General features: G+C 36.8%; 5 protein-coding genes, 1 long non-coding RNA gene and 1 other non-coding gene across 13 annotated transcripts in view; 1 reads left to right on the top strand and 6 right to left on the bottom strand.

Annotated features, from left to right (window-relative positions):
- Positions 1–293: 293 nt before the first annotated feature.
- Positions 294–22,232, top strand: LOC113154170 (zinc finger MYM-type protein 4-like). Of its 6 annotated transcripts, none has more exons than XR_003298010.1 (35): positions 9,096–9,234; positions 9,426–9,518; positions 9,925–9,970; positions 10,076–10,642; positions 10,774–10,847; positions 11,013–11,153; positions 11,351–11,511; positions 11,727–11,877; positions 11,974–12,165; positions 13,034–13,193; positions 13,539–13,597; positions 13,728–13,978; positions 14,106–14,286; positions 14,445–14,648; positions 14,808–14,958; positions 15,203–15,276; positions 15,401–15,499; positions 15,748–15,980; positions 16,265–16,445; positions 16,591–16,785; positions 17,013–17,157; positions 17,471–17,560; positions 17,639–17,676; positions 17,758–17,875; positions 18,130–18,242; positions 18,374–18,584; positions 18,726–18,994; positions 19,078–19,246; positions 19,452–19,603; positions 19,853–19,967; positions 20,047–20,289; positions 20,373–20,496; positions 20,580–20,816; positions 21,340–21,452; positions 21,671–22,232. XR_003298010.1 is itself a non-coding variant. In XM_026348211.1 (33 exons), exons 2-33 carry the CDS (start codon positions 9,426–9,428, stop codon positions 20,743–20,745), a joined length of 5,166 nt encoding a protein of 1,721 aa, XP_026203996.1. In that variant the 5' UTR covers positions 9,096–9,234; the 3' UTR covers positions 20,746–21,013. The 6 variants fall into 6 exon arrangements, 3 of the variants coding, with proteins under 3 accessions (XP_026203997.1, XP_026203998.1, XP_026203996.1); XR_003298009.1 differs by having other exon boundaries at positions 21,271–21,452; XM_026348211.1 differs by lacking the exons at positions 21,340–21,452; positions 21,671–22,232 and having other exon boundaries at positions 20,580–21,013.
- On the bottom strand, positions 12,452–12,524 carry trnam-cau. The gene has a single exon. It is a non-coding gene; the product is annotated as a tRNA-Met (tRNA).
- A 437-nt stretch (positions 22,233–22,669) lies between the features above and the next one.
- LOC113154114 (CD209 antigen-like protein C) lies at positions 22,670–25,980 on the bottom strand. The gene is made up of 8 exons (XM_026348120.2): positions 25,613–25,980; positions 25,418–25,483; positions 24,431–24,538; positions 24,042–24,119; positions 23,816–23,887; positions 23,436–23,587; positions 23,208–23,332; positions 22,670–23,117 (listed from the first exon to the last, which is right to left on the bottom strand). The coding sequence occupies exons 1-8, from the start codon at positions 25,674–25,676 to the stop codon at positions 22,919–22,921; spliced, it is 864 nt and encodes a 287-aa protein (XP_026203905.1). The 5' UTR covers positions 25,677–25,980; the 3' UTR covers positions 22,670–22,918.
- A 2,812-nt stretch (positions 25,981–28,792) lies between these two features.
- Positions 28,793–31,288, bottom strand: LOC113153635 (hepatic lectin-like). Its single transcript, XM_033326268.1, has 6 exons — positions 31,261–31,288; positions 30,464–30,586; positions 29,873–29,950; positions 29,336–29,493; positions 29,132–29,256; positions 28,793–29,048 (listed from the first exon to the last, which is right to left on the bottom strand). Exons 1-6 carry the CDS (start codon positions 31,286–31,288, stop codon positions 28,868–28,870), a joined length of 693 nt encoding a protein of 230 aa, XP_033182159.1. The 3' UTR covers positions 28,793–28,867.
- Positions 31,289–36,220: 4,932 nt separating this feature from the next.
- Positions 36,221–37,135, bottom strand: LOC113154119. Its single transcript, XR_003298003.1, has 3 exons — positions 37,079–37,135; positions 36,414–36,515; positions 36,221–36,259 (listed from the first exon to the last, which is right to left on the bottom strand). It is a non-coding gene; the product is annotated as an uncharacterized LOC113154119 (long non-coding RNA).
- Positions 37,136–38,145: 1,010 nt separating this feature from the next.
- LOC113154117 (hepatic lectin-like) lies at positions 38,146–97,186 on the bottom strand. 2 transcript variants are annotated; one of them, XM_033326247.1, is made up of 7 exons: positions 97,136–97,186; positions 96,406–96,507; positions 41,951–42,028; positions 39,911–40,062; positions 39,683–39,807; positions 39,478–39,592; positions 38,146–38,364 (listed from the first exon to the last, which is right to left on the bottom strand). In XM_033326247.1, exons 1-6 carry the CDS (start codon positions 97,161–97,163, stop codon positions 39,493–39,495), a joined length of 585 nt encoding a protein of 194 aa, XP_033182138.1. In that variant the 5' UTR covers positions 97,164–97,186; the 3' UTR covers positions 38,146–38,364; positions 39,478–39,492. The 2 variants fall into 2 exon arrangements, with proteins under 2 accessions (XP_033182138.1, XP_026203907.1); XM_026348122.1 differs by lacking the exon at positions 38,146–38,364 and having other exon boundaries at positions 39,369–39,592.
- Positions 97,187–100,817: 3,631 nt separating this feature from the next.
- Positions 100,818–121,896, bottom strand: part of LOC113153634 (hepatic lectin-like) — an 83,941-nt gene continuing 62,862 nt past the window's right edge. Inside the window, exons 3-7 of the mRNA XM_026347318.1 lie at positions 120,797–120,865; positions 101,655–101,806; positions 101,427–101,551; positions 101,168–101,336; positions 100,818–100,856 (exon numbers count right to left, since the gene is read on the bottom strand). Coding sequence (XP_026203103.1) covers positions 100,818–100,856; positions 101,168–101,336; positions 101,427–101,551; positions 101,655–101,806; positions 120,797–120,865 — 554 coding nt within the window. The remainder of the gene's footprint in view (positions 100,857–101,167; positions 101,337–101,426; positions 101,552–101,654; positions 101,807–120,796; positions 120,866–121,896) is intronic.

The following is a 121,896-nucleotide window of genomic DNA, read 5'->3' as shown; positions in this document are numbered from 1 at the left end:
GTGACGTAAATAGGCACAATATTTCAGTGTGAAGAAGGAGAATTATCAGGTGGCATTGAAATAAAGTCATCGAGTTTAGTCTCAGTACAGGGACAGTGTCACCATATGTCCTCATAAACCAAACACAATCAACTTCCTGTTTCACCACGCCACTCCCCCTCGCGGTGGAAACATTACCGAATGCTGATTGGCTGCTTCGGCAGCAAAGTGACGTTACAGTCGGTGATTGGCTGGATTTGCCACCACTCGTCATCCACAAAGCAACGTCACGGTCACGGGGTCACTCCAGAAGCAAAAGAGACACAACATGGCTGCCACTGAGTTAGCTACACACACATCCTTTCTTGTTTCTACTTTGGGATATTAAAGCAAGGGTAAATGCCGCTTTGTGTTTAAATGATGCATTTCTTAAATTATATTTATTCAAGTTTTAAGCAGTTAAAGTGTTGGTAAAGTACTTCTGCCTTGTTCACTACTAAGTAGAGTTAGCATGCTAACAAGGCATGTGTGCAAGTTAGAGCAAACAACTGTTAGCCAAAACTAGATGTTGATGTAAACACAGAGACATCATGTCTCATGAAACAGATAATTACCAACGTAACCAGGCTGCTAGCATTACTGTCTTTTATTGCTTGGTCCTGTATTCAACTCCGATTTCTTTATGCTGTTTATGTACCTTTTGTGGTAAACAGTGCTGTGTTAAGTTTTTATTTGTGGCAAGGTTTTAGCCACTAAAAAGCACTCAAACACAATGTAAAATAATGACATAAATTGTTTTCATTCCCAAATTAACTTAGTGTTAGAAACATTTCAAAATATAGCTTTTTTCAAATACGACTCAATGGTTGTTGGAGTGTGAAGTTTTACTTGTCTACTTGAATTTCTTAATACTTTTGGGATGTCTAGCCAGTGGTGGAGGAAGTAGTTTACACTGTAAAATATTCAGTTACTACAAAGTTATCCAAATGTTAGACAATTAAAAGTATATAATGTAATAAAGGTAAGAAGTACGTATGAAACAGACAATCTTCAAATTAGCTAGGTGCAGTGGGATAACTGTTATCCTTATTGTTGAAAAGGTTGTTTCCTGCATTTAAAAAAAGTTCTTGTGTGGATTTATTCTATTTCTGTCTTTCTTTTTTATCTCTCTATCTCTCTTAACTTCATGATGGTGGTGGTAAAAACCAGGTTCAGAAAAACCTTATTCTTCTTTCTCAAATATAAACCCTTATATTCTTTAATTTTATACAAAGAACAGTGTGTTTAACACAATCCATGTCTAAAATTGTATATTATTTTTTTAGCTATCATGGAAAAGCAGAAAAGTCAACTGGCTCCTGAGCAAGATGCCCTGGAGCACATAGTCGCCTGTAGAGACAAACCATTTCTTGAAGAAAGGTTTATAGACTCGTTCAAAGGTACGTGATGGCAATTTATATATTGAATTTGAAGGCATTATTTTTGGTAATACACGACAGGCTGGAGTTAATTTTAACCTATTTTCTGTTTTGCATATATCTCAACAATTCAAACATCTATTATTGTTCAGGTTAGAAGGAAGTCTGTTTTCTGTGTTAGAGTTTCTGAGTGATCAGTGTGATTCACACACAGTTTTGGTCTAGAAAACCAATAAAATTAGACCCTTTAAGTATATTCATTTAGTTTTAACGGTAACAAGAGGAGAATGTTAAAAACCCAAGTGGGAAAGTTGCCTGCCAGAATTGGCTGCAATACATGAATGCTGTGAGCTGTGAGGGATAAATGTCAATTTTACTCTAAGACAGTTCACAATGTGAAGAAAGATATTACATTAAATTACTCTGTAGTAAACTATTTTTTTGAAATGTTTCTCTTTGTATTTTTTTTTTTGACAGGATGGATACGAATGCATTGTGTATTATTGAAGTGCCGTCTCGTCTTTTTTTCTGTGAAAGCGAAATTGCTCATGTTCATGCTAGTAATTTGCTGCAATAATTAGTACAGTAAATATTTTACTATTAACATTACATCTTTGCTTTCCTAGAAAGAGGAGTCTTCACCCATGAAACCATTAAACCATCCATGTTTGTTGTTGAATATCGTGGAAAAATCTTTGGTCACAAAAACACAAGGCCCAGGAGGAAATGTGGTGATACTCTGACCAACTATGTGTATGAGTTTTCATGGAAAGGAGCACGCTGGTGGTAAGCTGCTTGTTTTCCCACTTTGACATTAGATCTTGTTATTTCTGTAGGTTAACTCCAGTATGCCGTATTAGCATTGTTTATTAGAAAATAATATGATCAAGTGCAGTCATTTTAAAAACAGTTTCAGTTTCATAAAGAGTGTTCTTCTTGCAGCATTGATGCTTCGAAAGAAGATAAGACTCTTGGAAGACTTGTGAATGATGATCACATAAATCCCAACTGTGAAATGAAAAGAATTGAGTATGAGGGGACTCCACACCTGTGCCTGTTTGCTGTTAGAGAAATATATCCAGGCGAGGAAATAACATACAATTATGGAGACTCTTCTTACCCATGGCGCTCAAAGGTAGGTTTATACCATGAAAGAACAGAACCACTGCTCTGTAACTAGAACAAGGCCATTTTAAATGCCAGCCATGAATGATCTTATTTATGACAGAGTGACTTTGGGAAAGTGAGATGAGGAAAAAAGCTGTTCATAAGGGGGAAAATAATTGCAAAGATGAAAAAGAAGGGATGAAAAGAAACCTTTTGACAGCTATATCAAGTTATCTAATGTCGTGTGATTCTGAGTTTACTATGCAGAAATATTAAAGTGTTAAATTACAACATGACTTTTACATTTGACACTTAAAGGCGTTCTGTGAAGGATCAAGTGCTTCAAACACAGACCTTCATACCACCTCATCAACACCAACGAATAAAAAGGTGTGTAAATGGCTACATTTATATATCTTAGTATTTTTAACTGTCTGCTTTATAGTATGTGCTTTTGTTTGTCTGGTTGAGTTAGTTTTTTTTTTTTTTGTGTACTTGAGTCTCTCTTACAAAATAAAACGTGAACAAGAATTTACCCACACTCATTCAGTTAATTATTATTGATTGTAAAACAATCAGACAACACAGGCTCAACATTGACCTCTTCTTGGAAGTTGGTAGAGTTCAGTAAAGTCTGTTGGTTGTTAGACTTTTACATAAGTTACATGTATTAATTTTGATGGATTCGGATTTCGGACTTTGGGAGTTTGTTAGTTGAGCTTGAGAAATGTTATTGATTTTGAAGCAGTGATTTGGATGGCAACCTTTCAGTCTATAGAAACCACTGTAGATGGTGACACTGGTGTTCTAGTGGTAACCAGACTTGTACCGTGATGGTTCCTGGCTTGATTCTGACCATCCGAACCAATGTCCTTTCAGCTGATTAAGACAGTTTGGGTCATATTTCAGACCTAGGAAAGTGACTGCACATTAATTTGTATTTGTGTATAATGTTTAACTGATGATCTTTAAATCAGTATTTGTTTAGAAATGGTCCAAGCGACATTCCTGACTTGTGTAAATCTACCATCCTCTACACACTGAGTTCCTTGGACATTCACATTCACAATTTGATGACTTGCGTTAAAGACAAAAAAACACTTTTTATGTTGGTACAGAGAAACCACTGACTTTATTTAATCATGATAACTAACAGGAATTATAAAGCCTTGGGCTGGGTGAATTAAAAGACATCTCAGATATTTCAGCATCACTGAATTAGAATTAGAATTACAAGTCTAAGATGTTTTGTTTATGTTTCCAGTTTGAGGAAGCTTCCAGCAATGAGGGGTCCTGCTCTGATGATGATGATGATGAACTACCTGACAGCGGATCAAACTCAGGCTCAGATGGAGACTATAAACCAGATGAGAAAGTTCTGGGCTCAGATGAAGAAAGCTCAGATGATGACAATTTAGCAAATGAGGATACAGAAAAGCCAGAACCTTCATCTTACTCCCGCAGAAACTATTGCTATGTTTGTGGGAAAGGGATGACTAAAATTGCTCGGCATTTGTTCATTCATGCAGACGAAGAACCTGATATTACGAAAGTCTTAGCTTTGCCCAAAAAATCCAAGGAACGAAAAAGGTTGCTGAATGATTTACGAAACAGAGGAAATTACAAACATAACCAAGAGGTGTTGAGGACTAACAGTGGAGATTTAAAACCAAAAAGACATCCCAAAAACTCATCATTGAATGGTAAAACATATGTGCACTGTCTGCATTGTAAGGGTATGTTTTGTCGTAAAGAAATTTGGAGGCATATGGCCAGATGCCCTAAAAAAAACGCAGACTCTGCAAAACCTGGCAAGGCAAGAGAGTCAGAGAGTGACCTTTCAGAGTCATTGTGGTATGAAAAATATCCATCTGAAATGCAGAAGATGCTTTTAAAGATGAAACAAGATGAGATTGCTTTTGCAGTTAACAACGATCACCTTCTAATACAGTGGGCGCAGTATCTGGTGGGGAAGTATGCAGATAATCGAAAGATGCACCAGTACTTCAGTAAGAAGTTGAGACAAATGGGAAGACTCTTGTTAACACTATATGAAAAGTCGATTTTCAGCTTCGAAGATGCCTTAAAACCCCAAAACTTCTACAAAGTTGTTGAGGCTGTCAGACACAATGCTGGCTTTGATGAGAAAAAGAAGAGCTATAAAAATCCAAGTATTGCTTTGAAATTAGTACAGTCGCTCAAACAAATTGCCAACGTTGTCCTCAAGGGATCTGATAACGGCGAGGAAATGGTGAGAAGCACAAAGAAATTCCTGACAATGTGTGCAGAAGAATGGTGCGACCTTGTATCTCACAATGCCCACACTTCAAAGTACAAACGGCAAATAAATAGGCCGTCTACAATACCGTTCACGCATGATGTGCAGGCTTTCTACAAACACCTGGAAACAATATCAGCTTCTGCCACTGAAACAATGAAGAAGTATGAAAGCCCACAGGTCTACAACGCACTTTGCAGAGTGACATTGGCACAGGTGTCGGTCTTAAATAAAGGCACACCTGAGGTTTCAAAGGTGACACTGAAGTCATTCCAGGAGCGGGAAGAAACTACCCAAGTGCTGTCCAAACACTTCATCAGGATAAACATTCCTAGTAAGACTGGACAAAATGTTGCTGTTCTGTTGACTTCTGAACTTGTCAATGCAATAACTCTGCTTGTGAGCAAGAGAAAGTCCTGTGGTGTCCACAAAGACAATCTTTTCTTGTTTGCAAAGCCTGATGGGTCTGCTTCAAGTTTCTACTATGGAGGGGGCTGCCTCAAAAGTTTTTCAAATCTGTGTCACGCAAAGAACCCAGAGTATCTCAGGTCAACATATTTTCAAAAGCACATAACACGAGTTTTCCAGATTCTCAACCTGGAGAATGACGAGCTCGACCACCTCTCTAAACTCTTGGGCCTTACCATCCGCACTGAGAGGGACTATTATCGATTGCCAGAAGCAGCTGAGGAGCTCGCAAAAATTGCGAAACTACTTCTGGCGATGGAAAAGGGTTCTTTTGAAAGAGTTAAAGGAAACTCTCTGGACGAAATTGAGATTGAAGGTAAGTGTCCACCGTAATAAACAAGGCATCCCCACCTGTATCTGCAAATAACTTAATGAACTTGTTTTTTCTTTTATTTTTTAAATTAAAGACCAACTAGAACCGGATGTGGAGCAGGTCTACTCTAAATATTGTGATGCTGAAGAAGACAAAGAATCAGATGCTTTGCCACAGCAGAGTGGTATGTTGAGATAACTCCTTCCTGTATCTATTTATCTAAGTGACATTGAAGTTTATAATGCATATTTTAACAAAAGATTATATTTCTGTAAGTAATAATAGAGGCTGAATTATGCTGACTGTCCAATAACCAAGAGATATTTAGGAAAGGATTTATTTTACACACAACACAAGTTCAATTGCAATTTCTATCATGTCAATAACCAACTGAATGATTTGTTTTTCTCCAGATGATGTGGATCAACAAGTCAGTCACCCTGACCCTGAACAAGATGCCCTTGAGCACATAAAGGCTTCTAAAGACAAAGCTTTTCTAGAGGGAATCTGTATTGACCCCTTTAAAGGTTAGTGACGCATCTCCCACCCCCACAAAAACACAACTCTGTAATATAAACCTGACACTTGAAATTAGCTTAAAGTTAATATGCACCACCACTTCTGAGGGTATTTGAGATATGTTTTGCTAACCAGATGGGAACTTTTTGATCAAACTTTGTTTTCCTTTCTATTTTCTTATTTTCTAGGCAGAGGTCTGTTCACTCATGAGTCCATTGAACCGTCTACATTTGTTGTTGAATATCGGGGGAAATGCTTCACTCGCGAAGATTCCCAGAAAAACAAATGTGGCGATTCTCTGAACAAGTATTTGTTTGACTTTTCTTGGAAGGGGACAAACTGGTGGTGAGTTTATTGCTTATTTCTAATTCTAGTTTTTCAATTTAAATAGATCACAGGTAAAACAATCAATTCTGTTATTGATGGTGGTATAGATATTTAGTAAAATTACTTGACTTCTGGGAGTGTAAACTTGAATCAGATGCAGAATGTAAAATGTAAATTAATTTATTTTAGTTTTTTGAAAAAAAAAACTATCAGCCTTAGTCAGAAAGATAAATGGATTTTAAGTTGTTGAAACGCGTATTTCTCTGCAGCATCGATGCCTCATCAGACGATGGGAGCCTCGGAAGACTTGTGAATGATGATCACATAAGTCCCAACTGTGAAGTGAAGAAAATAGTTTGTGAGGGGAAGCCACACTTGTGTCTGTTTGCAATAAAGAAAATATTTGCAGGCGAGGAGATAACGTACAACTATGGGGACTCCTCTTGTCCGTGGCGTTCAACGGTGGGTGCATTTTCTGCAGACTGCCCTGCTTTTGAATATGTTTCACGTTTGTTTGTTTGTTTTATTTGTTTGTCGTGTCTTAAATTAAAGACAGTAAATGTTGTCCATAGATGTTTTTACTTCTTTTTTTATGCAGAACTCCAGTGGGAAACAAAAAACATCACAAAGAGACGGAAATGCTGCTGCATCTTCTGCAAAAAATATCAGGGTGAATGTTTTTTAAAGCATCTGGAAAATGAGCTGCTATATATAGTTTTATTTCATTAACACACATAGCAGAATGTAACTCATCAGGCATGAGTTACATAAGAATTAACAAAGTTGAAAAAAAAAAAACAGGAGAAAAACTCTTTAAAAATGGTAAAAATTGTGTATTGGTGTCAAGAAATTTAAAAACACAGATTTTTATGATAGTATTAGATTATACTGTTGTACTAGATTAGAAGTTTGTTGTGTTGGATTATTACTATAAAGTTACTTGCTATAATTCCAGGGTGAGGACTTGAGTTCTGCAGAGTCCGGCTGTGATGACACTGGGGATGTTTTTGATGACGACCAAAGAAGCGATGACGATTTGACGAGCAACAACAACAAATTGGATTTGAAGAAGAAGAATCCAGATTTTGCAGAGGCACATTCTTCTGAACAGCAGCCCATCGATGACTCATTTATTCAGCAGGAGGATGAGACTCATCAGGAGGAAAAACCTTCCTACACCAACAGGAATTACTGTTACATTTGCGGGAAAGCTCAGTCTAAAATTTCTCGTCATCTTTTCACCCATAGACATGAAGATGCTGAAATAGCGGAAATATTTGCATTACGTCGTAACTCCAAAGAACGGAAGTCTCGACTGGAGAAGTTACGAGACAAAGGAAATTGCAAACACAATGAGGAGGTTTTGAAGACTCGCCGTGGAGAACTGAAAGTGAGAAAAAGACAGTTAAACAGGGCCACTGCTGCCAGAACATTTGTACCGTGTATATACTGTAAAGTCATGTTTGGTCGTACAACGATATGGCATCATTTACAGAAGTGTTCTTTAAAGAACATCTCCAAACCTCCTAAAGGTGTCGGCCCTAAAATCTTGACTGTGGTTGCTGCTACAGTGACAGATTCCCAAGAAATCCCATCTGATGTGAAGGAGCTGGTACAAACTCTGAAGGAAGATAAAGTTACATCTGTAGTTTCGAAGGATTCCTACATACTGCAGCTGGCACAGTGTTTGTGCCACGAGAGTAAAGGGAAGAAAAGAAGATACGAATATGTCAGAACTAAGCTGAGACAAATGGGAAGACTTCTGTTATTGTTAAAGGAAAAAGCAGTAGGTAGCTTTGAAGAAGCTATGAAACCTGCAAACTATAGCAAAGTTGTTGAAGCGGTCCGAAAGCTCACAGGGTTCAGTGAAGAGGGGAAGTCCTGTGATACCCCCAGTCTTCTACTGAAGCTGGTAAAGTCGCTCGAGGTAATTGGTGGCATTAAATATGCCAGGGCTGTGAAGGAGGATGATCAGGAGAGGATGCAGGAAGCGGAGACATTCCTGGCACTGTGTGCAAAAGAATGGAGTGGTTTTACAGATTCAGATGTAAAAGCAAACAGTGTATCAGCCATACCGTTCACACATGACGTGCAGCTTGTCTACCAGCACCTGGAAAAAACAGCAGCCTCCGGAGTTCAAACTCTGACGACGTACGAAAGCCCACCAGTCTATAACGCACTTCTTAGAGTGACATTTGCACAACTTTCAGTGTTAAACAAATATGCACCAGACATTTCAAATATAACACTCCAGTCTTTCATTGAAAGACAAGAGACTGAACTTCACGAAGACGCTATTGGTTGCCAGTCACAGCTTGAACAAATTCTGCGCAAGCGCTTTGTGACAATCCAGGTTACAAGCAGAAGGGACAAAAAATGTAGGGGCAAAAAATGTGCTCTTGTGTTGAGCCCTGAACTACTGACGGCAATAACACTGCTTGTGAGCAAGAGAGAAGTGTGTGGCGTAAATAAAAAGAATCCCTTCTTATTTGCAAGACCAAACGGCGTTTATACAAGCGTGTACCGTGGACAAAAGTGCATCAACATATTGATGGATTGGAGTGGTGCAAAGAACCCGCAGACACTCAGGTCTCCGTTTTTCTTTAAGCACATGGCAAGAATTTTCCATATTCTCAGTCTCTCGAACAGCGAGCTTGATCAGCTCTCCAAACTGTTGGAGCGCAACATCCGGACAGACTGGGAGTATTATCGGATGCCAGAGGCAGCTGGTGACATTGTGAAAATCTTACAGCTACTCTCAGCAATGGAGAAGGGATCTTTTGAAAGATTTGAAGGAAAGACTCTTGAGGAAATAGAGGTTGAAGGTACGTGTCTACTCCAGTATTGGTTAATTTCATGGTGAGTGATACTCACACGGTGCTTTGTGTTCATCCATCAGGCCTAACAAACATGCTGACTGCCTTTGTTTTATATATTTATTATATGTTTTACTGAAACCATGTTGCTCAGTCCTTTTGTTACAGTGCATGTCTACATGACTTTGTTTCCTCTGAAGATGAATTGCAGCCCGAGATGGAGGAGAACAACCCTGAAACCAGTGACGGCGAGGAAGACAACCTGGAAGCTCAAAGTTCTCTTCACCCGAGCGGTGTGTAACTATAGTAATAATCTTTGATATGCTTAGTTTTCTCTCCAGAAATTTCAGTAGCATCAAGGCTGATAATAAACATTACTAAAATGAATTTCATCTCATTATTTCATTCAGATTTAAATGTATATTTGTCTTCAAACAAGAAAACTTACTTATGTACTTATCTATCTTACCAGATATTAGATTTATTTTGTTTACTGAACTGTAGAGAAGTACAAGTAGCATAACCTGAAAAGTATCTCAATATTGTACTTATATCCAGTACTTAAGTAAATGCATTACTGGTTACTACAGATGACAATGAAAGATGAAGTACTTACCCAAATGACAATCCTAAAATGCTCTTTTACTGTCCCTAATGTTTTCAGTACCAAAGAACATTTTCTTAATCAATTAATTTTAGATACTGGAAACGAGACCAACACCACTCAGGGACGCCACATGCAAAGGTACTGCAGAAACTCTAAACATTACTACACGTCATTAAAAGTACCCTGTCTGTCTATCAATGACTTCAAATGCTTGTCTCACATACTCGTCTCTACCTCCTCCAGGCGTTTCCTTCTCAAAAGACTCCTCATCAACCAAAAAACAAGCTTCGCCTCTGAAGAAGCCGGGCCGAGGCCGGACAGGGAAGTGGGACAGCGAAGGTGAGGAGGCTGAGCTGAGTGATGAGAACCATGATGAGGTGAACTCAGAGAGAGAAGACAGGACTGAGGATGTTCCTGTCAAGCGTGCTAAAGAAACACCGACTCAAAGCAAAGAGGAAACAGCCATTTGTTTTAGTGATGACGACGACGACATGCATGTGGACTTTGACATTGATATAGACACAGATGAGGATGTCAGAAATGAAGGAAACAATGAAGATGGCCATTCAGCCGACTCAGCAACAGCAACACCCATGAGAACAGATATGAAGGGAACAACAAACCAGAACACAGACATCAGTGAGGGGGATAAGGAAGAGGACTCACCTGATGAGGACTGTGGAGATGTTGAAGACACGATGGAGTCTGACATAGAGAACGATGTGGACGAAGAAGATCAAGAGACAAGAGGGGAGCAAATGGACAGGATGGATGTGGACAGCAGTAGTTCTGATGCCATGTTAAGTACAGGTAAAAATGAGAAGGATGAGATTAACAGATGTACAATTACATATTGTGTGGGAAACTGCTCTGCTTGTGGTTCTCAAGCCCAAAAATCACAAAAATCTACTTAGAGCAACGTGTTTTTTCTTAATTTGTAGAGAAGAAGAAAAAATTATCAGCTGCAGTAACGGGGATGAGAGAGGTGAAGATATTAATCCCTAAACTGGACATTGTAAGTTTTCAGTTTCATTCTATTTAATGATAGATTGTAGTTTAATTAAAAACTGGATCAAACTTCAAATGAACCTTTAATTATATCCATGTTACATACTGTAAACTAATTACCACTGTAAAATAATTTGAATTAAGTGATTTTTGTTGTTGCTTTCTGTTTTAGGAGAAGGTTAAAGCTCCAGTCCACATTTCAGAGTTGTCATCTTTGTTCAGCAAGTGGCCGGTGAAGGATCAGCTTGTCTGGAACGACGACAACAAGCGTAAAACGTCCACACACATCAACAACAAACCTAGTGATGCAAAGGTTCGTTGTCAGTGATGTTTGTGATAAAATAAAGTTGAATTTGTGCCACCTTACCTTTAGAGAAAGTGTCAGAATTTATTCAGTAAACATCAAATGTAAAGTTAAAATCTTGTGTTTATGCTGATTTGAAATTTATTTTGAGTTATTTATATAAAATTTGTCTAAAAATAATATTTTTCGGTTCTTCATCCTATCAGGACGTAGAAATGACGTGTTCAAACTGCAAAAAGACCATGATGAAGGGACAAACTGCCTACCAGAAGAAAGGATTCACAGACGTCTTCTGTTCCAAAATTTGCCTGTTTGAAAAGTTTCCCGTCAACAAACCAGCATCAAAGACCTGTCATTACTGTCTCAAGTGAGTCTGAGAGAGATATTTGTTTAGCAAGTGATGAAACTCATACACTGAGTTCTAGTGTTCATATTGGACCTACAGTACTCTGGTAGAAAGGTGCCCCCTTGTGGGAGAACAAAAACACAGATGCACTAAACAGTTTTTATTGTTTTCAAAATGTATGATATATAAAAGACAGATAAAGACATGTTAAATTGTCCTCCTCTTGTTTCTCTCAGGGAGATAACACAGCTGTTGAACCTCATCATGGCTGTTGTGGACATTAAAGGAACTATGAAGGATTTCTGCGGCCTGACGTGTTTGACCACTTTCAAATTCAACACTGTGTCGACACAGTCGCTCTGCAGCACGTGTAACAAATCCTGCACAGTAAGAAAAAACACATCTTAATTGTTTTCCTCGTGTTTAAACTAACAATCTGTGGCTTTATCTTAGTCACTGCTCCTTTATCATTATCCTCTACAGACCACGTTGGAGTTGATTCTGAACGAGGTTGTCCACAAGTTCTGCAGTGACTCCTGCTTGGCAGGTTTTCGCAGGGACAACGTGGCCCTCTGTGAGAACTGCGACTCCCCCTGCCACAAGAAACTAATGCTGAAGCTGGAAGAGGACACCAAAACCTTCTGCAGCGGGGCGTGTGTGGAAGAATACAAAAAGGTGCAGAAATACCAAATGTTACTGTTTAATGAAACCATATATTTATCACTAAAACAGTAACAGCATTCAGTACGTACAGTGTCCAAGCCTAGAGCAGATTGTCATGTGTATGTGTGTACTAGAAAAAGTATAGGAGGAAATGCAGTACTCGCTGTACTCTATAGTATCTGTACACAGCCCTCATTCATGTGTTGTGTGCTTGGACTGAAGTATTAATAATATTTAGAGCGGTAGAGATATTAGCATTATTTAAATATATATTTAAACTTTATAATAATAAAACATGTGCCCCGTGTGAGGCTCGAACTCACGACCTTCAGATTATGAGACTGACGCGCTGCCTACTGCGCCAACGAGGCTTCGAGGATTGTGAAGGAAACCGGTCCACTAGAGTCACCAAAGACTTTTTCCATTATTTAGTCGATGGGATTTCAAATATATTCAGTTACCGGAATTATTTACGAGATTTTAACGCTTCGCCAACCAGCGACTGTTTTACGATCCGGACTTTACGTAGATTTAAAACGGAGTCTGATGCTTTGTGGCCGCTCGCAGCACCTGTACCGTAAAGTCAACAATACATGCGCAACAGAGCGCACTGGTGTTTACACCGTCTGTGTAGCGAATACAGCAGTTTATAATCTAAAGTTTATATATTTTAGTTAGTTTATATTTTAAATATATTTTAAAAATAAATTTGAATTGTTAACAACTACATTTTTTTGCTAATTTTCTGTCACCCTAAACTCAGTTTTTTCATTTTCATGGCTGGTCAGATTTATTGTTTTATCTATTTAGATTATGCATAAACTTCTATTATCATACACTTTATTACACACTTGGTTCACCTGTTTTTGTTCTTCTGCAGAATATTAATACAGCCCACTCGTGCCCCATGTGTCACACTTCTGTACCAGTGTCACGTATGTTTGTGTACAAAACCAGTGAAGACACAGTGGAACTCTTCTGTCATCGTCCCTGTGCGACATCCTACAAACTGGGCTGTGAAATTATACACAAGCTTCAAGGTAATCAATACTATTTTTATCAATCTATTTTTTATCAATAATCTTCTCTCTTCGGTCAGCTCACTATTTGAATTTTGCATTTTATTTAAAATGTGGTTTTGACAAATGTATTTGACTTGAAGTCGCATTAGTAGAGAATTGTGCATAAGAGAAACAAGACAACATAAGCAAACAGTTAAAACTATATGACACGTTAAGACAAATAATTTAATTTATTCAACATTTTTAAAGGTTCAGAAACTATTCATTAAAAGTTCATATATTGGTAATAAATGCTAAATAAGAAGTGTATGTAAAGTTTTACTTATTATGTGAGTTGACAGTACCTGTTTTTTCTCTCTTCAGAAACAAAAGGCTCAGCTCAGAAGAAAAAGAACAAACGTTCAAAACAAAATTCAAATACTGTGAGTATGCTTGATATAATAAATTAATTTCATCTTTCAGAGAGACTTTAAACCTAAAGTAGAGAAGACAGGGCTAAGCACAGTTAAATAGTCTAAAGATGGCTTCTAATCGCTGTGTGCTCTTCTACAGGAGGATGTAAATGTGGGTTCAGACTCCACTGCCAATGAAAACGATGCCTCTCCAGCTGCTGCGTCAGACACAACGCCAACACCCATTACTGCAGACTCACGTGTTTCGTGTTGCAACTGTGGGAAGGAGCTGCAGGAAGGAGAAACAATTTACCAGCTGAAGAGTTCACAAGAGTTTTTTTGCTCTGCCTCGTGTGTGTCTGAACGACACAACATCACAGTGGCCGTCAAAAGCTGCTACAACTGCTTTCAGTAAGTCCCCTGTTCTCTGTTCTGTAGGGTTATTGCAGAGTCTTGGATCAATCATATGTGAATCCACCAAAAATTAAACCAAGCCAATCTGTCTTATCTCTTCTTCATGCGAAATCTTTTCATTCAGGGAGATAAAACGGCCTCAGAACATCATCTCAGCTCCGGTGGACAATTCAGGAACAATAAAGGAACTGTGCAGCGAGACCTGTCTCGCCTCTGTCCAATCCAAGAGGCGCATGACTGCCTCAAAACCTTCACCAACACTGGGGCCTCGTTCAGAGTGCAGGATGTGTGTCAGATATTGTTATGTAAGGAAAAAGAAACTCTCTTATCTGTTTTACATTAGTGTTCAGGAATCTGCTGCTGTCACTTGTTGTCATGCTGTAGAATTAATTTTAACCAGTCCAACACCTCATGAATCTAAAGTGCCTCACGCCTGCATCTGTACCTTCTGTGTTATTCTCAGTGCAAGTTCAAACTGACCCTGGATGGAGTCGTCCATAGACTTTGCAGCAACTCCTGCTTCATCAGCTACCACAAAGTCAACAACTTGCCTTTGTTGATGTGTGAAGTCTGCAGCTCCGTCGACCTCCCCATGCGACTCACGTTGAAGATGTGGGACGGCAGTAAAAACGTCTGCAGTGAAAAATGTCTGATCAAGTTCAAAGAGGTGCAGAAATCAAATCTGTGTAGAAAAAGCTCGTATTTTATACTAATTAATCAGCAGAGTTGATCGATCAATAAAGTTCTTGGGTTTAAACTGTTACATTTGGTTGGCCAGTTTCTGCACCTCACATTATTTATCTTCTCTTATGTTACAAATTTGCAGAAAGTCCAGACACCTGAGCTTTGCCCCATGTGCCAGACGTTTCATCAGCTGTCAGATATGGTTGAAAATAAAAATGAAGACGGCAGCTTGAACTTCTTCTGCAGCAACAGATGTATGATGGTGTACAAAGTCCCATCTTTCACTGCATCAGGTACTGTGCGACAATTTGTTTAAAACAGTTCATTTCATTGCCCTAATTGAAAAGAATGAGTTTTGCGAAGCCTGCTTACTTTGCTAAAACAAGAAACTTAACTTCAAGTTTGAAGTTAAGATGTGATGATGTGAGCACATGTTTCTCTTGTGCTGTCTGTGGCAGGTTCTTTAAATGTGTCTCAAGCAGCAGAGGAACTTCTTGTCTTCTAGCTTTAACACTGTCAAATGTCTTTATACTATAGAAAAGAGCAAACCTTCCCCTGAGGAAGAAGATGACATAAAAGAAGTGAAGCCACCACTACCAAAACTGGACTGTGTGAGTACAGCATGTTAAATATGGATTTTTGTAGTCCTTGTCAAATGCAGTTTAAAGCTATGACCTAAAATAATACTGAATGTGTTAAATCACCTAATTACAGTGTACAAATGTCTTTTTTCAGACCAAGGTAAAAGAAGAGCCTATCGATGACGAGTACAAACAGAATCTCCCACCTTTAGTATCCACACAGGATGTAAAGGAGGAACCAAATGTGGCACAGGTAGGAGACACGCTGTTTTAATAAGTGAGCACAAAGCAGCACCAGATGTACAGGACAACAGCTTACATGGCAAAGAAAATGTTTGGATTCTTTACTCTAGTGTCCTCTTTCTGAGTGGCTATCAAACTCATTTTTGAGCCTTATTTTTATGCTTCACAGCCTCTTCTGTGTATTTTTTTTGTCAAGAGATTGAAAGTCTCTTAATTATGTCACCATCTCTGTGAATATTATCGTTTGTGTTTTTTCAGGAGGACTTGAAGATTGGTTCTGTGTTCTCCTTGACTGGAGACCCTACACCTGCAGCTCCCACTCTCACACGCATGGATTTACCAGCATCTTGCTCCAGCTGCAAAGAGGTCCTCCGGAATGGAGAGACTGTTTACCAGAGGAAAGGCCACACGGATGTTTTCTGCTCCACTTCCTGTCTAATGAAATTTTACCAAATGAAAGCAGCGAAGAAGACCTGTCACTTCTGTCTTGAGTGAGTCTAATGGCCGAGTTTTTATTTAGATTGGAAATGTTTGGTCTTAAATTAAGGATGAAATCAAGTAACAAAACATTTAGACACATTTTAGTAGTTGACGTAAAACTTCATGTGCATGATTATCGTAAGATTACATCATTATTCTGGAGCCTGTTTCGTATAATTCTCCATCACTCTCTCTTTGTTTCCTTGTTCCTGTTCTCCTCACAAAAATAACACGTAGTTGTGTCAGTGACAGCTGCATATTTTGAAGGGATCTTATTCTTCCTGTTTCATCTCAGGGTTATTACACAACCTCAGGACGCTGTCCAGGCCCAGTTGGATGATGAAGAGACAGTGAAGGACTTCTGCAGCCAGAGCTGTCTGTCCTCCTTCAACTACAAGACGTTTGTTTCCACCAAGATACCCATCGTGCCAGTTGGGTCACATTCACAGTGCAGCATCTGCGGCAGATATTGTATTGTAAGAGACAAAGCAACGGATTCCAAAAGATCCTCAAGTGTTTTTCTTTATAATAAAGAACAGCTGTCGCTACCTTTTGTTATCCATGAATTTAAACAATTATGAATTATGGCTGACATAGCGTCTTTTATTTATCGACCTACAGAGCAAACATGAGGTCATACAGCAGGACACTGTCCACAAGATATGCAGTGAGTCCTGTTTCCGACGTTTCCGCAACATGAACAACCTGTCCATCTCTCAAAACAATCAGTCCCCCTGCAGCACACCGCACACACTGAAAATGGAAGATGGCAACAGAAAACTGTGCAGTGAGAAATGTCTGGCCCAATGCAAAGAGGTACTTTTTAAACATTTAAACATTTAGTTTCTTCTACTTAAAGTTACATCAATACTTAAAAACACTGGTAACTAATTTAAACTAAATAGTTACGGTAAGAAAAAGACAAATATTGTTCATGTTATATCTGCAGCTCGCTCTAGATGAGATGAATGTAAAATACTCTGAGCTGCAGTGAGTCTTTACGATGACTTAATATTCTCTCTCTGCTTTTCAATACTTGGCAGAAAAGTCAAGCACAGCAGCCGTGTTCGATGTGCAGCACGTCCAATCAGGTATCAGAAATAGTTAAGAACAACAACAGTGACAACACAGTGGAGAACTGCTGCACCAACAGTTGTGTGATGGAATCAAAACCTGTCAGCGCCACAGGTAATACACAATTATTTTATAAGACAGCTGCTCTTTGTCTTTTAGTCTTTAGGTTATTCCTTTGTCTTTGGTATGGTTATGCAGGTATGCAAGTCTTCTTGTATCTATTATCTGTAACAGATCACTGGAAAATCTACGACAGCCTGGTGCACTAGCTAAACATTTTTAATATAAACAAATCTGGTTTGTGGCAGAATGTGGTCAGATTTGGTCTGACGCCCTTCATGTTGCCACGTTATCAATGAATACTTTGTTTTTTTAAAAATATCACTTATATAAAGATAAATTAAATTTTTATTCGTTCACTCTTCAGCTGCAGCGAAGTCCTCTCCTGTCATTGCTAACGTTGTGTCACTTGCTAGCGCTCTGTCGAGGCACTCCTCTTCCAGCACTGCACGTCAAGGTACATACACAAAAACACATCTAGACACAAATAACTAGTGCACCCCAGATTTCACTGCTGAACATTTCTTCTCCACAGGCTCTCTCCCCGACATTCACACAAAGGTGGTCGGACATGTAAGTTTACTCCAGATATTAAGTCCTTCACTTAATTATTATTCTCTTTTGGTTGTTTAAATTATTGTTATTGTTCTTCAGGCCAGCATTCAAACAGCTCCAAAGGAGGTGAAGAACAAATCCACGCTCTGCACACCGCTGGTCCACAACAAAGGAGTCTCCTGTACAACACAGACTGTCGACAAAGAAGCACAAACCGGTAAAATTAACTTTAAAGATTATTAAATGCTCCAAATAGACTTTTTATGATGCCATAACTTTCCATGAGAACTTTGAAAGCTTTTGGTTTTATTTTTGCTTATTTTCAGCAAAAACATCCATTTATCAGAAAATTCTCCTCTTGGGCAACACATACATCATTGTTTTCATACAATAATAATAATACAAAATAATCCATCTTTCCAGAACTAACACAATTGGTGTGTTTTTTTCTGTTTTTTCTGTTGCATGAAGACAAGTTTTTTCCCAAAGTCATAGTCCTGCCTGTCCCAGTGCCGGTGTACGTTCCACTACCTATGAACATGTACAGCCAGTACACCCCAAAGCCCGTGGGCCTGCCGTTACCGGTATGTCAAACAACCTGACACTTCTCATGGACCCAGATGTAATTTTTTTCTTTCAGTGGAAGAAAAACGCTCCTCCAACCTCCAGTGACCAGATTTTGAGGTTTGTTTTTTCCAAACTGTGTCTGTCACAGCTGCCTGTGCCCATGTTCATCCCTGTGACGTCAGCCGGACCTGAGCCACAAGTGAAGACCGGGGACGAGAGAATTCAGCCTGAAACATTAGAGGAAAAGCTGGAGGCACAGATGGAGACCAAACAGGATGACAGGAACGAGAGAGAGGACGAGCAGGAGGCCAGAGAGGTGACAAAAGGAGGAGGAGGAGAGGAAACAAAGGCCTATACTGGTAATTTAGTTACATTACATTTAGTTACTGCACTGTTGTAATTTGTTGGCTATTGGGCTGTTTCAAGAATCCATATTGTGTAAAAGTGTTTGAGGAAAGTCTGTGCACCAGAGTTTATCCTCAACTTATCTTTTTTTTCAGAACACACCAGGAGCTGCTGTCATGACGTGAATAAAGACCTGGATAGTTTGAACATTCAGGAGAGCTCCTCCTCTGACTCCAACCTCAGGTCACACAGTCGACCACACCCCCACATGAAGCCCCCTCCGGTTTCAGACTCGAACATGCCCAGTGAGCCTCAACCTGAGCTCCCACAGCCAACTCCACCACATCCCCATAGCTCACAGAGCCCTGCTCCTTCTCCTCTACCGTCACAGCAAAGTCTGGTGAAAGCTCACAACAAAAATAAGGTAACAGAGCATTAGAGAAAGATGTTTAGAGCCTGTGGTCTCCTCTGTCTTTGGTCTAACTCTGAGTTTCCTCTCTATCCAAGGATCGTAAGTTGAAGCTGTCTAAAGCTGCAAAAGAGGACACAGCTCCACAAGACGTGTCGAAAGGGACGTCCAGGAGGCCGCGCAAGCTTAAGATTCAGCGTGGACTTGAAGCCTGGAAGAGATGGATTCATCGGAGGGAATCACAAACCAACATGGACCCAGGCTCTCGTATGTTTTTCTGCCTTTCTTCCTTATTTACATTTGGTTTTATAGAGGCAAGAAGAGTATTACTAGAGCAGAGTAACTTTTCAACTCCTCCTTTAAAGTTAACAATCACAGAGTTAGTGGGTAGAATATGTGCGCTGGCTGATTTATTGCACAGGTTTTATATGTGTGAATTCTTCCCCTCCATCGTCCTCCTTTCTACATTTAGCACATGCTGTGAAGTTAAAGGAGAATATTCTTCACTGCTCTGCATCTGAGCTGAACGATGGTCTGTGTCTCTTCATCAGAGAGGTGAAACGGTCTAATGGAGAACCGTACTCTTCTGACAGCTTGTTCTACCTCTGCCTCAGCATCCAACAGGTAAGATCTGTTGAAGAAATGTCTCTTGTTCGGAAATTTCTGAGTAAAATTGTATAATTATAGTAATTAAGTATATTATAGTAATTATATTCAAGGCCAATTCATTTAATCTGGTGTTGTACTGTAAACTGTGAGCTCAGCTGGACTTTATATTCACTAAATCATTAAATGTTTATTATAGTCTCTGTGCGAAAGACACTATACTGTATATTCACACATGTTTTATTTTGCTTGGCTGTTTCTTCACAGTACCTGTTTGACAGCGGCCGCATGGAGAACATATTCAGTGATCAGATCTACAGCAAGTTCTCCACAGAGTTCACCAACATCCTAAAACACCAAAAATTCTCAGTCACAGCCAGGGGTGAGATATCATCCACCTGTTTGTCATTTTTTAAATCTCATATAGATCCGATTTCTGATGTCTCTGTTCTCCTCTCCAGGTTACGTCCACTCCCGTGTGGAGGAGGAGTATCTGTGGGACTGTAAACAGCTGGGGGCGTACTCCCCCATCGTCCTCCTCAACACTCTGCTCTTCTTCTGCTGCAAGTACTTTGGCCTCACGACGGTGGAGCAGAACCGCCAACTATCCTTTTCCCAAGTTATTCTCTGTACCAAAACCAATCCGAACAACATCCGGACCACGTTCCTGCGCTTCCACCCCTCAGTATCCATGAATGAGTCAGGTACTGTTATACCTTTGAATCCATCTCGCAGCATGTTAAATTATTTGAGTAATGGTATTTTATATATATTGTGTCACACACAGACGGCGTCCCAGCTAAAAAACGAAAGAAAAACGTGAATAAAGAGGAAATCCTGGAGGTGATGGAGAACACGGAGAACCCTCTCCGCTGCCCGGTCAGACTCTACGAGTTCTACATCTCCAAGTGGTGAGTGTCTGGCTCGCTTATTCCAGAAATTTAAAACGTAACCCTTTAACCACATCTTTAATCGTTTCTCTCCTTCCATTCAGTGGGGAGTTGGTGAAGCAGCGCAGCGACTCGTTCTACCTCCAACCCGATCGCTGCTGTGTTCCCAGCAGCGACCTGTGGTTTTCCTCCACCCCTCTGGATTGCAGCATCATGGAAGCGATGCTTGAGCGAATCCTCACTGTGCGAGAGATTGAGGAGCGGCATTGAGGCTGTACTGATCCACAGCAGACGTTAGATGACACAACATTAATGACTGACGAGCAGCAGGACTGACGAAGGTGAAAGAAGCTAAAAGACCTTTGTTGTTTGGACCGTGTTCACATCCAGTACAAAGTTTTGAAAATTATGTAAAAACAAATGTAAAATTTCTGGTAAATGTTCTATTTTTTGTGAGTTTGTATCTTCTACTTTTAATTTTGATTAAACTAATGTTGAACCAACGTTTTTACTTTTCTATTAAACCATTTTGGATTTACCTGTTTGGACTTTACTGTTTCAAAGCTGAGCAAAGAGACTCAGACGAAAGCAGTTCATCGATTGTACAAAACTGTTGAGTTCTTTAAAAAAAGCTATAATTAATATTTTTATAATACCTAGTAGGGGATCTCTTCTTAGTTTTTATCAAGTCTGCAGAAACCTGAAACATAAAGGAGCTGCACATGCTTGATGGATCAGTTTATACCATCTATGTACAGGAACCTAATGAACTAACTGATGCACCTCCCTCCACAGAGCTGTGCTCTGATGGTGTCATTATCGGATAGACACCCACCAGTCTGACATTTATACCCTTCTCTTCAGTCAGATCCTGTGTATCTCTTCATATAAAGACCAAAGCTTTTTCAGACTTAGAAAGGATCAACTTGGCATCCAGATGTAGTCCCTGCTGACCCTCCTCTCGTCTCTCGAACAAGGTACTCTGTCCTTTACCTCTCTTAATACCTCAACGTAGCTGTTAACTTAGCAATGTTTTATTAATATATATATATACTATATTTCCTATATTTTACAGACTACAGCCCTGTACCGCAGCTATAATAGCATTTAACCAGAGGAAAAGAGCATTAGAAATATTGACAGTATTATTGCTCCACATTCTGTATTCTGACCTGTTCATTTCTTTCATGGACAGAATTTCTAGGTGCAGACAGTAGCTCTCCGGTCTGGAGACTACAGGATTTCATTTTGACGTTGTCATTCTTGGCCTCATCAAGCCAAGACCTTTAGTCTGTACTGGGGCGGTTGCAGCAGAGTATGAAGCTGCTGGGATGAGAATCAGCTCCAAATATAAGTGCGAGGCCATGGTTCTCAACCAGAAAAAGGTGGCCTGTCCTGTCCAGGTTGGAGAAGAGATCCTGCTTCAGTTGGAGGAGTTTAGGTATCTTTGGGTCTTTGGTTCTTTGGATCTTGTTCATGAGTGAGAGAAGAAAGAAGCTTCACTTGTTAAATGTTTGGAGGAAGCAGATTTGAGAAAATAAGTTAATCATTTTAACCACTTCAGCCACTGGTTATCACCTCATCTTCTTTAAGTGTCTGTAGGTGAACCTCAAAGTGTTTTACAGGAAGTTGTTTCACAACTTCAAACTTCTCTTAACGAAGAGGAATCAAGTTTATTGCTTCTGTTTAAATCTTGCAGCAGTTTCTGTTTTTAAAACATCAAGTTTCATTTAGTGTTGAACCAACAACAGCAGAAAACAATAAAGTCTGTTTCCTCCATATTCAGTCTGTTTTATTCTGGTTCTTAGTTATGATGAGTTAGTGTTTGTTCACTCATCACTCATCTGAGCATCGTATTACTATCTCACATTTAAAGTTGCTGAATTTCTTAATGATCAAATGTGCAGCATCAACATCTGTGATGAAAACTGTGACCATCGGTTTTAGAATTTTCTATTTAAAACAATCCATCAGCGTCACAGATGGGAGGAGAAACTACTTCCTTAAAATGAACAGTTGTTTAAATGTGACTCTTTAAATTCAGATCAAACTGATGATTTAAACTATAATATCAGCAGACAGATAATGATTTTCAACACACACACCACATGTCATCGTGTTTATATTAATTTTATAGAATCAGTTGTTTCTAGATGTTTTACAGAGAAACTCAAGAAAACAACAAATGAGACAGTTTAAGGTTGAACATAGTTTATTTAACATTATAAAAGTAACTCAGACTGCTGTAGCATAAATTCAGCTCTATTAAAAAAGGATCAATGAAAAATCAGTTTGTTGTCACAAAGAATCTATTTCCGGACACCTAATTACTTCTTTTTGTTAAAAGTAGGTCTGTAGGACAGTTTTAAGATGTTATTCTATTTTCCATCAGTTTTACCAACAGTATCTTTGCTCCACATTCTGACTCAAGTTGAACTGGATTTCAGACACATGTGACTCGTCCAGTTTCAGCTGGTTTCTCACAAATACTTTTGTGAGGATCTTTACAGAATCTATCAAACCAACACTTCAGTTCATCAGCTCCTCCTCTCTCCCCCATCCTCGCACAGTCCTCTCCTTCAGGGACTTCTCCATTCCTCCCTGTCCAGTTGTCCGGGTCTTCTCTGATCCAGAAAGTCAAACTGAGAAATGTTGAACAGAAAAGACTTCATCAGTAAAATTCATGACTTCATGTTGGACATTTACAAAACATTTTTCCACAACAATCAAACCTTGTGTTCAGTGGTGAGTCGTCCACCCACAACCATTTCTCTTCTTCCTTTGAGTCTGTGAGTCCGATCCAGAACTTGTCCTCGTCATAGTCCATCTTTTGTCTCAGTCTGAGCTCCAGGAACGACTGAACAGGAAGAGTTGATGAAATTGACTGTGTGAGACTTTTCTGTGCTGAGATGATAAAATGTTCAGATGTGAGAACATGAAGCTGCTGCAGTGTTTTCTACCTGCTCCTCTCTGCTGTCTATCTTCACCAGATCTCCTCCTTTACTTCTACAATCATCTCTGCTCTGGTTCCAGGTTGATTTAGTGGTGGAGAAATAATAACACTTTCCTCCATGTAGCTCCCAGTCTTCTTCACACTTTGGACATGGTTCATCTATGGAGAGATTCAAGTAATAATGCCATCATTGTTTCCATCAGTATAACTTAATATACATAAATAACTTTTTACTGACACAATTAAGATTTCTCATTCACAGTTGTTCAGGGCTATTGAAACATACTGTAAATACTAATATCACTGTTTTACTGACTCAGAGTATCTGTCGTTTATTATTGTTTCTTCACGTCATCACTAAAGTCAGAAGACAAATTCATGACTTACTCATTTGTGCCTCAGGAGGCTGTGGACACACAGGCTGCACCACGCTGCATTGTTTTAATTCAGTGAGTTTCTCTGTGATCAAAGGATAAAAAACATTTTACTGTGATCAGTCACTCATCAGGAACATTTTACAATTTAATTCAATAAGCTGATCAGAACAATTAAAGAGAAATTATTGAGACACTGAGACTTTAGAGACTGAACCTTTGGACAGTTTCAAACTCACCTGTGAGATTTTTCTTCAGAGCGTCCTTTTCATTTTTCAGTGTTTGAAGTTTTTCCTTCATTTGTAAATTATGAAAAACTAATTAAAAGAAAAAGTGAAGTAAAGTAATGAACGAGGACGAGAGTCAAAGATCAGATCAGAGAGATGACGTTAGTTTAATTTAGCAAAACGGGACGTTGCCCATAACAAACACATTGATGCTTCCAATGAGATTCATATAATTGTTGTAAATTATCTTTTAATGCATTAAAAAAAATAAATTGTTTAAACGTGAAAATCATTTTCTCTCCTCATCTGTTTTTTTATCTCCATTAGTGAAAGTAAAAAATCTCCAATCATCTGTTTTTTAACATCTTAATGTTTTTTCAAGTCGATCTAACAAAACTCACTGACGACACCAAGACCAACGACAGCAGCAGCCAGCAGAACACCGAGAATCAGCAGGGACGCTCTCTCTGTGACCTTTGACCCTCCATCTGAAACCGGATGTTGGGAAACTGTTGGACACATTGAAGAGACAGAAAGGAGGGATGTAAAAAAGAAAGTTTGACTGTTGCTGAATTGAACAGTGTCATTAAGAAGCAACAGTGGAGTGATGATGCATCAGACCATCCATCGTCTAAACCATCAGGTAGTGAGACGTTTGACTCACATTAACATTTATTTAATCATTTTATGTTTAAACATCCACTTAAAGTGCCTGGAATTTAATATTTTCTGCCACATCCACCTCATGGAGATCAGTTGGGAAACATGAGTCTTGATACTTTCTTCAGTTCTCATGGCCAGTTCTGTATTTTTTCTTCAACACCGACTTCCTCTTGTCCTCTTCTATTTATAGAATAAACTAACAATCACTTTTCTTTCATTTCCTTTCTTTAGTAATGAACAGTTGGAAACAGAATATTACAGATGAAGAGAACAGACCTGGACTCTTCATTAATTAAACATCTTCAAATCTTTACGTTACTGACGAGCAAAACTAAAATGTAAGCACATTCTCAGCCTCCCTGCTTTTTGCAAAACACTCAACACACTTCTCTACATCTTATCTAATTTAACATGATGTCATGCACTGTTTCAAAATATCAGATCTATAATAAGAACCGACTGCAGCTTCCACACGTGCACATACTGAAGTGTAAACTCACTAATTAGGTAAAAGCACTATAAAAAGAGTTTGTATGTATCCAGCCCAATTTGAAGCCATAGAAAAGAATTATAGCAAATATGAAATGAGCAAATATTCACATTAGAGAAGCTGAAACTCATTGATTTTATATGTTTTGCTTGAAAAATATCTGAAACGTTCATTCATTTTAATTTAATTTAACTTTTTCATCTTGCCTGTTCATTTATTACTTGTTATTACCCACCTTTCTGCTCTGTGTGCAGCTTCGAGGTCTTGATTTCAGAGTAAGTGGTTTCATCTGGTAAAGAAGCTGCAACACAAAACCATCCTGCTGCTGAATGTGCCGTTCATAAAGTTTCAACATTTATACTTAAGTAAAAGTTAATTAAATTTTTTAATGTAATTTTTCTATTGCTATCTTATCAAACTGAAGACTCACCTTTTGTGATTCCACCTGATCTCTTGAACGTTACATCAGAGTAGACAACATCAGCTTCAGGCATTTTCCTGCTGTGTGATCAAACGACAACTAAATTTGAAACTTCACAGCCGACTGTAGAAAAAAAAAAGGTTTAGTGTAACGTGAGGATGAGGAAGGAGTTTAAATCCTCCCTTGAGTTGTTAAACAGAACCGTTTGTTAATGAAATCAGCCGGAGGACTCTGCATCTTTGCTTCTGTGCTGATACAAAAAGTAAAATCTATTTATGGAGAAGTAGAGTAATAGAGAGACTGGAACTTGAAAGAAAACGTGTTTGCATGTCTGGACTTGTGTGTTATAAGTGATAAGATTGCGAGATTTCAAACTTCCTTTCTGGAAAACAGGAAGTACGACCACAGCAGAAAAAGAGAAATAATGCAAACATTTATAATTCTACACTATTGTGATGCACAGCATTGTTCGTTAAGTGTTTGAGTCATTGTCACTGTCACATAATGTCGTGCTGCAGCTCTGCTACTTATTACTGAACCTATACAAACATGTAACAGGGGCCACTGTATAATTCCTCCTCTTTATTCAGGTGCTGTCCTGATGTGGATCCAACGAGTCAAACAGACCCTCCTCGCGTTAAACACTTCACCCTGTGGTTTATTCTGTTTCTTTCTTGGTCCAACTTTAATTCACTCCAGTTGAAATAAGCAGCTGATGCTGCTGGAGAAATAAAACGTGTTCTCAGTGTACCGGCAGCTAAAAAAAGCTCGTTTGTTCCTGTTCTCAAAAATAATGACATGTCACACTTACGGAAAACAATATGCTCACAGTCACAGGGGCGGTTGTGACATTTTTTTTTTTTTAACCAAAGGCATAACATTTAATTTACTACTATATTTTCACAGTCTGGTTCCCCAGGTGCAGGTTTTGGGCCGATCCTTATCCTGCCTGTTTATCTGCACCTTTATTTATCATTATTTTGGTGAAATAAATCAGCAGAGATCAAGATAACACAGTTACTCAGACTAAACGTGCTACTATTAGAGTTATTTTGTTCAATAAAGTCGACTCTACTACTCTGACCATGCAGAATTATATCTGATCTTCAAACCTGTGTGTCACCTCTCTGATTTGACTGTCACATATTAAAGATTTAATTAGGAAGGTCACGTGATACCACAGTGCTTCTGCTTCAAGTGTCACATCACCAGATGACTGATTTTGAATCTGTATCAAACTAGAAAGTTTCCTTCACACTTCATTTTCCTCTCTGGTTGTTAAATTCTACTTCCCCAAATCAGACTTTTATGTTTCAAACACAACAGTTTTATACTCATAAATGTCATTTTACAATGTGGACATGCTGCCGTGTTCCTTTGGTAAGTCTAGTTCTCTTTTGAGTATAATACTGAACTTACAACACTGAAGTAAAACACATGTACATGCTGTCAGTACTGTCATAATGACTTTTAGGACTCAAATATATTTAATAGTAAACTTATCTTTGTTTATTTAAGTACCATATTTCACTTTTAAGGTTAGGATTATTATTTTTGCTCAAAATTAAAGCACCATTTACCAAAATAAATGAACAGCAGCACCAGGAGGGTTTAACAGACAGTACAGTGAGTAGTAGTTCTGTAAATATTTTACAGTCTGTTTTATTTCTTTGTTTTTTTATGGACTTATATCTTGATATAGGGGTTTGATGAGAAACAGATTTTTTTCTCCAGGAAAATGTGCTTAAACAACAGGAACAGGAAGCTGCTTCCTTCGTTCCAACCAACCAACATTTTACAAATGACAAATGAAAAAGTTGTAAAAACTTCCAGAACAACTGAGAAGTGAGTGGAGAGTAAAGTTTGAGAAGAAACTCACATGTTGGGAATAAAAAATACACAGTCAGATTCAAGAGCAGACATTTTAATTTAGATCATTAATATCAGGATATAGATGCAAACACGCAGGTATTAGGGGTGGTGGAAAGTGTCCCAATTACAGACAAGAGAGGGAACAAACATCTGACACACACACACACACACACACACAAAATATATGTTGAAAAGGAGTTCAGGAGATGCAGTATACAGGGGGATTTTTACCATTTGAAAAAGAACTGGGTCATATAGACGAAAATAATGAAGAATGAAGTAGCAGAAAGAAACATTTTGATGTAAATAGTTGTGAGTTGTAATTAGATTTTTACCTCAATTTGTACTTATGTTTTTGATATTTACAATTTTCATAAAAAAAAAAGGTTCACATTGAAAAATACATGATATCTATCTAAACGTTGTCTTAACAGCTAATTATACCACAGACCCAGAGGTTACTACGCTGACATTTTACTCGGCTGCTAGAAAAAATCCACCAAAGTATTTTTCAGAAATGTAAAAATGATGATTAAACAAACACATGTGGTGTTGAAACAAGCAAAACTGTGGCAGTGAGTTGGTAAAATTCAAACGGCGTTCACATACGTTTCCCCCTCAGTGTGTGTGGTTTTGTGTTTAACAGGAAACTCGAGGCTAAACACAGTCACTGTCCATGTGACTTACTGTATTTTCACATCTTCTGGGTAAAGTTGTGAACAGCTGAGAATCACACTGAATATTTATTTGTTGTTTTTATGTGTTGTTGGTTTCTACAGAAGGAAAAGTGACACAGAAACTGTCAAATTTGTAACGATTCTAACATGTCTAACACGGCACTACTGCAAATTCATGGACCACTTGACATATTAGTGTTTTAACTGTAATTACCAGCAGTTCTTGGTCCTTTTGCTGCTGCTGCAGTGCAACAATTTCTGCACCAATGCATTGAACACAGCTTTGTCTAGTCTCCAGGATTCAGCTGCATCTTTCACAATCAAACCAACAAAGCCACAGAGCTCTGCTGGTCAAGTTAAACATATTAAGATAAGACCTTGTGTTACTTCAGTAAACCAACCAAACCACATCTGAACCAGTTCATTACAGACCTCTCTATTAACTACCTATTCGAGTGAGATGAAACTTCATTGTTGACGTTCTCCTGCATAAAAATAAACACTGGCATAAATGCATGGTGATATTTAATTGAAATAACTCATAACACACTGTCAGTCATTTGATACATGTGTTTATTTCCTTCTTGTTTAATTAGAATTATGCAAATCCAAGTCTAAAAGGTAATTTTACAAAGCCCTATTAAATGTTCATATTATCTTTATCAACATCAGCGTTGCTCCACGTTCTGTATCCTGGTCTGAGGACTCTAGTGACCTAATATCGTCCTATTTCCACTGGTTTCTCACATATAATACTCTGATGCATGTTGCAGGGTCTATCGAACCAACACTTCAGGTCTGCAGCTCCATGTTTCTCTCCCATGCTGGCACAGTCCTCTCCATCAGGATGTTCGTCCTTCCAGTCGTCGGGCTCTGTGCCACTCCAAAAAGTCAAACTGAGAAAAGGGGCGAAAGACTGAAAACAATAAGACTGAAGAACGTAAATACTGAACATAAACAAAAAGGCTTTCAGTCTAACCTTGTGTCCAGTGGGGAGCCGTCCACCCACAACCATTTCCCTTCTTCCCTTACGTCTGTCAGCCCGATCCAGAAATGGTCGTCAACAAAATTCATCTCTTCTCTCAGTCTGAGCTCCAAGAACAACTGAACAGGAAGAGTTGACGACATTTAGTTTCTAATATGTTCAGATGTGAGAACATGAAGCTGCTGGAGTGTTTTATACCTGTTCCTCTCTGCTGTCTATCTTCACCAGATCTCCTCCTCGTCTCCGACAGAAATATCTGCTTTCTTCCCAGGACCGACCACTGGTGGAAAAATAATAGCACTTTCCTCCATGTTGCTCCCAGCCTCTGTCACACGTTAGATAAGGATGAGGTTCACCTTTATTACAGGAAAGTAAAGAATCACTGATTACATTTGAACCACCTCTCTCACAACTCTATTTACTGTAGTATATGAGCTAATACAAACTAAAACACAGACTGACTCACTGTGTCCATTCGTTATAACTACAAATTCATAACTTACTTGTTGTGACTTCAGTAGGCTGCAGGTACGAAGGTTGCACTGTGTTCTGTGGTTTTGTTGTTGTTTTCGAGCAGAAACAAACTGAAAATTGATTAATATTAGTCACACTTTATGTTGGAACTCTAAACACATACAAACAACCCCACTTTATGTTTGAATGTGAAAAGTTATATTGTCCTGCCAACGTTGTGAGACTGAACCATTTGGACAGTTTCTAAATCTGACAGCCTACCTGTGAGATTTGTCCTCAAAACTTCAACCTCGTCTTTCAGAGTTTGGAGATTTTTCATGGTGTGGAAATAAACAAAAGCTGAATAAAAGGAAAAAGTAGTCGGTAAAAGTTCACGTATCAGTGCTTGATAATGAGCAGATGAAAGTTGCTATTCATATTTCAATGTATTCAATATGAACTCCATTAGATTATTATTTCTAAGTGTAAAGTTTGTTCCTAGTTATTAAAAAGACAGGTCCTTTTTGTATTATTTAAGAATTATGACAGATGAATGTTTTCATCCTTTTCCAGCTCAGAGTTGCTCTGAGACGTTTCCTAAACCCCTCTTAGACTCCACCTCTCAGCTGGGACTTTTTATACTAAGTTCTCTGAGCGTTTTCTAAGAATGTTTGTGAACACGGCCCCTAACTCTTACTGATTTAACAAAAGTAAAAACTAAATGGAATAAATCAAGAAACAGCCTGGTCATCGTCATCAGAAACAGTACAGACATTCCTCTATCACTGCATAAATAAAGGCTCAATTAGTTTGAAATAAAACTAATAAATCAGCTGCTTGGTTGTTTTTCAAGTAAAACTTGTAGAAACTCACAGAGACGGTAAATAACAATAAGAGCAGCTGCCAGCAGAGCACTGAGAACCAGCAGGGCCACTCTCTCTGCTGTGACCTTTGACCTTCTGTTTGATCTTGTTTGTTGGAAGGGAGGAGCTTCACCTGTTGAAGACAGATATTGAAGACAATATCATCAACAATAACAATAGCTCTGTTGAAACTTCAGAAATATTTTTGCCTTCAGAAAATATTCGTGACTTGCAGCAAAGGTCGACCTCGGTCCAGATCTGGGACACACACTGGTTATGTGCATTTTAAAACCAAGTGTAAACAGGATCGTTGTGAAAACTAATCATGGATCAACAGATATATGTCACAGTTTGTTGCTATGTTTGTTCTAGTGCCTCATGTCCTTTCCAAAGCCTCATCACTAGTCCCTGGATCGCCTGTACACCTGCTTTCCATAATAATGTAACTCTGAGACCACACATGAAAACAGCAAACATTAGTGGTGCTCAAAATACTTGTAGCTATGTTATATACAGTATTTATGGTCAGTTCCTCCTTTTAACCAGAAGTTTCCTGTTACAACATCACAGCTAAGTTATTAAAACATCACCGGGACTCGTTTAACTGCTGTATTCCACATTTCTGTCTCCTTTTCTCATTAATTTATCTTTCAACCTGCAAATTTTACCGTATATGTATAAAGCTTACACCCTGTGAGTCCCTGCGTAAATAAAGCTTCAAGTGAGTCAGTCAGTAAAATAGTTGATGCTGATTTTGGCTAAAACTGACTAAATAAAACGGTTTATCACCACATTAAAGTTTGTTACCTTCTCTGTAGCACTTTGAGTGGCTCATTGTGTCAGTCTGCAGGATCCTGACTTGGAAAAATTATACACAAGCACACAAACTATTCAGTTTATGATCATGAAATAAACACATGCGTCATATTTAGAACTTACCTTTAATTTTCGTTAACACTGAGCGACAAACGTCTTGGTGCCTTCAAAGTTCAGTCAGACTTAAAGAGAGAGAGGAGACTTTACTACTACTGACTTGCTACAGGAACCTCACCCTTGGTGGCAAACTAAACTCTAACGACACCACAGTCGACACCAGCGATAAAATTCATTCTTTGGCTAATTAAGCTATGTCAACAAGTATAATTTTATTTTCTTTACAGTACTTTTTAAAAGAAGACAGAACTGAGCACTGTCAACATTTATTTATACTTGATATGTGTTGAAACTGATGCAATGCTGCAAGATTCAGAGATAATACTTAAACTTCCTTCCTCTTTTTTCGGTATAGCTTAAAGTTCATGAAATCACATCCTGAAACCTACAGTAAAATATAATTAATGAGCCAGTCTGACTTACTATAGTCAGACTGACTTACTATACAATTTCAGCCGAAGTTGGGAAAATTGGTATTTGGTTATACAATTGATCAGTTTTAATTCTTCTGCAGCTAAAACAAAAAATAATTAATTAAATAAAAAACATAAGCTCTTTTCTTTTCCACAAATCATTTTATTTTAACCAGCAGAAACAGGATGATATTAAATCACTTTAGTCCTCACATCAGGATACAGAAGGCGGAGCAATGCCGAACCAGAACTACTGCACGTCTCCACCAACCAGTGGAACTGAAGTTTACATACAGCACATTTTTATCAAGACTCACATCGAATCTTAAATTTAGCACAAATGTCCACTTGGATATGCATGAACTTAACTACAACTTCACTGGACAGAAGTTTACAACAGCAATGCAGTAATTCTAGTTAAACAAGAAGAAAGTAATCACACGTATCATGTGACTGACAGTGTGTTATAAGTTATTTCAGTTTAATGTTACAATACATTTGTGCCAGATATATATATCTGTCAAAGTTTTTTAGTGACGAGATGACCAAAATTTGTAAACCTCCTGTCTGACCTATTTCTGCTACTAAATTTAAGGAGTAACATGTCAGACATTTCTGGAGAAAAACATTAGAGATGCAAGGAATAAGCCATAGTCTCATTTGAGTTAAGTGTTAACATAGAGTTCTGTGTAAAAGTCTAGAAAACATAGGAAACAGTGTATTAAAAAACTGAAAAAATACAGTACATTCAGAAAGTATTCAGATCCCTTCACCTTTTTCTGTTTTGTCATGTTACAGCCTGATAATACAGTCTATCAAATTTATCAGGCTGCAACAAAACAGAACTCAAAAGATAACTGAGTGTGAATACTTTCTGAATCTGCATGAGAAAAACTGCTTCTGTAGGCTGAGGTGACAAATACTGAGTGTGACCTCTGTAGAGGAATATATAAAGGTCAAGAACAGAGTTTCTCCTTTAAGGAACAGGAAGAAGTCCAGTGAGGACCTGACTCAGCATCTGTCAGCTTCACCCGGATGCTAAGTTCATCTATTCATTGTGACTAACCACTGTTTGAGTTTTTAGTTGCTCTAATTTAAAACCTGCTGAATAAATGGGTTCTTAAAGCACAGCTAATAACAACTCTACTGGTGGCCAAGGACTTCTGTACAGTAATGATTTTACAATAAACACTGAAAGGGCCTTTAAGTTTCTGAAAGTTGCATACAGACAGTCTTTATTTGCAAAAGTACAGGTACAAGGGGTAAAAATCTCATATTGTTGACTGGATAGTGTAGTGGTAACATTGTGGTTCAAATCCTGGCTGTGACCTACCACCAGAAATGACTCAATGGAAACAGTTATCTGATGGTGACACGTCCTAGTTTTTCCCCACAGCTCAGCTGAGGAGGTTTCATGAGTACTTGCTTCTGAGTAAGTTTATCAGTTAGTATAATCAGAAACCTGTACACTGATATATACTAGAAACTGAAACATAAACATCATGTTTAAAACTTTACCTCTTTGGTGTCTGAGTGACCATCAGTGAGTGTAAGAAATACTGTACAGCTCCTTCATGTTTGAGGTTTCTGCTGAATTCCCTTCATTTATATAAAATAAATGTCATATAGTCTGTAAGAGGAAGTTTAAATAAAAGTCCTGTATTTCAAATGTTTATCATCATTATCACTTTTCATCATTCGTACTAGATAACTTTATTTCTAGTCTTTTTGTTTGATATTTGATGTAGTTTTTAAAACTAGGAAACATCAGGAGTCTTTAGGGTTTAATAACATAAAAATGAAGAAAACATTTCTGAACAAGTGAGAAGCAAGTTCATGCTGTTAACATCAGTAACAACAAGTTATGGTTTGTTTCTTTTACACATTTTGTGTAAAGTGAATGATACTTCACAGAACAGGACTGGAAAAAATACTTTATCTTATATCTTTTAGTTATTAAAAGTACAAGTACCACAGTGTAGAAATATTCCATTACAAATAAAATCCTGTATAGAAAATTAAAAACAAGAAAAAGTGAAAGTACCACTTCTGGAGGTTGACTCATTTTCAGAATGCTGCATATTATAATTTTGTATTATAATTACTGTGTTGGTGCATTAAAGTGTAATGATTGTATAACCTGGACATAAGAAAATACATTTATTTAAAATACTGGAGTAAAAAGAGAAAAATGTGCTCTTTGCTTTTGTTTAGTCTACTCCTGTTTGGCAGAGCTGACAGTAAGGTCCACAAACCCAATACTGAAGTAAAAGTATGAAGTTGTTATCAACTGCAAACAAATTCAAACATTTTTCATATAATTTAGTTTATAATGTCTTAAAATTACAAACATATAAGACAGTTTACGGTTGAACATGGTTTATTAAACATTAAAATGAGAACTTAGGCTGTCGTAGCACAAATTAAGACCAATAACAAACTGGTTATTTCTGTAAAAGTCTATTTTCTTTTTGCTGGTTTAGAGAAAATCATGGTCCAGTAATAAAAACCCAAATGTGGAAACCTGAAGTCTTCAGTTTGAAGGAGTTTAAATACTCACAGTGCACAGGTTCAAACTATTTGTTTTTAGGCTGGAGCTGGAGATGTGAAACATTACCTTGGCGTTAGCTTCCTACATGCACATGTCTATTTACAGGCTGCAGTCTACATGTTTTAACAATTGATCTCTTATCGTTCAATAAGCTTCTGCAGTGTCAAATACTTATTTTCATCCAAAGTTATATAAATCTTTCACCAAGCTCTTGTATTGATGATGGAAGGGTGGGGTTAAGGTGTGGACTCTGTGGTGACCATGTCTGGAAATAATGTGTCCTGCTCCCTGAACCACTGTTTAATAGATTAAGTCTGATGAATCCTGACATTATCATCTTTGAATATGTCCATGTCATCAGGAAGGAAAAAATTCATTGATGGAATATCCCGGTTATTCAGTGTATTCAAGTAGTCAGCTGACTTCATTATTTGGATACATAATGTGTGCTCTACTCAAAACCGAGAATTAAAACATGTCTGTGGAGTTTTTGCCCTTTAATATTTTCAGTTTTACCAACAGTATCTTTGCTCCACATTCTGACTCAAGTTGAACTGGATTTCAGACTCGTGTGACTCGTCCAGTTTCAGCTGATTTCTCACAAATACTTTTGTAATTTCTTTTGCAGAATACATCAACCCAACACTTCAGGTCATCAGCTCCTGATTTCTTTCCCATCACCACACAGTCCTCTCCTTCAGGGAGGTTTTCTCCATTATTTCCTGTCCAGTTGTCCGGCTGTTTTGGGGTGTCGCCCCAAAAAGCCAAACTGAGAAATGTTGAACAGAAAAGACTTCATCAGTAAAATTCAGGACTTCATGTTGGACAAATCATTTTTCCACAACAATCAAACCTTGTGTTCAGTGGTGAGTCGTCCACCCACAACCATTTGCCTTCTTCCTTTGAGTCTGTGAGTCCGATCCAGAATACGTCATGATCATTGTTCATCTTTTGTCTCACTCTGACCTCCAGGAAGAACTGAACAGGAAGAGTTGATGAAATTGACTGTGTGAGACTTTTCTGTGCTGAGATGATAAAATGTTCAGATGTGAGAACATGAAGCTGCTTGCAGTGTTTTTCTACCTGCTCCTCTCTGCTGTCTATCTTCACCAGATCTCCTCCTTTACATCTACAATAATCTCTGCTCTGGTACCAGGTTGATTTACTGGTGGAGAAATAATAACACTTTCCTCCATGTAGCTCCCAGCCTTCTTCACACTTTGGACATGTGTCATCTATAAAGAGATTAGAGTAAAGACTCCATTGTAATTGTTTGTATATAACTTTAAAACAGTAGAAACTTCAAACAGTGAAGGTTTGTGAATTTTTACTGACACAGTCAGAGAAAATTTAGTTTTCTTGTTCATAGCTGTTCAGGCTATTGAAACATAATAATACTTAATAAAATATTTACATTTTATTTAAAGAACGGTAGTTTGAGTTTGGATTTAAAGATACATACTACTGTACTGTAAATACTAATATCACTGTTTTACTGACTCCGAGTATTTGTCATTTATTATTGTTTCTTCACGTAATCACTAAAGTCAGAAGACAAATCCATGACTTATTAATTTGTGCCTCAGGAGGCTGTGGACACACAGGCTGCACCACGCTGCATTGTTTTAATTCAGTGAGTTTCTCTGTGATCAAAGGATAAAAAACATTTTACTGTGATCAGTCACTCATCAGGAACATTTGACACTTCGATTCGATAAGCTGATCAGAACAATTAAAGAGAAATTATTGGAAAATTAATGAGCACAGATGAAAATGTTTCACATGTTTGAGACTCTGAGACTTTAGAGACTGAACCTTTGGACAGTTTCAAACTTTTAACCTGAGAGATTTTTCCTCAGAGCTTCATTTTCATCCTTCAGAGTTTTCTTGGTGTTGAAATATTCAAAAGCTGATTAAAAAAGAAAGACGTCATTAAAGTTATTGATAATAAACACTGATAAACGTCTGTGTTAAAGATGAATCATAGTGATGATACTTTTAATATAAACTCCACTAGATGAAGGTTTTGATGATAAAACATGAATAAAAGTGTAGAAACTCACAGAGACGGTAAATAACAATAAGAGCAGCTGCCAGCAGAGCACTGAGAACCAGCAGGGCCACTCTCTCTACTGTGACCTTTGACCTTCTGTCAGGAGCTTCACCTGTTGAACATTTAGAGGAGACGGAGAGGTTGTTGAGTTTTCTATATAATTCTGTGTACAGTTCTATTTAGTAAGGTCTTAAACCTTAAACACTGTAAAGAGTCTTGAGATGACGTCTGTTGCGATTTGGAACTATACAAGTTTTCATCTTGTTCATTTCCTTCTTTAAACCACTTCACTCAGTTTTTTATCATCTTTCTTTCCTTCCTGTGTTTAATCTTCTGTAGTTAAAACTTTTCGTGTTATCGATGGTAAAACATGTCGATCTGAATTATAACCAGCCCAGAAATACTTCAGATACTTCATGTTTATCTCTGAATAAACTGAGCTCCCACTCTTTTCTATAAATTATTTATCACTTTGAACAACATGATGCTGGTTCTGTACGTCAGATGGAGAAGTCTGATTTAAAACACACAGTACTGTATCTGGGGGTTAGAAAGTCTAATTAAAGTGTTTATCAAACCTTTATTGTATTTATGGAAACATTTAGACCAGCAGACGACTTCAAACCATCATATTTGTCAAATCCACATTGAGTAGATGTTCATTTCTCCTCCTACCTTCTCTGTAGCTCTGTGAGCGGCTCATCGTGCTCAGTGATGTCAGTCGATGAGGAAACAAAAACATTTATTTATTCTCACACATTTCACAGATTCTAATTAAATAAAAACTATTTGTACAGATGAAAATGGAGAAACATCAAATCCTATTTAAAACTCACCTTTAACTTTCCTCCACTGTTGTTTTCGATGTGCAGCTTCAACGTCTGTCACTCTAACTCTGAGTGAACGACAGTTTTAGACACTTCTGCATTTACACTTTTATGCAACAGTTTATTGAGAAGGTTTTAAAAGTGTCATGAATAGTTTTTGCACAACAGTACTGAGTGTTTTAAATGAGACTTGAGGAAATTCACGATCTCCATCTGACGTACAGTACCAGCATTATGTCATTCAAAGTGTTCTGGAAAATGATTAGTTGAAAAGTTTATTCAGAGTCTTACATGAAGTATCTGAAGTTTATCTGGGCTGGTTATTATTCATATTGACCTGTGGAATAACAATGTCTTACTCTACACTGCCACCTCATTTTGTATATTTGTAAACCTAAATTTCAGGAGTAACATGTCAGACATTTCTGGAGAAAAACATTAGAGATGTAAGGAATAAGTCATAGTGTCATTTGAGTTAAGTTCTAACGTAGCTAGAGTTCTGTGTAAATAGAAAACATAGGAAATAAACACACTGTATTAAAAACATGAGGAAATACTGTTCATTCATTTATTGTTAAATTTGTTTGTGGTGGCCAATCCATGTGTGAAAATGATGTATCCTGCTCCCTGAACCACTCTTTTATAATTTGATCCAGATGAATCCTGACATTATCATCTTGAAACATACCTGTGACATCAGGGAAGAAAAAATGTCACTGATGTAATAACCTGGTCATTCAGTATATTCAGGTCGTCAGCTGACCTCATTCTTTAGACACATAACGTTGCTGAACCTCGACCTGATCAACTGCAGCAGCCCCAGATCATAGCACTGCCCCCACAGGCTTGTACAGTAGACTTTAAGCATGATGGGTGCATCACTTTACCTGCCTCTCTTCTTACCCTGATGCTCTCATCATTCTGTAACAGGGTAAATCTGGACTCTTCAGACCACATGACCTCCATCCATTGCTCCAGAGTCCAATCTTCATGCTCTCTGGGAAATTGAAGCCTTTTCTTTTATGATTAAAATAGTTTTCTTGGTCTTGGCATCTAAACGTCTTCATAGGTGAGGGACAACTGAATGAGGATGGCCAATCACCGAATTACTACAGCTCCAAGCTCTGGCCACATCTATACAGGGATGAATTTACACCAATCACATGTACAGCTTGAGAAAACAAATGTAAATATGACAAAAGAAACAGCACTTCCAGATTTGACAGAGTAAACTCTATGTTTCTATGATCATGGTCAATGTTTCCTTTAATTCTTCAGTCATACACAATAACAATGATCAGTGTTATACTCAATCGTAGATTCACTCACTTCACACAAAACTGCATCTTCTATAACTTTCCTCTGCAGCTATGATCCTCATTCTCTCCTCTGGACCATATATGTGTCATATTTGGAACTCATCTTTAATGTTTCTCTTGTGTTTTCAGGACTTTTAAATTAACAACTGTGTGTAGAGTTATCTGACACAAGAATCCATGGAAACTTTTCAAATCCTGCATCACAGTCCATTTATTTACTGTATTTATGTGTTGTCATATAGAAACTTTATTTTAACAACATGATAATTAAAGTGGTTAAATTAGATCTAATAAACCACACAGATTGTGTTTATGTAGGATCATTTGTATCCAAACATTTTTGTGTTAACTGAGACAGTTTAAATATAGTTTATTTAACAATATAAAGATAACCCAGACTGTTGTAGCTTACATTTATTAATCAATAACAAACGACTTAATTTAGTGTTTGTTTTCAGCATCAGTCATTTGTTACATGACAAAAAATCCTAAATTGAAAAAATTAATTTTAAAGTTAAACTGGGTTTTTATTGCTATTTAATAATTTTAATGTGAAGAATGACATAAGTAAAATATTTGACACTGGTTTAGAACAAATTATGGTTCATTAAAAAAAACATGTATTTGTTGTGGAAACAGGTAACAAACACTAAGAACAGACTCTTCATCGTGTCCATGTTATTTGTAATTTTAAAATAAAGAATAAGAAGTAGCCTAAATTTTGCCAACATACCATACTTAAAACTAAGAATTAAAACATGTCAGTGGAGTTTTTGCTCTTTCATGGTTTTAGTTTTACCAACAGTATCTTTGCTCCACATTGTGACCTGACTCAAATTGAACTGGATTTCAGACTCGTGTGACTCGTCCAGTTTCAGCTGATTTCTCACAAATACTTTTGTGAGGATCTTTACAGAACCTGTCATACCAACAATTCAGGTCGTCAGCTCCTCCTCTTTTCTTTCCCCATCCTCACACAGTCCTCTCCTTCAGGACTGTCTCCAGGCCAGTTGTCCGGCTGGGTGTCGATCCAAAAAGTCAAGCTGAGAAATGTTGAACAGAAAAGAATTTATCAGTAAAATTCATGACTTCATGTTGGACATTAACAAAACATTTTTCCACAACAGTCAAACCTTGTGTTCAGTGGTGAGTCGTCCACCCACAACCATTTGCCTTCTTCCTTTGAGTCTGTGAGTCCGATCCAGAACCTATCCTCATCATTGTCCATCTTTTTTCTCACTCTGAGCTCCAGGAAGAACTGAACAGGAAGAGTTGATGAAATTGACTGTGTGAGACTTTTCTGTGCTGAGATGATAAAATGTTCAGATGTGAGAACATGAAGCTGCTGCAGTGTTTTCTACCTGCTCCTCTCTGCTGTCTATCTTCACCAGATCTCCTCCTTTGCGTCTACAATAATCTCTGCTTTGGTTCCAGGTTGATTCCCTGGTGGAGGAATAATAACACTTTCCTCCATGTAGCTCCCAGCCTTCTTCACACTTTGGACATGTGTCAACTTTATGAAGATTAGAGTAAAGATTACAGTTATCTAAACGATTATTTAATTTGGAAACAGCAGAAAATTTACAGTTAAAAAGTTAAAGTTTATTAGTTTTAACTGAGCAGTTGATACAGAGAAAATTAAGTTTTCTCCTTCACCCATTTAAGATAAAACCTCCAGTCTCACAGCTCTCAGTTAAAAATCTATAACTAACTTATTTTTTCTTCAGTCAGTTTCTGACATGCAGGCTGAACAGTGGTTACTGGTTTAGTTTCACAGAGTTTCTCTGTTAATAATAATAATAATAATAATAATAATAATACATTTATTTATAGAGCACTTTTCTTAAGATATGTTACAGAGTGCTTCACAATAGAGTCAAAAACACATGTAGCCCAACTTGAGCAAGCACTAGGCAAACAGTAAAGAGGAAAAACTCCCCCTAGAGGAAAAAACCTCCAGCAGAACCAGGCTGAAGTGAAACGGCCATCTGCTTCGACCGGTTGGGGTGCAGGAAATAGTTATACAAACACAACTCACAACAACTACCGCATCAGTCCTTGGGAAGACCGGTTCCAACGTAAAGATATTGTAATCTAATGGAGTCTTCTCAAGGACAGATTTGTTTTAGTTTACAGAAGATCACAAAACGCTCGCCGGTAGAGGTATGTTTTAAGGTGAGATTTAAAAGATGTTACTGAGTAAGCTAATCTTATTTCCTCAGGTAAGTTGTTCCAGAGTTTAGGGGCTCTAACTGATAAGGCTCTGTCACCTCTAGTTGTCATTCTGTGGTCTGATATCTTAAAGGGACAATACAGCTGAGTGTCGTCAGCATATGAATGAATAGATATTATGAATAATATGTCCCAAATGGAGCATATACAAACAGGACAAGATTGGCCCCAGCACTGAACCATGTGGGACTCCATACTTCACAGGAGAAAAAGATGACTTACAGTTATTAACGGAAACACAAAACGATCTGTTGGACAGGTATGAAGAGAACCAGTCCAGTGCAGTTCCTTCTATTCCAGCCCAGTTCTATTAGCCGGTCTAGCAAAATTTGGTGGTCTACTGTATCAAAAGCAGCACTAAGATCGAGGAGGACAAGAATAGAGCACAAATCAGCGTCAGAGGCCAACAGAATGTCATTAGTTACCTTCAGTAGGGCGGTCTCTGTGCTGTGGTGTTTGCGAAAACCAGATTGCAATTTGTCAAAGATGTTATAGTTGTCTGCAGCTAGAAATAAGTGTTTAGACACGTACTTTTCTAAAATCTTTGATATGAAGGGTAGTTTGGAGGTTGGTCTGTAGTTTTCAGGGGATGAGGGATCTAGACCAGGTTTTTTCAGAAGAGATTGCACACATGCAATTTTAAAATAATTTGGCACAATCTCAGTGGACAGAGAAGTATTAAAAATAATCAGGAGAGAGGGAGCAAGCGAATCAATGATCGAGATTAAGAACTTAGTTGGGATGACATCAACTGGGCTGGAAGATGGTTTCATTGTAGAGACAGGTTGTAGTAGCTCAAATAAGGTCATGGGAGGAAACTGGCTTAAAGTGCATTCTCAATGGTGAGGAGTTGGGGATAACAGAAGCTCTGATTGATTCTATTTTATCATTAAAATAGGTTAAGAACTTCTCACACTCTGCATCACTTTCCGCCAGGATGCTGGGAGGGGTTGGGTTTACTAACTTGTCAACAGTCTGAAATAAAAAATTAGGATTATGGAAGTGAGCAGTGATCAGGTCTGAGAAGTATTTAGCTCTGGCATTCTTTACCGTCGTGTTGTAGTGGAGCTAAGCTTCTTTCATAGCTTCATAATGCACATTAAAAGAGGATTCATTAAGTTTGTCTGATTTTAAAGAATAAAGAAGATTTAATTGTGACAGTTTCAAACCTGTGAGATTTTTCCTCAGAGCTTCATGTTCATCCTTCAGAGTTTGGAGACTTTTCTTAGTGTGAACATTTTCAAAAGCTGATTAACAAGAAAGACGTCATTAAAGTTATTAATAATAAACACTGATAAACCTCTGTGTTAAAGATGAATCATAGTGATGATACTTTTAATATAAACTCCACTAGATGAAGGTTTTGATGATAAAACATGAATAAAAGTGTAGAAACTCACAGAGACGGTAAATAACAATAAGAGCAGCTGCCAGCAGAGCACTGAGAACCAGCAGGGCCACTCTCTCTGCTGTGACCTTTGACCTTCTGTCAGGAGCTTCACCTGTTGAACATTTAGAGGAGACGGAGAGGTTGTTGTGTTTCTATATAATTCTGTGTACAGTCATATTTAGTCAGGTCTTAAACCTTAAACACTGTAAAGAGTCTTCAGATGACGTCTGTTGTGATTGGGAACTATAAAAGTAAAAGATAAATGAATTAAACTGGATTTAAAAATAGTTATTAACACAAACCATGAATTAAACAACACACTGCAAATGTTTTTACTAGAGTAATGAGTTATTTTTCTTTTTGTTGCTGTTTTTAAGAGGTTTCAGACACAGACAGTGTTTTTGCAGTTTCATCTCGTTTCATAAATTCAACAAACACATTTTCATCGTGTTCATTTCCTTCTTTAAACCACTTTACTTAGTTGTTTATCATCTTTCTTTCCTTCCTGTGTTTAATCTCCTGCAGTTAAAACTTTTCGTGTTATCGATGGTAAAACTGGTCGATCTGAATTATAACCAGACCAGAAATACTTCAGATACTTCATGTTTAACTCTGAATAAACTGAGCTCCCACTCTTTTCTATAAATTATTTATCACTTTGAACGACATGATGCTGGTTCTGTACGTCAGATGGAGAAGTCTGATTTAAAACACACAGTACTGTATCTGGGGGTTAGACAGTCTAATTAAAGTCTTTATCAAACCTTTATTGTATTTATGGAAACATTTAGACCAGCAGACGACTTCAAACCATCACATTTGTCAAATCCACATTGAGTGGATGTTCATTTCTCCTCCTACCTTCTCTGTAGCTCTGTGAGCGGCTCATCGTGCTCAGTGATGTCAGTCGATGAGGAAACAAAAACATTTATTTATTCTCACACATTTCACAGATTCAAATAAAATCAAAACTATTTGTACAGATGAAAATGGAGAAACATCAAATCCTATTTAAAACTCACCTTTAACTTTCCTCCACTGTTGTTTTCGATGTGCAGCTTCAACGTCTGTCACTCTAACTCTGAGTGAACGACAGTTTCAGACACTTCAACATTCACAGTTTAGTGGTTTAACGAAAAAACTCAGACTCAGCGATACTGTAGAAAGATAAGGAGACTCTACTTCCCCAAGGAAGGAACTTAGGGGAACTTGAAGTTAGAAATTTACAGAAACAGAACAAATGAGACAGTTTAAGGTTGAACGTAGTTTATTAAACATCATGAAGGTAACTTAGGCTGTAAGAACAGACTCTACAGTTGTGTGAGTGTGAATAAAGAATAAAGAAGTAAATGTGATATAATACAAAACATTGAATTCAAAATTTATTTGTAACTTAAAACATATCTGGTTGGTATCTTTATTGATTGTGAGCTCTTATTCTATTTTCCATCAGTTTTACCAACAGTATCTTTGCTCCACATTCTGACTCAAGTTGAACTGGATTTCAGACACATGTGACTCGTCCAGTTTCAGCTGATTTTTCACAAATACTTTTGTAAGATATTTTGCAGGGTACATCAAACCAACACTTCAGGTCATCAGCTCCTGATTTCTTTCCCATCCTCGCACAGTCCTCTCCTTCAGGACCTTTTCCTGGCCAGTTGTCCGGCTCGGTGCCGCTCCAAAAAGCCAAACTGAGAAATGTTGAACAGAAAAGAATTCATCAGTAAAATTCATGACTTCATGTTGGACATTGACAAAAAAACATTTTTCCACAACAATCAAACCTTGTGTTCAGTGGTGAGTCGTCCACCCACAACCATTTGCCTTCTTCCTTTGAGTCTGTGAGTCCGATCCAGAACTTGTCCTCGTCACAGTTCATCTTTTCTCTCAGTCTGAGCTCCAGGAACGACTGAACAGGAAGAGTTGATGAAATTGACTGTGTGAGACTTTTCTGTGATGAGATGATAAAATGTTCAGATGTGAGAACATGAAGCTGCTGCAGTGTTTTCTACCTGCTCCTCTCTGCTGTCTATCTTCACCAGATCTCCTCCTCCACGTCTACAATCATCTCTGCTCTGGTCCCAGGTTGATTTACTGGTGGAGAAATAATAACACTTTCCTCCATGTAGCTCCCAGCCTTCTTCACACTTTGGACATGTGTCATCTATAAAGAGATTAGAGTAAAGACTCCATTGTAATTGTTTGTATATAACTTTAAAACAGTAGAAACTTCAAACAGTGAAGGTTTGTGAATATTTACTGACAAAATCAGAGAAAATTAAGATTTCTCATTCACAGTTGTTCAGGGCTATTGAAACATACTGTAAATACTAATATCACTGTTTTACTGACTCAGAGTATTTGTCGTTTATTATTGTTTCTTCACGTCATCACTAAAGTCAAAAGACAAATTCATGACTTACTCATTTGTGCCTCAGGAGGCTGTGGACACACAGGCTGCACCACGCTGCATTGTTTTAATTCAGTGAGTTTCTCTGTGATCAAAGGATAAAAAAACATTTTACTGTGATCAGTCACTCATCAGGAACATTTGACAATTTAATTCAATAAGCTGATCAGAACAATTAAAGATAAATTATTGGAAAATTAATGAGCACAGATGAAAATGTTTCACATGTTTGAGACACTGAGACTTTAGAGACTGAACCTCTGGACAGTTTCAAACTTTTAACCTGTGAGATTTTTCCTCAGAGCTTCATTTTCATCCTTCAGAGTTTTCTTGGTGTTGAAATATTCAAAAGCTGATTAAAAAAGAAAGACGTCATTAAAGTTATTTATAATAAACACTGATAAACGTCTGTGTTAAAGATGAATCATAGTGATGATACTTTTAATATAAACTCCACTAGATGAAGGTTTTGATGATAAAACATGAATAAAAGTGTAGAAACTCACAGAGACGGTAAATAACAATAAGAGCAGCTGCCAGCAGAGCACTGAGAACCAGCAGGGCCACTCTCTCTGCTGTGACCTTTGACCTTCTGTCAGGAGCTTCACCTGTTGAACATTTAGAGGAGACGGAGAGGTTGTTGTGTTTTCTATATAATTCTGTGTACAGTTCTATTTAGTAAGGTCTTAAACCTTAAACACTGTAAAGAGTCTTGAGATGACGTCTGTTGTATTTTGTCAACATACAAATAAAAGATAACTGAATTAAACTGGATTTAAAAATAGTTATTAACACAAACCATGAATTAAAACAACACACTGCACATGTTTTTACAAGACAGTAATGAGTTATTTTTCTTTTTGTTTTTAAGATGTTTTAAACACAGACAGTTTTTTCGCAGATTCATCTCATTTCATTAACTCAACAAACACGTTTTCATTGTGTTCATTTCCTTCTTTAAACCACTTCACTCAGTTGTTCATCATCTTTCTTTCCTTCCTGTGATTAATCTCCTGCAGTTAAAACTTTTCGTGTTATCGATGGTAAAACAGGTCGATCTGAATTATAATCAGCCCAGAAATACTTCAGATACTTCATGTTTAACTCTGAATAAACTGAGCTCCCACTCTTTTCTATAAATTATTTATCACTTTGAACGACATGATGCTGGTTCTGTACGTCAGATGGAGAAGTCTGATTTAAAACACACAGTACTGTATCTGGGGGTTAGACAGTCTAATTAAAGTCTTTATCAAACCTTTATTGTATTTATGGAAACATTTAGACCAGCAGACGACTTCAAACCATCATATTTGTCAAATCCACATTGAGTGGATGTTCATTTCTCCTCCTACCTTCTCTGTAGCTCTGTGAGCGGCTCATCGTGCTCAGTGATGTCAGTCGATGAGGAAACAAAAACATTTATTTATTCTCACACATTTCACAGATTCTAATAAAATCAAAACTATTTGTACAGATGAAAATGGAGAAACATCAAATCCTATTTAAAACTCACCTTTAACTTTCCTCCACTGTTGTTTTCGATGTGCAGCTTCAACGTCTGTCACTCTAACTCTGAGTGACGACAGTTTCAGTCACTTCAGCATTTATAGTTTTGTGCAACAGTTTATTCAGAAGGTTTTGAAATGTGTCACAAATGGTTTTTGCACAACAGTACTGAGTGTTTTAAGTGAGGCTGGTTATAATTCAGATCAGCCTGTGGAATAATGATGTCTTACTCTACACTGCCACCTCATGACCAAAATTTGTAAACCTAAATTTCAGGAGTAACATGTCAGACATTTCTGGAGAAAAACATTAGAGATGTAAGAAATAAGTCATAGTTTCATTTGAGTTAAGTGCTAACGTAGCTAGAGTTGTCTTAGACCCTATCCCGACTAGACTCCTCAAAGATGTCTTACCTTTGATCAGCACGTCCATATTAGATCAGATCAATCTGTCTTTACAAATAGGCTACGTACCACAGGCTTTTAACGTTGCTGTAGTCAAGCCCCTACTCAAAAAGCCTACTCTGGACTCAGGGGTCTTAGCGAATTATAGACCAATATCCAATCTGCCCTTTATCTCTAAAATCCTTGAAAAGATAGTTTCTAAGCAATTGTACGACCACCTACGTAGCAATAACTTGTATGAAGATTTCCAGTCAGGATTTAGAGTACATCATAGTACAGAAACAGCACTGGTAAAGGTGACTAATGTTCTTCTACTAGCATCAGACAATGGTCTACTCTCTATACTCATCTTGTTAGATCTTAGTGCTGCATTCGACACTATAGATCACAACATTTTATTACACAGACTGGAACATGTCATTGGAATCAAAGGAACAGCACTAGAGTGGTTTAAATCATATCTATCAGATAGATTCCAGTTTGTACATGTTAATGATGAGTCTTCCATGCACAGCAAAGTCAGCTATGGAGTTCCACAGGGATCTGTGCTTGGACCGATTCTTTTCACGTTATATATGTCCCCTTTAGGCAATATTATTAGGAAACACTCTATAAATTTCCATTGTTATGCAGATGATACCCAGCTATATTTATCTATGAAACCAGGAGAAACTAATCAATTAGTCAAACTTCAGGAATGCTTAAAAGACATAAAGGCCTGGATGACCTCCAATTTCCTTCTCCTAAATCCGGACAAGACAGAGGTTATACTGTTTGGGCCTAAAAATCTCAGAGACACTATGTCTAAACACATTCTCACCATTGATGACTTAGTTCTGGCCTCAAGTAATACTGTAAGAAACCTCGGAGTTATCTTTGATCAGGATATCTCCTTCACTTCATACATAAAAGAAATCTCTAGAACTGCCTTTTTTCACCTAAGAAACATTGCTAAAATTAGGAGCATCCTGTCCCAAAGTGATGCTGAAAAACTAGTCCATGCATTTGTTACTTCCAGACTGGACTATTGTAATTCATTATTAATAGGATGTCCCAATAACTCATTAAATAGCCTCCAGTTAATCCAAAATGCTGCAGCCAGAGTTCTGACTGGAATTAATAAGAGAGATCATATTTCTCCAACGTTAGCTTCTCTCCATTGGCTCCCTGTTAAATCCAGAATTGAATTTAAAATTCTTCTCCTAACTTATAAATCCCTTAATAATCAGGCTCCATCTTATCTTAAAGACCTCATAGTTCCTTATCTTCCAAGCAGAACTCTCCGTTCTCAGACTGCAGGTTTACTTGTGGTTCCTAGAGTTTCCAAATGTAGAATGGGAGGCAGAGCCTTTAGCTACCAAGCCCCTCTCCTGTGGAACCAGCTCCCAGTTCAGGTTCGGGAGGCAGACACCGTCTCTACATTTAAGACTAGACTTAAAACTTTCCTTTTTTATAAAGCTTATAGTTAGAGATGGATCAGGTGACTCTGAACCATCTCTTAGTTATGCTGCTATAGGTTAGACTGCTGGGGGAACTCTACTGACAAACTGAGTTTCTCTCCTCTCTCCTATATCAAGTCCACCATTGCATGTCATTAACTTTGTGTCTTCTCTCTCCTGTAGTTGTGTTTCCTCCTCTCTGTCTCCCTCTCTCTGTACTTTTCTGCAGGTATCCTCGGCCTGGAGCTGTACATCTCCAGAATCCAGTTCATCTGCCAAATGTTCTTGATGCTTGTTGTTGTCTTTATTGCCTGCTGTTCTTTTCTCTCTTCTCTTTCCACTCACCCCAACCGGTCGAGGCAGATGGCCGCCCACTATGAGCCTGGTTCTGCTGGAGGTTTCTTCCTCTAAAGGGAGTTTTTCCTCTCCACTGTTGCCTAAAGCTTGCTCAAATGGGATTGTTGGGTTTTCTCTATAATTTTTTGTATAAATATTTTCTGTAAGGTCTTAAACCTTACACTGTAAAGTGCCTTGAGATAACTTCTGTTGTAAATTGGCGCTATACAAATAAAATTGAATTGAATTGAATTGAATAGAGTTCTGTGTAAATAGAAAACATAGGAAATAAACACACTGTATTAAAAATCTGAAGAAATACTGTTCATTCATTTATTGTTAAATTTGTTTGTGGTGGCCAATCCATGTGTGAAAATGATGTATCCTGCTCCCTGAACCACTCTTTTATAATTTGATCCAGATGAATCCTGACATTATCATCTTGAAACATACCTGTGACATCAGGGAAGAAAAAATGTCACTGATAAAATAACCTGGTCATTCAGTTTATTCAGGTCGTCAGCTGACCTCATTCTTTGGACACATAATGTTGCTGAACCTCGACCTGATCACCTGCAGCAGCCCCAGATCATAGCACTGCCCCCACAGGCTTGTACAGTACACACTTGTCATGATGGGTGCATCACTTTACCTGCCTCTCTTCTTACCCTGATGCTCTCATCACTCTGTAACAGGGTAAATCTGGACTCTTCAGACCACATGACCTCCATCCATTGTTCCAGAGTCCAATCTTCATGCTCTCTGGGAAATTGAACCCTCTTCTTTTATGATTAAAGTAGTTTTGTGGCCTTGGCATCTAAACGTCTTCATAGGTGAGGGACAACTGAATGAGGACGGCCAATCACCGAATTACTACAGCTCCAAGCTCTGGCCACATCTATACAGGGATGAATTTACACCAATCACATGTACAGCTTGAGAAAACAAATGTAAATATGATAAAAGAAACAGCACTTCCAGATTTGACAGAGTAAACTCTATGTTTCTATGATCATGGTCAATGTTTCCTTTAATTCTTCAGTCATACACAATAACAATGATCAGTGTTATACTCAATCGTAGATTCACTCACATCACACAAAACTGCATCTTCTACAACTTTCCTCTGCAGCTATGATCCTCATTCTCTCGAGCTCTGGACTAAACTGTGCTGCAGACTAATAAATTAAATGATGAACTGAGTCCACCAGACGGCGCCTTTTCTACATATATGTGTCATAATTGAAACTCATATTTAATGTTTCTCTGGTGTTTTCAGGACTTTTAAATTAACCACAGTGTGTAGAGTTATCTGACACAAAGAATCCATAGAAACTTTTCAAATCCTGCATCACAGTCCATTTATTCACTGTTTTTATGTGTTGTCATATAGAAACTTTATTTTAACAACATGATATTTAAAGTGGTTAAATTAGATCTAATAAACCACACAGATTGTGTTTATGTAGGATCATTTGTACCCAAACATTTTTGTGTTAACTGAGACAGTTTAAATATAGTTTATTTAACAATATAAAGATAACCCAGGCTGTTGTAGTCACATTTATTAATCAGTAACAAACTGGTTAATTCAGTGTTTGTTCCCAGCATCAGTCATTTGTTACATAAGAACAATTCCTTAATGAATAAATTATATCTTAAAGTTAAATCTGTTTTTATTGCTATTTAACCATTTGAATGTGCAGAATGATGTATGTAAAACAAAGTTGACAGTATTTTAGAAAAAGTCATTGTTCATTAAGAAAAACACAAACATGTTGTGGAAACTTGAAGCATCCAGGAAACAAACACTAAGAACAGACTCTTCATCGTGTCTGTTATTTGTAATTTAAAAATAAAGAATAATGCTGGTACTGTACGTCAGATGGAGATTGTGGCCTAATTGCAGAAGTCTGATTTAAAACACACAGTACTGTTGTACTAAAACTGTTCTTGACACATTTGAAATCCTTCTCACCGAACTGCTGCATTAAACTGTTCAATCTTCAGTTGTGTAGTTGATCTCTGACTCTTTAGTTAGAGGACGACAGTGGACGACTTCAGGACTAACCTTAATCCAGGATTGTTTTTCATTACATCGATCATCTGTTACTACACCGTCTAACCTAAACTATAAAAATCAAAACATCTTTCTGTTTCACAGCTCTTGCCCTTATTTGGTCAACTTCCTGTTTCCCCCTCCCGGCCTAATTACTGTCATTGACTCGTTGGCTGCCCCTGGTTTCCTCTCCCTTTATGAGCAGACCTGTTCGTCTTTCTCCACTGCCAGATAGTCTGACCTCAACCTTAGAGCAACTATCCAGCGATTTGGTTTGGACGTCCAACCTGATATGACGGACTCTGCCTGCCCTGGACTCTGTCTTTTGCCTGACCCTCCAGTACTGTGAGTTCATCTCTCACCCGTCATTCCCTCTGCTCACTGTACTGGACCCAAACCAAGTCTCTACCTGATTCCCCTCACTGGACTTGCCTGACCTCACCCTGCTTCCTGTCTACCCCTGTTACTGTGAGTGTGAGTCTTTGTGGACCTCCTGGATTTTGAGTGTGAATAAAGAAGTAAATGTGATACTACTACAAAACATTGAATTCAAAGTTTTATTTAAACTTAAAACATATCTGGTTGGTATCTTTATTGATTGTGAGCTCTTATTCTATTTTCCATCAGTTTTACCAACAGTATCTTTGCTCCACATTCTGACTCAAGTTGAACTGGATTTCAGACTCGTGTGACTCGTCCAGTTTAAACTGATTTCTCACAAATACTTTTTTGAGGCCATAGGCAGGATCTGTCATACCAACACTTCAGGTCATCAGCTTCTCTTTTATCCCCCATCCTCGCACAGTCCTCTCCACTTAGAAGATTTTCTACTTTCCAGTTGTTTGGCTCGTAGATGGTCCAAAAAGTCAAACTGAGAAATGTTGAACAGAAAAGACTTCATCAGTAAAATTCATGACTTCATGTTGGACAAAACATTTTTCCACAACAATCAAACCTTGTGTTCAGTGGTGAGTCGTCCACCCACAACCATTTGCCTTCTTCCTTTGAGTCTGTGAGTCCGATCCAGAACCTGTCATCGTCATCGTTCATCTTCTTTCTCACTCTGAGCTCCAGGAACGACTGAACAGGAAGAGTTAATGAAATTGACTGTGTGAGACTTTTCTGTGCTGAGATGATAAAATGTTCAGATGTGAGAACATGAAGCTGCTGCAGTGTTTTCTACCTGCTCCTCTCTGCTGTCTATCTTCACCAGATCTCCTCCTTTACATCTACAATAATCTCTGCTCTGGTACCAGGTTGATTTACTGGTGGAGAAATAATAACACTTTCCTCCATGTAGCTCCCAGCCTTCTTCACACTTTGGAGCTGCAAACAAATTATAGTAAAAAGGTTTGTTAGTTTTAACTGAGCAGTTGATACAGAGAAAACGAAGATTCAAGATAAAACCTGAAGTCTCAAAGTCCCAAAAAGGACACGTTACACCACTCTTCAGATCTCTGACTTCCTGTAACTGCTGCATCGTGTTCAAAGTCAACTCAACAGCACCGGCCTACAACCCTCACCGTGCTCTGCAAGTGAACGTCATGTGGTCCCGTTATCTCAAAATAACCTTTTCATATCTGTGGTTTCTCGATGGTGAAACGACCTCCTCACCTCTGCATCACTCCAACTTTCAAGAATCTGCTGAAAACTCTTCCACAACTTTCTCTTCACTTTAATCTCACAAAAACAAAAAAAAAAAACTAACTATCTTGCACCTTTTTTGTTATGAAAAGGAAAAAAGAATAAAGAGCTAATTATAACTTCTGACCTTCATTTTCATCCTTCAGAGTTTTCTTGGTGTTGAAATATTCAAAAGCTGATTAAAAAAGAAAGACGTCATTAAAGTTATTAATAATAAACACTGATAAATGTCTGTGTTAAAGATGAATCATAGTGATGATACTTTTAATATAAACTCCACTAGATGAAGGTTTTGATGATAAAACATGAATAAAAGTGTAGAAACTCACAGAGACGGTAAAAAACAATAAGAGCAGCTGCCAGCAGAGAACTGAGAACCAGCAGGGCCACCCTCTCTGCTGTGACCTTTGACCTTCTGTCAAGAGCTTCACCTGTTGAACATTTAGAGGAGACGGAGAGGTTGTTGTGTTTCTATATAATTCTGTGTACAGTTCTATTTAGTAAGGTCTTAAACCTTGAACACTGTAAAGAGTCTTGTGCACACACACACAAATGTCCTTATTTAGATGTTGTTCTGGTTTTTCTGCCTCTGTGAACAGTATCTCACGTTGTTTCATTAACTCAACAAACGTTTTCATCATTTCCTCATTTAAACCACTTCACTCAGTTGTTTATCATCTTTCTTTCCTTCCTGTGTTTAATCTCCTGCAGTTAAAACTTTTCGTGTTATCGATGGTAAAACAGGTCGATCTGAATTATAACCAGACCAGAAATACTTCAGATACTTCATGTTTAACTCTGAATAAACTGAGCTCCCACTCTTTTCTATAAATTATTTATCACTTTGAACGTCATGATGCTGGTTCTGTACGTCAGATGGAGAAGTCTGATTTAAAACACACAGTACTGTATCTGGGGGTTAGACAGTCTAATTAAAGTGTTTATCAAACCTTTATTGTATTTATAGAAACATTTAGACCAGCAGACGACTTCAAACCATCACATTTGTCAAATCCACATTGAGTGGATGTTCATTTCTCCTCCTACCTTCTCTGTAGCTCTGTGAGCGGCTCATCGTGCTCAGTGATGTCAGTCGATGAGGAAACAAAAACATTTATTTATTCTCACACATTTCACAGATTTTAATTAAATCTAAAGTATTTGTACAGATGAAAATGGAGAAACATCAAATCCTATTTAAAACTCACCTTTAACTTTCCTCCACTGTTGTTTTCGATGTGCAGCTTCAACGTCTGTCACTCTAACTCTGAGTGAACGACAGTTTCATTCACTTCAGCATTTACAGTTTAGTGGTTTAACAAAAAAACTCAGACTCAGCGATACTGTAGAAAGATAAGGAGACTCTACTTCCCCAAAATCAGACTTTTTATATTTAAATATTTCTTTAACTGCAACTTTAATTTAGATAAAACGGTCACAAACCAGATGCTGATGTTTTTTATTTAGTTTAAAACACAAATGTTTTATATTTAACAATAAAATTTCAATACAGAGCAGACGTGGACGTGCTGCCACCTCCTCTCTCATGTTTGTCTCTTTTCTAAAGTTTAGTTTAATTTTTTAAATCTTTGTGTCCAAACTTATTTTAACTGTCACAATATTGAACAAATCACACAGACTGTTTTATTTATTTATTTAACTTGAAGTTAGAAATTTACAAAAACAGAACAAATGAGACAGTTTAAGGTTGAACGTGGTTTATTAAACATCATAAAGGTAACTTAGGCTGTAAGAACAGACTCTACAGTTGTGTGAGTGTGAATAAAGAAGTAAACGTGATATTAATACAAAACATTGAATTCAAAGTTTTATTTAAACTTAAAACATATCTGGTTGGTATCTTTATCGATTGTGAGCTCTTATTCTATTTTCCATCAGTTTTACCAACAGTATCTTTGCTTCCACATTCTGACTCAAGTTGAACTGGATTTCAGACTCGTGTGACTCGTCCAGTTTCAGCTGATTTCTCACAAATACTTTTCTGAGGATCTTTACAGGATCTATCAAACCAACACTTCAGGTCATCAGCTCCTCCTCTCTCCCCCATCCTCGCACAGTCCTCTCCTTCAGGATTAGTTCCTGTCCAGTTGTCCGGGTCTTTGCCGCTCCAAAAAGTCAAACTGAGAAATGTTGAACAGAAAAGACTTCATCAGCAAAATTGATGACTTCATGTTGGACAAAACACTTTTCCACAACAATCAAACCTTGTGTTCAGTGGTGAGTCGTCCACCCACAACCATTTGTCTTCTTCCTTTGAGTCTGTGAGTCCGATCCAGAACTTGTCCTCGTCATAGTCCATCTTTTGTCTCAGTCTGAGCTCCAGGAACGACTGAACAGGAAGAGTTGATGAAATTGACTGTGTGAGACTTTTCTGTGCTGAGATGATAAAATGTTCAGATGTGAGAACATGAAGCTGCTGCAGTGTTTTCTACCTGCTCCTCTCTGCTGTCTATCTTCACCAGATCTCCTCCTCCACGTCTACAATCATCTCTGCTCTGGTCCCAGGTTGATTTACTGGTGGAGAAATAATAACACTTTCCTCCATGTAGCTCCCAGCCTTCTTCACACTTTGGACATGTGTGAACTTTAAGAAGATTAGAGTAAAGACTCCATTGTAATTGTTTGTATATAACTTTAAAACAGTAGAAACTTCAAACAGTGAAGGTTTGTGAACTTTTACCGACACAATCAGAGAAAATTAAGATTTCTTGTTCACAGTTGTTCAGGGCTATTGAAACATACTGTAAATACTAATATCACTGTTTTACTGACTCAGAGTATTTGTCATTTATTATTATTTCTTCACGTAATCACTAAAGTCAGAAGACAAGTTCATGACTTATTAATTTGTGCCTCAGGAGGCTGTGGACACACAGGCTGCACCACGCTGCATTGTTTTAATTCAGTGAGTTTCTCTGTGATCAAAGGATAAAAAACATTTTACTGTGATCAGTCACTCATCAGGAACATTTTACAATTTAATTCAATAAGCTGATCAGAACAATTAAAGAGAAATTATTGGAAAATTAATGAGCACAGATGAAAATGTTTCACGTTTGAGACTCTGAGACTTTAGAGACTGAACCTTTGGACAGTTTCAAACTCACCTGTGAAATTTTTCTTCAGAGCTTCATTTTCATCCTTCAGAGTTTTCTTGGTGTTTTCTTGGTCACTTCCGTTTCCGCTTCTCGGAGGACGCGCGTGTGTTTTTTCGTCTGAGAGCAACAGCGGGATTTTTAAACTCTACACAACATTTCTTCTACATTTCTACAACTCAGGTACGTTTAAGATGACTAATATTCAGCTTGTTCAGTGTGTGGAGTGCAGGATGTTTAGACCGTCTTCCTCCGTCGTTAGCGATAATTTTACCTGTGACAGGTGTGTGCTAGTTAGCACTCTGACGGAGAAGATAACAGCGTTAGAGGAGCGCATCCAGACTTTAGAGAGGGTTAGAGAGAGTGAGAGTAGTGTTATTTCTGTAGAAGACAGTCTGGGTGCCGCAGGCGGAGATAGCCAGTCCCCGACTCCGGCATTAGAGCCCTCACAGCGGGGCGAGTGGGTGACGACTCGGCGGCATACTCGCGCAGCCAAAGCTAAGGCTAAGGCTAAAGCTAGCCCACCGGAGCACACCACCCCCGCGCTTCACGTGTCCAACAGGTTTGCCCCCCTCAGTGACTCACCCGCTGAGAAACCTGGAAGAACTCTGGTCATAGGAGACTCGATCATGAGACACGTGAAACTAGCCAGACCTTTAGGGGCTCCAGCGGCTGTGGTCAGGTGTATCCCGGGGGCCAGGGTACCGGACATTGAAGGCAATCTTAGGGCCTTAGGACAGCATAGCTTTTCAAAGATAGTGGTACATGCCGGAGCTAACGATATACGCCTTCGTCAGTCTGAGGTTACCAAGAATAACTTTAAAGAGGTGTTTAAATTAGCGAAGGCGATGTCCGAAGTGGTAATCTGCTCTGGCCCCCTCCCAATGAGACGAGGTGACATAACCTACAGCAGGTTATGGTCGCTGAACCGCTGGATGTCCAGGTGGTGCTCCGAAAACAACGTGGGCTTCATAGATAATTGGAGTACCTTTGAGGGCAAACCTGGCCTGTTAGGGCGGGACGGTGTCCATCCCACTCGGGAAGGTGCTGCTCTCATTTCTTGCAGTATAGCTCATAGTCTGAGATCAGGCCTAGCTAGTCGCTGACTACCCAGAGTCCAGGCCAGGGAGCAGACAAACAGGCTAAACCAACCGTCTGCTAGCTGCACAGAGTCGTCACTCAGGGTTCAACATATTGAGACTGTGTCTGTTCCTCGAGCTAAACAAAAAGCTAGAAAAACCCAGAAAGTCTGTTTTAATAATTTAATTAACATACAGACCTCAAATTCAGAGCACACTGATTGTGCAGCCAGCACCTCTGATCTGAAGTTAGGACTGTTAAATATTAGATCTCTTACATCTAAAGCTCTTACTGTTAATGAAACTATCACAGATCAGGAGTTTGATAAACTCTGTTTAACAGAAACCTGGATTAAACAGGACGAGTATGTAGCTTTAAATGAAGCAACTCCTCCTGGATACAGCTACATTCACCAGCCTCGTCTGACTGGTAGAGGAGGAGGTGTCGCAGTTATTTATAATGATAAACTGACTATCGTACAAAAGCATGTACACAAATTTAAAGCTTTTGAATGTCTTTATAGTAACATAACAAGTATAGATACAAATATAAAGTCTGCTCAGCCGATCCCGCTAATTATCATTTACAGACCCCCCGGGCCCTACTCTGAATTTCTTTGTGAATTTGCAGATTTCCTTTCTAACCTAGTTGTTTCTGTAGACAAAGCGTTAATTGCTGGAGATTTTAATATTCACTTTGAGAATCCAGAAGACCCTCTGAGAACAGCATTTATGTCCATATTGGACTCGCTAGGAGTAGATCAGTGTGTAGTAGGACCCACTCATAAAGCGGGTCACACCTTAGATTTAATAATATCATTCGGTTTAAGTATAAGAAATTTACTTACGCTCCCACTGTCTGAAGTTATCTCAGACCACTATCTTGTTTCAACTACAGTGTGTCATATTAACAATGTATACTCAGCGCCGCGCTATCGCATTAAACGTACATTTACATCAACTACCGCACAGAGCTTTATTAGTAATCTTCCAGAGTTATCAACTTTGATTGGATCACCGTCTGACACCACAGAACTAGACCAGGCGACTGAATATCTCGAGTCGTCATTACGTTATACCTTAGATAAAGTAGCTCCAGTTAAAAGAAAAGTCATTAGAGATAAGAAACTTGCTCCTTGGTATAACGATGACACGCGCGTCTTAAAACAGACTACTCGAAAGTTAGAACGTAAATGGCGCCAAACTAAACTGTTAGTATTCCAGATAGCGTGGAAGGAGAGCATCCTGAACTATAAAAAAGCTCTTAGTGCAGCTAGATCAACGTATCTCTCCACTCTCATAGAAAACAACAAAAACAACCCTAGATTTTTATTTAATACAGTAGCCAAATTAACTAGAAAGAAAACTACTGCAGATATCTCCACAACAACGTTGTGCAGTAGTGAGGACTTCATGAACTTTTTCAATAACAAAATTGTAAATATAAGGCAGAAAATTCAAGCTTTAAAACCAGACAATTTAGTTGACGCAGGTGACGAGCTAACCTCAGCAGATCAGTACCTAGATTACTTTACTCCTCTTGAAGAGAATGAACTAATTTCACTCATCTCTTCTGCAAAATCTTCAACCTGTACATTAGACCCTATACCGACACACTTTCTAAAACAGATAGTGCCAGAAATAATAGAACCCCTGCTGACAATCATAAATTCCTCACTCAGCTGTGGGTATGTCCCAAAGTGTTTTTAAATTAGCAGTTATTAAACCGCTAATCAAGAAACCTGATCTCGACCCTTGTCAGCTGTCAAATTACAGGCCGATATCAAACCTCCCCTTTATCTCAAAGATTCTCGAAAAGATAGTAGCTGGGCAGCTATCCTCGTATCTTCATAGAAATAACATACATGAACTCTATCAGTCAGGATTTAGGGCCTCATCACAGCACAGAGACGGCCCTTGTTAAAGTAGTAAATGACCTCCTATTGGCCTCTGATCAGGGTAGTGTCTCTATGCTTGTGCTACTCGATCTCAGTGCAGCTTTCGACACCATTGACCATAGTATTCTCCTTCACAGACTAGAAAATGTTGTTGGAATTAGGGGAACGGCCCTCTCCTGGCTTAGGTCCTATTTGACTGATCGTTATCAGTATGTAGACCTAAATGGCGATTACTCCACATGCTCTCCAGTGGAGTTTGGTGTTCCACAGGGTTCAGTTTTAGGCCCCCTGCTTTTTTCCCTCTACATGCTTCCTCTGGGCAACATTATCCGTAAACATGGTATTAACTTTCATTGTTATGCTGACGACACACAGTTATATGTTTCATCAAAACCAGATGAGATCAAACTGCTTAATAAAGTTGAGCAATGTGTAAAGGATATACGAGACTGGATGCTAATTAACTTCCTTCTGCTAAATCCTGATAAGACAGAAGTACTAGTTATAGGATCATCTGCAGCTAGAAGCAAGATGTTAGACCACACCGTAACTCTAGATGGCCTTTCCGTTACATCTAGTGCTACAGTCAAAGACCTTGGTGTGATTCTAGATTCCAGTCTTTCATTTGAAGCTCATGTAGATAATGTCACCAGGACAGCTTTCTTTCACCTCAGAAATATTGCCAAGATAAGGAATATTTTGTCACTAAATGATGCAGAAAAATTAGTCCATGCTTTCATCACCTCTAGGTTGGACTACTGTAATGCCTTACTGTCTGGCTGTTCAACCAGGTGCATAAACAAGCTTCAGCTAGTTCAGAATGCAGCAGCGAGAGTCCTCACTCGAACCAGAAGATACGATCACATCTCGCCTATCTTATCTACACTTCATTGGCTCCCCGTGAAATTTCGCATTGATTTTAAAATACTACTTTTGACATTTAAAGCATTAAATGGTCTTGCGCCGCATTATCTAAGTGAACTGCTAGTGTCTTATGATCCACCACGCCTACTTCGCTCAAAGGATGCTGGCTGCCTGTCAGTACCTCGTATCCTAAAAACTACAGCTGGGGGCAGAGCTTTTTCTTACAAAGCCCCAAAGTTATGGAATAGCCTTCCAAATAGCGTTCGGGACTCAGACACAGTCTCAGTGTTTAAGTCTAGGCTGAAAACCTACCTATTTAGTCAAGCATTTGAGTAAATAGATCTGGGAAGGACTCATGGACGTAGAGCATTATGGTGAACTGGTATGTTTAGATGCTGTCTTCCCAACTCTCACTGATCACTCGGGTTTGTTGATGGTGAAGTGTTTGGTTGCTCTACATCCCAGTGCGCCCTCATGTCTGTGTTTTCTTCTGAACCCACCCTTTTAGTTAGGCTGTCATAATTAGTCCTGCCGGAGTCCCTGCTGCACTACACTAAATATACATTCACCTCAAACTTTATCTGACTGTGAATACAACTAACTGCAATCTCTCCTCTTCTCTCTCTGTCCCTCTCCCTCTCTCTTTTCCCTCTTCCTGTCTCTCTGTCGAGCTACACGTCATTCCACCCTTTGCCCTCTGGACCTGTCTGACTCGTCCTGATGCCCAACTTCTGGCTGGAGATCTCGTCGCCTGGATCCACCGTTTGCCCTTTGGGATGCGTTTGGAGACTGGATTGGTCACAAGCTACTATGATGTCGGTCCCGGCCTCGGCGGACGTCGGAAGCTGTTTCTTGGAGCTCTCGACTCAACGCTCGATAGTCAAAGAATGGAACTAGTCTGCCTGCAATAACTAACTGGACTCCATATTAACTTAAAAGACTTTAACTGTTATGCTGGACTGCTGCCTACACAGCATGTAATCACCCATATGAGGATGGGTTCTTCTTTGACCTTCTGTCAGGAGCTTCACCTGTTGAACATTTAGAGGAGACGGAGAGGTTGTTGTGTTTTCTATATAATTCTGTGTACAGTTCTATTTAGTAAGGTCTTAAACCTTGAACACTGTAAAGAGTCTGGAGCACAAACACACAAACGTCCTTATTTAGATGTTGTTCTGGTTTTTCTGCCTCTGTGAACAGTTTCTCACGTTGTTTCATTAACTCAACAAACACGTTTTCATTGTGTTCATTTCCTTCTTTTAACCACTTCATTCAGTTGTTTATCATCTTTCTTTCCTTCCTGTGTTTAATCTCCTGCAGTTAAAATCTTTCGTGTTATCGATGGTAAAACAGGTCGATCTGAATTATAATCAGACCAGAAATACTTCAGATACTTCATGTTTAACTCTGAATAAACTGAGCTCCCACTCTTTTCTATAAATTATTTATCACTTTGAACGTCATGATGCTAGTTCTGTAAGTCAGATGGAGAAGTCTCATTTAAAACACACAGTACTGTATCTGGGGGTTAGACAGTCTAATTAAAGTGTTTATCAAACCTTTATTGTATTTATGGAAACATTTAGACCAGCAGACGACTTCAAACCATCACATTTGTCAAATCCACATTGAGTGGATGGTCATTTCTCCTCCTACCTTCTCTGTAGCTCTGTGAGCGGCTCATCGTGCTCAGTGATGTCAGTCGATGAGGAAACAAAAACATTTATTTATTCTCACACATTTCACAGATTCTAATTAAATAAAAACTATTTGTACAGATGAAAATGGAGAAACATCAAATCCTATTTATAACTCACCTTTAACTTTCCTCCACTGTTGTTTTCGATGTGCAGCTTCAACGTCTGTCACTCTAACTCTGAGTGACGACAGTTTTAGACACTTCTGCATTCACAGTTTTGTGCAACAGTTTATTGAGAAGGTTTTAAAAGTGTCATGAATAGTTTTTCCACAACAGTACTGTGTGTTTTAAATTAAACTTGAGGAACTTCTCAGTTTAGGCCATGATCTCCATCTGACATAAGGTACCAGCATTATGTCGTTCAAAGTCTTCTGGAAAATAATTAGTTAAAAGTTTATTCAGAGTTATGCATGAAGTATCTGAAGTATTTCTGGGCTGGTTATTATTCAGATTAGCCTGTGGAATGATGATGTCGTACTCTACACTGCCACCTCATGACCATAGTGTGCAAACCTAAATTTCAGTAGTAACATGTCAGACATTTCTGACATGTTGACATTTGAGATGTAAGAAATAATTCCTAGTTTCATTTGAGTTAATTGCTAACGTAGCTAGAGTTCTGTGTAAAAGTCTAGAAAATATCGGAAATAAACACAGTATCAAAAAACAGAAAAAATACTGTACATTGATTTGTTATTAAAATTGTCTGCGGTGGCCAACTATGTGTGATAATGATGTGTCCTGCTCCCTGAACCACTCTTTCATATACAACATAACATGATTTGATTCAGATTAATCCTGACATTATCATCTTTGAATATACTCCTGACATCAGGAAAGAAAAAAAATCCATTGATAAAATAACCTGGTCATTCAGTATATTCAGGTCGTCAGCTGACCTCATTCTTTGGACACATAACGTTGCTGAACCTAGACCTGATCAACTGCAGCAGCCCCAGATCATAGCACTGCCCCCACAGGCTTGTACTGTACACACTGGTCATGATGGGTGCATCACTTCCCCTGCCTCTCTTCTTACCCTGATGCTCTCATCACTCTGTAACAGGGTAAATCTGGACTCTTCAGACCACATGACCTCCATCCATTGCTCCAGAGTCCAATCTTTCTGCTCTCTAGCAAACTGAAGACTTTTTTTCTGAATAGCCTCACTGAAAAATGTTTTTTTGTGGCCTTGGCATCTAGACTGCTGCAAAGGCGAGGGACAAATGAACGAGGACGGCCAATCACCAAATGACTACGAGCTATACAGGGATGAATTTACACCAATCACATGTACAGCTTGAGAAAACAAATGTAAAAATGACAAAAGAAACAGCACTTCCAGATTAGATTATGTTTCTATGATCATGGTCAATGTTTCCTTCAATTCTTCATTTATACACAGTAACAATGATGTTATACTCAATCGTAGATTCACTCACATCACACAAAACTGCATCTTCCACAACTTTCCTCTGCAGCTATGATCCTCGTGCTCTCAAGATCTGGACTAAACTGTGCTGCAGACTAATAAATTAAATGATGAACTGTGTCCACCAGATGGCGCCTTTTATTTATTTATTTATTTTTTAAATGTACATGTGTGATATTTGGACCTCATCTTTAATGTTTCTCACCTCCCTCATCTCGGGACCTTTAAATTTACAACAATTGTAATAAACAGACAGACGGGAACAACGGGTACAAACAAACAACAAGGTTTATTATAACCCCCCGTCCAAAATGGGGAACACGGGGAAAACAAAAACAGGCAAAATACGAACTAAATAACCCAACAAAAACATATAAAGTACCAACTAAATAATCAATAGACAAAAATACAAACAACTCTGTAATTAGAAATGCGAAGTAAGAAACTAAAATCACTGCCCAAGGAGAACATTAACAAACAAACCGTACAAAGTATATCAACTAAAAACGCTTCATAAACGCAGACAAAACAATTCAAACTCACAAACTAAAACAGAGCAGTTCCTGACAAACGAACAAACATACAAACTAATCAGTGTGGTGAAGGAAAGGCGTAATGAGCATGAACAGAGTGGTGTGAATCATGAGCAACAAACCAGCAGAAACCAGAGGACTGAGGGGTGTTTATAAAACAAACAGAGACTAAAAGGTGAACTGAGTCAGTCATTAGTCCCACAAACTATAAAACCATAACCATAAACTAAACTAAACTAAACTAAACTAAACTAAACTAAACTAAACTAAACTAAACTAAACTAAACTAAACTAAACTAAACTAAACACAGACAGGGGCAAAGGGAGGAATTTGTAACAACAGTGTAGAGTCATCTGTCATTTTACCACCAAGTGAGCATCAGTCTCTTTGACTTTATAGTTTTCAGTGGAAAAAGAAACTTCTGTCAGAATCAAGATTGAGAGAATACTTTATTTATCAAAATCAGATTTTAAGTATAAAAAAACACCACTTATTTATGTGATTTAAAATTGTTTTGACTATTTCAGTGATGGAGTTTATCCACTTTGTTCACAATGTCTCTTGAGTAAAATGTTTGAATTATATTAAACTATGTTTGTCAAGTTCCTGAGCGTTCTTGCAGAATTTTGTTTTCTTGTTCTTGTAAAAACTCTAATGTGTTTATTTATTGTGTTTTTTTTAGTTATTTGTAGTTTTGTGTGTTGTTTGTTTCTACAGCAAAAAATAAAAACATAGAAACTTTTCAAAAACTGCATCACAGTCCTCAAGTCAATTCTTAATGTCTTGAAGTTGCAAAATGAGAAAACAACAAATGAGACAGTTTAAACATAGTTAATAAATAAATATAAAGACAACCCAGACTGTTGTAGCTCACATTTATTGATCAATAACAAACGGCTTAATTAAGTGTTTTGTCTCAGCATCAGTCATTTGTTACATGACAAACATTCCTCAATGAATAAATTACGTTTTTTTTTGTTATTTTTTTTGCTATTAAATCATTTGAATGTGAAGAATGAAGTAAGTAAAATATTTGACACTAGTTTAGAACAAATTATGGTTCATTAAGAAAAACACAAATGTGTTGTGGAAACTTGAAGCATCCAGGAAACAAACACTAAGAACAGACTCTTCATCGTGTCCATGTTATTTGTAATTTCACCAACAGTATCTTTGCTCCACATTCTGACTCAAGTTGAACTGGATTTCAGACACATGTGACTCGACCAGTTTCAGCTGATTTCTCAGAAATACGTTTGTGTTCAGCTTTACAGAATCTATCAAACCAACACTTGAGGTCAACAGCTCCTCTTTTCTTCCCCATCTCTTCAACATTCACAGTTTAGTGGTTTAACGAAAAAACCTCAGACTCAAAGATAGAAAAAGATAGATTCTGTAAAAAGATACTGTAGAAAGATAAGGAGACTCTACTTCCCCAAGATCAGATGTTTGAATTCTTCTTTAACTGCAACTTTAATTTAGATAAAACAGTCACAAACCAGATGCTGATGCTTTTCATTTAGTCTGAAACACAAATGTTTTATATTTAACAATGAAATTTCAATAAAGGGCAGATGTGGACGTGCTGCCACCTCCTTTCTCATGTTTTTCTAAAAATTTGTTTTATTTCTTAAATCTTTGGATCCAAACTTATTTTAACTGTTACAATATCTAACAAATCACAGAGACTGTTTTTATTTAGGATCAGATGTATCCAGAGGTTTTTCAGGGACTTGTAGTTAGAAATTTACAAAAACAGAACAAATGAGACAGTTTAAGGTTGAACGTGATTTATTAAACATCATAAAGGTAACTTAGGCTGTAAGAACAGACTCTACAGTTGTGTGAGTGTGAATAAAGAAGTAAACATGATATTAATACAAAACATTGAATTCAAAGTTTTATTTAAATTCAGATTTTAAGTTTAGAAAATGCCCCCTTATTGTCCTTTAAAGATAGTTTTGACTCTTACAGCAATGAAGTTTATTCCCTTTGGATAAACGTTTGAATTATATTAAACTACATTTGAGAAGTTCCCAAGTTTCCTCCAAAATTCAGTTTTCTTGTTCTGTTAGGTGATTATTTCTTTATTTATTTGTAGTTTTGTGTGTTGTTTGCTTTGCTTGTGGGAAAACTGGAAGTAATTTACTAAAAGTGGGGGTTCTTTAACTTCTTTCCTGAAGTGTCGTTTTTACAGAACAAACTGGGTTCACTTTTTCTTATATAAACTAAAATGAAATATAAACTAACTTCAAACAATCCGAGACCGAGGTGGCTGCAGATTATGGAGCCACGTGCTGCAGTTGACTGTAAGACCTCAGGGCATCATGGGAAATGTCTGGTTCTCATCTTATCTAAGATCTGATTAGTTCAGGTGTTGGATCAACAACAGGAAGTTTAATACACTGCCTGTTCAAAAATAGAGCCACACACTCTAGTATTTCATTGCATAATCTTTCGTTTTGATTACATCATTCAGTCATCGTGGCATCGTTTCAATAAGATTCTGAAATGTCACAACATTTATTTTCGTCCAGAGCTGCATTCAATTTTCGCCAATATCTTGTTTTGATGATGGGAGAGTCGGACCACTGTCTTCGCCAGCACATCCTAATGATTCTCAATAGGATTAAGGTCTGGACTCTATTGTGGTCTATCCATGTGTGAAAAAACTGTGTCCTGCTTCCTCAAACCAGTCTTTTATAATTTGAGCCCGATGATTCCTGGTATTGTCATCTTATAATATGCTTGTGTCATCAGAGAAGAAGAAATCCACTGATGTAATAATCTGGTCCTTCAGTATATTCAGGTCGTCAGCTGACCTCATTCTTTGGACACATAACGTTGCTGAACCTAGACCTGACCAACTCCAGCAGCCCCAGATCATAGCACTGCCCCCACAGGCTTGTACTGTACACACTGGTCATGATGGGTGCATCACTTCCTCTGCCTCTCTTCTTACCCTGATACTCCCATCATTCTGGAACAAGGTAAATCTGGACTCTTCAGACCACATGATCTCCATCCATTGCTCCAGAGTCCAATACTTAGCAAATTGAAGACTTTTTTTCTAAATAGCCTCACTAAAAAACAGTTTTTTGAGGCCTTGGCATCTAAACTGCTGCATAGTCGAAGGACAAATGAATGAGGAAGGCCAATCACCAAATGACTACAGCTAACAAATTAAATGATGAACTGTGTCCACCAGACGGCGCCTTTTCTACTTATGTGTGATATTTGGAACTCATATTTAATGTTTCTTTCCTGTTTTCAGGACTTTTGAATTAACAACAGTGTAGAGTCATCTGTCATTTTACCACCAAGTGACCATCAGTCTCTTAGACTTTATAGTTTTCAGTGGAAAAAGAGACTTCTGTCAGAATCAAGATTTAGAGAAGACTCTAGTTGTTAAAATCAGATTTTAAGTATAAAAAACGCCACCTTCTGGTCATTTATGATTATTTTCGTTTTCAGTACTGGAGTTAATCTACTTTGGATAAATGTTTGAATTATATTAAGTTCCTAAGTGTCCTTGTAGAATTTAGTTTTCTTGTTTTTTTTTTAAATCTATTAGATGTTTGTTTTTTAAATATCTATTTGTAGTTTGTTTCTACAGCAGGAAAAAATCCATGGAAACTTTTCACATCCTGCATCACAGTCTATTTATTCACCGTATTTAAGTGTTGTTTTATAGAAAATTTATTTTAACAACATGATAATTAAAGTAGTTAAGTTAGATCTAATAAACTACACCAGTTGTGTTTATTAAGGATCATTGGTATCCAAACATTTTTCAGAAACTCCGTTTTTAACGTCTTGAAGTTGTAAATTGACAAAACAACAAATGAGACAGTTTAAACAGAGTTTATTAACCAATATGAAGAAAACCCAGGCTGTTGTAGCACACATTTATTAATCAATAACAAATGAGTTAATTCAGTGTTTGTTCTCAGCATCAGTCATTTGTTACATGACAAAAATTCCTCAATTAATAAATTACATTTTAAAGTTAAATTTGTTTTTTATTGTTATTTAATAATTTTAATGTGAAGAATGACGTAAGTAAAATATTTGACACTAGTTTAGAACAAATTATGGTTCATTAAGAAAAACAGAAATGTGTTGTGGAAACTTGAAGCATCCAGGTAACAAACACTGAGAACAGACATCATGGACATGTTATTTGTAATTTTAAAATAAAGAATAAGAAGTAGCCTAAATTTTGAAAACATACCATACTTAAAACCGAGAATTAAAACACGTCTGTGGAGTTTTTGCCCTTTAATATTTTCAGTTTTACCAACAGTATCTTTGCTCCACATTCTGACTCAAGTTGAACTGGATTTCAGACTCGTGTGACTCGTCCAGTTTCAGCTGATTTCTCACAAATACTTTTCTGAGGATCTTTACAGGATCTATCAAACCAACACTTGAGGTCAACAGCTCCTCCTTTCTTCCCATCTCTTCAACATTCACAGTTTAGTGGTTTCACAAAAAAACTCAGACTCAGCGATACTGTAGAAAGATAAGGAGACTCTACTTCCCCAAAATAAGACTTTTTATATTTAAATTCTTCTTTAACTGCAACTTTAATTTAGATAAAACAGTCACAAACCAGATGCTGATGCTTTTCATTTAGTTTAAAACACAAATGTTTCATATTTGACAATAAAATTTAAATACAGAGCAGATGTGGACGTGCTGCCACCTCCTCTCTCATGTTTGTCTCTTTTTCTAAAGTTTAGTTTTATTTTTTAAATCTTTGGGTCCAAACTTATTTTAACTTTCACAATATCGAACAAATCACACAGACAGTTTTTATTTAGGATCAGATGTATCCAGAGGTTTTCAGGGAACTTGAAGTTAGAAATTTACAACAACAGAACAAATGAGACAGTTTACGGTTGAACGTGGTTTATTAAACATCATAAAGGTAACTTAGGCTGTAAGAACAGACTCTACAGTTGTGTGAGTGTGAATAAAGAAGTAAACGTGATATTAATACAAAACATTGAATTCAAAGTTTTATTTAAATTTAAAACATATTGATTGTGAGCTCTTATTCTATTTTCCATCAGTTTTACCAACAGTATCTTTGCTCCACATTCTGACTCAAGTTGAACTGGATTTCAGACTCGTGTGACTCGTCCAGTTTCAGCTGGTTTCTCACAAATACTTTTTGAAAAAAGTATTTTGCAGGATACATCAAACCAACACTTCAGGTCATCAGCTCCTGATTTCTTTTCCATCACCACACAGTCCTCTCCTTCAGGGAGGTTTTCTCCATTAATTCCTGCCCAGTTGTCCGGCTGGGTGTCGTTCCAAAACAAAAAACTAAGAAATGTTGAACAGAAAAAACTTCATCAGTAAAATTGATGACTTCATGTTGGACAAAACATTTTTCCACAAGAATCAAACCTTGTGTTCAGTGGTGAGTCGTCCACCCACAACCATTTGTCTTCTTCCTTTGAGTCTGTGAGTCCGATCCAGAACGTGTCATGATCATCGTTCATATTTTGTCTCAGTCTGAGCTCCAGGAACGACTGAACAGGAAGAGTTGATGAAACTGACTGTGTGAGACTTTTCTGTGCTGAGATGATAAAATGTTCAGATGTGAGAACATGAAGCTGCTGCAGTGTTTTCTACCTGCTCCTCTCTGCTGTCTATCTTCACCAGATCTCCTCCTCCACGTCTACAATCATCTCTGCTCTGGTTCCAGGTTGAATCCCTGGTGGAGAAATAATAACACTTTCCTCCATGTAGCTCCCAGTCTTCTTCACACTTTGGACATGTGTGAACTTTAAGAAGATTAGAGTAAAGATTACAGTTATCTAAAAGATTATTTAATTTGGAAACAGCAGAAAATTTCCAGTTAAGAAGTTAAAGTTTATTAGTTTTAACTAAGCAGATGATACAGAGAAAATGAAGTATCTCTTTTATTGATTCAAGATAAAACCTCCAGTCTCACAGCTCTCAGTTATCACTCTGTAGTAAATCAGCCTGTACAAAATAAATAAATCACTGACTGTATCTGTCATCTATCACTGTCTTTTTAGCATCAGAGGACACAGAAGTGAAAACAAAAATCCATAACTACTAACCGTGGTTACTGGTTTAGTTTCACAGAGTTTCTCTGTTAATAAAAGAGGATTCATTAAGTTTATCTGATTTTATTTTCTGAACAGTAACTAAAATCTTCAGATCTCTGACTTCCTGTAGCTGCTGCATCGTGTTCAAAGTCAACTCAACAGCACCGTCCTACCTGAACTCCCTCATCCTGGTCTACAACCCTCACTGTGCTCTGCAAGTGAACAAAGTCTTGTGGTCCCATTATCTCAAAAGATCCCAGTTTAAACTCTTCATATCTTTGGTTCCCCGATGATGAAACGACCTCCTCACCTCTGCACACTGAGCTGCATCACTCTCAACTTTCAAAAACTTGCTGAAAACTCTTCCACAACCTTCTCTGCACTTAAATCTAGCAATAAAATCCCAAAACAAAACTATCTTGCACTTTGTCTTTTATGAAAGAGAAAAAGAATAAAGAAGATTTTATTGTGACAGTTTCAAACCTGAGAGATTTTTCTTCAGAGCTTCATTTTCATCCTTCAGAATTTGGAGATTGTCTGAAATGACATTAAAGTTATTGATACTGAAAAATACACAAATGTGACAATAATCTTTAACACTTCAATCAAATGAGCTGATCAGAAAAAATAAAGAGAGATTGTTGGAAAATAAATGACTGTAGAGGGTTACAATAAAAAATGTGTCTCATGTTAAAGTGACCTGGTGACTGTGAGACTTAAAAACTGAACCTCTGGACAGTTTCAAACTTTTAACCTGTGAGATTTTTCCTCAGAGCTTCATTTTCATCCTTCAGAGTTTTCTTGGTGTTGAAATATTCAAAAGCTGATTAAAAAAGAAAGACGTCATTAAAGTTATTTATAATAAACACTGATAAACGTCTGTGTTAAAGATGAATCATAGTGATGATACTTTTAATATAAACTCCACTAGATGAAGGTTTTGATGATAAAACATGAATAAAAGTGTAGAAACTCACAGAGACGGTAAATAACAATAAGAGCAGCTGCCAGCAGAGCACTGAGAACCAGCAGGGCCACTCTCTCTGCTGTGACCTTTGACCTTCTGTCAGGAGCTTCACCTGTTGAACATTTAGAGGAGACGGAGAGGTTGTTGTGTTTCTATATAATTCTGTGTACAGTTCTATTTAGTAAGGTCTTAAACCTTGAACACTGTAAAGAGTCTTGAGATGACGTCTGTTGTGATTTGTCAACAATACAAATAAAATATAATTGAATTAAACTGGATTTAAAAATAGTTATTAACACAAACCATGAATTAAAATAACACACTGTGCATGTTTTTACTAGACAGTAATGAGTTATTTTTCTTTTTGTTTTTAAGATGTTTTAAACACAGACAGTTTTTTCGCAGATTCATCTCATTTAATTAACTCAACAAACACATTTTCATCTTGTTCATTTCCTTCTTTAAACCTCTTCATTCAGTTGTTCATCATCTTTCTTTCCTTCCTGTGATTTATCTCCTGCAGTTAAAACTTTTCGTGTTATCGATGGTAAAACTGGTCGATCTGAATTATAACCAGACCAGAAATACTTCAGATACTTCATGTTTATCTCTTAATAAACTGAGCTCCCACTCTTTTCTATAAATTATTTATCACTTTGAACGACATGATGCTGGTTCTGTACGTCAGATGGAGAAGTCTGATTTAAAACACACAGTACTGTATCTGGGGGTTAGACAGTCTAATTAAAGTCTTTATCAAACTTTATTGTATTTATGGAAACATTTAGACCAGCAGACGACTTCAAACCATCACATTTGTCAAATCCACATTGAGTGGATGTTCATTTCTCCTCCTACCTTCTCTGTAGCTCTGTGAGCGGCTCATCGTGCTCAGTGATGTCAGTCGATGAGGAAACAAAAACATTTATTTATTCTCACACATTTCACAGATTCTAATAAAATAAAAACTATTTGTACAGATGAAAATGGAGAAACATCAAATCCTATTTAAAACTCACCTTTAACTTTCCTCCACTGTTGTTTTCGATGTGCAGCTTCAACGTCTGTCACTCTAACTCTGAGTGAACGACAGTTTTAGACACTTCAACATTCACAGTTTAGTGGTTTAACAAAAAAACTCAGACTCAGCGATACTGTAGAAAGATAAGGAGACTCTATATCCCCGAGATCAGATATTTGAATTCTTCTTTAAGTGCAACTTTAATTTAGATTATACGGTCACAAACCAGATGCTGATGTTTTTTATTTAGTTTGAAACACAAATGTTTCATATTTAACAATAAAATTTAAATACAGAGCAGATGTGGACGTGCTGCCACCTCCTTTCTCATGTTTGTCTCTTATTTTAAAGTATACTTTTATTTTTTAAATCTTTGGTTCCAAACTTATTTTAACTGTCACAATATCGAACAAATCACACAGACAGTTTTTATTTATTTATTTAACTTGAAGTTAGAAATTTACAGAAACAGAACAAATGAGACAGTTTAAGGTTGAACGTGGTTTATTAAACATCATAAAGGTAACTTAGGCTGTAAGAACAGACTCTACAGTTGTGTGAGTGTGAATAAAGAAGTAAACATGATATTAATAAAAAACATTAAATTCAAAGTTTTATTTAAATTCAGATTTTAAGTTTAGAAAATGCCCCCTTAGTTTCCTTTAATGATAGTTTTGACTCTTACAGCAATGAAGTTTATTTCCTTTGGATAAGGGTTTGAATTATATTAAACTATATTTGAGTAGTTCCCAAGTTTCCTCCAAAATTCAGTTTTCTTGTTCTGTTAGGTGTTTATTTCTTTCTTTATTTGCAGTTCTGTGTGTTGTTTGCTTTGCTTGCAGAAAAACTGGAAGTCATTTACTAAAAGTGGTGGTTCTTTAACTTCTTTACTGAAGTGTCGTTCTTACAGAACAAACTGGGTTCACTTTTTCTTATATAAACTAAATGAAATATAAACTAACTTCAAACAATCCGAGACCGATGTGGCTGCAGATTATGGAGCCACGTGCGGCAGTTGACTGTAAGACCTCAGGGCATCATGGGAAATGTCTGGTTCTCATCTTATCTAAGATCTGATTAGTTCAGGTGTTGGATCAACAACAGGAAGTTTAATACACTGCCTGTTCAAAAATAGAGCCACACACTCTAGTATTTCATTGCATAATCTTTCGTTTTGATTACATCATTCAGTCATCGTGGCATCGTTTCAATAAGATTCTGAAATGTCACAACATTTATTTTCGTCCAGAGATGCATTCATTTTTCGCCAATATCTTGTTTTGATGATGGGAGAGTCGGACCACTGTCTTCGCCAGCACATCCTAATGATTCTCAATAGGATTAAGGTCTGGACTCTATTGTGGTCTATCCATGTGTGAAAAAACTGTGTCCTGCTTCCTGAAACCATTCTTTTATAATTTGAGCCCGATGATTCCTGGTATTGTCATCTTAGAATATGCTTGTGTCATCAGAGAAGAAGAAATCCACTGATGTAATAACCTGGTCATTCAGTATATTCAGGTCGTCAGCTGACCTCATTCTTTGGACACATAACGTTGGTGAACCTAGACCTGATCAACTGCAGCAGCCCCAGATCATAGCACTGCCCCCACAGGCTTGTACTGTACACACTGGTCATGATGGGTGCATCACTTCCTCTGGCTCTCTTCTTACCCTGATACTCCCATCATTCTGTAACAGGGTAAATCTGGATGCGTCAGACCACATGACCTCCATCCATTGCTCCAGAGTCCAATACTTAGCAAATTGAAGACTTTTTTTCTAAATAGCCTCACTGAAAAACTGTTTTTTGTGGCCTTGGCATCTAAACTGCTGCATAGTCGAGGGACAAATGAATGAGGAAGGCCAATCACCAAATGACTACGGCTAACAAATTAAATGATGAACTGTGTTCACCAGACGGCGCCTTTTCTACTTATGTGTGATATTTGGAACTCATAGTTAATGTTTCTTTCCTGTTTTCAGGACTTTTAAAATAACAACATTGTAGAGTCATCTGTCATTTTACCACCAAGGGACCATCAGTCTCTTAGACTTTATAGTTTTCAGTGGAAAAAGAAACTTCTGTCAGAATCAAGATTTAGAGAAGACTCTAGTTGTTAAAATCAGATTTTAAGTATAAAAAACGTCACCTTCTGGTCATTTATAATTGTTTTGACTCTTTCAGTTATGAATTTTATACACTTTGGATAAATGTTTGAAATATATTAAGTTCCTAAGTGTCCTTGTAGAATTTAGTTTTCTTGTTTTTTTTAATATCTATTTGTAGTTTTGTGTGTTGTTTGTTTCTACAGCAGGAAAAAATCCATGGAAACTTTTCACATCCTGCATCACAGTCTATTCATTTACTGTATTTAAGTGTTGTTATATAGAACATTTATTTTAACAACATGATAATTGAAGTAGTTAAGTTAGATCTAATAAACTACACCAGTTGTGTTTATAAAGGATCATTGGTATCCAAACATGTTTCAGAAACTCAGTTTTTAATGTCTTGAAGTTGTAAATTGAGAAAACAACAAATGAGACAGTTTAAACAGAATTTATTACCCAATATAAAGAAAAACCAGGCTGTTGTAGCTCACATTTATTAATCAATTACAAACTGGTTAATTCAGTGTTTGTTCTCAGCATCAGTCATTTGTTACATGACAAAAATTCCTCAATTAATAAATTACATTTTAAAGTTAAATTCGTTTTTTTATTGTTATTTAATAATTTTAATGTGAAAAATGACGTAAGTAAAATATTTGACACTAGTTTAGAACAAATTATGGTTCATTAAAAAAAACAGAAATGTGTTGTGGAAACTTGAAGCATCCAGGTAACAAACACTGAGAACAGACTCTTCATCGTGTCCATGTTATTTGTAATTTTAAAATAAAGAATAAGAAGTAGCCTAAATTTTGACAACATGCCATACTTAAAACTGAGAATTAAAACATGTCTGTGGAGTTTTTGCCCTTTAATATTTTCAGTTTTACCAACAGTATCTTTGCTCCACATTCTGACTCAAGTTGAACTGGATTTCAGACTCGTGTGACTCGTCCAGTTTCAGCTGATTTCTCACAAATACATTTCTGAGGATCTTTACAGGATCTATCAAACCAACACTTGAGGTCAACAGCTCCTCCTTTCTTCCCCATCTCTTCAACATTCACAGTTTAGTGGTTTCACAAAAAAACTCAGACTCAGCGATACTGTAGAAAGATAAGGAGACTCTACTTCCCCAAATAAGACTTTTTATATTTGAATTCTTCTTTAACTGCAACTTTAATTTAGATAAAACAGTCACAAACCAGATGCTGATGCTTTTTATTTAGTTTGAAACACAAATGTTTTATGTTTAACAATAAAATTTAAATACAGAGCAGATGTGGACGTGCTGCCACCTCCTTTCTCATGTTTTTCTAAAATTTGTTTTATTTTTTAAATCTTTGGGTCCAAACTTATTTTAACTTTCACTATATCGAACAAATCACACAGACAGTTTTTATTCAGGATCAGATGTATCCAGATGTTTTTCAGGGAACTTGAAGTTAGAAATTTACAACAACAGAACAAATGAGACAGTTTAAGGTTGAACGTGGTTTATTAAACATCATAAAGGTAACTTAGGCTGTAAGAACAGACTCTACAGTTGTGTGAGTGTGAATAAAGAAGTAAACGTGATATTAATACAAAACGTTGAATTCAAAGTTTTATTTAAACTTAAAACATATCTGGTTGGTATCTTTATTGATTGTGAGCTCTTATTCTATTTTCCATCAGTTTTACCAACAGTATCTTTGCTCCACATTCTGACTCAAGTTGAACTGGATTTCAGACTCGTCTAGTTTCAGCTGATTTCTCACAAATACTTTTGTAAGGTATTTTGCAGGATACATCAAACCAACACTTCAGGTCATCAGCTCCTGATTTCCTTCCCATAACCACACAGTCCTCTCCTTCACGGACTTCAACATTACTTCCTTGCCCGTTGCTCGGCTCGGTGTCGTTCCAAACAAAAAAACTAAGAAATGTTGAACAGAAAAGAATTTATCAGTAAATTGATGACTTGATGTTGGACATTGACAAAACATTTTTCCACAACAATCAAACCTTGTGTTCAGTGGTGAGTCGTCCACCCACAACCATTTGTCTTCTTCCTTTGAGTCTGTGAGTCCGATCCAGAACTTGTCATAAACATAGTCCATCTTCTTTCTCAGTCTGAGCTCCAGGAACGACTGAACAGGAAGAGTTGATGAAACTGACTGTGTGAGACTTTTCTGTGCTGAGATGATAAAATGTTCAGATGTGAGAACATGAAGCTGCTGCAGTGTTTTCTACCTGCTCCTCTCTGCTGTCTATCTTCACCAGATCTCCTCCTCCACGTCTACAATCATCTCTGCTCTGGTACCAGGATGAATCCCTGGTGGAGAAATAATAACACTTTCCTCATGTAGCTCCCAGCCTTCTTCACACTTTGGACATGTGTGAACTTTAAGAAGATTAGAGTAAAGATTACAGTTATCCAAAAGAATATTTAATTTGGAAACAGCAGAAAATTTCCAGTTAAGAAGTTAAAGTTTATTAGTTTTAACTGAGCAGTTGATACAGAGAAAATGAAGTTTCTCTTTTATTGATTCAAGATAAAACCTCCAGTCTCCCAGCTCTCAGTTATCACTCTGTAGTAAATCAGCTTGTACAAAATAAATAAATCACTGACTGTATCTGTCATCTATCACTGTCTTTTTAGCATCAGAGGACACAGAAGTGAAAACAAAAATGCATAACTACTAACCGTGGTTACTGGTTTAGTTTCACAGAGTTTCTCTGTTAATAAAAGAGGATTCATTAAGTTTGTCTGATTTTATTTTCTGAACAGTAACTAAAATCTTCAGATCTCTGACTTCCTGTAGCTGCTGCATCGTGTTCAAAGTCAACTCAACAGCACCGACCTACCTGAACTCCTCATCCTGGTCTAGAACCCTCACTGTGCTCTGCAAGTGAACAAAGTCTTGTGGTCCCATTATCTCAAATGATCCCAGTTTAAACTCTTCATTTCTGTGGTTCCTCGATGGTGAAACGACCTCCTCACCTCTGCACACTGAGCTGCATCACTCTCAACTTTCAAATAATTGATGAAAACTCTTCCACAACCTTCTCTGCACTTAAATCTAGCAATAAAATGCCAAAACAAAAAAATCTTACACTTTGTCTTTTATGAAAGAAGATTTTATTGTGACAGTTTCAAACCTGAGAGATTTTCTTCAGAGCTTCATTTTCATCCTTCAGAGTTTGGAGATTGTCTGAAACAACATTAAAGTTATTGATACTGAAAAAAACACAAATGTGACAATAATCTTTAACACTTCAATCAAATGAGCTGATCAGAAAAAATAAAGAGAGATTGTTGGAAAATAAATGACTGTAGAGGGTTACAATAAAAAATGTGTCTCATGTTAAAGTGACCTGGTGACTGTGAGACTTAAAACTGAACCTCTGGACAGTTTCAAACTTTTAACCTGTGAGATTTTTCCTCAGAGCTTCATTTTCATCCTTCAGAGTTTTCTTGGTGTTGAAATATTCAAAAGCTGATTAAAAAAGAAAGACGTCATTAAAGTTATTAATAATAAACACTGATAAACATCTGTGTTAAAGATGAATCATAGTGATGATACTTTTAATATAAACTCCACTAGATGAAGGTTTTGATGATAAAACATGAATAAAAGTGTAGAAACTCACAGAGACGGTAAATAACAATAAGAGCAGCTGCCAGCAGAGCACTGAGAACCAGCAGGGCCACTCTCTCTGCTGTGACCTTTGACCTTCTGTCAGGAGCTTCACCTGTTGAACATTTAGAGGAGACGGAGAGGTTGTTGAGTTTTCTATATAATTCTGTGTACAGTTCTATTTAGTAAGGTCTTAAACCTTGAACACTGTAAAGAGTCTTGAGATGACGTCTGTTGTATTTTGTCACTATATAAATAAAATATAATTGAATTAAACTGGATTTAAAAATAGTTATTACCTCAAACCATGAATTAAAACAAGACACTGTGCATGTTTTTACTAGACAGTAATGAGATAGTTTACTTATTGTCTTTAATATGTTTCAAACACAGAAAGTCTTTTTGCAGATTTGTCACATTTTCATCGTGTTCATTTCCTTCTTTAAACCACTTCATTCAGTTGTTTATCATCTTTCTTTCCTTCCTGTGATTAATCTCCTGCAGTTAAAACTTTTCGTGTTATCGATGGTAAAACAGGTCGATCTGAATTATAATCAGACCAGAAATACTTCAGATACTTCATGTTTATCTCTTAATAAACTGAGCTCCCACTCTTTTCTATAAATTATTTATCACTTTGAACGACATGATGCTGGTTCTGTACGTCAGATGGAAAAGTCTGATTTAAAACACACAGTACTGTATCTGGGGGTTAGACAGTCTAATTAAAGTGTTTATCAAACCTTTATTGTATTTATAGAAACATTTAGTCCAGCAGACGCCTTCAAACCATCACATTTGTCAAATCCACATTGAGTGGATGTTCATTTCTCCTCCTACCTTCTCTGTAGCTCTGTGAGCGGCTCATCGTGCTCAGTGATGTCAGTCGATGAGGACACAAAAACATTTATTTATTCTCACACATTTCACAGATTCTAATAAAATAAAAACTATTTGTACAGAAGAAAATGGAGAAACATCAAATCCTATTTAAAACTCACCTTTAACTTTCCTCCACTGTTGTTTTCGATGTGCAGCTTCAACGTCTGTCACTCTAACTCTGAGTGAACGACAGTTTCAGACACTTCAACATTCACAGTTTAGTGGTTTAACAAAAAAACTCAGACTCAGCGATACTGTAGAAAGATAAGGAGACTCTACTTCCCCCAAATAAGACTTTTTATATTTGAATTCTTCTTTAACTGCAACTTTAATTTAGATAAAACAGTCACAAACCAGATGCTGATGCTTTTCATTTAGCTTTAAACACAAATGTTTTATGTTTAACAATAAAATTTAAATACAGAGCAGATGTGGACGTGCTGCCACCTCCTCTCTCATGTTTGTCTCTTTTTCTAAAATTTAGTTTTATTTTTTAAATCTTTGGTTCCAAACTTATTTTAACTGTCAAAACATCTAACAAATCACACAGACTGTTTTTATTTATTTGTTTAACTTGAAATTAGAAATTTACAACAAAACAAATGAGACAGTTTAAGGTTGAACGTGGTTTATTAAACATCATAAAGGTAACTTAGGCTGTAAGAACAGACTCTACAGTTGTGTGAGTGTGAATAAAGAAGTAAACATGATATTAATAAAAAACATTAAATTCAAAGTTTTATTTAAATTCAGATTTCAAGTTTAGAAAATGCCCCCTTAGTTTCCTTTAATGATCGTTTTGAGTCTTACAGCAATGAAGTTTATTCCCTTTGGATAAATGTTTGAATTATGTTAAACTACATTTGAGAAGTTCCCAAGTTTCCTCCAAAATTCTGTTTTCTTGTTCTGTTAGGTGTTTATTTCTTTCTTTATTTGTAGTTTTGTGTCTTGTTTGCTTTGATTGTGGGAAAACTGGAAGTAATTTACTAAAAGTGGTGGTTCTTTAACTTCTTTCCTGAAGTGTCGTTTTTACAGAACAAACTGGGTTCACTTTTTCTTATATAAACTAAAATGAAATATAAACTAACTTCAAACAATCCGAGACCGATGTGGCTGCAGATTATGGAGCCACGTGCTGCAGTTGACTGTAAGACCTCAGGGCATCATGGGAAATGTCTGGTTCTCATCTTATGTAAGATCTGATTAGTTCAGGTGTTGGATCAACAACAGGAAGTTTTATATGCTGCGCATTCAATAATAGACACACAGTCATTGGACGACATTTATTCTCGTCCAGAGCTGCATTCATTTTTCGCCAATATGTTGTTTTGATGATGGGAGAGTCGGTCCACTGCACAAATTCTTCGCCAGAACATCCTAATGATTCTCAATAGGATTAAGGTCTGGACTCTATTGTGGTCTATCCATGTGTGAAAAAACTGTGTCCTGCTTCCTGAAACCAGTCTTTTATAATTTGATCCCGATGATTCCTGGTATTGTCATCTTAGAATATGCTTGTGTCATCAGAGAAGAAGAAATCCACTGATGTAATAATCTGGTCATTCAGTATATTCAGGTCGTCAGCTGACCTCATTCTTTGGACACATAACGTTGCTGAACCTAAACCTGACCAACTCCAGCAGCCCCAGATCATAGCACTGCCCCCACAGGCTTGTACAGTACACACTGGTCATGATGGGTGCATCACTTCCCCTGCCTCTTATCTTACCCTAATGCTCCCATCATTCTGTAACAGGGTAAATCTGGACTCTTCAGACCACATGACCTCGATCCATTGCTCCAACGTCCAATACTTAGCAAATTGAAGACTTTTTTTCTGAATAGCCTCACTGAAAACAGTTTTCTGTCGCCTTGGCATCTAGACTGCTGCATAGGCGAGGGACAAATGAATGAGTATGGCCAATCAATTCAATTCAATTTTATTTGTAGAGCGCTTTTTACAATTGACATTGTCACAAAGCAGCTTTACACAACCAAACAACAGTACATGAACAGTGAATGTGTATGAATCATGAAATCAGATTGCACCAGAATCACCAAATGACTACAGCTAACAAATTAAATGATGAACTGTGTCCACCAGACGACGCCTGTTTTTTCTACATGTATGTGATACTTGGAACTCATATTTAATGTTTCTTTCCTGTTTTCAGGACTTTTAAATTAACAACAGTGTAGAGTCATCTGTCATTTTACCACCAAGTGACCATCCGTCTATTAGACTTTATAGTTTTCAGTGGAAAAAGAAACTTCTGTCAGAATCAAGATGGAGAGAATACTTTACTTATCAAAATCTGATTTTAAATTTAAAAAACGCCACCTTCTGGTCATTTATGATTATTTTCGTTTTCAGTAATGAACTTTATCCACTTTGGAGAAATGTTTGAATTATATTAAGCTCCTAAGTGTCCTTGTAGAATTTAGTTTTCTTGTTTTTGTAAAATCTATTAGATGTTTGTTTTTTTAAATATCCGTTTGTAGTTTTGTGTGTTGTTTGTTGTTAAGTTAGATCTAATAAACTACACCAATTGTGTTTATAAAGGATCATTGGTATCCAAACATTTATCAGAAACTCAGTTTTTAACGTCTTGAAGTTGTAAATTGATAATAAAAACAACAAATGAGAAAGTTTAAACAGAGTTTATTACCCAATATAAAGAAAACCCAGGCTGTTGTGGCTCACATTTATTAATCAATAACAAACGGGTTAATTCAGTGTTTGTTCTCAGCATCAGTCATTTATTACATGACAAAAATCCCCCAATTAATAAATTACATATTAAAGTTAAATTAGGTTTTTATTGTTATTTAATTATTTTAATAGAGACACCTGTCCATCGGCAATAACAATCCCCGGTAACCCGGACCAATTAGGGTCGCACCACTATTTGTGGCTCATTGTTTTTATTTGCATCGCACTATTTGCAGTTTTTAAACGAATTGACCTCCAGCTTCCCTGAGCTGAACTTCAACAAGTCCAAGTACAGGTCCAGACTTACTGATGATCATCTTCAAACCACACTGAGGGTCTCAGCTGCTTCCTCCCTCAAGACAAATGTGGCTCAATTATGGGAGAGGAAGCGCTGCCAGGTCTGTAGCAGCAAAGAGTAGACAAGAGAAGAACAGCTGATGTTCTTCAATGTTCAATTCATGTTCAGAAGAAGGTTAAAGGTTAAAGAACTGTTAATACAGACATTTGAATCTGTATACAGCAGATATAGAAGATTGAAGAAACCACATATAATCACCGACTAGAGAAATCGAATTATTATTATTATTATTTTGTGTATTTATTACTGATTTATTTTCTTATTACTTTTTAATGTGTTTATTTATTTTTCATGTTATTTTATATTAAAAAATAAAAATAAATAGATTTGAGAAGATAATAATTTTTTTTAAAAAGCTTTTCTTGTGGAAAACCTGACGCGGCCCAGCCTCAACCCGACTCTGCTTCCCGCGGCCCCCAGAGAAATTGAGTTTGAGACCCCTGTTTTAATTTGAAGAATGACGTAAGTAAAATATTTGACACTTGTTCAGAACAAATTATGGTTCATTAAAAAAAACAGAAATGTGTTGTGGAAACTTGAAGCATCCAGGTAACAAACACTAAGAACAGACTCTTCATCGTTTCCATGTTATTTGTAATTTTAAAATAAAGAATAAGAAGTAGCATAAATTTTGCCAACATGCCATACTTAAAACTGAGAATTAAAACATGTCTGTGGAGTTTTTGCCCTTTAATATTTTTAGTTTTACCAACAGTATCTTTGCTCCACATTCTGACTCAAGTTGAACTGGATTTCAGACTCGTGTGACTCGTCCAGTTTCAGCTGATTTCTCACAAATACTTTTATACGACCATTGGCAGGGTATATCAAACCAACACTTCAGGTCATCAACTCCTGATTTCTTTCCCATCACCACACAGTCCTCTCCTTCAGGGACGTTTTCTCCATTAATTCCTGGCCAGTTGTCCGGCTGGGTGTCGTTCCAAAACAAAAAACTAAGAAATGTTGAACAGAAAAGACTTCATCAGTAAAATTGATGACTTCATGTTGGACAAAACATTTTTCCACAAGAATCAAACCTTGTGTTCAGTGGTGAGTCGTCCACCCACAACCATTTGTCTTCTTCCTGTGAGTCTGTGAGTCCGATCCAGAACGCGTCATAATCATCGTTCATCTTTTCTCTCAGTCTGCGCACCAGGAAGAACTGAACAGGAAGAGTTGATGAAACTGACTGTGTGAGACTTTTCTGTGCTGAGATGATAAAATGTTCAGATGTGAGAACATGAAGCTGCTGCAGTGTTTTCTACCTGCTCCTCTCTGCTGTCTATCTTCACCAGATCTCCTCCTCCATGTCTACAATCATCTCTGCTCTGGTTCCAGGTTGATTTACTGGTGGAGAAATAATAACACTTTCCTCCATGTAGCTCCCAGTCTTCTTTACACTTTGGACATGTGTCATCTTTAAGAAGATTAGAGTAAAGATTACAGTTATCTAAAAGATTATTTAGCAGAAAATTTACACTTAAGAAGTTAAAGTTTATTAGTTTTAACTGAGCAGTTGATACAGAGAAAATTAAGTTTCTCTTTCATTGATTCAAGATAAAACCTCCAGTCTCACAGCTCTCAGTTATCACTCTGTAGTAAATCAGCCTGTACAAAATAAATAAATCACTGACTGTATCTGTCATCTATCACTGTCTTTTTAGCATCAGAGGACACAGAAGTGAAAACAAAAATGCATAACTACTAACCGTGGTTACTGGTTTAGTTTCACAGAGTTTCTCTGTTAATAAAAGAGGATTCATTAAGTTTGTCTGATTTTATTTTCTGAACAGTAACTAAAGTCTTCAGATCTCTGACTTCCTGTAGCTGCTGCATCGTGTTCAAAGTCAACTCAACAGCACCGTCCTACCTGAACTCCCTCATCCTGGTCTACAACCCTCACTGTGCTCTGCAAGTGAACAAAGTCTTGTGGTCCCATTATCTCAAATGATCCCAGTTTAAACTCTTCATATCTTTGGTTCCTCGATGATGAAACGACCTCCTCACCTCTGCACACTGAGCTGCATCACTCTCAACTTTCAAAAACTTGCTGAAAACTCTTCCACAACCTTCTCTGCACTTAAATCTAGCAATAAAATCCCAAAACAAAACTATCTTGCACTTTGTCTTTTATGAAAGAGAAAAAGAATAAAGAAGATTTTATTGTGACAGTTTCAAACCTGAGAGATTTTTCTTCAGAGCTTCATTTTCATCCTTCAGAGTTTGGAGATTGTCTGAAACAACATTAAAGTTATTGATACTGAAAAATACACAAATGTGACAATAATCTTTAACACTTCAATCAAATAAGCTGATCAGAAAAAATAAAGAGAGATTGTTGGAAAATAAATGACTGTAGAGGGTTACAATAAAAAATGTGTCTCATGTTAAAGTGACCTGGTGACTGTGAGACTTAAAAACTGAACCTCTGGACAGTTTCAAACTTTTAACCTGTCAGATTTTTCCTCAGAGCTTCATTTTCATCCTTCAGAGTTTTCTTGGTGTTGAAATATTCAAAAGCTGATTAAAAAAGAAAGACGTCATTAAAGTTATTTATAATAAACACTGATAAACGTCTGTGTTAAAGATGAATCATAGTGATGATACTTTTAATATAAACTCCACTAGATGAAGGTTTTGATGATAAAACATGAATAAAAGTGTAGAAACTCACAGAGACGGTAAATAACAATAAGAGCAGCTGCCAGCAGAGCACTGAGAACCAGCAGGGCCACTCTCTCTGCTGTGACCTTTGACCTTCTGTCAGGAGCTTCACCTGTTGAACATTTAGAGGAGACGGAGAGGTTGTTGTGTTTCTATATAATTCTGTGTACAGTTCTATTTAGTAAGGTCTTAAACCTTGAACACTGTAAAGAGTCTTGAGATGACGTCTGTTGTGATTTGTCAACAATACAAATAAAATATAATTGAATTAAACTGGATTTAAAAATTCATCTCATTTCATTAACTCAACAAACATGTTTTCATCGTGTTCATTTCCTCCTTTAAACCACTTCATTCAGTTGTTTATCATCTTTCTTTCCTTCCTGTGATTAATCTCCTGCAGTTAAAACTTTTCGTGTTATCGATGGTAAAACTGGTCGATCTGAATTATAACCAGACCAGAAATACTTCAGATACTTCATGTTTATCTCTTAATAAACTGAGCTCCCACTCTTTTCTATAAATTATTTATCACTTTGAACGACATGATGCTGGTTCTGTACGTCAGATGGAGAAGTCTGATTTAAAACACACAGTACTGTATCTGGGGGTTAGACAGTCTAATTAAAGTCTTTATCAAACTTTATTGTATTTATGGAAACATTTAGACCAGCAGACGCCTTCAAACCATCACATTTGTCAAATCCACATTGAGTGGATGTTCATTTCTCCTCCTACCTTCTCTGTAGCTCTGTGAGCGGCTCATCGTGCTCAGTGATGTCAGTCGATGAGGAAACAAAAACATTTATTTATTCTCACACATTTCACAGATTCTAATAAAATAAAAACTATTTGTACAGATGAAAATGGAGAAACATCAAATCCTATTTAAAACTCACCTTTAACTTTCCTCCACTGTTGTTTTCAATGTGCAGCTTCAACGTCTGTCACATTAACTCTGAGTGAACGACAGTTTTAGACACTTCAACATTCACAGTTTAGTGGTTTAACAAAAAAACTCAGACTCAGCGATACTGTAGAAAGATAAGGAGACTCTATATCCCCGAGATCAGATATTTGAATTCTTCTTTAAGTGCAACTTTAATTTAGATTATACGGTCACAAACCAGATGCTGATGTTTTTTATTTAGTTTGAAACACAAATGTTTCATATTTAACAATAAAATTTAAATACAGAGCAGATGTGGACGTGCTGCCACCTCCTTTCTCATGTTTGTCTCTTATTTTAAAGTTTACTTTTATTTTTTAAATCTTTGGGTCCAAACTTATTTTAACTGTCACAATATCGAACAAATCACACAGACAGTTTTTATTTATTTATTTAACTTGAAGTTAGAAATTTACAGAAACAGAACAAATGAGACAGTTTAAGGTTGAACGTGGTTTATTAAACATCATAAAGGTAACTTAGGCTGTAAGAACAGACTCTACAGTTGTGTGAGTGTGAATAAAGAAGTAAACATGATATTAATAAAAAACATTAAATTCAAAGTTTTATTTAAATTCAGATTTTAAGTTTAGAAAATGCCCCCTTAGTTTCCTTTAATGATAGTTTTGACTCTTACAGCTGTAGTAGAAAATTTTCCTCTTCCTCTATATATTGCTCAATCTTAGTAGACTTCAAGGAAGGACTCAGTGTGATGAACCATCTCAGTTTAATGCGTACATGCCGGCATGGAGAAAACACCACAATCATGTATGTCTTCTGCTCCACCTCTCTCTAACCCTCATACTTATACTTCTCAGGGCCACCTCCAGATAACATTCCTAAGGCACTAAGTATATGTGAACCATAAGGAAGACATAAATTTCTTCTGCATATAGGCTGAATGTTTATACCATAAATTCCCACTACAAGTCTGTTTTTTCACTCATGACCTTGTAACCCAGAACTCCTCTCCTACCCCTGTCCTATCTATGAACCCTTGTCCTGTCTAGTATCTCCTATCATCTTTCATACTGAAGTTGCTCTTTTTCTCCTACACAACAATGAAGTTTATTTCCTTTGGATAAGGGTTTGAATTATATTAAACTATATTTGAGTAGTTCCCAAGTTTCCTCCAAAATTCTGTTTTCTTGTTCTGTTAGGTGTTTATTTCTTTCTTTATTTGCAGTTCTGTGTGTTGTTTGCTTTGCTTGCAGAAAATCTGGAAGTCATTTACTAAAAGTGGTGGTTCTTTAACTTCTTTACTGAAGTGTCGTTTTTACAGAACAAACTGGGTTCACTTTTTCTTATATAAACTAAAATGAAATATAAACTAACTTCAAACAATCCGAGACCGATGTGGCTGCAGATTATGGAGCCACGTGCTGCAGTTGACTGTAAGACCTCAGGGCATCATGGGAAATGTCTGGTTCTCATCTTATCTAAGATCTGATTAGTTCAGGTGTTGGATCAACAACAGGAAGTTTAATACACTGCCTGTTCAAAAATAGAGCCACACACTCTAGTATTTCATTGCATAATCTTTCGTTTTGATTACATCATTCAGTCATCGTGGCATCGTTTCAATAAGATTCTGAAATGTCACAACATTTATTTTCGTCCAGAGATGCATTCATTTTTCGCCAATATCTTGTTTTGATGATGGGAGAGTCGGACCACTGTCTTCGCCAGCACATCCTAATGATTCTCAATAGGATTAAGGTCTGGACTCTATTGTGGTCTATCCATGTGTGAAAAAACTGTGTCCTGCTTCCTGAAACCATTCTTTTATAATTTGAGCCCGATGATTCCTGGTATTGTCATCTTAGAATATGCTTGTGTCATCAGAGAAGAAGAAATCCACTGATGTAATAACCTGGTCATTCAGTATATTCAGGTCGTCAGCTGACCTCATTCTTTGGACACATAACGTTGGTGAACCTAGACCTGATCAACTGCAGCAGCCCCAGATCATAGCACTGCCCCCACAGGCTTGTACAGTACACACTGGTCATGATGGGTGCATCACTTCCTCTGGCTCTCTTCTTACCCTGATACTCCCATCATTCTGTAACAGGGTAAATCTGGATGCGTCAGACCACATGACCTCCATCCATTGCTCCAGAGTGCAATACTTAGCAAATTGAAGACTTTTTTTCTAAATAGCCTCACTGAAAAACTGTTTTTTGTGGCCTTGGCATCTAAACTGCTGCATAGTCGAGGGACAAATGAATGAGGAAGGCCAATCACCAAATGACTACGGCTAACAAATTAAATGATGAACTGTGTTCACCAGACGGCGCCTTTTCTACTTATGTGTGATATTTGGAACTCATATTTAATGTTTCTTTCCTGTTTTCAGGACTTTTAAAATAACAACATTGTAGAGTCATCTGTCATTTTACCACCAAGTGACCATCAGTCTCTTAGACTTTATAGTTTTCAGTGGAAAAAGAGACTTCTGTCAGAATCAAGATTTAGAGAAGACTCTAGTTGTTAAAATCAGATTTTAAGTATAAAAAACGCCACCTTCTGGTCATTTATGATTATTTTCGTTTTCAGTACTGGAGTTAATCTACTTTGGATAAATGTTTGAAATATATTAAGTTCCTAAGTGTCCTTGTAGAATTTAGTTTTCTTGTTTTTTTTAATATCTATTTGTAGTTTTGTGTGTTGTTTGTTTCTACAGCAGGAACAAATCCATGGAAACTTTTCACATCCTGCATCACAGTCTATTCATTTACTGTATTTAAGTGTTGTTATATAGAACATTTATTTTAACAACATGATAATTGAAGTAGTTAAGTTAGATCTAATAAACTACACCAGTTGTGTTTATTAAGGATCATTGGTATCCAAACATGTTTCAGACACAGTTTTTAATGTCTTGAAGTTGTAAATTGAGAAAACAACAAATGAGACAGTTTAAACAGAATTTATTACCCAATATAAAGAAAAACCAGGCTGTTGTAGCTCACATTTATTAATCAATTACAAACTGGTTAATTCAGTGTTTGTTCTCAGCATCAGTCATTTATTGAATGACAAAAATTCCTCAATTAATAAATTACATTTTAAAGTTAAATTCGTTTTTTATTGTTATTTAATAATTTTAATGTGAAAAATGACGTAAGTAAAATATTTGACACTAGTTTAGAACAAATTATGGTTCATTAAAAAAAACAGAAATGTGTTGTGGAAACTTGAAGCATCCAGGTAACAAACACTGAGAACAGACATCATGGACATCATGTCCATGTTATTTGTAATTTTAAAATAAAGAATAAGAAGTAGCCTAAATTTTGACAACATGCCATACTTAAAACTGAGAATTAAAACATGTCTGTGGAGTTTTTGCCCTTTAATATTTTCAGTTTTACCAACAGTATCTTTGCTCCACATTCTGACTCAAGTTGAACTGGATTTCAGACTCGTGTGACTCGTCCAGTTTCAGCTGATTTCTCACAAATACATTTCTGAGGATCTTTACAGGATCTATCAAACCAACACTTGAGGTCAACAGCTCCTCCTTTCTTCCCCATCTCTTCAACATTCACAGTTTAGTGGTTTCACAAAAAAACTCAGACTCAGCGATACTGTAGAAAGATAAGGAGACTCTACTTCCCCAAAATAAGACTTTTTATATTTGAATTCTTCTTTAACTGCAACTTTAATTTAGATAAAACAGTCACAAACCAGATGCTGATGCTTTTTATTTAGTTTGAAACACAAATGTTTTATGTTTAACAATAAAATTTAAATACAGAGCAGATGTGGACGTGCTGCCACCTCCTTTCTCATGTTTTTCTAAAAATTTGTTTTATTTTTTAAATCTTTGGGTCCAAACTTATTTTAACTTTCACTATATCGAACAAATCACACAGACAGTTTTTATTCAGGATCAGATGTATCCAGATGTTTTTCAGGGAACTTGAAGTTAGAAATTTACAACAACAGAACAAATGAGACAGTTTACGGTTGAACGTGGTTTATTAAACATCATAAAGGTAACTTAGGCTGTAAGAACAGACTCTACAGTTGTGTGAGTGTGAATAAAGAAGTAAACGTGATATTAATACAAAACATTGAATTCAAAGTTTTATTTAAACTTAAAACATATCTGGTTGGTATCTTTATTGATTGTGAGCTCTTATTCTATTTTCCATCAGTTTTACCAACAGTATCTTTGCTCCACATTCTGACTCAAGTTGAACTGGATTTCAGACTCGTCTAGTTTCAGCTGATTTCTCACAAATACTTTTGTAAGGTATTTTGCAGGATACATCAAACCAACACTTCAGGTCATCAGCTCCTGATTTCCTTCCCATAACCACACAGTCCTCTCCTTCACGGACTTCAACATTACTTCCTTGCCCGTTGCTCGGCTCGGTGTCGTTCCAAAACAAAAAACTAAGAAATGTTGAACAGAAAAGAATTTATCAGTAAAATTGATGACTTGATGTTGGACATTGACAAAACATTTTTCCACAACAATCAAACCTTGTGTTCAGTGGTGAGTCGTCCACCCACAACCATTTGTCTTCTTCCTTTGAGTCTGTGAGTCCGATCCAGAACTTGTCATAAACATAGTCCATCTTCTTTCTCAGTCTGAGCTCCAGGAACGACTGAACAGGAAGAGTTGATGAAACTGACTGTGTGAGACTTTTCTGGGCTGAGATGATAAAATGTTCAGATGTGAGAACATGAAGCTGCTGCAGTGTTTTCTACCTGCTCCTCTCTGCTGTCTATCTTCACCAGATCTCCTCCTCCACGTCTACAATCATCTCTGCTCTGGTACCAGGATGAATCCCTGGTGGAGAAATAATAACACTTTCCTCCATGTAGCTCCCAGCCTTCTTCACACTTTGGACATGTGTGAACTTTAAGAAGATTAGAGTAAAGATTACAGTTATCCAAAAGAATATTTAATTTGGAAACAGCAGAAAATTTCCAGTTAAGAAGTTAAAGTTTATTAGTTTTAACTGAGCAGTTGATACAGAGAAAATGAAGTTTCTCTTTTATTGATTCAAGATAAAACCTCCAGTCTCACAGCTCTCAGTTATCACTCTGTAGTAAATCAGCTTGTACAAAATAAATAAATCACTGACTGTATCTGTCATCTATCACTGTCTTTTTAGCATCAGAGGACACAGAAGTGAAAACAAAAATGCATAACTACTAACCGTGGTTACTGGTTTAGTTTCACAGAGTTTCTCTGTTAATAAAAGAGGATTCATTAAGTTTGTCTGATTTTATTTTCTGAACAGTAACTAAAATCTTCAGATCTCTGACTTCCTGTAGCTGCTGCATCGTGTTCAAAGTCAACTCAACAGCACCGACCTACCTGAACTCCCTCATCCTGGTCTAGAACCCTCACTGTGCTCTGCAAGTGAACAAAGTCTTGTGGTCCCATTATCTCAAATGATCCCAGTTTAAACTCTTCATTTCTGTGGTTCCTCGATGGTGAAACGACCTCCTCACCTCTGCACACTGAGCTGCATCACTCTCAACTTTCAAATAATTGATGAAAACTCTTCCACAACCTTCTCTGCACTTAAATCTAGCAATAAAATGCCAAAACAAAAAAATCTTACACTTTGTCTTTTATGAAAGAAGATTTTATTGTGACAGTTTCAAACCTGAGAGATTTTTCTTCAGAGCTTCATTTTCATCCTTCAGAGTTTGGAGATTGTCTGAAACAACATTAAAGTTATTGATACTGAAAAAAACACAAATGTGACAATAATCTTTAACACTTCAATCAAATGAGCTGATCAGAAAAAATAAAGAGAGATTGTTGGAAAATAAATGACTGTAGAGGGTTACAATAAAAAATGTGTCTCATGTTAAAGTGACCTGGTGACTGTGAGACTTAAAAACTGAACCTCTGGACAGTTTCAAACTTTTAACCTGTGAGATTTTTCCTCAGAGCTTCATTTTCATCCTTCAGAGTTTTCTTGGTGTTGAAATATTCAAAAGCTGATTAAAAAAGAAAGACGTCATTAAAGTTATTGATAATAAACACTGATAAACGTCTGTGTTAAAGATGAATCATAGTGATGATACTTTTAATATAAACTCCACTAGATGAAGGTTTTGATGATAAAACATGAATAAAAGTGTAGAAACTCACAGAGACGGTAAATAACAATAAGAGCAGCTGCCAGCAGAGCACTGAGAACCAGCAGGGCCACTCTCTCTGCTGTGACCTTTGACCTTCTGTCAGGAGCTTCACCTGTTGAACATTTAGAGGAGACGGAGAGGTTGTTGAGTTTTCTTTATAATTCTGTGTACAGTTCTATTTAGTAAGGTCTTAAACCTTGAACACTGTAAAGAGTCTTGAGATGACGTCTGTTGTATTTTGTCACTATATAAATAAAATATAATTGAATTAAACTGGATTTAAAAATAGTTATTACCTCAAACCATGAATTAAAACAAGACACTGTGCATGTTTTTACTAGACAGTAATGAGATAGTTTACTTATTGTCTTTAATATGTTTTAAACACAGACAGTCTTTTTGCAGATTTGTCACATTTTCATCGTGTTCATTTCCTTCTTTAAACCACTTCATTCAGTTGTTTATCATCTTTCTTTCCTTCCTGTGATTAATCTCCTGCAGTTAAAACTTTTCGTGTTATCGATGGTAAAACAGGTCGATCTGAATTATAACCAGCCCAGAAATACTTCAGATACTTCATGTTTAACTCTGAATAAACTGAGCTCCCACTCTTTTCTATAAATTATTTATCACTTTGAACGTCATGATGGTGGTTCTGTACGTCAGATGGAGAAGTCTGATTTAAAACACACAGTACTGTATCTGGGGGTTAGACAGTCTAATTAAAGTGTTTATCAAACCTTTATTGTATTTATGGAAACATTTAGACCAGCAGACGCCTTCAAACCATCACATTTGTCAAATCCACATTGAGTGGATGTTCATTTCTCCTCCTACCTTCTCTGTAGCTCTGTGAGCGGCTCATCGTGCTCAGTGATGTCAGTCGATGAGGAAACAAAAACATTTATTTATTCTCACACATTTCACAGATTCTAATAAAATCAAAACTATTTGTACAGATGAAAATGGAGAAACATCAAATCCTATTTAAAACTCACCTTTAACTTTCCTCCACTGTTGTTTTCGATGTGCAGCTTCAACGTCTGTCACTCTAACTCTGAGTGACGACAGTTTCAGACACTTCAACATTCACAGTTTAGTGGTTTAACGAAAAAACTCAGACTCAGCGATACTGTAGAAAGATAAGGAGACTCTACTTCCCCAAAATAAGACTTTTTATATTTGAATTCTTCTTTAAGTGCAACTTTAATTTAGATAAAACAGTCACACACCAGATGCTGATGTTTTGTATTTAGTTTAAAACACAAATGTTTTATGTTTAACAATAAAATTTAAATACAGAGCAGATGTGGACGTGCTGCCACCTCCTCTCTCATGTTTGTCTCTTTTTCTCAAGTTTAGTTGTATTTTTTAAACTTATTTTAACTGTCAAAACATCTAACAAATCACACAGACTGTTTTTATTTATTTATTTAACTTGAAGTTAGAAATTTACAACAAAACAAATGAAACAGTTTAAGGTTGAACGTGGTTTATTAAACATCATAAAGGTAACTTAGGCTTTAAGAACAGACTCTACAGTTGTGTGAGTGTGAATAAAGAAGTAAACGTGATATTAATACAAAACTAACTAAAATGAAATATAAACTAACTTCAAACAATCCGAGACCGATGTGGCTTCAGATTTTGGAGCAACGTGCAGCAGTTGACTGTAAGACCTCAGGGCATCATGGGAAATGTCTGGTTCTCATCTTATCTAAGATCTGATTAGTTCAGGTCTTGGATCAACAACAGGAAATTTTATATGCTGCGCATTCAAAAATAGACACACAGTCATCGTGACATCGTTTCAATAAGATTCTGAAATGTCACAACATTTATTCTCGTCCAGAGCTGCATTCATTTTTTGCCAATATCTTGTTTTGATGATGGGAGAGTCGGACCACTGTCTTCGCCAGCACATCCTAATGATTCTCAATAGGATTAAGGTCTGGACTCTATTGTGGTCTATCCATGTGTGAAATAACTATGTCCTGCTTCCTGAAACCAGTCTTTTACAATTTGAGCCCGATGATTCCTGGTATTGTCATCTTATAATATGCTTGTGTCATCAGAGAAGAAGAAATCCACTGATGTAATAAACTGGTCCTTCAGTATATTCAGGTCGTCAGCTGACCTCATTCTTTGGACACATAACGTTGCTGAACCTAAACCTGACCAACTGCAGCAGCCCCAGATCATAGCACTGCCCCCACAGGCTTGTACTGTACACACTGGTCATGATGGGTGCATCACTTCCCCTGCCTCTTATCTTACCCTGATGCTCCCATCATTCTGTAACAGGGGAAATCTGGATGCTTCAGACCACATGACCTCCATCCATTGCTCCAGAGTGCAATACTTAGCAAATTGAAGACTTTTTTTCTGAATAGCCTCACTGAAAAACTGTTTTCTGTGGCCTTGGCATCTAGACTGCTGCATAGGCGAAGGACAAATGAATGAGTATGGCCAATCAATTCAATTCAATTTTATTTGTAGAGCGCTTTTTACAATTGACATTGTCACAAAGCAGCTTTACACAACCAAAGAACAGTACATGAACAGTGAATGTGTATGAATCATGAAATCAGATTGCACCAGAATCACCAAATGACTACAGCTAACAAATTAAATGATGGACTGTGTCCACCAGACGACGCCTGTTTTTTCTACATATATGTGATACTTGGAACTCATATTTAATGTTTCTTTCCTGTTTTCAGGACTTTTAAATTAACAACAGTGTAGAGTCATCTGTCATTTTACCACCAAGTGACCATCCGTCTATTAGACTTTATAGTTTTCAGTGGAAAAAGAAACTTCTGTCAGAATCAAGATGGAGAGAATACTTTACTTATCAAAATCTGATTTTAAATTTAAAAAACGCCACCTTCTGGTCATTTATGATTATTTTCGTTTTCAGTAATGAACTTTATCCACTTTGGAGAAATGTTTGAATTATATTAAGCTCCTAAGTGTCCTTGTAGAATTTAGTTTTCTTGTTTTTGTAAAATCTATTAGATGTTTGTTTTTTTAAATATCCGTTTGTAGTTTTGTGTGTTGTTTGTTGTTAAGTTAGATCTAATAAACTACACCAATTGTGTTTATAAAGGATCATTGGTATCCAAACATTTATCAGAAATTCAGTTTTTAACGTCTTGAAGTTGTAAATTGATAATAAAAACAACAAATGAGACAGTTTAAACAGAGTTTATTACCCAATATAAAGAAAACCCAGGCTGTTGTGGCTCACATTTATTAATCAATAACAAACGGGTTAATTCAGTGTTTGTTCTCAGCATCAGTCATTTATTACATGACAAAAATCCCCCAATTAATAAATTACATATTAAAGTTAAATTAGGTTTTTATTGTTATTTAATTATTTTAATAGAGACACCTGTCCATCGGCAATAACAATCCCCGGTAACCCGGACCAATTAGGGTCGCACCACTATTTGTGGCTCATTGTTTTTATTTGCATCGCACTATTTGCAGTTTTTAAACGAATTGACCTCCAGCTTCCCTGAGCTGAACTTCAACAAGTCCAAGTACAGGTCCAGACTTACTGATGATCATCTTCAAACCACACTGAGGGTCTCAGCTGCTTCCTCCCTCAAGACAAATGTGGCTCAATTATGGGAGAAGAAGAGCTGCCAGGTCTGTAGCAGCAAAGAGTAGACAAGAGAAGAAGAGCTGATGTTCTTCAATGTTCAATTCATGTTCAGAAGAAGGTTAAAGGTTAAAGAACTGTTAATACAGACATTTGAATCTGTATAAGGCAGATATAGAAGACTGAAGAAACCACATATAATCACCGACTAGAGAAATCTAATTATTATTATTATTTGTATTTATTACTGATTTATTTTCTTATTACTTTTTAATGTGTTTATTTATTTTTCATGTTATTTTATATTAAAAAATAAAAATAAATAGATTTGAGAAGATAATAATTTTTTTTAAAAAGCTTTTCTTGTGGAAAACCTGACGCGGCCCAGCCTCAACCCGACTCTGCTTCCCGCGGCCCCCAGAGAAATTGAGTTTGAGACCCCTGTTTTAATTTGAAGAATGACGTAAGTAAAATATTTGACACTTGTTCAGAACAAATTATGGTTCATTAAAAAAAACAGAAATGTGTTGTGGAAATTTGAAGCATCCAGGTAACAAACACTAAGAACAGACTCTTCATCGTGTCCATGTTATTTGTAATTTTAAAATAAAGAATAAGAAGTAGCCTAAATTTTGCCAACATGCCATACTTAAAACTGAGAATTAAAACATGTCTGTGGAGGTTTTGCCCTTTAATATTTTTAGTTTTACCAACAGTATCTTTGCTCCACATTCTGACTCAAGTTGAACTGGATTTCAGACTCGTGTGACTCGTCCAGTTTCAGCTGATTTCTCACAAATACTTTTGTATGGATCTTTACAGAATACATCAAACCAACACTTCAGGTCATCAACTCCTGATTTCTTTCCCATCACCACACAGTCGTCTCCTTCAGGGAGGTTTTCTCCATTAATTCCTGGCCAGTTGTCCGGCTGGGTGTCGTTCCAAAACAAAAAACTAAGAAATGTTGAACAGAAAAAACTTCATCAGTAAAATTCATGACTTCATGTTGGACAAAACATTTTTCCACAAGAATCAAACCTTGTGTTCAGTGGTGAGTCGTCCACCCACAACCATTTGTCTTCTTCCTGTGAGTCTGTGAGTCCGATCCAGAACGTGTCATAATCATCGTTCATCTTTTCTCTCACTCTGAGCTCCAGGAACGACTGAACAGGAAGAGTTGATGAAACTGACTGTGTGAGACTTTTCTGTGCTGAGATGATAAAATGTTCAGATTTGAGAACGTGAAGCTGCTGCAGTGTTTTCTACCTGCTCCTCTCTGCTGTCTATCTTCACCAGATCTCCTCCTCCATGTCTACAATCATCTCTGCTCTGGTTCCAGGTTGATTCCCTGGTGGAGAAATAATAACACTTTTCTCCATGTAGCTCCCAGTCTTCTTCACACTTTGGACATGTGTCATCTTTAAGAAGATTAGAGTAAAGATTACAGTTATCTAAAAGATTATTTAATTTGGAAACAGCAGAAATTTTCCAGTTAAGAAGTTAAAGTTTATTAGTTTTAACTGAGCAGTTGAGACAGAGAAAATGAAGTTTCTCTTTTATTGATTCAAGATAAAACCTCCAGTCTCACAGCTCTCAGTTATCACTCTGTAGTAAATCAGCTTGTACAAAATGAATAAATCACTGACTGTATCTGTCATCTATCACTGTCTTTTTAGCATCAGAGGACACAGAAGTGAAAACAAAAATCCATAACTACTAACCGTGGTTACTGGTTTAGTTTCACAGAGTTTCTCTGTTAATAAAAGAGGATTCATTAAGTTTATCTGATTTTATTTTCTGAACAGTAACTAAAGTCTTCAGATCTCTGACTTCCTGTAGCTGCTGCATCGTGTTCAAAGTCAACTCAACAGCACCGTCCTACCTGAACTCCCTCATCCTGGTCTAGAACCCTCACTGTGCTCTGCAAGTGAACAAAGTCTTGTGGTCCCATTATCTCAAATGATCCCAGTTTAAACTCTTCATTTCTGTGGTTCCTCGATGGTGAAACAACCTCCTCACCTCTGCACACTGAGCTGCATCACTCTCAACTTTCAAAAACTTGCTGAAAACTCTTCCACAACCTTCTCTGCACTTAAATCTAGCAATAAAATCCCAAAACAAAACTATCTTGCACTTTGTCTTTTATGAAAGAGAAAAAGAATAAAGAAGATTTTATTGTGACAGTTTCAAACCTGAGAGATTTTTCTTCAGAGCTTCATTTTCATCCTTCAGAATTTGGAGATTGTCTGAAACGACATTAAAGTTATTGATACTGAAAAAAAAACACAAATGTGACAATAATCTTTAACACTTCAATCAAATGAGCTGATCAGAAAAAATAAAGAGAGATTGTTGGAAAATAAATGACTGTAGAGGGTTACAATAAAAAATGTGTCTCATGTTAAAGTGACCTGGTGACTGTGAGACTTAAAAACTGAACCTCTGGACAGTTTCAAACTTTTAACCTGAGAGATTTTTCCTCAGAGCTTCATTTTCATCCTTCAGAGTTTTCTTGGTGTTGAAATATTCAAAAGCTGATTAAAAAAGAAAGACGTCATTAAAGTTATTTATAATAAACACTGATAAACGTCTGTGTTAAAGATGAATCATAGTGATGATACTTTTAATATAAACTCCACTAGATGAAGGTTTTGATGATAAAACATGAATAAAAGTGTAGAAACTCACAGAGACGGTAAATAACAATAAGAGCAGCTGCCAGCAGAGCACTGAGAACCAGCAGGGCCACTCTCTCTGATGTGACCTTTGACCTTCTGTCAGGAGCTTCACCTGTTGAACATTTAGAGGAGACGGAGAGGTTGTTGAGTTTTCTATATAATTCTGTGTACAGTTCTATTTAGTAAGGTCTTAAACCTTGAACACTGTAAAGAGTCTTGAGATGACGTCTGTTGTGATTTGTCAACAATACAAATAAAATATAATTGAATTAAACTGGATTTAAAAATTCATCTCATTTCATTAACTCAACAAACATGTTTTCATCGTGTTCATTTCCTCCTTTAAACCACTTCATTCAGTTGTTTATCATCTTTCTTTCCTTCCTGTGATTAATCTCCTGCAGTTAAAATCTTTCGTGTTATCGATGGTAAAACAGGTCGATCTGAATTATAACCAGACCAGAAATACTTCAGATACTTCATGTTTATCTCTTAATAAACTGAGCTCCCACTCTTTTCTATAAATTATTTATCACTTTGAACGACATGATGCTGGTTCTGTACGTCAGATGGAGAAGTCTGATTTAAAACACACAGTACTGTATCTGGGGGTTAGACAGTCTAATTAAAGTCTTTATCAAACCTTTATTGTATTTATGGAAACATTTAAACCAGCAGACGCCTTCAAACCATCACATTTGTCAAATCCACATTGAGTGGATGTTCATTTCTCCTCCTACCTTCTCTGTAGCTCTGTGAGCGGCTCATCGTGCTCAGTGATGTCAGTCGATGAGGAAACAAAAACATTTATTTATTCTCACACATTTCACAGATTCTAATTAAATCAAAACTATTTGTACAGATGAAAATGGAGAAACATCAAATCCTATTTAAAACTCACCTTTAACTTTCCTCCACTGTTGTTTTCGATGTGCAGCTTCAACGTCTGTCACTCTAACTCTGAGTGAACGACAGTTTTAGACACTTCAACATTCACAGTTTAGTGGTTTAACAAAAAAACTCAGACTCAGCGATACTGTAGAAAGATAAGGAGACTCTACTTCCCCGAGATCAGATATTTGAATTCTTCTTTAAGTGCAACTTTAATTTAGATTATACGGTCACAAACCAGATGCTGATGTTTTTTATTTAGTTTGAAACACAAATGTTTCATATTTAACAATAAAATTTAAATACAGAGCATATGTGGACGTGCTGCCACCTCCTTTCTCATGTTTGTCTCTTATTTTAAAGTTTACTTTTATTTTTTAAATCTTTGGGTCCAAACTTATTTTAACTGTCACAATATCGAACAAATCACACAGACAGTTTTTATTTATTTATTTAACTTGAAGTTAGAAATTTACAGAAACAGAACAAATGAGACAGTTTAAGGTTGAACGTGGTTTATTAAACATCATAAAGGTAACTTAGGCTGTAAGAACAGACTCTACAGTTGTGTGAGTGTGAATAAAGAAGTAAACATGATATTAATAAAAAACATTAAATTCAAAGTTTTATTTAAATTCAGATTTTAAGTTTAGAAAATGCCCCCTTAGTTTCCTTTAATGATAGTTTTGACTCTTACAGCAATGGAGTTTATTCCCTTTGGATAAAGGTTTGAATTATATTAAACTATATTTGAGTAGTTCCCAAGTTTCCTCCAAAATTCTGTTTTCTTGTTCTGTTAGGTGTTTATTTCTTTCTTTATTTGCAGTTCTGTGTCTTGTTTGCTTTGCTTGCAGAAAAACTGGAAGTCATTTACTAAAAGTGGTGGTTCTTTAACTTCTTTACTGAAGTGTCGTTTTTACAGAACAAACTGGGTTCACTTTTTCTTATATAAACTAAAATGAAATATAAACTAACTTCAAACAATCCGAGACCGATGTGGCTGCAGATTATGGAGCCACGTGCTGCAGTTGACTGTAAGACCTCAGGGCATCATGGGAAATGTCTGGTTCTCATCTTATCTAAGATCTGATTAGTTCAGGTGTTGGATCAACAACAGGAAGTTTAATACACTGCCTGTTCAAAAATAGAGCCACACACTCTAGTATTTCATTGCATAATCTTTCGTTTTGATTACATCATTCAGTCATCGTGGCATCGTTTCAATAAGATTCTGAAATGTCACAACATTTATTTTCGTCCAGAGATGCATTCATTTTTCGCCAATATCTTGTTTTGATGATGGGAGAGTCGGACCACTGTCTTCGCCAGCACATCCTAATGATTCTCAATAGGATTAAGGTCTGGACTCTATTGTGGTCTATCCATGTGTGAAAAAACTGTGTCCTGCTTCCTGAAACCAGTCTTTTATAATTTGAGCCCGATGATTCCTGGTATTGTCATCTTAGAATATGCTTGTGTCATCAGAGAAGAAGAAATCCACTGATATAATAATCTGGTCCTTCAGTATATTCAGGTCGTCAGCTGACCTCATTCTTTGGACACATAACGTTGGTGAACCTAGACCTGATCAACTGCAGCAGCCCCAGATCATAGCACTGCCCCCACAGGCTTGTACTGTACACACTGGTCATGATGGGTGCATCACTTCCTCTGGCTCTCTTCTTACCCTGATACTCCCATCATTCTGTAACAGGGTAAATCTGGATGCGTCAGACCACATGACCTCCATCCATTGCTCCAGAGTCCAATACTTAGCAAATTGAAGACTTTTTTTTCTAAATAGCCTCACTGAAAAACTGTTTTTTGTGGCCTTGGCATCTAAACTGCTGCATAGTCGAGGGACAAATGAATGAGGAAGGCCAATCACCAAATGACTACGGCTAACAAATTAAATGATGAACTGTGTCCACCAGACGACGCCTTTTCTACTTATGTGTGATATTTGGAACTCATATTTAATGTTTCTTTCCTGTTTTCAGGACTTTTAAAATAACAACATTGTAGAGTCATCTGTCATTTTACCACCAAGTGACCATCAGTCTCTTAGACTTTATAGTTTTCAGTGGAAAAAGAAACTTCTGTCAGAATCAAGATTTAGAGAAGACTCTAGTTGTTAAAATCAGATTTTAAGTATAAAAAACGCCACCTTCTGGTCATTTATGATTATTTTCGTTTTCAGTACTGGAGTTAATCTACTTTGGATAAATGTTTGAAATATATTAAGTTCCTAAGTGTCCTTGTAGAATTTAGTTTTCTTGTTTTTTTTAATATCTATTTGTAGTTTTGTGTGTTGTTTGTTTCTACAGCAGGAACAAATCCATGGAAACTTTTCACATCCTGCATCACAGTCTATTCATTTACTGTATTTAAGTGTTGTTATATAGAACATTTATTTTAACAACATGATAATTGAAGTAGTTAAGTTAGATCTAATAAACTACACCAGTTGTGTTTATTAAGGATCATTGGTATCCAAACATGTTTCAGAAACTCAGTTTTTAATGTCTTGAAGTTGTAAATTGAGAAAACAACAAATGAGACAGTTTAAACAGAATTTATTACCCAATATAAAGAAAAACCAGGCTGTTGTAGCTCACATTTATTAATCAATTACAAACTGGTTAATTCAGTGTTTGTTCTCAGCATCAGTCATTTGTTACATGACAAAAATTCCTCAATTAATAAATTACATTTTAAAGTTAAATTCGTTTTTTATTGTTATTTAATAATTTTAATGTGAAAAATGACGTAAGTAAAATATTTGACACTAGTTTAGAACAAATTATGGTTCATTAAAAAAAACAGAAATATGTTGTGGAAACTTGAAGCATCCAGGTAACAAACACTGAGAACAGACATCATGGACATCATGTCCATGTTATTTGTAATTTTAAAATAAAGAATAAGAAGTAGCCTAAATTTTGAAAACATACCATACTTAAAACTGAGAATTAAAACATGTCTGTGGAGTTTTTGCCCTTTAATATTTTCAGTTTTACCAACAGTATCTTTGCTCCACATTCTGACTCAAGTTGAACTGGATTTCAGACTCGTGTGACTCGTCCAGTTTCAGCTGATTTCTCACAAATACATTTCTGAGGATCTTTACAGGATCTATCAAACCAACACTTGAGGTCAACAGCTCCTCCTTTCTTTCCCATCTCTTCAACATTCACAGTTTAGTGGTTTCACAAAAAAACTCAGACTCAGCGATACTGTAGAAAGATAAGGAGACTCTACTTCCCCAAAATAAGACTTTTTATATTTAAATTCTTCTTTAACTGCAACTTTAATTTAGATAAAACAGTCACAAACCAGATGCTGATGCTTTTTATTTAGTTTGAAACACAAATGTTTTATGTTTAACAATAAAATTTAAATACAGAGCAGATGTGGACGTGCTGCCACCTCCTCTCTCATGTTTTTCTAAAAATTTGTTTTATTTTTTAAATCTTTGGGTCCAAACTTATTTTAACTTTCACTATATCGAACAAATCACACAGACAGTTTTTATTCAGGATCAGATGTATCCAGATGTTTTTCAGGGAACTTGAAGTTAGAAATTTACAACAACAGAACAAATGAGACAGTTTAAGGTTGAACGTGGTTTATTAAACATCATAAAGGTAACTTAGGCTGTAAGAACAGACTCTACAGTTGTGTGAGTGTGAATAAAGAAGTAAACGTGATATTAATACAAAACATTGAATTCAAAGTTTTATTTAAACTTAAAACATATCTGGTTGGTATCTTTATTGATTCTGAGCTCTTATTCTATTTTCCATCAGTTTTACCAACAGTATCTTTGCTCCACATTCTGACTCAAGTTGAACTGGATTTCAGACTCGTCTAGTTTCAGCTGATTTCTCACAAATACTTTTGTAAGGTATTTTGCAGGATACATCAAACCAACACTTCAGGTCATCAGCTCCTGATTTCCTTCCCATAACCACACAGTCCTCTCCTTCACGGACTTCAACATTACTTCCTTGCCCGTTGCTCGGCTCGGTGTCGTTCCAAAACAAAAAACTAAGAAATGTTGAACAGAAAAGACTTCATCAGTAAAATTGATGACTTCATGTTGGACATTGACAAAACATTTTTCCACAACAATCAAACCTTGTGTTCAGTGGTGAGTCGTCCACCCACAGCCATTTGTCTTCTTCCTTTGAGTCTGTGAGTCCGATCCAGAACTTGTCATAAACATAGTCCATCTTCTTTCTCACTCTGAGCTCCAGGAACGACTGAACAGGAAGAGTTGATGAAATTGACTGTGTGAGACTTTTCTGTGCTGAGATGATAAAATGTTCAGATGTGAGAACATGAAGCTGCTGCAGTGTTTTCTACCTGCTCCTCTCTGCTGTCTATCTTCACCAGATCTCCTCCTTTACTTCTACAATCATCTCTGCTCTGGTACCAGGATGAATCCCTGGTGGAGAAATAATAACACTTTCCTCCATGTAGCTCCCAGCCTTCTTCACACTTTGGACATGTGTGAACTTTAAGAAGATTAGAGTAAAGATTACAGTTATCCAAAAGAATATTTAATTTGGAAACAGCAGAAAATTTCCAGTTAAGAAGTTAAAGTTTATTAGTTTTAACTGAGCAGTTGATACAGAGAAAATGAAGTTTCTCTTTTATTGATTCAAGATAAAACCTCCAGTCTCCCAGCTCTCAGTTATCACTCTGTAGTAAATCAGCTTGTACAAAATAAATAAATCACTGACTGTATCTGTCATCTATCACTGTCTTTTTAGCATCAGAGGACACAGAAGTGAAAACAAAAATGCATAACTACTAACCGTGGTTACTGGTTTAGTTTCACAGAGTTTCTCTGTTAATAAAAGAGGATTCATTAAGTTTGTCTGATTTTATTTTCTGAACAGTAACTAAAATCTTCAGATCTCTGACTTCCTGTAGCTGCTGCATCGTGTTCAAAGTCAACTCAACAGCACCGTCCTACCTGAACTCCCTCATCCTGGTCTACAACCCTCACTGTGCTCTGCAAGTGAACAAAGTCTTGTGGTCCCATTATCTCAAATGATCCCAGTTTCAACTCTTCATTTCTGTGGTTCCTCGATGGTGAAACGACCTCCTCACCTATGCACACTGAGCTGCATCACTCTCAACTTTCAAATACTTGCTGAAAACTCTTCCACAACCTTCTCTGCACTTAAATCTAGCAATAAAATCCCAAAACAAAACTATCTTGCACTTTGTCTTTTATGAAAGAGAAAAAGAATAAAGAAGATTTTATTGTGACAGTTTCAAACCTGAGAGATTTTTCTTCAGAGCTTCATTTTCATCCTTCAGAATTTGGAGATTGTCTGAAACGACATTAAAGTTATTGATACTGAAAAAAAAACACAAATGTGACAATAATCTTTAACACTTCAATCAAATGAGCTGATCAGAAAAAATAAAGAGAGATTGTTGGAAAATAAATGACTGTAGAGGGTTACAATAAAAAATGTGTCTCATGTTAAAGTGACCTGGTGACTGTGAGACTTAAAAACTGAATCTTTTGACACTTTCAAACTTTTAACCTGAGAGATTTTTCCTAAGAGCTTCATTTTCATCCATCAGAGTTTTCTTGGTGTTGAAATGTTCAAAAGCTGATTAAAAAAGAAAGACGTCATTAAAGTTATTGATAATAAACACTGATAAACGTCTGTGGTAAAGATGAATCATAGTGATGATACTTTTAATATAAACTCCACTAGATGAAGGTTTTGATGATAAAACATGAATAAAAGTGTAGAAACTCACAGAGACGGTAAATAACAATAAGAGCAGCTGCCAGCAGAGAACTGAGAACCAGCAGGGCCACTCTCTCTGCTGTGACCTTTGACCTTCTGTCGGGAGCTTCACCTGTTGAACATTTAGAGGAGACGGAGAGGTTGTTGTGTTTTCTATATAATTCTGTGTACAGTTCTATTTAGTAAGGTCTTAAACCTTAAACACTGTAAAGAGTCTTGAGATGACGTCTGTTGTGATTTGGAACTATACAAATAAAATATAAATGAATTAAACTGGATTTAAAAATAGTTATTAACACAAACCATGAATTAAAACAACACACTGTGCATGTTTTTACTAGACAGTAATGAGTTATTTTTCTTTTTGTTTTTAAGATGTTTTAAACACAGACAGTTTTTTCGCAGATTCATCTCATTTAATTAACTCAACAAACAAATTTTCATCGTGTTCATTTCCTTCGTTAAACCACTTCATTCAGTTGTTTATCATCTTTCTTTCCTTCCTGTGATTAATCTCCTGCAGTTAAAACTTTTCGTGTTATCGATGGTAAAACATGTCGATCTGAATTATAACCAGACCAGAAATACTTCAGATACTTCATGTTTAACTCTGAATAAACTGAGCTCCCACTCTTTTCTATAAATTATTTATCACTTTGAACGACATGATGCTGGTTCTGTACGTCAGATGGAGAAGTCTGATTTAAAACACACAGTACTGTATCTGGGGGTTAGACAGTCTAATTAAAGTCTTTATCAAACTTTATTGTATTTATGGAAACATTTAGACCAGCAGACGCCTTCAAACCATCACATTTGTCAAATCCACATTGAGTGGATGTTCATTTCTCCTCCTACCTTCTCTGTAGCTCTGTGAGCGGCTCATCGTGCTCAGTGATGTCAGTCGATGAGGAAACAAAAACATTTATTTATTCTCACACATTTCACAGATTCTAATAAAATCAAAACTATTTGTACTGATGAAAATGGAGAAACATCAAATCTTATTTAAAACTCACCTTTAACTTTCCTCCACTGTTGTTTTCGATGTGCAGCTTCAACGTCTGTCACTCTAACTCTGAGTGAACGACAGTTTCAGACACTTCAACATTCACAGTTTAGTGGTTTAACAAAAAAACTCAGACTCAGCGATACTGTAGAAAGATAAGGAGACTCTACTTCCCCGAGATCAGATATTTGAATTCTTCTTTAAGTGCAACTTTAATTTAGATAATACGGTCACAAACCAGATGCTGATGCTTTTTATTTAGTTTGAAACACAAATGTTTTATATTTAACAATGAAATTTCAATAAAGGGCAGATGTGGACGTGCTGCCACCTCCTTTCTCATGTTTTTCTAAAGTTTAGTTTTATTTTTTAAATCTTTGGATCCAAACTTATTTTAACTTTCACAATATCGAACAAATCACAGAGACTGTTTTTATTTAGGATCAGATGTATCCAGAGGTTTTTCAGGGACTTGTAGTTAGAAATTTACAAAAACAGAAGAAATGAGACAGTTTAAGGCTGAACGTGATTTATTAAACATCATAAAGGTAACTTAGGCTGTAAGAACAGACTCTACAGTTGTGTGAGTGTGAATAAAGAAGTAAACATGATATTAATACAAAACATTGAATTCAAAGTTTTATTTAAATTCAGATTTTAAGTTTAGAAAATGCCCCCTTAGTTTCCTTTAATGATAGTTTTGAGTCTTACAGCAATGAAGTTTATTGCCTTTGGATAAACGTTTGAATTATATTAAACTATATTTGAGAAGTTCCCAAGTTTCCTCCAAACTTCTTTTTTCTTGTTCTGTTAGGTGTTTATTTCTTTATTTATTTGTAGTTTTGTGTGTTGTTTGCTTTGCTTGTGGGAAAACTGGAAGTAATTTACTAAAAGTGGTGGTTCTTTAACTTCTTTCCTGAAGTGTCGTTTTTACAGAACAAACTGGGTTCACTTTTTCTTATATAAACTAAAATGAAATATAAACTAACTTCAAACAATCCGAGACCGATGTGGCTTCAGATTATGGAGCCACGTGCGGCAGTTGACTGTAAGACCTCAGGGCATCATGGGAAATGTCTGGTTCTCATCTTATCTAAGATCTGATTAGTTCAGGTGTTGGATCAACAACAGGAAGTTTAATACACTGCCTGTTCAAAAATAGAGCCACACACTCTAGTATTTGATTGCATAATCTTTAGTTTTGATTACATCATTCAGTCATCGTGGCATCGTTTCAATAATATTCTGAAATGTCACAACATTTATTTTCGTCCAGAGCTGCATTCAATTTTCGCCAATATCTTGTTCTGATGATGGGAGAGTCAGACCACTGTCTTCGCCAGAACATCCTAATGACTCTCAATAGGATTAAGGTCTGGACTCTATTGTGGTCTATCCATGTGTGAAAAAACTGTGTCCTGCTTCCTGAAACCAGTCTTTTATAATTTGAGCCCGATGATTCCTGGTATTGTCATCTTAGAATATGCTTGTGTCATCAGAGAAGAAGAAATCCACTGATGTAATAATCTGGTCCTTCAGTATATTCAGGTCGTCAGCTGACCTCATTCTTTGGACACATAACGTTGGTGAACCTAGACCTGACCAACTGCAGCAGCCCCAGATCATAGCACTGCCCCCACAGGCTTGTACTGTACACACTGGTCATGATGGGTGCATCACTTCCCCTGCCTCTTATCTTACCCTGATACTCCCATCATTCTGTAACAGGGGAAATCTGGACTCTTCAGACCACATGATCTCCATCCATTGCTCCAGAGTGCAATACTTAGCAAATTGAAGACTTTTTTTTCTAAATAGCCTCACTAAAAAACAGTTTTTTGTGGCCTTGGCATCTAAACTGCTGCATAGTCGAGGGACAAATGAATGAGGAAGGCCAATCACCAAATGACTACGGCTAACAAATTAAATGATGAACTGTGTCCACCAGACGGCGCCTTTTCTACTTATGTGTGATATTTGGAACTCATATTTAATGTTTCTTTCCTGTTTTCAGGACTTTTAAATTAACAACATCTGTCATTTTACCACCAAGTGACCATCAGTCTCTTAGACTTTATAGTTTTCAGTGGAAAAAGAGACTTCTGTCAGAATCAAGATTTAGAGAAGACTCTAGTTGTTAAAATCAGATTTTAAGTATAAAAAACGCCACCTTCTGGTCATTAATGATTGTTTTGACTCTTTCAGTTATGAATTTTATACACTTTGGATAAATGTTTGAATTATATTAAGTTCCTAAGTGTCCTTGTAGAATTTAGTTTTCTTGTTTTTTTTTTTAAATCTATTAGATGTTTGTATTTTAAATATCTATTTGTAGTTTGTTTCTACAGCAGGAAAAAATCCATGGAAACTTTTCACATCCTGCATCACAGTCTATTTATTCACAGTATTTAAGTGTTGTTTTATAGAAAATTTATTTTAACAACATGATAATTAAAGTAGTTAAGTCAGATCTAATAAACTACACCAGTTGTGTTTATTAAGGATCATTGGTATCCAAACATTTTTCAGAAACTCAGTTTTTAACGTCTTGAAGTTGTAAATTGAGAAAACAAATGAGACTGTGAGGGAACGGACTGACACGGAGTAAACAAGTACAAAAGGAACTATTTATTAACAACAAAAGGCAGGGACACGGGGAAACCAAACAAACACTAACAAAGTATCAACACAAAAAGACCCAAAACCACGGTGGATTAGAACTAACAAAAACCAGGAACCGACAGACCAAGTAGCAACCTAAAACAACGCAGGAATGCAGGTAAAAAATATAAAACAACTAAACACACAAATAACTGACTAACTTAAGACAGGACTACACAGCACAAAACCGACAGACTAAAAAATACAAAAGTAACAAAAGAAAACTACTGTCGAGGGCAAGGCAACACAGGAGCAAACGCCAAAACCAAAAATACAAAGTGACAACAGAAAATCACTGCAGTCGCAGGCAAACAAAACTCACATGTGGGGAAACAGTCCAACAAACAAACGAGGAAGATGACGGACGAACCAGAGTTGCTGAGGACACTATGCAACATGACACACAACACAACGTGACGAACCAGCAGAGAACAAAGGACTGAGGGAAGCTTATAAAACAAAAAGGGAACACAGGTGAAATGAATCAGTCAATTAAGAGTCCATGGGTTGAGTGGAGGTGGAGGTGCAGGAAGGGAGAAAACAAACAGAAGGGGGAGACAAAAACGTCCAAACAGGCAGGTATGAGGCCTGAATCCTGACAGAGACAGTTTAAACCGAGTTTATTAACCAATATGAAGATAACCCAGGCTGTTGTAGCACACATTTATTAATCAATAACAAATGAGTTAATTCAGTGTTTTTTCTCAGCATCAGTCATTTGTTACATGACAAAAATTCCTCAATTAATAAATTACATTTTAAAGTTAAATTCGTTTTTTATTGTTATTTAATAATTTTAATGTGAAGAGTGACGTAAGTTAAATATTTGACACTAGTTTAGAACAAATTATGGTTCATTAAGAAAAACAGAAATATGTTATGGAAACTTGAAGCATCCAGGTAACAAACACTGAGAACAGACATCATGGACATCATGTCCATGTTATTTGTAATTTTAAAATAAAGAATAAGAAGTAGCCTAAATTATGCCAACATACCATACTTAAAACCGAGAATTAAAACATGTCTGTGGAGTTTTTGCCCTTTAATATTTTCAGTTTTACCAACAGTATCTTTGCTCCACATTCTGACTCAAGTTGAACTGGATTTCAGACTCGTGTGACTCGTCCAGTTTCAGCTGATTTCTCACAAATACATTTCTGAGGATCTTTACAGGATCTATCAAACCAACACTTGAGGTCAACAGCTCCTCCTTTCTTTCCCATCTCTTCAACATTCACAGTTTAGTGGTTTCACAAAAAAACTCAGACTCAGCGATACTGTAGAAAGATAAGGAGACTCTACTTCCCCAAGATCAGACTTTTTATATTTAAATTCTTCTTTAACTGCAACTTTAATTTAGATAAAACAGTCACAAACCAGATGCTGATGTTTTTTATTTAGTTTAAAACACAAATGTTTCATATTTGACAATAAAATTTCAATACAGAGCAGATGTGGACGTGCTGCCACCTCCTCTCTCATGTTTGTCTCTTTTTCTAAAGATTAGTTTTATTTTTTAAATCTTTGGGTCCAAACTTATTTTAACTTTCACAATATCGAACAAATCACACAGACGGTTTTTATTCAGGATCAGATGTATCCAGATGTTTTTCAGGGAACTTGAAGTAAGAAATTTACAGAAACAGAACAAATGAGACAGTTTAAGGTTGAACGTGGTTTATTAAACATCATAAAGGTAACTTAGGCTGTAAGAACAGACTCTACAGTTGTGTGAGTGTGAATAAAGAAGTAAACGTGATATTAATACAAAACATTGAATTCAAAATTATTTTAAACTTAAAACATATCTGGTTGGTATCTTTATTGATTGTGAGCTCTTATTCTATTTTCCATCACTTTTACCGACAGTATCTTTGCTCCACATTCTGACTCAAGTTGAACTGGATTTCAGACTCGTGTGACTCGTCCAGTTTCAGCTGGTTTCTCACAAATACTTTTTGAAAAAAGTATTTTGCAGGCTACATCAATCCAACACTTCAGGTCATCAGCTCCTGATTTCTTTCCCATCAGCACACAGTCCTCTCCTTCAGGGAGGTTTTCTTCATTAATTCCTGCCCAGTTGTTCGGCTCGCTGTCGTTCCAAAACAAAAAACTAAGAAATGTTGAACAGAAAAGAATTTATCAGTAAAATTCATGACTTCATGATGGACAAAACATTTTTCCACAACAATCAAACCTTGTGTTCAGTGGTGAGTCGTCCACCCACAACCATTTGCCTTCTTCCTTTGAGTCTGTGAGTCCGATCCAGAACGTGTCATGATCATCGTTCATATTTTGTTTCAGTTTGCGCACCAGGAACGACTGAACAGGAAGAGTTGATGAAATTGACTGTGTGAGACTTTTCTGTGATGAGATGATAAAATGTTCAGATGTGAGAACATGAAGCTGCTGCAGTGTTTTCTACCTGCTCCTCTCTGCTGTCTATCTTCACCAGATCTCCTCCTCCACGTCTACAATCATCTCTGCTCTGGTTCCAGGTTGATTCCCTGGTGGAGAAATAATAACACTTTTCTCCATGTAGCTCCCAGTCTTCTTCACACTTTGGACATGTGTCACCTTTAAGAAGATTAGAGTAAAGATTACAGTTATCTAAAAGAATATTTAATTTGGAAACAGCAGAAAATTTACAGTTAAGAAGTTAAAGTTTATTATTTTTAACTGAGCAGTTGATACAGAGAAAATGAAGTTTCACTTTTATTTATTCAAGATAAAACCTCCAGTATCTCAAATGATGCCAGTTTAAACTCTTCATTTCTGTGGTTCCTCGATGGTGAAACGACCTCCTCACCTATGCACACTGAGCTGCATCACTCTCAACTTTCAAAAACTTGCTGAAAACTCTTCCACAACCTTCTCTGCACTTAAATCTAGCAATAAAATGCCAAAACAAAACTATCTTGCACTTTGTCTTTTATGAAAGAGAAAAAGAATAAAGAAGATTTTATTGTGACAGTTTCAAACCTGAGAGATTTTTCTTCAGAGCTTCATTTTCATCCTTCAGAATTTGGAGATTGTCTGAAACGACATTAAAGTTATTGATACTGAAAAAAAACACAAATGTGACAATAATCTTTAACACTTCAATCAAATGAGCTGATCAGAAAAAATAAAGAGAGATTGTTGGAAAATAAATGACTGTAGAGGGTTACAATAAAAAATGTGTCTCATGTTAAAGTGACCTGGTGACTGTGAGACTTAAAAACTGAACCTCTGGACAGTTTCAAACTTTTAACCTGAGAGATTTTTCCTAAGAGCTTCATTTTCATCCTTCAGAGTTTTCTTGGTGTTGAAATGTTCAAAAGCTGATTAAAAAAGAAAGACGTCATTAAAGTTATTGATAATAAACACTGATAAACGTCTGTGGTAAAGATGAATCATAGTGATGATACTTTTAATATAAACTCCACTAGATGAAGGTTTTGATGATAAAACATGAATAAAAGTGTAGAAACTCACAGAGACGGTAAATAACAATAAGAGCAGCTGCCAGCAGAGAACTGAGAACCAGCAGGGCCACTCTCTCTGCTGTGACCTTTGACCTTCTGTCGGGAGCTTCACCTGTTGAACATTTAGAGGAGACGGAGAGGTTGTTGTGTTTCTATATAATTCTGTGTACAGTCATATTTAGTCAGGTCTTAAACCTTAAACACTGTAAAGAGTCTTGAGATGACGTCTGTTGTGATTTATCAACATACAAATAAAAGATAACTGAATTAAACTGGATTTAAAAATAGTTATTAACACAAACCATGAATTAAAACAACACACTGTGCATGTTTTTACTAGACAGTAATGAGTTATTTTTCTTTTTGTTGCTGTTTTTAAGATGTTTCAGACACACAAACAGTGTTTTTGCAGATTCATCTCATTTCATAAACTCAACAAACAAATTTTCATCGTGTTCATTTCCTTCGTTAAACCACTTCATTCAGTTGTTTATCATCTTTCTTTCCTTCCTGTGATTAATCTCCCGCAGTTAAAACTTTTCGTGTTATCGATGATAAAACAGGTCGATCCGAATTATAACCAGACCAGAAATACTTCAGATACTTCATGTTTATCTCTGAATAAACTGAGCTCCCACTCTTTTCTATAAATTATTTATCACTTTGAACGTCATGATGCTGGTTCTGTACGTCAGATGGAGAAGTCTGTTTTAAAACACACAGTACTGTATCTGGGGGTTAGACAGTCTAATTAAAGTGTTTATCAAACCTGTATTGTATTTATGGAAACATTTAGACCAGCAGACGCCTTCAAACCATCACATTTGTCAAATCCACATTGAGTGGATGTTCATTTCTCCTCCTACCTTCTCTGTAGCTCTGTGAGCGGCTCATCGTGCTCAGTGATGTCAGTCGATGAGGAAACAAAAACATTTATTTATTCTCACACATTTCACAGATTTTAATTAAATCAAAACTATTTGTACAGATGAAAATGGAGAAACATCAAATCCTATTTAAAACTCACCTTTAACTTTCCTCCACTGTTGTTTTCGATGTGCAGCTTCAACGTCTGTCACTCTAACTCTGAGTGAACGACAGTTTCAGACACTTCAACATTCACAGTTTAGTGGTTTCACAAAAAAACTCAGACTCAGCGATACTGTAGAAAGATAAGGAGACTCTACTTCCCCGAGATCAGATCTTTGAATTCTTCTTTAACTGCAACTTTAATTTAGATAAAACAGTCACAAACCAGATGCTGATGTTTTTTATTTAGTTTGAAACACAAATGTTTTATATTTAACAATAAAATTTAAATACAGAGCAGATGTGGACGTGCTGCCACCTCCTCTCTCATGTTTGTCTCTTTTTCTAAAGTTTAGTTTTATTTTTTAAATCTTTGTGTCCAAACTTATTTTAACTGTCACAATATCGAACAAATCACACAGACTGTTTTATTTAGGATCAGATGTATCCAGATGTTTTTCAGTGAACTTGAAGTTAGAAATTTACAAAAACAGAAAAAATGAGACAGTTTAAGGTTGAACGTGGTTTATTAAACATCATAAAGGTAACTTAGGCTGTAAGAACAGACTCTACAGTTGTCTGAGTGTGAATAAAGAAGTAAATGTGATATTAATACAAAATACTGAATTCAAAGTTTTATTTAAACTTAAAACATATCTGGTTGGTATCTTTATTGATTGTGAGGTCTTATTCTGTGCAACAGTTTTTTAGAAGGTTTTGAAATGTGTCATGAATAGTTTTTCTACAACAGTACTGTGTGTTTTAAATGAGACTTGAGGAAATTCTCAGTTTAGGCCATGATCTCCATCTGACGTACAGTACCAGCATTATGTCATTCATTTTTTTACCTTTTTTTTTAGTCATTTAGCAGACACTTTTATCCAAAGCCACTTACAAGTAGGGTACAAGGGTAGGCAGGGTGAGCATGAGGGGTTCTTGCTTAAGGACCCTACTGGAGGTAGGACACAGCTGGGATTTTAACCCCAGTCTCACACATGGGAGGTGGTGATGTTACTACTACACTAACCAGCTGCTATTTAAAGTATTCTGGAAAATAATTAGTTGAAAAGTTTATTCAGACTTATACATGAAGTATCTGAAGTATTTCTGGCCTGGTTATAATTCATATTAATCTTTGGAATAACAATGTCTTACTCTACACTGCCACCTCATGACCAAAATTTGTAAACCTAAATTTCAAGAGTAACATGTCAGACATTTCTGGAGAAAACATTAGAGATGTAAGGAATAAGTCATAGTGTCATTTGAGTTAAGTGCTAACATAGAGTTCTGTGTAAAAGTCTAGAAAACATAGGGAATAAACACACTGTATAGAAAAACATAGAAAATATACTGTACATTCATTTATTGTAAATTTTTTTGTGGTGGCCAATCCATGTGTGATAATGATGTGTCCTGTTTCCTGAACCACTCTTTTATAAATTGATCCAGATGAATCCTGACATTATCATCTTGAAACATACCTGTGACATCAGACAAGAAAAAAATTCACTGATAAAATAACCTGGTCATTCAGTTTATTCAGGTCGTCAGCTGATTCTTTGGACACATAACGTTGCTGAACCTCGACCTGATCAACTGCAGCAGCCCCAGATCATAGCACTGCCCCCACAGGCTTGTACTGTACACACTGGTCATGATGGGTGCAGCACTTTACCTGCCTCTCTTCTTACCCTGATACTCCCATCATTCTGTAACAGGGTAAATCTGGACTCTTCAGACCACATGACCTCCATCCATTGCTCCAGAGTCCAATCTTTATGATCTCTGGCAAATTGAACCCTCTTCTTTTATGATTAAAGTAGTTTTCTTGGTCTTGGCATCTAAACTTCTTCATAGGCGAGGGACAACTGAATAAGGACGGCCAATCACCGAATTACTACAGCTACGAGCTCTGGCCACGTCTATACAGGGATGAATTTACACCAATCACATGTACAGCTTGAGAAAATTTTTTTAAATATGATAAAAGAAACAGCACTTCCAGATTTGACAGAGTAAACTCTATGTTTCTATGATCATTGTCAATGTTTACTTTAATTCTTCAGTCATACACAATAACAATGATCAGTGTTATACTCAATGGTAGATTCACTCACATCACACAAAACTGCATCTTCTACAACTTTCCTCTCGAGCTCTGGACTGGACTGTGCTTCAGACTAATAAATTAAATGATGAACTGTGTCCACCAGACGGCGCCTTTTCTACATATATGTGCCATATTCTGAAATCATATTTAATGTTTCTCTTGTGTTTTCAGGACTTTTAAATTAACAACAGTGTGTAGAGTCATCTGACACAAAGAATCCATGGAGAGGTTGTTGTGTTTTCTATATAATTCTGTGTACAGTTCTATTCTGTGTTTATTCTCCTGCAGTTAAAACTTTTCGTGTTACCGATGGTAAAACAGGTCGATCTGAATTATAACCAGCCCAGAAATACTTCAGATACTTCATGTTTAACTCTGAATAAACTGAGCTCCCACTCTTTTCTATAAATTATTTATCACTTTGAACGTCATGATGCTGGTTCTGTACGTCAGATGGAGAAGTCTGATTTAAAACACACAGCACTGTATCTGGGGGTTAGACAGTCTAATTAAAGTGTTTATCAAACCTGTATTGTATTTATGGAAACATTTAGACCAGCAGACGACTTCAAACCATCACATTTGTCAAATCCACATTGAGTGGATGTTCATTTCTCCTCCTACCTTCTCTGTAGCTCTGTGAGCGGCTCATCGTGCTCAGTGATGTCAGTCGATGAGGAAACAAAAACATTTATTTATTCTCACACATTTCACAGATTCTAATAAAATAAAAACTATTTGTACAGAAGAAAATGGAGAAACATCAAATCCTATTTAAAACTCTCCTTTAACTTTCCTCCACTGTTGTTTTCGATGTGCAGCTTCAATGTCTGTCACTCTAACTCTGAGTGAACGACAGTTTCAGACACTTCAACATTCACAGTTTTATGCAACAGTTTATTGAGGTTTTCAAATGTGTCACGAATAGATTACTGAACGGTACTGTATGTTTTAAATGAGACTCTCCATCTGACGTACAGTACCAGCATTATGTCGTTCAAAGTCTTCTGGAAAATGATTAGTTGAAAAGTTTATTCAGAGTTATACATGAAGTATCTGAAGTTAATCTGGGCTGGTTATTATTCAGATCAGTCTGTGGAATAACAATGTTTTACTCTACACTGCCACCTTATGACCAAAATTTGTAAACCTAAATTTTAGTAGTAAAAATTTTATAAGAAATAAACACACTGTATTAAAAATCTGAAGAAATACTGTACATTTGTTAAAATTGTCTGTGGTGGCCAATCCATGTGTGAAAATGATGTGTCCTGCTCCCTGAACCACTCTTTTATAATTTGAGCCAAATGAATCCTGGTATTATCGTCTTGGAATATCAGACCACATGACCTCCATCCATTGCTCCAGAGTCCAATCTTCATGCTCTCTGGCAAATTGAAGCCTTTTCTTTTATGAGTAAGTATTTTTTGTGGTCTTGGCATCTAAACTTCTGCATAGACAAGGGACAACTGAACGAGGACGGCCAATCACCAAATTACTACAGCTACGAGCTCTGGCCATATCTATACAGGAGTGAATTTACACCAATCACATGTACAGCTTGAGAAAACAAATGTAAATATGATAATAGAAACAGCACTTCCAGATTTGACAGAGTAAACTCTATGTTTCTATGATCATTGTCAATGTTTCCTTTAATTTCTCAGTCATACACAATAACAATGATCAGTGTTATACTCAATGGTAGATTCACTCACATCACACAAAACTGTATCTTCCACAACTTTCCTCTGCAGCTATGATCAGCTATTTGCTACAGACTAATAAATTAAATGATGAACTGTGTCCACCAGATGGCGCCTTTTCTATATATATGTGCCATATTCTGAAATCATATTTAATGTTTCTCTTGTGTTTTCAGGACTTTTGAATTAACAACAGTGTGTAGAGTCATCTGACACAAAGAATCCATGGAAACTTTTCAAATCCTGCATCACAGTCCATTTATTTACTGTATTTATGTGTTGTCATATAGAAACTTTATTTTAACAACATGATAATTAAAGTGGTTAAATTAGATCTAATAAACCACACAGATTGTGTTTATGTAGGATCATTTGTACCCAAACATTTTTGTGTTAACTGAGACAGTTTAAATATAGTTTATTTAACAATCTAAAGATAACCCAGGCTGTTGTAGTCACATTTATTAATCAATAACAAACTGGTTAATTCAGTGTTTGTTCCCAGCATCATTCATTTGCTACATAACAACAATTCCTCAATTTATAAATTACATTTTAAAGTTAAATCTGTTTTTTATTGCTGTTTAATAATTTGAATGTGCAGAATGATGTAAGTAAAATATTTGACACTACTTTAGAACAAATTATGGTTCATTAAGAAAAACAGAAATGTGTTGTGGAAACTTGAAGCATCCAGGTAACAAACACTAAGAACAGACTCTTCATCGTGTCCATGTTATTTGTAATTTTAAAATAAATAATAAGAAGTAGCCTAAACTATGCTAACATGCCATACTTAAAACTGAGAATTAAAACATGTCTGTGGAGTTTTTGCCCTTTAATATTTTCAGTTTTACCAACAGTATCTTTGCTCCACATTCTGACTCAAGTTGAACTGGATTTTAGACACATGTGACTCGTCCAGTTTCAGCTGATTTCTCACAAATACTTTTGTAATTTTTTTTGCAGAATATATCAAACCAACACTTGAGGTCAGCAGCTCCTGATTTCTTTCCCATCGCTGCACAGTCCTCTCCTTCAGGGACTTCTCCATTCCTTCCGTTCCAGTTGTCCGGCTCTCCTCTGATCCAAAAAGTCAAACTGAGAAATGTTGAACAGAAAAGACTTCATCAGCAAAATTGATGACTTCATGTTGGACAAAACATTTTTCTACTACAATCAAACCTTGTGTTCAGTGGTGAGTCGTCCACCCACAACCATTTGTCTTCTTCCTTTGAGTCTGTGAGTCCGATCCAGAACTTGTCATAATCACTGTCCATCTTTTGTCTCAGTCTGAGCTCCAGGAACGACTGAACAGGAAGAGTTGATGAAACTGACTGTGTGAGACTTTTCTGTGCTGAGATGATAAAATGTTCAGATGTGAGAACATGAAGCTGCTGCAGTGTTTTCTACCTGCTCCTCTCTGCTGTCTATCTTCACCAGATCTCCTCCTTTACTTCTACAATCATCTCTGCTCTGGTTCCAGGTTGATTTAGTGGTGGAGAAATAATAACACTTTCCTCCATGTAGCTCCCAGCCTTCTTCACACTTTGGACATGTATCAACTTTAAGGAGATTAGAGTAAAGATTACAGTTATCATCATAGTGACTTTTTCATTTGGAAACTGCAAAAATTCACAGTTAAAAGGTTAAGTTTTATTAGTTTTAACTGAGCAGTTGATACAGAGAAAATTAAGTTTTCTCCTTCACTGATTCAAGATAAAACCTCCAGTCTCACAGCTCTCAGTTAATTCAATTCAATTCAATTCAATTCAATTCAATTCAATTCAATTCAATTCAATTCAATTCAATTCAATTCAGTTTTATTTGTATAGCACCAATTTACAGCAGAAGTTATCTCAAGGCACTTTACAGTGTAAGATTTACCACCTTACAGAAAATATTTATACAAAAAATTATAGAGAAAACCCAACAATCCCATTTGAGCAAGCTTTGGGCAACAGTGGAGAGGAAAAACTCCCTTTAGAGGAAGAAACCTCCAGCAGAACCAGGCTCATAGTGGGCGGCCATCTGCCTTGACCGGTTGGGCTGAGTGGAAAGAGAAGAGAGAAAAGAACAACAGGCAATAAAGACAACAACAAGCATCAAGAATATTGGGCAGATGAACTGGATTCTGGAGATGTACAGCTCCAGGCCGAGGATACCTGCAGAAAAGTACAGAGAGAGGGAGACAGAGAGGAGGAAACACAACTACAGGAGAGAGAAGACCCAAAGTTACTGACATGCAATGGTGGACTTGATATAGGAGAGAGGAGAGAAGCTCAGTTTGTCAGTAGAGTTCCCCCAGCAGAATAACCTATAGCAGCATAACTAAGAGATGGTTCAGAGTCACCTGATCCATCTCTAACTATAAGCTTTATAAAAAAGGAAAGTTTTAAGTCTGGTATTAAATGTAGAGAGGGTGTCTGCCTCCTGAACCTGAACTGGGAGCTGGTTCCACAGGAGAGGGGCTTGGTAGCTAAAGGCTCTGCCTCCCATTCTACATTTGGAAACTCTAGGAACCACAAGTAAACCTGCAGTCTGAGAACGGAGAGTTCTGCTTGGAAGATAAGGAACTATGAGGTCTTTAAGATAAGACGGAGCCTGATTATTAAGGGATTTATAAGTGAGGAGAAGAATTTTAAATTCAATTCTGGATTTAACAGGGAGCCAATGGAGAGAAGCTAACGTTGGAGAAATATGATCTCTCTTATTAATTCCAGTCAGAACTCTGGCTGCAGCATTTTGGATTAACTGGAGGCTATTTAATGAGTTATTGGGACATCCCATTAATAAGGAATTACAAAAGTCCAGTCTGGAAGTAACAAATGCATGGACTAGTTTTTCAGCATCACTTTGGGACAGGATGCTCCTAATTTTAACAATGTTTCTCAGGTGAAAAAAGGCAGTTCTAGAGATTTCTTTGATGTATGAAGTGAAGGAGATATCCTGATCAAAGATAACTCCGAGATTTCTTACAGTATTACTTGAGGCCAGAACTAAATCATCAATGGTGAGAATGTGATTAGACATAGTGTCTCTGAGATTTTTAGGCACAAACAGTATAACCTCTGTCTTGTCTGGATTTAGTAGAAGGAAATTGGAGGTCATCCAGGCCTTTATGTCTTTTAAGCATTCCTGAAGTTTGACTAATTGATTAGTTTCTCCTGGTTTGATAGATAAGTATAGCTGGGTATCATCTGCATAACAATGGGAATTTATAGAGTGTTTCCTAATAATATTGCCTAAAGGGGACATATATAAAGTGAAAAGAATCTGTCCAAGCACAGGTCCCTGTGGAACTCCATAGCTGACTTTGCTGTGCATGGAAGACTCATCATTAAAATGTACAAACTGAAATCTATCTGATAAATACGATTTAAACCACTCTAGTGCTGTTCCTTTGATTCCAATGACATGTTCCAGTCTGTGTAATAAAATGTTGTGATCTATAGTGTCAAATGCAGCACTAAGATCTAACATGACGAGTATAGAGAGTAGTCCATTGTCTGATGCTAGTAGAAGAACATTAGTCACCTTTACCAGTGCTGTTTCTGTACTATGATGTACTCTAAATCCTGACTGGAAATCTTCATACAAGTTATTGCTACGCAGGTGGTCGTACAATTGCTTAGAAACTATCTTTTCAAGGATTTTAGAGATAAAGGGCAGATTGGAAATGGGTCTATAATTTACTAAAATCCTTCAGTCCAGAGTAGGCTTTTTGAGTAGGGGCTGGACTACAGCAACCTTAAAAGCCTGTGGTACGTAGCCTATTTGTAAAGATAGATTGATCTGATCTAAAATGGATGTGCTGATCAAAGGTAAGACATCCTTGAGGACTGGTCGGGATGGGATCTAAGTGACATGTTGATGGTTTAGAGGAATTAATTACTGAAATTAATTCAGAATGATCTACAGGGAGGAAGCAGTCTAAGTACGAGCGTGGATCTAGAGTTGTTGTACAATCCATGCTGTATGCAGGGAGGATCTGATCAATTTTTTCTCTAATAGTTATGATTTTATTTGTAAAGAAATTCATGAAGTCATTGCTGCTGAGAGTTGAGGGAATACTAGGCTCAACAGAGCTATGACTCTTTGTCAGCCTGGCTACAGTGCTGAAAAGAAATCTGGGGTTGTTCTTATTTGCCTCTATTAATGAGGAGTAGTATGAAGTTCTAGCTTTACGCAGGGCTTTTTTATATATTATTAAACTATCTTTCCAGGCTAGGCAAGATTAACCTAAATTGGTGGAACGCCACCTCCTTTCCAGCTTACGTGATTTCTGCTTTAAGCTACGGATTTGTGAATTGTACCATGGAGCTAACTTCCTCTGACTCACTAGTTTCTTTTTCAGAGGAGCAACAGTATCAAGTATTGTTCCAAGTGAAGCACCAGTACTATTAACAAGATAGTCAAGTTAAAAATCTATAACTAACTTATTTTTACTTCAGTCGGTTTCTGACATGCAGACTGAACAGTGGTTACGGGTTTAGTGTCACAATGTTTTTCTGTTAATAAAAGAGGATTCATTACGTTTGTCTGATTTTGTTTTCTGAACAGTAACTAAAATCTTTCACGTCAGTCAAATAAACTGATTGGAAACTTAAAGTACAGTCAGAAAAACAACACAACTCATTGTTCAGGCTCTGGTCATATCTCAGATTAACTACTGCAGTGTCTCACTGACGGGGTCACCAGCTGAACCATCAAACCCTCCAGATGATCCAAAATGCAGCAGCACGTCTCATTTTTGATGAGTCAAAAAAGACACGTTACACCACTTTAGATTTCTGACTTCCTGTAGCTGCTGCATCAGGTTCAAAGTCAACTCTGTACTTTTCTGCAGGTGTCCTCGGCCTGGAGCTATACATCTCCAGAATCCAGTTCACCTGTCCAATGTTCTTGCTGCTTGTTGTTGTCTTATTGCCTTCTGTTCTTTTCTCTCTTCTCTTTCCACTCACCCCAACCGGTCGAGGCAGATGGCCGCTCACTATGGGCCTGGCTCTGCTGGAGGTTTCTTCCTCTAAAGGGAGTTTTTTCTTCTCCACTGTTGCCCAAAGATTGCTCTAATGGGATTGTTGGGTTTTCTCTATAATTTTATTGTATAAATATTTTCTGTAAGGTCTTAAACCTTACGATGTAAAGTGCCTTGAGATAACTTCTGTTGTAAATTGGCGCTATGCAAATAAAACTGAATTGAACCTACCTGAACTCCTTCATCCTGGACTACAACCCTGACTGCGCTCTGCAAGTGAACAACGTCATGTGGTCCCATTATCTCAAATTAAACTCTTCATATCTTTGGTTCCTCGATGGTGAAACGACCTCCTCACCTCTGCACACTGAGCTGCATCACTCTCAACTTTCAAAAACTTGCTGAAAACGCTTCCACAAAATTCTCTATCTAAACAAAACTATCTTGCACTTTCTCTTTTATGAAAGAGCAAAAGAATAAAGAAGATTTTATTGTGACAGTTTCAAACCTGAGAGATTTTTCTTCAGAGCTTCATTTTCATCCTTCAGAGTTTGGAGATCGTCTGAAACGACATTAAAGTTATTGATACTGAAAAAAACACAAATGTGACAATAATCTTTAACACTTCAATCAAATCAGCTGATCAGAGAAAATAAGGAGAGATTGTTGTAGAGGGTTACAATAAAAAATGTGTCTCATGTTAAAGTGACCTGGTGACTGTGAGACTTAAAAACTGAACCTCTGGACAGTTTCAAACTTTTAACCTGTGAGATTTTTCCTCAGAGCTTCATTTTCATCCTTCAGAGTTTTCTTGGTGTTGAAATTTTCAAAAGCTGATTAACAAGAAAGACGTCATTAAAGTTATTAATAATAAACACTGATAAACGTCTGTGTTAAAGATGAATCATAGTGATGATGCTTTTAATATAAACTCCACTAGATGAAGGTTTTGATGATAATACATGAATAAAAGTGTAGAAACTCACAGAGACGGTAAATAACAATAAGAGCAGCTGCCAGCAGAGCACTGAGAACCAGCAGGGCCACGCTCTCTGCTGTGACCTTTGACCTTCTGTCAGGAGCTTCACCTGTTGAACATTTAGAGGAGACGGAGAGGTTGTTGTGTTTTCTATATAATTCTGTGTACAGTTCTATTTAGTAAGGTCTTAAACCTTGAACACTGTAAAGAGTCTTGAGATTACGTCTGTTGTATTTTGCCACCATACAAATAAAATATAATTGAATTAAACTGGATTTAAAAATAGTTATTAACACAAACCATGAATTAAAATAACACATTGTGCATGTTTTTACTAGACAGTAATGTTGTAATGTTGTTTCAATAACTCAACAAACACATTTTCATCGTGTTCATTTCCTTCTTTAAACCACTTCATTCAGTTGTTTATCATCTTTCTTTCCTTCCTGTGATTTATCTCCTGCAGTTAAAACTTTTCGTGTTATCGATGGTAAAACAGGTCGATCTGAATTATAACCAGCCCAGAAATACTTCAGATACTTCATGTTTAACTCTGAATAAACTGAGCTCCCACTCTTTTCTATAAATTATTTATCACTTTGAACGACATGATGCTGGTTCTGTACGTCAGATGGAGAAGTCTGATTTAAAACACACAGTACTGTATCTGGGGGTTAGACAGTCTAATTAAAGTCTTTATCAAACCTTTATTGTATTTATGGAAACATTTAGACCAGCAGACAACTTCAAACCATCATATTTGTCAAATCCACATTGAGTGGATGTTCATTTCTCCTCCTACCTTCTCTGTAGCTCTGTGAGCGGCTCATCATGCTCAGTGATGTCAGTCGATGAGGAAACAAAAACATTTATTTATTCTCACAC

The sequence above is a fragment of the Anabas testudineus genome, chromosome 11 (assembly GCF_900324465.2).
Source record: "Anabas testudineus chromosome 11, fAnaTes1.2, whole genome shotgun sequence".
Classification (NCBI taxonomy): domain Eukaryota; kingdom Metazoa; phylum Chordata; class Actinopteri; order Anabantiformes; family Anabantidae; genus Anabas; species Anabas testudineus.
The sequence above is the reverse complement of the archived record's forward strand: the minus strand, read 5'-3'. Positions and strand labels throughout refer to the sequence as shown.

What these genes read in the sequence shown, in the direction of transcription:
- LOC113154170 (XM_026348211.1), top strand. Translation starts at nt 9,426, where the DNA reads ATGAATTGCAGCCCGAGATGGAGGAGAACAACCCTGAAACCAGTGACG. An exon ending in TGATGCCATGTTAAGTACAG is followed by an intron (nt 10,643 to 10,773) that starts GTAAAAATGAGA and finishes CTTAATTTGTAG; the next exon opens with AGAAGAAGAAAAAATTATCA. An exon ending in ACCTGTCATTACTGTCTCAA is followed by an intron (nt 11,512 to 11,726) that starts GTGAGTCTGAGA and finishes TGTTTCTCTCAG; the next exon opens with GGAGATAACACAGCTGTTGA.
- LOC113154114 (XM_026348120.2), bottom strand. Translation starts at nt 25,676, where the DNA reads ATGCCTGAAGCTGATGTTGTCTACTCTGATGTAACGTTCAAGAGATCA. An exon ending in TAGACAGCAGAGAGGAGCAG is followed by an intron (nt 23,333 to 23,435) that starts GTAGAAAACACT and finishes CTTCCTGTTCAG; the next exon opens with TCGTTCCTGGAGCTCAGACT. An exon ending in GACTCACCACTGAACACAAG is followed by an intron (nt 23,118 to 23,207) that starts GTTTGATTGTTG and finishes AACATTTCTCAG; the next exon opens with TTTGACTTTCTGGATCAGAG.
- LOC113154117 (XM_033326247.1), bottom strand. Translation starts at nt 97,163, where the DNA reads ATGAGCCGCTCACAGAGCTACAGAGAAG. An exon ending in TATTGTTATTTACCGTCTCT is followed by an intron (nt 42,029 to 96,405) that starts GTGAGTTTCTAC and finishes CTTGTTAATCAG; the next exon opens with CTTTTGAAAATGTTCACACT. An exon ending in TAGACAGCAGAGAGGAGCAG is followed by an intron (nt 39,808 to 39,910) that starts GTAGAAAACACT and finishes CTTCCTGTTCAG; the next exon opens with TTCTTCCTGGAGCTCAGAGT.
- LOC113153635 (XM_033326268.1), bottom strand. Translation starts at nt 31,288, where the DNA reads ATGAGCCACTCAAAGTGCTACAGAGAAG. An exon ending in TATTGTTATTTACCGTCTCT is followed by an intron (nt 29,951 to 30,463) that starts GTGAGTTTCTAC and finishes CCTTTTATTCAG; the next exon opens with CTTTTGTTTATTTCCACACC. An exon ending in GGCTCCCCACTGGACACAAG is followed by an intron (nt 29,049 to 29,131) that starts GTTAGACTGAAA and finishes CCCTTTTCTCAG; the next exon opens with TTTGACTTTTTGGAGTGGCA.